The 144,179-nt window shown below is 41.6% G+C and overlaps 3 protein-coding genes across 33 annotated transcripts; 1 reads left to right on the top strand and 2 right to left on the bottom strand.

The window, feature by feature from the left end:
* Positions 1-58,900: 58,900 nt before the first annotated feature.
* SH3YL1 (SH3 and SYLF domain containing 1) lies at positions 58,901-107,903 on the bottom strand. 27 transcript variants are annotated; one of them, NM_001131564.1, is given in 12 exon segments: positions 59,777-60,626; positions 66,918-66,974; positions 72,060-72,138; positions 73,102-73,270; positions 75,190-75,318; positions 76,249-76,361; positions 88,735-88,799; positions 90,907-91,020; positions 94,162-94,272; positions 103,738-103,857; positions 104,319-104,478; positions 105,179-105,274. In NM_001131564.1, coding segments are annotated over 10 exon segments (1,029 nt in total). In that variant the 5' UTR covers positions 103,739-103,857; positions 104,319-104,478; positions 105,179-105,274; the 3' UTR covers positions 59,777-60,435.
* On the top strand, positions 105,862-119,321 carry ACP1 (acid phosphatase 1). Of its 3 annotated transcripts, none has more exons than XM_024241866.2 (6): positions 105,862-106,090; positions 112,907-112,980; positions 113,227-113,340; positions 116,179-116,240; positions 118,013-118,118; positions 118,260-119,321. In XM_024241866.2, exons 1-6 carry the CDS (start codon positions 106,048-106,050, stop codon positions 118,335-118,337), a joined length of 477 nt encoding a protein of 158 aa, XP_024097634.1. In that variant the 5' UTR covers positions 105,862-106,047; the 3' UTR covers positions 118,338-119,321.
* Positions 118,937-128,975, bottom strand: ALKAL2 (ALK and LTK ligand 2). 3 transcript variants are annotated; one of them, XM_054548463.2, is made up of 6 exons: positions 128,631-128,931; positions 127,330-127,383; positions 127,163-127,243; positions 124,138-124,202; positions 120,499-120,555; positions 118,937-119,838 (listed from the first exon to the last, which is right to left on the bottom strand). In XM_054548463.2, exons 1-5 carry the CDS (start codon positions 128,881-128,883, stop codon positions 120,529-120,531), a joined length of 480 nt encoding a protein of 159 aa, XP_054404438.1. In that variant the 5' UTR covers positions 128,884-128,931; the 3' UTR covers positions 118,937-119,838; positions 120,499-120,528. The 3 variants fall into 3 exon arrangements, with proteins under 3 accessions (XP_054404438.1, XP_054404439.1, XP_024097820.1); XM_054548464.2 differs by lacking the exons at positions 118,937-119,838; positions 120,499-120,555 and adding an exon at positions 120,605-121,184 and having other exon boundaries at positions 128,631-128,975; XM_024242052.3 differs by lacking the exons at positions 118,937-119,838; positions 120,499-120,555 and adding an exon at positions 120,605-121,181 and having other exon boundaries at positions 128,631-128,975.
* Between the last annotated feature and the right edge of the window lie 15,204 nt (positions 128,976-144,179).

Here is a 144,179-nt window from a genome sequence, read left to right as displayed (position 1 = left end):
CCCAAGAAAATTGAAAGTGGAAGCTTGTTCCAGGCAGACCAATGCTCAAACACAGAAGGGGTGGGGGTTGTTAGAAAGCCCTTCTCCAGACAGCCTCACACCTGAGTCTTAAGTCCGGTGGCCACACTAATCGTTTTTAACTGGCTGACAGGTGCCCAGTATTTTCCTCCAATCTAAGGAAGGATAGGACAGAATAGCAAGCAAAAGTGGTCCAATATTACTCGCCACTTTGGAGGTCCCTTCATGGTCACCAAAATGTTACCAGGGGGTCCTTGCTCCCAGAGCTGCCAAGATGGTGGCAGGCCACTTCCAAGACGGCAGCAAGCCTCTTGTTCTCTGAACTGGGGTTCTTGGCCTCACGGATTCCAAGGAATGGAAAATCTTGGGCCATGTGGTGAGTGTTATAGCTCTATTAGAAACTGTGTGTCATGGAAGAGAACCGTGGAACACAGCGACTAGTGTTCAGCTCGATTAGGATGAACCCGGGCACTTAGCCATGCAGGAACAATGGCAAGACTTTAGCCTGATCCGGAGCAGCCATAGGTGCCTCACTGGATCAGAAGCACAGCAGACACCCTGCCAGATCCAGAGGGGTGGAAGTCAGTGGCAGGTCTGTGACAGCAACAAACAGCCATGGTGGATGGTGAGCGAAAGCTCAGCTCGAGCCGTAACAAACACGGACCAGAAGAGTGCAGTTGCAAGATTTAATAGAGTGAAAACAGAGTTCCCATACAAAGGGAGGGGACCCAGAGAGGGTAGCCATTGCCGGCTCGAATGCCTGGGATTATATACCAATCATTGTCCCTCCCACTGTGCCCTCAGGTGATAGATGATTGGCTATTTCTTTACGACCTGTTTTTGCCTAATTAGCATTTTAGTGAGCTCTCTTTACTACCTGATTGGTCGGGTGTGAGCAAAGTTGAAAGCCCTGTGTTTAAAGGTGGATGTGGTCACCTTCCCAGCTAGGCTTAGGGATTCTTAGTCGGCCTAGGAAATCCAGCTAGTCCTGTCTCTCAACAGGACACTGGGCTCCTAGCCTTGCAGTTGTGGCTTCTATGGCATGGCAGGGTCATGACATGATTCACCAATTCACCACCCCATCTGAGTTTCAACACTTGGCCAGATCACAGCACTGAGCTTCTAGCCTTGCAGTTGTAGCTTCTATGGCATGGCAGGGTTCTGGTGTAATTCACCAATTCACCACCCCATCTGAGCTTAAGCACTTAGCCATAGCCATGAGGCTTTGCAGGAGACCAGCCTGTGGAAATCAGTCTTGGACAAGACAGCTCTTGCAGCTCAAACTTAAACACTTCCTAGGAAATGCTCAACAGTGTCCATCAACATGGAAGTTGATGTCCAGAAGAAAAAAGAAAACTTAAAAATTAAAGCAGATGATAAGTAAAGCAGATAAGTATTTTCCAATTAGGTACAGACTTTGTGATCACTGTAGAAAATGGGAAATGCAATGGAATGATCAGTGAGTCTGGGGAAAGGAGTGATGTTGTTACTCATGTTGTCATATGTAGAATAAGTGAGGACGCTTCTTTGAGGAAGTTCAATTGAGGTGAGAGATGAATGATACAATGGAAGCAGTCATATAAAGAGCTGGGGAAGTGTTCAGGCAGAGTGGGTGTTTTGGAGGGGATACACCATGGCTATGTGTGGGGAACCTGTGGGGAAACAGTTGCATGGGGGCCAGGATGGTGGTTCCACTGGGGCTGTTGCAGTGCTCACAGGGAGGAGGGGTCACCCTCGTGCAGTGCTTCAGGAGAGGAGCCAGCGGGCTTTCTGATGGGCTGGTAGGAAGTGTGCAGGAAAGAGGAGTTGGGCATAGGGTGTAGGGTTTTAGATCTGAGCAAGTAGGTATGCACAGCTCTATGTGGAAATAGGGAGGGTGAAATGGGGGACAGGCTGAGGCAGGGATGAATGTCGGGGAGTTAAGAATTCTGTTTCAGAATTTTTTGCAGTGGGATTTTCTTCTTTTATTTGTTTATTTTTATCGCTTGGTCCACATTGCTTCATAGTGCATTTCCCTACCTATCGGACCCTCAGGAAATGCTGACAGTATTGCAGTTGAGGTAGAAGGAAAAAATTGTCATAACAAAATACCAAGAAAACAAATTAAAAATATTTTAGTGAAACAACATTTCAAAAAAGCATTACTTTCTGATAATTCTATAAGAAAAACAAGTTACTCTATATTGAGCAATCTCATTTTTTAGTTAAGGCACACATATAATTAATTTAAACAGCAGGCCAGCATGGTGGCTTATGTCTGTAATTGCAGGCACTTTGGGAGGCTAAGGCAGGAGGATCATTTGAACTCAGGAGTTCAAGGCCAGCCCGGGCAAGTTAGTGAGACCTGGTCTCTACTAAAAATTAAAAAAAAAAAAATTAGATGAGTGTGGTAGTGCTTGCCTGTAGTCCCAGATACTTGAGAGGTTGAGGTGAGAGGATCATTTGAGTCCAGGAGGTCAAGGCTGTAGTGAGCTGTGATCACACCAGCACTTCAGCCAAGGTGACAGACTGAGACCTGCCTCTATTAAAAAAAATTAATTGGTTAAAATAAATCTGAATATATCAAATACTCACTAAATTAGGCAGAGGAGTATAAAAGTTGCAACATAATCTATCTTTAATTTACAAAAAACCCTTGTCTGGAATAAATGTAATTATGTTAACATAAAGCCATGCATTGACATTATGTTCTTCCTGTGGTTGCTTTTTAACAGAGTATTCTAGCTGCCTCCGCCTTTGAGACAGAGCAGGAAGAACCTGTGGATGGTGGGATTCCCTCTTCTTGGAGAAGGGGATGAGCATTTCCTGCTGCCCTCCTGACACGCCCGTGGCTGTCTGCCTTGCTCTGCACCTCCAGACTTCATGGAAAGCATGCTCAACCTTTGACTTCCAAGTGAGTGACTTGGGGGACACCCAAGCAGGAGACCAGCCTGCAGAGAGGGGGCCTGTGCCACTCTGGCCATTCTGCGGTTGGGCTGGCTGTGGCCCACAGACCCTCTGCTCCCTCTGCAAGTCCCCTTGGGCCCCTTTCCTCTTTCCTAGGGTGTGAGTGTGGCACCCTTCATGACAGTCTTCCTAATCACCCCGTAGGGTGTGCCGCTTCCTTCCTGCGGGAACTCTAACTGGCTCTGTGTAATGATCTTTTACACAGAGCTCGTAAAACTAACCCCTGGCCCTGATGAGTTTTTGGAACATGAGACTTACCGGTGATGAATAACTCCCAGCAATCACTGAAATATCACAAGCTTCTGTCTCTGCTTCCCGCTCCACGCCATCCTCTGCTGTGCTTAGTCTGGTTCATGTTTTGCATTCACATCATTGCTATTGTTGTTTTTTCTCCCATTCCTCTGGACTCCTTTTTGTTGCCCAGCACTAACAATCATAAAACCTATGTTCTAAAATCATAAAACTGCAATGGAGAGAAAAGACAAAAAACAAATTGTTTTAAGTTAGAGTTGTAACACTACATAATTTACTACCTCAGAAGGATGGGATGAGAATTCTGGTCAAATGAAATTTCTCTGGTCTATAAATCTGCTATTTCCACTGAGTACTTCGGCTTTCCAAAATGTTTAACAAACAGGACTTTGGGGGCTACATGTTTTTCACAAGCCTGTTTGGGATATATTAGTTATAGTTTTTGGCTACTCAAGAAAGTAAGTCAAAATTTAATTTGTGCAAGAATAATAGACTTGTTTTTTTTTTAAATGATAAATGAAAAGAAAATTTGGAAGAGATTGTGTTTCCTCACAGATTCCGCCATCTTGGGAATCCTAACCCTACCAAAAAATCTAGATGGGATGAGGAATTGTTTTCCATATTTTCATGCATAGTAGAACAATTATTTTTTATTTTTAGTTTTATCTCCTAAAATATGACCAATGATATTGCATATTAAAGTAAAAATTTGAAAAAAGCTATGCATCCACAGGTTAAATTTTTATTTCTGTGGTTTAAATCTGATTTCACCACATTTTCCCACAATGAAATGGATGCTTGGTAATGCAGTTAAATATCTGACTTTTCAGGAGTGTAAAACAGCAGCTCTTCTTCCTGGGGATGGGGCAGTGGCCACCCCAAGGTGTGGAGGGCTTTCCTGTGGAAGCATCACATGGACTCATCATCTGTGGCTCCAGTGGAGAAACCTGGAGTCTAATGGATGCACGCTGGAGGGGGACCAACTTCAACTTCATATGAGGAAACATTTCTAATAATTAGGTTAGCAGAGGTACAAACAGCTTTGAAAGGCTGTGCTTTTTCTGCCTCTGAAATTTATTCAGGAAAGCCTGAGCTGTATGCTGCAAATGAGAAGCTTAACTTGGTAACCTAAAGCAAGGACTGAATTAAGTTCCAGTGACATATCACTGATCTTCATATAGACCAATGGAACAGAACAGAGGCCTCAGAAATAATGCCACACATCTGCAACCATCTTATCTTTAACAAACCTCACAAAAACAAGCAATGGGGAAAGGATTCCCTATTTAATAAATGGTGTTGGGAAAACTGGCTAGCCGTATGCAGAAAACTGAAACTGGAGCCCTTCCTTATACCTTATGTAAAAATTAACTCAAGATGGGTTAAAGACTTAAACATAAGACATAAAACCATAAAAACCCTAGAAGAAAACCTAGACAACACCATTCAGGACATAGGCATGGCCAATGACTTCATGACTAAAATATGAAAAGCAATGGCAATGAAAGCCAAAATTGACCAATAGGACCTAATTAAACTAAAGAGCTTCTGCACAGCAAAAGAAACTATCATCCGAGTGAACAGGCAACCTACATGGGAGAAAATATTTGCAATCTATCTATTTGACAAAGGGCTAATATCTAGGATTTACAAGGAACTTAAACAAATTTATGAGAAAAAAACAACCCCATCAAAAAGTGGGCAAAGGATATGAACAGACACTTCTCAAAAGAAGACATTTATGCGGACAACAAACATATGTAAAAAAGCTCATCATCACTGGTCATTAGAGAAATGCAAATCAAAACCACAATGAGATACCATCTCATGCCAGTTAGAATGGCAATCATTAAAAAGTCAGGAAACAACAGATGCTGGAGAGGATGTGGAGAAACAGGAATGCTTTTACACTGTTGGTAGGAGTGTTGTTAAACCATGGTGGAAGTCAGTGTGGCGATTCCTCAAGGATCTAGAACCAGAAATACATTTGACCCAGCAATACCATTACCGGGTATATACCCGAAGGATTATAAATCATTCTACTATAAAGACACACGCACATGTTATGTTTATTGCAGCACTATTCACAATAGCAAAGACTTGGAACCAACCCAAATGCCCATCAATGATAGACTGGATAAAGAAAATGTGGCACATACACACCATGGAATACTATGCAGCCATAAAAAAGGATGAGTTTATGACCTTTGCAGGGACATGGAGGAAGCTAGAAACCATCATTCTCAGCAAACTAACACAGGAACAGAAAACCAAACATCACATGTTCTCACTCATAAGTGGGAGTTGAACAATGAGAACACGTGGAAACAGGGAGGGGAACATCACACACTGGGGCCTGTTGGGAGTTGGGGTTCTAGGGCAGGGATACCATTAGAAGAAATACCTAATGTAGATGACAGGTTGATGGGTGCAGCAAACCACCATGGCACGGCACGTGTATACCTGTGTAACAAACCTGCACTTTCTGCACGTGTATCCCAGAACTTGAAGTATAATAATAAAAAAAAATATATAAAAGTCACAGGATGCTTGTGATAGTATCTATTACACTGATGTTGACATCACACACGACTGACTGTGTGGAGACTCCAAGTGAAGGATATTTGTGATAGTATCTATTACACTGATATTGACATCACATGATTGACCATGTGGAGACTCCAGGTGAAATTTCTTGCAGTTCTCAGTGCCAGAAAAATCTGTATTTCTGGATAAAAACTCAAAAATTTCAGAAAAACGTTCAGGTTTTATAGTCTAGAGGTCTAACACTGCAATCTTTTCCAACTTTAAGGTTTAATGATTTTCTTAAATCTAAAAATAGTACATTGCAGACGTATTTAAACAGTGTGCCTAGGTAGTATGTTTATATATTAAGATTAAGATGGTCTTCTAATATTTACTAATTCTAATATAGATTTTATTGTTTCATGTAGATATACCTTTCTGATTCCCAGGATAATTTAAACAATTAATTCAAAGCAACTATTAACTTAGTTCTAGATTGTGATATCTATTTATGCATTTTAAGCTTTAGATATGTATTTCAAATTAGAAACATGTGCTGGTCATGGAAAGTTGTGACTTAGAGCCTCAGGTAATTTTTTTTTTCATGTGAACACACTGCTTCCAATTGATGTTATGCCCAGAGCAGACAATTAATAAATACCCTTTGAACTGAATGAGTGATTAACTGCAAATATCACAATACATCTTCTTAGTGGGCATGATAATTAGATATATCTAGTCTTTGCTGTGGCCTAAGAAAGGAATTTTTTCATTAAATGTTTAATGTCTCACCCTGTTCATACAGCTGGAGTTACTGTTTCAGTTTGATGTGAATTCAGTCTTATAAAAGACCCATCATTATAACCTGCACTTATGCTTCCTATAGTATTGGAACTTCCAATTTGTAGGCAAAATAGATATGCTTCATATTCTTAAAAAACAGAATAAATCTCCCTTTATTCATAATAAACACAGAATTAGGTATTCTATTAAACTGAACAATAGAACTCACTGGGTGTGACCGCATACACTATATCATGAATTGCCTGAGTGTCTGAAAAAGTCAGTAGACCATTTCACTCTCTGCTGTGCCACGGGCCAACCATGAGGGCTGTCAGTGACTCACTGCATGGGCCACCCAGGGCATGTGGTGCTGAGGCTGTCAAAGAGCAAGAGGGGCTGCATTTAAACTTAGGCCTCTGCTAAATGTCTGAACTTGGGCAAGATGCTAAACACTTTAGAACCAGTTTCCTTTTCTATAATTGGGGTTATAACACTCACCCTGTAAGGTTCTCATGTGCATTGACAAGGCTGGCACGTGACACACCAGGGGCAGAAATGGACGAGAACCTTCTTCCTCAGACATCAGGGTCCTCATGAGCATCAAGAAAATAAGGAGAGCAGGGCGTCTCCAGCTGTGTCAGGACTACAGCAGGGACTCAGGAACAGTGTCTTCTCTTGTTTCATCCAAATCATACATTTAAAAAATAGGTGGGGTTATCATGGATGTTTATATTGATTCCTAGGATCAGACAAATACACCTTTCTTTGTCATGCTGTTTTCTCTTCCCAGATGGTTTGAAGAGCTTCTTTTTGGACTTGATACTCCTGGCATGCACACGAGAAACAACAGCCAATGATTTGCACATTTCACAGCGGTGTAGCTGTTCATTCACAAAATCAGATATGCAAAAAAAGAAAAACCTTTTCTTTTTTTTTTCTAATCAGTTCAGTCTTGACCCTGAGCCATCACCCCTCAAGAATGGCAGGACATTGCACTCCACCATTGTTGGGGTGCCACAATTTCACTACTGATCAAAGGCTCCTCGGTTTCTGAAAAGTGGGAGACACACCTCTATTAATCGGTCTGGATTATCACTGCTCACTTCCCCATTTTCCAGTTCCACAGGGGCCCCCAAAGCCCAGAAGTTCTCATTTTGGGCGTCTTATAAACCATGGGAATCTGGTAACACTGGGAACCCTGAGGCCAGCACCCACCTCATTTTCACCCAGTCTCTGTTTCTATCACCCTCTAGGCATTGCTACAGAGCAGTGTTGGGACCCACCGGAGATCTGACTGCTCCCAGCCTGGAAAACTGTCTTCTTTCCCTCCACTGATCTCATGATATTTCTGCTTTCCACCCTACAGAAATCCTTGAATGAAGCACAAAAGGGATTGGTTGTTGCCTGGTGTGAAGCAGAGCTGAGCCAAAGGAGGAAGCAATATTGCAATGGACTCTGTCTTTGACATCACTACTTTGCAAATTTGTTACCACTATGGTCAAATTTTTATATTCACTCTAAGATTTTAACTCATTCTGCTCATTATATTCAATGCAACATCTGCGTTAAAAGATACTCAGGCATTAATTTATGCTTTTCTGTTTACAAATGAGAATTCATAAGCAAATTTAGGTAGCAATTAGATATTTTTTAAAATTGAAGACAAAACAGAAGACACATACACACACATCAGTGGAACACAACAGAGAGCCCGGAAACAGACTGAAATACAGCCAACTAATCTCTGACAAAGGAGCAAAAACAATTCAATGGAGAAAGGAGAGTCTTTTTAACAAACGGTGCTGGAACAAGTGGGCATCCATATGCAAAAAAAAAAAAAAAAAAAGAATCTATAAACAGACCTTATACTTCTTACAAAAGTTAATGCAAAGTAGATATTAGACCAATATATAAAATGTAAAATTTTCAAACTTCTAGAAGATAACATAAGGAAAAAATCTAGATAACCTTGGATTGGATGATTTATTAAAGATACAACACCAAAAGCATGATCCACAAAGAAAAAATTGGGAAGTTGAATTTCATTAACATGAAAAACTTTTGTTTTGCAAAAGATACTGTTAAGAGAATAAAAAGACAAACCCCAAACTGTGAGAAAATATTTGCAAAATATATCTAAGGATTCATATCTGAAATATGCAAAGAACTCTTAAAACTCAACAATAGGAAAACGAACAACCCAATTAAAAATGGGCAAAAGCTGAACAGATATGCAGATGGAAACTAAATATATTAAAAGATGCTCTGTATGTTATTAGGAATTGCCAATTAAGACAACAATAAGACACCACTACACACCTATTAGAATGGCCAAAATCCACAAGACTGAAAACACCAAATGCTGGTGAGGATGTGAAGCAACAAGAACTCTCATTCATTGCTGTGGGAATGCAAAATGGCACAGCCACTTTGGAAGACAGTTTGGCAGTTTTTTACAAAGCTCACATAGTCTTATCATAAGATTTAGCAATTGTGCTCTTCATTATTTACCCAACGGAGTTGAAGAGTTATGTCCACACACAAACTTGCACACAAATGTTTATAAAAGCTTTATTCAGGATTACCAGAAACTGGAGGTGATCAACATTTCCTTCAGTAGGTGGATGGAGAAATAAATTCTGATATCTACAGACAATGGAATATCATTCAGTGAGAAAAGATCTATCAAGTCATGAAAAGGCATACAGGGAACCACAATGCACATTACTAAGGAAAGAAGCCAAAAAGGCTGCATACTGTATGATTCCAATTATGTGACATTTTAGAAAAGGGAAAATTACATAGATAGTAAACTGATCAGTGGTTGGTAGGGGTTGAGGAGAGGGAAGGATAGATGGTCAGAGAGTTCTGGATGTTTAGGGCAGTGAGACCATTGTGTGCGATTTCACCACAACGGTGGACCCACGACAGTGTGCAGATGCCAACCCATTGAATGCAGACCACAAAAAGGTATTAATTACATAAACTATGAACTTTCATAATGAAATAAATCATGTTTTAAAAAGTAGACAGTTTTGTTCAGTTACTGTCTACTTTCTGAAATGGAGACGGTGGGGTGCTTACATGGTTATGAGGATAAAAATAGCTTAGATAATGTAATAACTAAAATAGGTGTGTAAACATTGTTAAACTCTTTTATCCTCATTAAAAAACATTGCTTAAATATATTTCTAATTTTTTACAACTGAGCGAGTAGTGCAAACACATTAACATAATTCTCCTCTAGCTCCACTCAGAAGTCAGGACTGCAGGGCTTCAGTGCAGGACTGCACAGCTCCATGTGCACCTGCCAAACTCAACAACCTCTTTCAATGTCATTAAAATATTTCAGTAGGAGGATTGATTTTAGACTCAACCTGTGTTTTCTCCCCTGGAAAACGAAGGTTTTATGAAACAAAGAAGGTCTTTACCATTCTCATCCAAAATGCTGAGACATCTGTGATGTCTGCTGTAAGTGCCATCAGGCTCTCCTCTGAAATCTCGCAATGGGAAAATAGAGACTGTCAATTCTGCTTTTAGAAAGGGGAGAATCAGATCTAATGTCGAAATGCCATGTCCTCATTCATAAACATCTTATTTTACAAATTCCACAGGTTTAGTTACTTTGGGATTAATATGGGCCTATTTTAAAGTGCATTTATTAATTTAGCATGAATTGTTCAAATGCATTCTGGATCCTGAGCCGACATCCAGCAATGCTGAATGTGTGCCTGTGTGAGTCACCAGCCCTGATGAGCCTCAGGTTATTGTATTCATAAAATGAAGGGGCTTAGGTTTGCTCCGATTTTTTTAAAACCATTTTTAACAGTAAAGACTTTTTTCTTGTTACATAAAAATGTACAAGAAAAACCCAAACATTACAAGTGATAAATTATAATTTTATTAATATAAATATTTGTGAGCTCAATTTATATGACTTAGTTATTACAAAAGAAATAAGCAACATGAGGTGGCCATTACCATACTTTCCTGTTTTATTTTGTTCACATGCTATTGATAAATCTTGATGTACACAGAAAAGTAGTTTCAAAGAATAATAATTAAAAAAATCTTGACTTGTAATTTCAAGGGACTTTAAAAAAATTCCTGCAATTCCTCTTTAAAGGTTCTAGAACAGTTTTCTATGTCTTAAAGCTAAATAACTACAAAGAACTAACTGTTCTCACATTCTGTGTTGTAAATATTTAAGTCAGAAAAGGAACAGACAAAATAATAAAAACACATGCATGAACAAATGGGCCTTGGTTTACATTGAATTGGATTGGCAATGAACATGGGTTATAGTAGTATTTTTGTGTGTAATTTTACACGAGTGGACTGTTGACAAAATAAAAATTGTCTGCAATCACTATTCGGTGGTAGATTTGCACAAATGGTAAACATATACATAGAGGTCGTGGGAGACATTTATTTCATGGCTTACCAGAAGACAGGTTAAGTTGGGACATTTAATTGTTTCATTACTGCTACATTTTATAATGCACTTGTATGGGCAAGGTATTTAAATGTATTATAACAACTTTTAAATGCTCAATGTTACAGATGGAATTATTAGAGAAATTACTAATTGATACCTTCTTTGTGTGTGCTTTGAAGGCACGAGGAAATAATAAAGCGGCCCTTTTCCCTTTTCCCATCTATTTCCTGAAGGCCAAGCTGTGCTTCTGCAGATTAGACCTCTCTGTAACACACACACACACACACACACGCACACTATAGCCTTTAGGGGTTTAAAGGAGGGAAAGAGAATTTGCCTGGGTAACTCTCACCTAGGTATTTTCTGGGGAGATCTAGAATCATCTACGGGGTTAAGCTGGACTAGCCAATGGGAAAACAAAATGAAGATACTGGGGAGATGTTCCCAGAAGAGGAGCATTCCTAATGGGCTAGGCCCTGGTCACATGCAATTCCCCAGATGTGGTTGGTGTGGCCAAGGTTCCAGCATTTGACGGCTGCCTTCTTGGCACTTCTTGTGCTGTGAGGAGCATCCGTCCCCCGTGCTGGGAGCAGTGGCCCTCTCACCCCTTCCAGTAAAGGGCCAGCAATTGGCAGTCACAGGAAAAGCAGTGAGACAGGAAGGTGAGGAGCATGAAGTCCCACCATACCAGCCTCCAGTGTGTGGCACAGAATCTGACGAGGAACCTCCGTGAATTGGAATCTTCCACATCTCGATACATGGGAGTTTCTGTTAGATATAATTTGACTTATAAAAAGAAAGAAAGCCGGCCGGGCGCGGTGGCTCACGCCTGTAATCCCAGCACTTTGGGAGGCCGAGGGGGGCGGATCACGAGGTCAGGAGATTGAGACCATCCTGGCTAACACGGGGAAACCCCGTCTCTACTAAAGATACAAAAAATTAGCCGGGCGTGGTGGCGGCGCCTGTAGTCCCAGCTACTCAGGAGGCTGAGGCAGGAGAATGGCGGGAACCCGGGAGGCGGAGCTTGCAGGGAGCCGAGATCGCGCCACTGCACTCCCGCCTGGGCGACAGAGCGAGACTCCGTCTCAAAAAAAAAAAAAAAAAAAAAAAAGAAAGAAAGAAATATGACCTTCTTGCATCTAAATATTGTAGAAGAATTAATGATTGCAACCTGGATGTTTTACATTCTGAGATGCTATTAAATCAATATTCATCATGAATGTATTGATAATTTTTTAGAAGAACAGAAGAGATCTCATCATATTAAATAAAGTGTATCAATTATAAGATGCATGCTAACTCCAGAAAAAGCAAAACATGAAAAAAAATGTGTCTTAGAATGGAAAAATACAGTAGTTAAACTATTTTTAACTGGAATTTAAATGCAACATTTTAGGATATGAAGCCCTCAACTCATTTTGAAAACTACTGGCTCAGATGACCTCATCGATAGGAAACCTCTAAAAGATCGTGAATCTAATCAGATAATTTTCTGTGCCTTTGCCTGAGAGTCTATCTGAAAATGGTGCGGTTTTTATAGAAGAGGAATAACGTGTCCCGAACTGGGAACCCTTCACCGGCCACCATTCTGGGCGGCGCTTCACTGTGGAGTTTTGGTCACCAGAGGGCTCCAGGGGACTGCTGGGGAAGGCCAGGACATGGAAGAGGGCATAGAGTCAGGGTTACCCAGGAGGGGGTGGACCTATTTTGCCAAGCACCTGAGGACCATGCCATACAGGATCCTCTCAAAACCACCCGCACACTAGGTGGGAATAAAGGATAAGAGAAATTAATGTGTGCATAGCATGTGAGAGCCGACATTCATAGTCAGTCTGAGCAAAGAAATTCATACAGAAGGATGAAGCACACATTGTGAGACAAAGAACACCCAGTTATACGATAGAAAACCTCGGTTCTGGGAAATTCCTGAACTGTTTGCCCGTCCATGGCAGAGTAGTAGTGATATTACCTTCTCCACTTTTTCTTGTAACAGAAGTGCCCGTTTCTTTCGTGCTCACTGCTAAGTGTTTAATAGAAATAATTGACAAATATAAGGTCATTTCTCTTACACAAAACGTTCAAGAAAACTGAGAAAGATTTAAAAATTCCCAAATGAATGATTTTTCAAAGCACAATATCTTAATTTACATAAAGAGAAATAATACATTTTGTCTTAAATAAAGATTTGCCCACATCCTAAGTGTGGCATTGAAGAGTAGTTAAGCTATTTCTTCAAAAAAAAATTATATAAAAAAATCTGTACTTTTTGAGTGGGAATTATAACACACAAACCTGGTGCAATATATTTAAAATAAATCAGAGATTAATTAATTAATTAATGATTCCCGCATCACCATTTTCAGAAAACCCAGTAACTTAGTGCCTTAAGATGTTCAAATCATCCCAAAAAGTTGAGTTACGACATATTTTCAAAACCCTTTCTCAAGCTTTGCTATTCTAGCTTTAGTTGGAAGAAGAAGCTTCCGAGTTAAAGATGGTAGATGAAATACTGAACCAGTTGTTTCCTTTCCCTCCCAAGAAACTATGATGGTTACCCATCATGGAGAGAGAACAGCAGAGACAAAAAGTGATTTGATGGCCTCGCATCCACGAGAAGGAGCATCATCTGGGGACCTTCCTGGGGGTGAGGGGCGGAGAAGTGAGGCAGGTGTCAGAAAACAGGAGGGTCGATTAAAATCTGTACATTGACAGTCAACCCTCATTCTCCTCCCTCACCGATGCCCGCGCCCCACCCTCGGGTAGCCAGTGAGTAGAACACCAACAACCAACAAGCAAGAACCTGCCTTCCAGAGAGGAGAGGAGAAGGTTTTCTCCAGAGAAAGGAAACCATCCAGACCAAACGCATCACTGACTAACATGTGGAAACCCTATTGACTCCCTGAAGCAAAACCTCTAGACGAGCCTTTCACTAATGATAACACAGACTCATTCTCCTTCATGTGTCACAATTAAATGTGAGCAGTGAAGAATCACCATCTAGACAAGCCTTTCACTAATGATAACACAGACTCATTCTCCTTCTTCATGTGTCACTATTAAATGTGAACAAGGAAGAATCACCAGACATTTCAGGGAAACCAATCCCAACAGGAAAAAAGACCAAGGTAAACTGGCAGGCAGAATGATTGTTGAGAACCTAACATTGTAGCAAAATAAGAAATAAGAGTTTGATATCATCATTCACTTTGTGGTAGTGTCTGGGGTTTCACCATACAAATATATCGCTTTGATATATATATATCAACATCTGTCTCCTGGGTTCAAGCAATTCTCCTGCCAACTTTTGTATTTTAAGTAAAGACAGGGTTTCACCATGTTGGCCAGGCATGTCTTGAAATCCTGACCTCAGGTGATCTGCCCGCCTTGATCTTCCAAAGTGCTGGGATTATAGGCATGAGCCACCGTGCCTGACCTGACATAGTTTTAACTATTAGAAGAAACCACAGGAAGCTACCATTTGAATAGATCAAACATCAGCAATATATTAAAACATCAGCAATTTCATATGCTCAATATTATTTTTTTAAAAATAAAAAGAGAACAGAATTGATTCAATTTCTAGGCCAGCAACCAAAGAAAAAGCAAGAAATGGAAGATTTTACAATTATATAGTAATAGCAAGATGTTACATTTCTATTGAGCTTTAAAGATTACAAAACACATCAATATACATTGCCTTGTTTGCTCTTTAAACAACTCTATAATTGTAATTAATATATCTAAAAATTGTAACTCTTGAGAAATCCAGGACGAAACAAATGAAGCCTAAACACAGCTTTAATTTGCCAAGTAACGGGTGGAGAAGGGATCGGAAGCTGGGCTGACTGACCCCACATCCTCTTCTTCCATTACTTAAAAGAAGTCAGCCAGGACAAAACCTTGGGAAGGATCTGAGATAAAGGCAGCGGGAAAAGAGCAGAGTCAAGGATGATCTATAAACAGAGGTAAAAGAAGGAACGCCTTAAATACAAAAACATATGTCCACAGAGCTGGGAGTTGTACGAAGCCGTGTAATTAGAGAACATCATGTTGACAGCAGGCTCTTGACCTGGGGGGAAAACGTTCATGACACTGACTCCAAGAAGGATAAACTTGAAGGATTCCTTATGTGAGGCAGTCAAACCCTCACTTGGAAGCACTGTACAAATGTTCATGTCAAGAACTGAAATGAATTTATACCCACATAAAACTACATGTGGGGAAAGGCTTACTTTGTAAGATGTTTCCGGACACTACACTAGCAGCTGTGCCACACACACTTACACAACACAAACACAGGCAAGCCTGTCACCTGCGCAGCTGGAGGGTTAGCCTGGACAGGGTGATTACAGTCTCCCCCGAACCCCTTCCTTCTCGTCCGTGACTGAATCCTATTCACATGCTACAAGCACCATGGGCTTGTGGAATCCAACTCAGCTTCCTTTAGAACCAAAGGATGCCTCTGTGACACATGCAGAAATGACTTCCTTTTCATTTTCATTCAGTCCATAGGAAGAGAACAGCTGCAAGACAGAGAAAGAAAATGTACACAGTGGCTAGGTGGAAATGGCATCTGAAGAGCGACTTTCATGTTTAGCCCCAACAGTTTATAAACATTCATGTGGTGATTAAAGATATTCCCCAAAACCAGAAAACACAATTGAGTCAGCTTCTGTTAGTGAGCATCACGCTGCAACCCAGGGGCCAGCTGTCCTCGGAAAAGATCAGAGACATAACACAATGGAGTCAGCTTCTGTTAGCGAGCATTGCACTGCAACCCAGAGTCCAGATGCCCTTGGAAAAGATCAGAGACATAAAACATCACCGCCTCTGTTTATGCAACTTACTGAAGTTTACATGGAATCCCCAAGCCCTCCCTGCATTTAACCTTCTATGCAAATGACAGAAACTCTCACTAGAGAAGGAGCAGTAGATTCTCGTCCAGTTCCACAAGTCAACACCAGCATTGTCTCACTCCCCATGTTGACAGCTGCAGAGGATTTTCCATTCTCTGTCCCTACTGCTTCCAAAAACATCGGTTTTACATTGCCATAGCTAATGTTAACACCTCCTAGAATAAAGGGGGAATCACCACCGAGTGTCAGTTCTGGTTCAGATGCTGGAGTGAGGGTGTTATTCTTCATGCATACAATGCAGTGACTCCACATTGCACCAGTGGCTTGGTCAAAAAAGACAAAATTTCTAGGGAATTAGTGTCAATTATTTTTAGCTGTTATAACGTTGGCTTTATTGACACCTTGTATTAAACAGATCTCACTTGCCAAATGCCACAGGACGCAGACCAACAGATGGGCTCCAGAGCTCTCGTGAGCCGGAACTGTCATATAAGAAGCAAAACCACGAGAGAGAGAACACCACCCATATCCAACACAGCATAGCCACCCTGAAAGCCTCAGCATGTAAACTTTCATGGCACCACCCTTTCTTTTAGAAATGTGTTTAGATTTTATAGACTTTTGCTAGACTTTGTTATGTAAGCTTTATGTACTGAAAGGTCTTAATTAAAGATTTTTAAATGTTGAGTAAAATGTTCACCAGTATAGTTTGTAATATATATATAACAAACCTGTCATATAATTTATTTTCTTTAAAAACAAGGCCCTTATACAAATTGCCCATGGAACTTTTATTTAGAGTTTAAGGTCATCTGGGGCTTAGTGTCATATAAACAAAATTCTCCCAATTGCTAGGGTCCTCTTGGGGTGCTGCATTCCTGCTAACCATGATCATGCCAGGCTTTGTCAGTGATTGGAAAAACAGATCCTTCTCTGTCTGGGAGCTCAAATGCCTAGGGTGATGCCAGATCAAGTTTTCATTACTGAGTCATACATTCCTAAACTCAGTGTATCACAGAAAAACAGACATACCTTTAACTCACAACAGTTTAACCTGACAAAGGTCTCAAATTCTTCTATTGCAATAAAAAATGTGAAAAGGCTATCTTGCTAGTGATCTCTGACTCAGAGAAGAAAGTGAAGGCTGGGCCCGGGTGGCTCATGCCTGTAATCCCAGCACTTTGGGAGGTCAAGGCAGGTGGATCACTTGATGTCAGGAGTTTGAGAGCAGCTTGGGAAACACAGTGAAACTGTCTCTACTAAAAATACAAAAATTAGCTGGGTGTAGTGGTGCTTGCCTGCAGTACCAGCTACTTGGGAGGCTCAGGCAGAATTGCTTGAACCTGGAAGGTGGAGGTTGCAGTGAGCCAAGATTGAGCCACCACATTCCAGCCTGGGTGACAGAGTGAGACTCTGTCTCAAAAAATAAAAAATAAAAAATAAATAAGCCAAATAAATAAGAGAGAGAAAAGAAAGTGAAGAATCTCAGTGACTGCAGCGTTTAGGAACAGAATTTCTTTCAGGGAGGAATAGGGCGCTGAGTATAAAAAGCAGCAGTGGAAAGAATTGCACAAACCCTTTTTCCATGCACTAGGTCTCTGGGTATAACTTTTATGAAGTTTAATTTCCTTCTAGTTGAATAAAGGTAACAATATCTACCTGATGTGTTGCCTTGTACGTTGTGTATGAAGAGCCTAGAATGACGATCAACACCAAAAAGGAGAAAGTACTTTGATCCATTCATTCTTGGGTGCTGAGCTCCTCAGGGCATAGGCAGGAGGCACAGCTGGAAAGCCACCTGTGGGTTCACAGGTGCCGCTGGAAAGCAGAGTGAAGGAGGAAATAGGATAGGTGCTAAGGAACATGCAGGGGCAGCTGGAGAGCAGAGTGCAGAAGGGAGTAGGTCAGGGGCTAAGGAGAATACAGGGACAGCTAGAGAGCAGAGCGCAGGAGGGAATAGGACAGGTGCTAATGAAAACACAGGGGAACCTGGGGTTCAGAGTAAAGGAGGGAATAGGACAGGTGCTAAGCATAATGCAGGTGCAGCTAGAAAGCAGAGTGCATGAGGAAACTAGAAGAGATGCTATAGGAGCACACTGAGATAGGTCCTGAGGGCTCCACTGAACCATACTTATCACTGCGTTTCAGAGTTCTTTATTCTCATGCATCTATTTGAAAGGTGATCATTTGTGCACACTTTCTATCTGGCAGTGCAGCCATTTTAAGTATTCCTAACTAAATTGAGAGCAATTTAAGAACAGATTTCTTGCACACACATGTTTATAGCAGCAAAATTCACAATTACAAAAATATGGAACCAGACTAAATGCCCATCAAACGAGTGAACAAATAAAATATTATATATATAATATATATATATACACACACACACACACACACACACACCGTGGAATACTACTCAGCCATAAAAAGTAAAAAAAAATGGCATTCACAGCAACCTGGATGGAGTTGCAGACCATTATTCTAAGTGAAGTAACTCAGAAATGGAAAAGTAAATACTGTATGTTCTCACTTATAGGTGGGACCTAAGCTATGAGGATTCGAAGGCATAAGAATGATAAAATGGACTTTGGAGACTTAGGGGGAAAGGTGAGAGGGGATGAGGGATAAGAGACTACACATTGGGTACAGTGTACACTGTTTGGGTGATGGGTGCACCAAAATCTCAGAAACCATCACTGAAGAACTTACACAAGTAACAAAAACCACCTGTTCCCCAGAACTATTGAAATAAAATAAAATAAAAATAACAGATATCTTATTCCTTTGGTAGTCCCCAGGGCCTAGCTCAAGAATTTACTAAATGCTTGTAAAATATAAGAATAAATGGAACAACTGGGTAAGCACAGCTCACGCAGAGACACCCAGCCATTTCAGAAGTGTGAAGGTACAGAGCAGTGGTCCCTGTGTAGGTCCTGGGGTATGGCATTTTTGGGGAGGCACTGCCGTCTCAAGCCTCCTTGTTTATGGTGCATGTTCTAACCCTCACACAACACAGGCTTGTCTTTAAAAACATCAAGGTGAAATAAACCACATATTAATCTAGGTGGGCAATTAGAGAACCCACACAATTTAGTTGTATAATAGTAAACTGCTGCATATTTAAAGGAAAATAGATAATAGACTTTTTTTTAAAAAGTGCAAATTATTCCACTATTTCTGAATACTCATTGCTTCCCATTAGAGAAGATGTAACCTAAATTACTACCCCATCTTGAGAAACAATTGTTTTCCTTTTATTTCCTTTTCATTTTCCCTTTTTTCTATTCTGGGCTTTTAATAATGCTTAACTCATATGATTTACTTACAGAACTCCAGGAACTGGCCTTAAAAAACTAAGCATAGAATGAAGGTTGCAGATAACCCCACCCTGGGAAGAATTCTGAGCAGTGAGTCTGTATTCCTGTTGCAGTCAAGCTGATGCCAGGCAGACCATCAGGTGGCCATTGCTCAAGACAGTCATTGAGACCACACACACTGACCCACACATAGTCAAGCCCTGCACATAATTTCTCCACATCCTCCCCCGACAAAAACCTTCCAGCCAGCCTGAGAAACTTGAGATGTTCTTTGCAACACTGGTCTGCCATCTTCTCAGATTGTCAGATTTTGGGTAAACCCACTTTTGTTCCCATCAACTCTTGTCTCTTGAGTTTGGTTTTCAAGCAGCAAGCAGCCAAACCTGGGTTCAATTACAATTTATGGCACCCAGCGTGGCGCTGTGCACCTCAGGTGATCTAGCCTGCCTAGTTTCCAGTGGGTGGAGAAGTCGTCCTCAGCAGCATGTCAGAACTTACCCATTCACGCTACTGGGCAGAGCAACAACTTGCTCAAGAGTGCCTTGGCTATCTGATCACGGCTATCTGACCCTGCGGCTGGGGCCAGGATTCCAGGAACATCCCAGCAGCTACCAACAACTCTTTTTCTTGGAGATTTTCCCTTCTCACCCTTACGTGGCATCAGCTGACTGCAACTCTCAGCTGGTGCAAGAAAAAGTGGTATCTGAGTTGATGGCTTCAAGACTGGGTAAGTCAAGCTAATGTGCACGATGGGATTCTCTCTCTCTGACATTTGGGCTTTAGTGCCATTTGGACCAGCACAGGTCGTTTGTGGTACCAGATTGTGTGAGATAATATTCTAAAAACAAAGACCTAATGTTAAATGATGAGTTACCGGGTGCAGCACACCAACATGGCACATGTATACCTATGTAACTAACCTGCACATTGTGCACATGTACCCTAAAACTTAAAGTATAATAATAGAAAAAAAAACTCTCCTGTCTCCCTTTTTGAGAATTAGTTTGGGAGTCCTCCATTTGTGTCAGTTTCTATTTGTTTGTTATTTAATGGTTTAAAAACACGGGCAAATTCAAAGGCATGCCAGGTTTTTTCTTTTTGCACATGTTTTAAAACGAATGGGGAAATTACAGTAAGAAAAATTTAGACCTGAAATGATTAACCTGCAACTATAGAGTTAAATAGAGTCCTCTGAAGCTCTCTATGTCTATTTCTTCATTTTCTTTTCTGCCTGCTTTGAATATGCTATATAGTTATTAAGCTACTGGTGTTGAGATAAAGCTCACTACAGTACTACTAATTCAAGGTTATTTGGATTTTTTAAATACAGTTATCCAGTTCAAGCTAAAATGTAAGCATTAAAAGCTCATTTAAAACAGAAGAGTTAAAAAGATTTTAAAAAATTGAACTGCCATGAAAACTGCTTTACCCAAAATTGTGGTCCACAGCTTTTAGTGGACTTACCCATTGGGGCAAACAAAATTTAGCCATTTGGACAGGTCCCAATTTTGTCAAAAATAATTTGGGTTCCTATATCTTTTTTATGTTCGTGAGTTTGTGATGCTATCTCATGGCTAGAGCTTCAAGGTAAAAGCTATTGGATCTTTGCTAGTGTGTGTATACATGTTTAATGTGTTGATGTATACGTATGTGTATTATGTTGTGTGTTGTGTCTAGCATGCTACCAAGTTAGATTATAAAGAAATGCTCATAAATCAAATGAATAAGTTCAAATGCTTTTCAAGTTCATATGACTTAAGAAAATCTTTTGAGAAGTGCCTGTTCATATCCTTTGCCCACTTTTTGATGGGGTTGTTTGTTTTTTTCTTGTAAATTTGTTGGAGTTCATTGTAGATTCTGGATATTAGCTCTTTGTCAGATGAGTAGGTTGCGAAAATTTTCTCCTATTTTGTAGGTTGCCTGTTCACTCTGATGGTAGTTTCTTTTGCTGTGCAGAAGCTCTTTAGTTTAATTAGACCCCATTTGTCGATTTTGGCTTTTGTTGCCATTGCTTTCGGTGTTTTAGACATGAAGTCCTTGCCCATGCCAATGTCCTGAATGGTAATGCCTAGGTTTTCTTCTAGGGTTTTTATGGTTTTAGGTCTAATGTTTAAGTCTTTAATCCATCTTGAATTAATTTTTGTATAAGGTGTAAGGAAGGGATCCAGTTTCAGCTTTCTACATATGGCTAGGGAGTTTTCCCAGCACCATTTATTAAATAGGGAATCCTTTCCCCATTTCTTGTTTTTCTCAGGTTTGTCAAAGATCAGATAGTTGTAGATATGCAGCATTATTTCTGAGGGCTCTGTTCTGTTCCATTGATCTATTATGCAGCCAAAAGACACATGAAAAAATGCTCATCATCACTGGCCATCAGAGAAATGCAAATCAAAACCACAATGAGATACCATCTCACACCAGTTAGAATGGCAATCATTAAAAAGTCAGGAAACAACAGGTGCTGGAGAGGATGTGGAGAAATAGGAACACTTTTACACTGTTAGTGGGATTGTAAACTAGTTCAACCATTGTGGAAGTCAGTGTGGTGATTCCTCAGGGATCTAGAACTAGAAATACCATTTGACCCAGCCATCCCATTACTGGGTATATACCCAAAGGATTATAAATCATGCTGCTATAAAGACACATGCACACATATGTTTATTGTGGCACTATTCACAATAGCAGAGACTTGGAACCAACCCAAATGTCCAACAATGATAGACTGGATTAAGAAAATGTGGCATATATACACCATGGAATACTATGCAGCCATAAAAAATGATGAGTTCATGTCCTTTGTAGGGACATGGATGAAATTGGAAATCATCATTCTCAGTAAACTATCACAAGGACAAAAAAACAAACACCGCATGTTCTCCCTCATAGATGGGAATTGAACAATGAGAACACATGGACACAGGAAGGGGAACATCACACTCTGGGGACTGTTGTGGGGTGGGGGGAGGGGGAGGGATAGCATTAGGAGATATACCTAATGCTAAATGGCGAGTTAATGGGTGCAGCACACCAGCATGGCATATGTATACATATGTAACTAACCTGCACATTGTGCACATGTACCCTAAAACTTAAAGTATAATAATAATAATAAAATAAAATCTTTAATAAATAAAATGCTTTTTAAATTATTGGTAAAGTAAAAATAGAACTGTATTTAGAATTGTCAGCATATGTTTTTGCTTGGGTTTAATGATTATTTTGTATTTGCCTCTGCTGGATACTTGAGGGTGTCAGTGTTTGGCATGTGAGTTATAGGACTGTAAATCCAGCCAAAAACAGAATAATCTTTGTTTCTGTGATTGTTTTTTGACAAATAAGATTGATTTAAAATTGTTGGCTCAATAAAAACAGCTGAATCTTCTGAGTTATCAGCAAAATACCTATGTCTTTAACTTCAGAATTCTTCCTTTGGTAAAAACTTGATGTTCACAGGTTTTAAAAATGGCTAACAGAAATAACTTTAAATAATGACTACATTTTTTTCTAATATCTTAATTTTCAGAAGTAATCTAGATAGGCTGTTAAAAATGAAAGAATTGAGTACACATAAATGAGATAAATGCTTGTGGGTAAACTTTTTGCATAACTTAAAATCTTAAAATTATTTTCAATTAAATAATGGATGCTCATTGGATGTCTGGGTCATGGTCAGTTAAGAAAGTGTTACAATATAGAGAAACACACTTCTAAAAATTGTAGAGTGGTTTCATCTATAAAATCCTAACATCTTATAGACAGTTCAGGATTTCTTGCTTCCTGGTTTGCACTAAAATTTAAAGTTACTAAAATAAGAATTATAGTTAATATATAATTATGTAAGTTGTGTTCTTATTACAAATAATAATTTTATGCAATTTGGAGGTTAAGAATTATTTATAAAAAAGATAAAAAGAAACCAGTAGGTAGAAGAGAGAGTTGTGAAAAAATTATAGATATGAAGATATATTTTTGGTAAGGAAGGTTATTAAAAAGAGAAAAATTTTGTGTGAAAAAGAATCTTATATGGCAAATTTTTGTTCTGAAGTAAAATAACTGATTTTTTTAAAAGAGGGACATAGAACACATCAAGAAGTCCAAGCATGTTGTCAACGGTCTCCATAAGTCATAACGAGGTTTGTGAAAGAAAATTTACCAACAAATTTTATATGTAATTAAGTTGGCTACAACAAAAAGAAAATTATTTATAATAGTCTTTCTAAGACTGGTCCCCTAATTTTAAAACATAGTTTTCTTAAGTTATTAACTTACTCTGAATAAAATTACAAGAGGTTTTGATTTTAATTATATAACCTGTTTCCTTTTGAAAACTTCTCAGATTCATATCTCAGAAGTTCAACTGTTATCATGTCTTGCTGCTTTCAGCTTTTTCTCCCTTTGAGAAGCCCTAACATGATAACTCTTTCCTAAAACTTTTTCATCAGCACCAGTAACTTTTCCTCCAGTTCTAACTGTTGTTGTGGCCTAATGCTGAAATACTTTATCTTAAATGTCTAAGAAAGCAATGTTTTACTGCAGTATAACTTGCTTTTATACTTTTGGCATTTCTTGATATGTCTGAATTGTTCCATGTAACCAGAAAACTCCTCCTACAGTTACTAAGAATCATGTACTTCTCTGCTATACTCATAACTGTGAACACTCTCTTCCTGTGTCTTATTAAATTTAAGTACTCTTTTCATCTCATTTGACTTCCAGGTTATCTAAATGGGCTTCCCATAAAGGGAAGCAATCACACTGCAGGTTTTTCTTTGCCTTTTTAGTAACTGGCCTAAATGATAAAGATTTTACATTTTATCAAAATAATTTCTATATTATATTTGAAGGTTTTTTTATTTCTAAAGAAAATTGAGATTTAAAAGGATTAAAGTTTTTACATCCATGAAACTTTCTGTCTTGTTTTTAAAATATTTTGATTATCACTCTTGGCTAAAAGAATAACTATTATTCTGTTTTGACAAAATGTTTTGAGCCTTTTAACATCTCTGATAAATGTCCTCAAAATAAAAATTCTAAACTAATTATTTGACCTAGACTTATTACTTAGGACTTACCAAAGCTACAAAAATTAATCACCACAACACTGTAGAATCTTTTTACACCTTCCAGTCAGGTCATGGACTCCAGTATCATTACCTCTAGCCCCTTGAAATGGTCCCTACCAGGTGCTATTGACTAAACCTTGTCCTGTTAAGTAACAGGGTTTTGATTCTTGGGCATAGCTATCTCATCTAAAAACGTACCAACTATTGCTAAATCTTAAATGTTGACACCAGTGTCTGACACCAGACTCATTAACCAAAGCTTTTTCTCCGGACCTGGGAAAAGTAAACTGCTTTTATGAGATGCAGAGAGTGGCCTGTATTCAAAGATATTAAGACTCATTTAATAATTTTGCCTCTATCTGAATGCTTGATACTAGATAATTTAAATATTTAGCTACCTATGAGCTTTCTTCTGTCTTTATCAAAACTAGGGCTTATGAACTTTTTTATTTGAAATGTTGCCATTCTTTATGTTTGGTTTTTCCAGAGGCAAGAAAACTTATTGTTTTCTTTTTGAGCGATTTGAGAGTTTTTTTTTTTATTCTTATCTGGGCTGGAATGTTTCATTGGCTATAAGTCTTTTGACTCTAAGACCCTTGGCCAAAGGGGTCCCACTGAGGGACTTGATGGACCTGGGGCAGGTCGCATATCACCCTCATATCAATATGGGACAAAATAAAAGTTTGGCTATCTATACTACCTCTGGCATATCTTAACAGAAAAGGGGAAATGTAAACGAAAAAACAAAATGCTAAGCCCTCCCTCACTGAGTGAATAAACCCCCTCTTGGCCAAGAGAACTCCAGAGAAAGAATCTTAAAAACTTAGTTCCCAGCCGTGATGGGACAAAAGGTCAGACATGTCTCATTATATCCTCTTCCTTTTATGGTTTAGACACAACTGAACAACATTAATGTTAAAATATAGATCATAAGACTGACAGAATCAATTCTTTGTGGCAATAAGATACCAAATTGTAAATGGGACTTATGGCCATTCCAGGCAAGGATTAAGTCACTGATTCAGTTTGGCTATGTCTGCACTCAAATCTTATCTTCTATTATAGTTCCCATAATCCCCACATGTCGTGGGAGGGACCTGGTGGAGGTAATCACATGATGGGGGCGGTTTCTTCCATGCTGTTCTTGTGATAGTGAGTTCTCATGAGATCTGATGGTTTTATAAGGGACGTTCCCTGCTTTGCTCAGCACTTCTCCTTCCTGCCACCATATGAAGAAGGATGTGCTTGCTTCTCTTTCTGCCATGATTGTAAGTTTCCTGAGGCATCCCCAGCCATGCTACACTGTGAGTCAATTAAAACTTTTTCTTTTATAAATTACTCAGTCTCAGGTATGTCTTTATTAGCAGCACGAGAATGGACTAATACAGTCACCCTAAACTGCCACTATATATTTCTTTTTCTTCAGCAGCTAAACAAGTACCTGTCTTGAGATAAGCAGTATTAAAACAATTTTCAGCTCCACCAGATGCTGATTTACTGATTTCCAGACCCTGTTCCACCAGCTGTAACTAAAACTTTGATTGGACAAGAGCTGATTTTAGTAACTTTCTCCTGATAAGAGACCACTGACCATGGACTGGTTCTGGTCAGTTTACAGATTGTGTACTTGCATGCCTCTTTGTCCTGAAAACCCCTTTTAGCACATACAGCCTAATTATAGTACAATGAAATGTGAAGTCTCCATGCCAAAAGTGAACATGAGTCATATGTTACCTGCACGCTTGTTCAATACATGAGTCAGGACCACCTTCATGAATATTCATAGCTCCTCCTATAACTCATTAAAAACATATGTTTAGCCAACCTGTCATCATATATCACAGGGGCCCCATTACAACTGACAGTGGGTAATTAACTTATTGCCTTTTTTATTGATATAGGGGCCATATAGTTTATAGTTAATACTCATCTAGCCCCTGATTTTAAAAAGACTCTGAAGGTTGCAGGAATGTTCAGGGAAGCTTTGACTTGCCTCTTCCTGCAGCCTTTAAATTGGCATCTTGGAGACTACAATTGACAGAAAGAAACTAAAAGATAAACCATACTCAAATAAAAAGCATTACCAAAATCTGTCAAGAAGCTAATTTGACTTGAGATAAGGTGTTGCTTGTTGCCCTGTTATAGATTAAAATAGGTTCTCAAAATAGGAAGAAATTGGGTCCCTTTAAAATATTATATGGTAGGCCATTCCACGTTTCTGCACTGTTGGGAAAACCAACTGATACTTTAAGAAATTCACCAATTGCCAAATATGTTAAGACTCTAGGCACTATACTAATTTCTGTTCATGAGTTTGCTTCTAAAAAGACCACTTATCCCACAGATGTGTCCCTACATCCTTTGCAATTGGGAGTTCAGGTCCTCCTAAAGACTAAAAAAAAAGTCAGCTCACAGCCAGGTCAAATGGTTTCATTCCCAAGTTCCCAATCAACAGCCGCATCCAGCAGGAAGTACCCAGATTGTAATTGACAACCAATTTTCCATAGAAATTGAATTGAAAATCAACAGTAGGGAATTTGTAGCAGAAACTGCCAGTCTATCTTGAAAAATTATTCTCTTTTGTTTTTCTTTTTTTCACCCTTCTTTCCATGGTGGGCTTTTGATAATGCTCAACTCATGTGCTTTGCCTAAAGAACTCCAGGAACTGTCCTTGAAAAACTAAGCATAGAATCAAGGTTGCAGAACATCCTGCCCTGGGAAGAATTCTGAGCAGTTAATCTGTATTCCTGTTGGAATCAGGCTGATGCCCACCAGACCACCAGATGGCCATCACTCAAGACAGTCACTGAGACCAAACATATTGACACACATAGTCAACCCCTGTGTTTAGCTTCTCCATATCCGCCTCCCATAAAAACCCTCCAGCCAGCCTGAAAAACTCAAGATGGTCTCTGCAACACTTGTTGACAATGTTCTCAGGTTGCCAGCTTTTGAATAAACCTGCTTTTTCTCCCATTAACTCTCATCTCTTGAGTTTGGTTTTTCAGCGGCAAGCAGCCAAACCTGGGTTCAGTTACAAAGAGAAACTGTGATGAGTATGATTTGTATTCCCCTTCCTCCATGAACCCGAATGTGGGCTATTCTGAGATTAATGTTACAGTTAAATAATTCATTGATAGAGATGTGTCTCTATCATAAATATTTAAAATTATTATTAGTTTTTGTTCTGGTTGCTTTTTGTAACATAAAGCTCACATAATAAAAACAGTTTGGGAGGATATGCACTAGCCAAAACTAGTTGTTTAACTATTATTGGAAGCTTTGCAGAGATCGGGAGCAGAGTTGATTCAATCTTTCTTATGGTAGGTAACCATGCCCTCATGGAAACTTCTCCCCTGAGGGTAGGTTGAGCTAGTGACTTACTTCTAATAAATACAATGTGACAAAGTGATTATGTTTCTTCCAAGGTGAGGTTACAAATGTCTCTGGGTTCCATCTTGTGCTCTGTGGTTCTCTTCCTTGCCCATTGAAATGGAGGCAGCTATGTGTTGTGAGCTGCCCTGCCGGGGGCTCCTGCATGGCCAGGAGCTGAGAAGGGTCTCTGTGAACAGCCGAGAGGACAGGCCTCAGGGTGATGGTCTATGTGTGGCTGAATCCTGCCAACAGCCATGTGAGTGAACCCGAAAGCAGTTCCTTCCTCAGTCTTTTGATGAGGCCACAGTCCTAGCAGACAATTTGATTGTAGATTTGCACAAAATCTTGAGGCAGAAGGACCCAGCTACATGTCATGGCCAGATTCCTAAAGCACAGAGATGTTTGTTGTTTTAATTCACTAAGTTTAGGATAATTTGTTATACAGTATTTGACAAAAACAAAAACATTTCTCCATCCTGAACTTTTAAGAAACATCCAGTTAAGTACCTAAGGGTAAAGTGACCTGATGGCTCCAACTGACTCTCAAATAGTCAGAAAAAATAATATGCACATGTACAAAAAGACACGAAGAGAGATGGACTGAGGAGGCAAACAGGTCAAAATGTAAACAACTGCTGCGCAAAGGTGAAGGGCAGTGGGAGACATTCACACTATTCTTACAACACTTCAACCTACCTCAAAATGAAAAATTACCCATAAGGCTGAGGAAAAAGATCAGTTTAAGAAGGAATGAGTTAAAAATGGCAAAAATGGAGATCAGAAAATATGTATGAACAAACAAAACTACAAAAACAAGTAGCTTTTGCCAGGTCTGACCCGCAGACCCTGGCAGAGTGACAGATGAAAAACTGTCCACAGACACAGGTTTTTTAGTCTGGTCACATGGCTGGGGGACCGGGCCACTCACAGACACCAAGGGGGTGCCATAAGGAGTCACAGCAGCTGCAAAGCCGACAAGCTGGCCCTGTGGGCATTTATTTAGTACAGATTTAATGACAAAGGCTTTGAGTCAACACAACTTGTGGGTAATTAATGTGATCGCCACCCCCCACCCTCAATGCCCCCAGAGAGAGCAGTCCTGGGCGCAGATGATTAAAGGCCAGGTTCTGAGGCTTAAGTAAACTAACTTATCTAGATTAATTCTCTTACACTTACTTATTATCTACGTTTTGTTCTCAGCCTCTGGATAAGAGAATTTGGCTGCCTTCAGCCAAATTTTCTTTCAAAGCTTTTGCAAAACCTCCCGGCCTTCCAAGAAGGTTTGCATCTTTTCCTATAATTTCTTCTTATAAATTTATCCTACCACCCTGACCCAACTCCTACAAGCTTTTATTTCCTCTTTAGACATGTGCATGGAATCATGTTGGTCAACTTATCAAAGTTACAGGATGTTGAAAACACTGCCATCATCTCATCCAGGGACAATATCTACTAAAAAGAAGCCTGGCCAGGCGTGGTGGCTCACGTCTGTAATCCCAGCATTTTGAGAGAGGCAGAGGCAGGCAGATTGCTTGAGCCCATGAGTTTGAGACTAGCCTGGGCAACATGTGAAACAAAAAGAAAGAGAAAGAAACCCAATTGACATAAATAAAGAAAAATCGTACAAGACATAAGCATTAGGCAGTATTATGTTATAAACTGAATTATTAGTTTTAGTTTGGAAAATCTAAAATAGTCCTGGTTCAATGGCTTCTTTGTTGAACAGACCATTGTTATGAGCCACGATGTGTTCATCTTTTTACCCGTATCTATAGAATTCCAAAAACAGCATTCCTTTTTGTGATGTTTTGGAAACATGTCACATTGGGAATATTTATTTCTACTGGTGAACAAATTCGTATAACTTGTTAGAGAAACAATTTGGTAATATATACAAAAAGCTTTAAAATATAGCTTTTGATTTATTATTTTACAAATCTCTCTGGATACCTTAGGTGCTACAAGAAAACTGAAGCACAAACATGTTTATAAGGGTGAAAATTTCGAATCATCCATATATACAAAACCAAGAAATGGTTTAGCAAACAGAGGAAAACGAAAATCATGCAATAATTAAAATTATGTTTATGGATAATTTTTTAAACAGGAAAAAGATAAAATTTTAAAAGTAATATATAAAATGTATTGCACAATATAATCTTCATCACTTTAATTTGTAAAAAGACTTGTAGGAAACATCATGTTTTTCTTTATACTATTATATATTTCCAAATCAGCCTGTGAAAGAATGATAGACATATATATATACTAAGAATATATAATAATACATAACACTCCACTGTCTAGTAGGAAAAATGACAATGACTTATCTGATATTTTCTTTAATAATTAAGGCAATTAAGAAGAAGTTGTGTTAAAAAGTATTTGGTAAACTATAGACTTAATTTGCTAAAGTAAGCACCAGAGAAAAATTGAAAAGAAAGTTTTTGTTGTCATTTTTAAAGAATATGTGTTCATGCCAAAATTCTAAAGCAATTACCTAGTGTTTGTTTTTTAAAGGGTATTTATAAATGGTCTAGAGAGAGATATTTTATTTTTATATTCTTAGAGTACAGCACACATGTGAAATAGAATCAAAATAATATCAAGCTAGTTGTTTTGTGAAAAAAATTGTATGTGCATGTGGGTGGGCTTCAAATAACATCTTGATAAGATATGTTACAGCAGAAATGACATTTAAAGTTATCTAAAATATCAACATCTTCCCCTAAAGGCATTTGTATCCCAGAAGTTTAACCAACAGCAAATCTTCAGAAGGAGATTTAGCACACAAGATCACCTTCACTCCGTTGTGCAGTACTGTTTGGGTGGGAAAGGAGAAGCCTGACAGTGCTGGATAATGTCTAGAATAACAAGTCCGAGACTTTGGTGACACAACTACTCCTGGTCCTTGCACAAAACCACAAAGTCAGTGGTTTTCCACCATGGGCAATTCTGCCTCCCATCTTAGAACATGCAGCAATGACCAGAGCTGGGGCATCTGGTGGATGGACTACCATTTGTAATCTCACAGACACCTCACAGCACACAGAAAAGCCCCCACCACAAAGAACTGTTCTCTTCCAAATGTTGGTTGTACTGACATTGAGAAATCCCGTTTTTTTTTTTTTTGAGACAGAGTCTCGGTCTGTCGCCCAGGCTGGAGTGCAGTGGCGCGATCTCGGCTCACTGCAAGCTCCGCCTCCCAGGTTCACGCCATTCTCCTGCCTCAGCCTCCCGAGTAGCTGGGACTACAGGCACCCACCACCACACCCGGCTAATTTTTTGTATTTTTTAGTAGAGACGGGGTTTCACCGTGTTAGCCAGGATGGTCTCGATCTCCTGACCTTGTGATCCCACTGCCTCGGCCTCCCAAAGTGCTGGGATTACAGGCGTGAGCCACCGCATCTGGCCGAAATCCCGTTTTAAATAAAACTTCAAAATATCTATTTTATTCTTTTCTACTTGTACATACTCCCTAACTTCAGTCCCCAGATTTTAGGCATATGTATCAATCACTTAACAGGAAAAAAGATCACCAGACTTCTCCATTAACTTATGTTATTTGTGTCATTTCAAAGCACACATGCGTCAACAAACACAAAATAGCAACCTGATTACAAAATTGGAAAATTGTCTATTCAAGCCGTTTGCCCAAAAAGATCTAAAAATGGCCAACAAACCACATTAAAAGATGCTCAATATCACTATATTAGAGAAATGCAAATCAAAACCACAATGAGATACTACTCCACACTCATTACTACTGTGTCTGGAAATGGTGGGTTCTTGGTCTCACTGACTTCAAGAATGAAGCTGCGGACCCTCGCCGTGAGTGTTACAGTTCTTAAAGACAGTGTATCCAGGGTTTGTTCCTTGTGTTGTTGGGACCTGTTCGGAGGTTCTTCCTTCTGGTGGGTTTGTGGTCTCGCTAGCTTCAGGAGTGAGGCTGCAGACCTTCCCAGTGAGTGTTACAGCTCTTAAGGTGGTGCGTCTAGAGTTGTTTGCTCCACCCGTCTGAAGTTGTTCACTCCTCCCAGTGGAGGTGGGTTCGTGGTTTGAAGCTGCAGACCTTCATGGTGACTGTTACAGCTCATAAAGGTAAAGCAGACCCAAAAAGTGAACACCAACAAGATTTATTTCAAAGAACAAAACTTCCACAGGTGGACCGCAGCAGGTTGCCTCTGCTAGGGGGAGCAGCCTGCTTTTATTCCCTTATCTGGCCCCACCCACATCCTGCTGATTGGTCCATTTTACAGAGAGCTAATTGGTCCATTTTGACAGGGTGCTGATCGGTGCATTTACAAACCTTGAGCTAGACTCAGAGTGCTGATTGGTGCATTTACAATTCTCTACCTAGACATAAAAGTTCTCCAAGTCCTCACCAGATTAGCTAGATACAGAGTGCTAATTGATGCATTTATGATCCTCTAGCTAGACATAAAAGTTCTCCAAGTCCTCACCAGATTAGCTAGATACAGAGTGCTAATTGGTGCATCCACAAACCCGGAGCTAAACACAGAGTGCTGATTGGTGCATTTACAATCCTCTAACTAGACAGAAAAGTTCTCCAAGTCCCCACCCGACTCCGGAGCCAGCTGGTTTCCCCTGGTGGATCCCGTGCCTGGGCCGCGGGCAGAGCTGCCTGCCAGTTCCCAGCCATGCGCCCAGCACTCCTCAGCTTTTGGGCAGTTGATGGGAGCAGGTGCCAGAGAGCAGGGGGCAGCACCCGTCGGGGAGGCTCGGGCAGCGCGGGAGCCCACAGTGGGGCAGGGGTGTCCGACATGGCAGGCCACAGGCCTAGAGCCCTGCCCTACAGGGAGGTGGCTGAGACCGGCAAGAATTTGAGCGCGGCTCCAGCAGGCCAGCAGTGCTGGGGGACCCAGTGCACCCTCTGCAGCTGCAGGCACAGATGCTAAGCCCCTCACTGCCCGGGCTGGCGGTGCTGGCCGGTCGCTCCCAGTGAGGGGCCTGCCGAGCCCGTGCCCACCTCTTGCCAGCGCCGTGCACAGCCCTGGTTCCCACCTGTGCCTCTCCCTCTACACCTCAGGGCAAGTGGAGGGAGCCGCCTCTGGCCTCTCCCAGCCCAGAGAGGGGCTCCCACAGTGCAGCGGCGGGCTGAAGGGCTCCTCAATGGCGACCAGAGTGGAGGCCCAGGCCGAGGTGAGGAGGCGCCGAGAGCCAGCAAGGGCTGCTAGCATGTTGTCACCTCTCAGTATGGCCATTATCAAAATAACAGAAGGTGCTGTATGATTCCACTAATATGAGGTATCTCAAGTAGTCAAAGTTTTAGAAACAGAAAATAGAGAGGTGATTGCCAAGGGCTTGGGGGTTGGGAGAAGAAAAGGAATTAGTGCTTAGTGGGCATAAAGTTTCAGTTCTGCAAAAATGAAAAAGTCTAGATACCTGTTGCACAACAGTGTAAATATACTCGACAGTGCCAGACTGTTCACTTGAAAAGTTTAAAATGGTAAAGTTCATGTTATATGATTGTGACTACCATTAAAAATAAAATAAAAACTTTAAAAGCACATGTGTGCTTGCCAACTTTGGGACATAATTACCCAGAATAGTAGAAGCTTTATGACATCAGGTTAAAAAAATAATAGCGAAACTGAGGGTTGTCTGGTTTCCGTCCTAGGACTGCCCTCATCAGTTTCAAGTTGCTACCTGCGTTGCCCGGTGACAGCCACTCGTCTTTCTGTTCCACTGCACTTGTTTCTTTTTCTTTCTTTCTTTCTTTTTTTTTAAGACAGAGTCTCCTGGGTTCAAGCAATTCTCCTGCCTCAGCCTCCCAAGTAGCTGGGACTACAGGCACACACGACCAAGCCTGGCTAATTTTTGTATTTTTAGTAGAGACAGTGTTTCACCATGTTGGTCAGGCTGGTCTCAAACTCCTGACCTCGTGATCCACCCCCCTTGGCCTCCCAAAGTGCTGGGATTATAGGTATGAGTCACCGTGCCTGGCCTACTGCACCAATTTCTATTGGCCTCCTCCCCAATCCCCATCCCATACCCCGATCAGCCACTGCTATGCTGCCATAACTGATAGAGCCAAAGTCACTCGATGAGGGCAGACAGCTGTGTACTCTGCCAGCTGTGTACTCTCCCACCCAGGAGAAAGTTGGGTGGGCTTGAGGATGGAGCATAGCGGCCAGATCTGCGATTGGTGAAGATATTAGAGAACTAAACTGGAGAGAATTTGTGTGGTTGTAACTATGATGGAAGAAAAATAAAGAAAATTCAGCATGTTTTCTTGACCAGAGACTAACACAGAAAGAAGAACACATATGTAACACCTGCCTTTAAATTTTTTAATACGCCTTCCTGCCCTGTGAAGAAACCCGGTGATCTATTATAGAAAGAGATTTGCTGGAGGCCACCTGGCTGCTGTCAATGGGGCAGTCAAGTCTTCCCAAATCTGAAAACTGCGCTTTTTACATATTACCACACCAAGGGTCTTTAGCCCTTTGAACGCCTTAGCAAGTTCTCCATTTTAACCCAATCGTGCAAGACCAGGGAGGATGCTGTGATGTTAACACTTTTATCACAGAATATGTTGCAGCCGACGTCTGTTCATTCCGTGGTGAAGCTTGGGGTTTTCCAGTTCTCGGTCCTGGAAAATTAGCTGTAAAGGTTTTCTTGCTTGTGGAGGCAGCCGCAGGCCACGTCCGACTTGTCAGCCAGACGCAGAAACCAACTTGCACCTCATCCGGCAGTGCTGTGTGGGGCACCCTCCAGTCTGTTTTCTGCCCTGAAACCCGTTAGTCGTCCCTGCATTTTTGGCCAGCCGTCTGTGGGCCAGCAGAGGCCTGTGAAGAATTTAAATCCTTAACCGTGCATACTAATGCCTGGAGGCTTCCAGAAGCCCCGTCTAGCTGCATCTCACCCAGAGCCCAAGGCAACTATAAATAGGCCACAGAGGCAAAGTTCTGCTGCTCAAAATTACAGCTCCTCCCTGGGACACTATTTCCCTTCTGAAAACATCTGGCTCCCAACGTTTTCTAGCTTTGAGGGAGGCAAAGAAAGAGAGGGTTATTTTAGAAAATTTTTGTAACTTTCCAATTTTACATGGTCTTGGCCCTTCTGTGGCCTGTATAGACATTTTCCCATAACTAAGAACATATCATAAGCCTGAGGAGAAGGTCGCTTTTTATAAAAAAAAAAAAAAAGTCACTAAGCCTCCAAAAGTATCTTGTTTCTTGCTAGCTCACAACCTGTGTTTAACGGATAACAAAATACATAGAAATTAATTCTTAACCACTGCCCCTGTGGGTGTTTTGTTTGGCTCTGGATACACAGGGAAGGGAGAGCTGGGTAAAGACGGAGCCGGCGGTTCCTGGACCACCAAACCAAGCACACTGGAGACCACGTCTGCCAAACGTGTCCCCATCACACTACAACAGGAGCAACGTCTTCCCAGGTTAGGGAGCCTGAAAAGGAAGAACCTTCTGTTGTCGACACGGGCAAATGTGTGACTGTAAATGTCCCAGAAGCGTGTATTGTTATTGTTTGTTATTGCCTGTGTCTGTGATATTGCACTGCATGCCACACGCTCCTTTAATCAATCTAGAGGCTACATGTTTAGAACTTTACAAATCATCTAGTGCAGAAACAATAAGGTAAAACTGAACCCAAACCTCAGAATTCTTTTCAAAAAAAATCGATGTTAACATTCTTTCTACACTAAGACCATTTATCTGTATTTTCCCACACACACGTTCAGTTTGTGATCATATGTGTGACATGCTTTCCTTCATTCTGATCATAGTTTAGGAAAATATTCTGGTATGTAATTTATTTCACTTTCTATTATAAGCATGTTAATGTGTTGCTACATAATCAACATTTTATTATGATTATTGAAAAATACCCTAAAGCTTGACTGCAAGACTCTTACATTTACTACTGTTTTTGGTTATTTTTATCACTGCAATAAACACCTTTTATTATAGTTTTCTCCTTTTCTTTAGATTATTTTTTTGAGATACATTTTCATATGTCCATATATTTAAGCAAGTAATATTAGAGACAGGTGTTGTGTTTTTACTAACTACTGTTTACTTGGAAGGCTTGAAATAGTGTGACTTGAACCATCCTCATTCCTGAGTTAGAGGAATAACTGTTCCTCAAGGTATCTATGTCTTCACACATTCTTTCCCCTTCGCAACTCTTAGTGGCACCATGTGTCTCTGGTGCAAGGGCAAAGGCCCTCTGTCTCTCCTCTCAAAGCACCCCCACCCATGCTGGTCCTTCCCCACAGCCGTCTACTTCCAAGCTCCTTGCTGCATTCCTTGTGAGGGGAAATGGCCCCTGCAGGGTAAAGCCATGATGCCTTGCAAATAATAAACCAAAAAATCACCTCTGACTTGGGTCAAGCAATTTGACAATGCTAAGAATAAACGATGCATTTTTCAGAGCCTCCTGTTAATCATCGGGAACCTTTCTGGGCTCAGGGTCGGCCCTCACTGCAGTTGCTACAGGAGTTACTGGCCAGGCCCAACCAGGCACCAGCTCTCCTGTAACTTCTTGACTTAGCTCTCAGAGGCTGCTCAGAAAGGCACGACCTTCCCCCAGAACCACCTTCCCAGGCTCCACGACTGGAGCAAATCAGATCCCACTTTCCTAGGAGAGTCTCCTGAAGGCCTGGAACATGGCCCAGGCCTGTCTTTAAAGTGTTTTTCCCCAGAGAGGAGTGTGTTTGCTTCTGCCTGGTGCTGATCTTTCCATTCTAGAATTAGGGCTGCGGGCCCACAGAGGCAGCATGAATTGAACCCCAAATCAAAGCACTGAGTTGAGAAAGACTCTGGGGTGATATTTTTGGTCTCATTTCCCCCTCCACCAGAATTCAGAGTGATTATCCTGAGGGCCTGTCCCCTTTTCTCATGCTGTAATTGTCCCCTTGGCAGGACTCAAACTTACAAAGGCCATTTCCACCGCCCTCAGGTGAAACCTATGAACCCCCATGCCTCGGCCACATTTTCCTTCTAGGAAAATCACAGCCTCAGCCAATCAAGGCTGCCTGTTCTTACAGATTCATACCTCCAAGACTCACCTTATTTTTCTACTGACATAGTCATAAATTTTAAAATGTTCTGTTTGTTTTTATTTTCCTGGCATTTTCTATGCTGGGAGGGCTTCCCTGGTTCACAGTTTTGCCATGTTGCCAGAACGTGGGGCCCTCTCTCGTTCATTTTTCATTGTTATTAAGGACTTATGGTAGTTCTCAGCCAGTGTAGTGTCCTCTCTGTCTTCTCTGTGTTTCAGTGAAACACAAATCCAGACTCAGGTAAGCAGAGAGTTAACCTGAAGTTCTCATTTCGAGAGAGGGAGGGGACTTCATGACACAGGGTGAATGCTCTGACCCCAAGACCTTCAAGCATCTCAGGCAGAAAAGCACTTTTGTTTTAGGAGGAGGGAGTAACCAAGCCTAGAACACCTGGGTGAGGCATGGAGGGGCCCGTGGTACAGTGGACAGTGGACAGGAATGGGTCAGCCCACTGGGAAGAGATGGAGGGGAGGGTGGGGTCCTCATCGCAGTGTTCATGGGTGGGCTTGGCCGAGAGGAGAAGCTGAGTCGAAGTTCGGCTAACAAGTATTTTTTTAAGATAGATCAGTGGAGTCAAAGCAGTTCAGCTACACATCTGTGGGACAAAAATGGGAATGCAGAGGGTCTGATTCTGGCCCTGTCACTGGTGAGTCTTGTCTGTGTCATGTGGGGAGGTGGTTCTTTTCGGGGGCTGCTGGAGCACAAAGTTGGGGGAGGGTGGCTCTTAACTTGCCCTCTTCTCCCCATCACAGGGCAGGGGAAAGTCCGATGTCGGCAGTAGTTACTGAAACAGATTTTTGTCCCTGGTGGATTTCATTTGGTGTCCAGAGTTTAATTGTTGTGGAGTTCTCTATGCTACAATTTTGTTGAGTTCATATTTCTGGGGCCCTGCTGCTGCCTACAGCGGCCTTCAGCCAGGACGTGTCTTGGCCCTGGCCGTGAGAGCCATCTGGGCTGGGTTAGGCTGTGCCCACCTCAGAGGTGGGGCCAAGGACCTCTGTCTTCTCTGGTGGAAAGAGCCCTTCTCAGGGTCTAAACAGAAACATGGGAGCTTTTGTGAAACCATTATGATCTCATGGGAACAGAAGCTTAAGGGTTTTAGTCTCTTGATTTTTAGTATTAAGGAGTTTGGGATTGTATGCATACATCAAAACTCAGTCTTTCTTGGCTATATATTTTATAGCATTTAAAACTCCTATATTAAATAACCCTTCCAATACTGTTGCAAATTAAAAACCTGGACCAAGTGGACCCCAACTAACTACTGCAGCCACCCCTGCTGGGGGCAAGCCAGAGCCCACTAAAACAGGACATTTGGCTACATTTACAGGGTGGTTTAAATGATTTGAATCATTTAATGTGTATATTGTATGTGTATATTGTATATTGTATGTGTATATTGTATGTGTATATTGTATATTGTATGTGTATATTGACTTGGAAGGTTTTGCAGGAAACTGTGTTTCAGTACTTAAATAGCATACTGTAAGCACTGACCTTGATCCAAGGGGTCACAAATGTCACCTCGTTGGGAGGTGTCTTTTCCGGGATCTACATTATAATTATGATCTCCTTGGAAGCACCAGGTGAGAAATTCCAGATGGTTTTGCAAGGATAAAGTGAGAGCAAATGAACATCCAGGTTATGTGTTCCTACTCTATTAATTTCTACTTGAACTCATTTTTAATGTGTTATTACTAATATTAAAATAAGACATGATATAAAGTGTTAGAAAGGAAAACCCTGACTGCACACCCCAGCCCCGCAACATGCGGAGCGTTTTCCCTTCTGTCTTCCTTTCCAGCCCCTTGACATAGTAACACGCGGAGCGTTTTCCCTTCTCTCTTCCTTTCCAGCCCCTTGACATAGTAACACGCGGAGCGTTTTCCCTTCTGTCTTCCTTTCCAGCCTCTTGACGTAGCCCACTTTTACTCAGCTCCTGTCATAGTTCTTGTAAGGTTGTGTATCCTGAATTTTCTCTAAATGATATATCATAAGCACTTTTCTATGTTGTCATTTAGTTGTAGTAATCAACATTTTAATGACTAAGTGATATTTCAGAGCATTTCAACATTCCTGAATAAAATGATAATATGGCCATAAAAACAATGAGATTGTACCACAATGGAAGAAATATAACTCTAGTCTTTAGGAAAGAAACGTTACTACCTGTGTGGCCAACAGTTGCTGGCTTTTCTCTATGTTTCTCATACTTTGGAATGAATTAGCTCTAGAATAAAGTCAGCATATTGTGTGTCTGAGTCCTGAATTTCTGGCTGGTGGACACAGATCTCTGTTGTATGCAGCCAAGTAGATCAGCACAGAGATACCAAGCTCACTCTGGCTTTCTCTGTTCTCCAGCCTGGCCCCCTGCATTCCCACAGCTTAAAGTTTATTTTAAGCTTTATTCTTTCCCACGTCCTTTGTTTCTTTTAGATAACGTTCATGTAATTATGAAAATAAATTCAGAGCAAGGCTGTCTTTCTGAGGGCAGGGGTGCGTTGCTGGCAGCCGAGGCCTGCTGGGGGTAGTGTTCCTCGTCTGCCAGTGCTTGTTCTGTGGGAATAAAGCAACACGATCATTTTAGAATAATTAGGGGAAAAATACAAAACACTGAGGGTGAATTAGCCCTGCCAATCTGGTGGTCGTTCCTGAGTTCAGCAAATATGCACCCATATGTATCTGTGTCTTGTTACTGCATTGATTTGGTTTTCAACTTCTTTGCAAGAATACAAGCTACAGGGAGGCTGGCTCCTCAGTAGAGCCTGTGTTCACTGATGTGGCCCTGTGGTAACAGCGAGGACGGCAAGGTGATGGGTGCAGCTCCTGCCCGTCAGGCACTCACAGTCCTGAAGAAGACAGAGGAAGAAAAGCCCATTGTCCAGCAAGCTTGTGAGGTGGCTGAAGCCTGTCTCTGTGTCCAGGGCAGAAAAATACCAGCGAGACTTCAGCGGGGCTGAGGCCTAACTGAAACCTGGATGAGCTTTGGTTTTATTTCTTAGTATGATGTCACCTAGTGAGTTTCACCAAATGTTGCATTTGCATAATGCATTTTTGTGCTACTTTTCTAGACCCCAGAAGTGACAAGAGGGCAGGAAACTTCTGGCTTATGCCAGCATGGTAGCCACTGCTTCTGTCCATCTCCTCAACAGTCCGCACACCACTGCACAAGGCAGCGGTTTATCTTTTTAATTCTCTGCTTCATTGGCATAGCCTTGACTGGCACACAGTGGGTATTCAATAAATATGGTACTTATATTGATTGAATAGATTATTGTATTGTCATTTAACATAGCAGATTTTTGTATTAAACTTTTAATATACAGTGGTCTTAATATATACATAGGTGTAACAATTAAAATGGGAATTAGAAGGCTTACCTAACTTCAATTTGTCAATGGCATTAATTCAATAAAAGTGTATTTTAGTGCTTACGGCACACCAGTTAGCAGGCTCAGCTCTGAAGACACTGTGACACAGTTTCTGTCTTTTCGGGGAGTTGATTGCTGTCTGGTGGGAGATACAGAGTGGAGGCAGGCATAGGAAATACAGTGCGTTAAAGGTAGGTTCAGATGGAGTGGAGCAGCTTTAAAGGACTAAGTGTGTGGCCAGTCTTCAATAAACATGAAACTAAAGTTAGAACCAAAAAGTATCCAAGAAATCACCTGGTACAGCAACTCCTGAACTAACAGCCTGTAGGACACTCAGTGGGCTCCTGGTTTCATATTCCATAACGCAAACATCTACTGAGGACCATGCTAGACAGCGGCAAAGGCCAAAAAGAGCACCAGGACTTGACTTCGGCTAGAATCCAAGCAATCAGATGTGCTTTTACATGTCAATTGCATGCGAACCACCAGTGCAAGTTTGAAGTGTTATATGACAAGAGTAGTAAGAATCACCTTCAATAATGCTTAGGTGAATAATAATTCACCATGGGCCCAGCACCCCACAAGACCACCTCTATGCATTATCTTGTTTTATGCCATTAGACAGTTGAGAAACCTGAGATTCAAAGACGGCAGCCACTCAGACAAGGTCAGGGAGCTGGTAGCAGCAGATCCAGGGTCCAGCCCCAATAGCCGAGCTCCAGCTCTGACATTTGACCACCCTGAGAATCTTATTAAACGACTTGACCTAAAATTCACGTGCAAATATAGAAATTACTTAATGCTCAGGACTTGGAGGATTATTATCAAAGGCCCCTGCGGATAGGGGACTGAGAGTCATGCCTGGGAAGAGCTGAGCTCCTCATGTTCTCGTGGCTGATCTGAGACCCCTCGGTTTGGAAGCAGAACACCCACCTGTTTAGAGCTGTGATTCTGTCACTTCCTAGGGGTGTGATGTTGGGAATTAACCAAGTTTCTTCACCAGTAATATTTGCACAATAACACCATCCTCATTTTGCTGTGAGGATTAAGTGAGAGAATGGTGTGGAAAGTACCAGGCAAACCAGGAGGCCTGAAGCACACATGTAATATTTTTATTTGACTTAAATGAAAGCATGGATATTTTTAAAGGTTAAAGAGAAAGGTTCACCATTTTAAACTCATGTAAAATCATTATATAAAATTATTATTGCTTTTAACTGAGTTCTTGAATCATTTTCTTCTTAATTCAAACAAGTCATTATTCTGTGACCAGTAGGAATTTTTGAGATCAGTCTATTGGCTACTAAATTTGTCTGCACTTGGGACTTCACTCAAGAGGAATGCCAGCTTTCCTGTGTAGAACCAGAGGGAGTCGGGGCCTGAGCCAGCAACACTACCTGATTGAGGGACAGGTGCACTGAGAAAACAGAGAATCCACTCAAGACTGTTAACTTTTTGTTTGAAAGCTGCATCAAAGTCTGGGTAGCCTTCCCAGAAATACTATTCAGTACATGAGCACAGCAGCCTGGGACCTGCAGGGCTCCGCAGGTGACCCTGGCTAACTCCACTGGAAGGGCCCCGCCTCCGGCAACATCTTCCTCAGTTTCCACCTTCTGTCCTTTGCTGATTTAGTCCCACAAGAACTTGAGTCTGAAGACAGCGTTGTTTTCACTGCTATGGTAACAAAAACACAATTATGAAATAATGTAAACGCACATGCAAAAACACACAGAAAAGCCAAACACAACAGTGGCCCAGCCAAGCTCTGCAAGCTTAGTCCTACGTGCTGTAAATGCCCTGGGCCCCTCCGGATGCCAAGTGCCATGAACTCAGGCCTTAAAGGAATTTTCTTTTTTATTATTATTATTATTATTATACTTTAAGTTTTAGGGTACATGTGCACAATGTGCAGGTTAGTTACATATGTATACATGTGCCATGCTGGTGTGCTGCACCCATTAACTCGCCATTTAGCATTAGGTATATCTCCCAATGCTATCCCTCCCCCTCCCCCCACCCCACAACAGTCCCCAGAGTGTGATGTTCCCCTTCCTGTGTCCATGTGTTCTCATTGTTCAATTCCCATCTATGAGTGAGAACATGCAGTGTTTGGTTTTTTGTCCTTGGGATAGTTTACTGAGAATGATGATTTCCAATTTCATCCATGTCCCTACAAAGGACATGAACTCATCATTTTTTATGGCTGCATAGTATTCCATGGTGTACATGTGCCACATTTTCTTAATCCAGTCTATTGTTGTTGGACATTTGGGTTGGTTCCAAGTCTTTGCTATTGTGAATAGTGCCGCAATAAACATATGTGTGCATGTGTCTTTATAGCAGCATGATTTATAGTCCTTTGGGTATATACCCAGTAATGGGATGGCTGGGTCAAATGGTATTTCTAGTTCTAGATCCCTGAGGAATTGCCACACTGACTTCCACAATGGTTGAACTAGTTTACAGTCCCCTGTTTGCAGATGACATGATTGTATATCTAGAAAACCCCATTGTCTCAGCCCAAAGCCTCCTTAAGCTGATAAGCCACTTTGGCAAAGTCTCAGGATACAAAATCAATGTACAAAAATCACAAGAATTCTTATACACCAATAACAGACAAACAGAGAGCCAAATCATGAGTGAACTCCCATTCACAATTGCTTCAAAGAGAATAAAATACTTAGGAATCCAACTTACAAGGGACATGAAGGACCTCTTCAAGGAGAACTATAAACCACTGCTGAATGAAATAAAAGAGGATAAAGGAATTTTCAAGCAACACTTTAAGTATATGCATTTCAAAAAGCGACTTATACACAAAATTCAAATGCGATGGTGTACTTTTTGTTATTTTTACTATCTAGAATATAGGGCTCATGTACATTTTACAAATTTGTTTTGCTTTAGACTTTTGTTATCCCATCAAATCGCTGTCAGAGTCACCAGGCCAGTCCTTTTCCTCCGGCCTGCTGTGTGTCTGTGATAGGCATTCTGTAAAACAAGTGTCTGGCATGGTTTTTGCTCTCATTGTGTTGCTTTTATGTTCTTTGATATGGTTAAACCTATGTTTTATTTACAAGATGGCTGACACGGTTTGATTCTGTGTTCCTGCTCAAATCTCATGTCAAATTGTAATCCCTAGTGTTGGAGGAGGGTCCTGGTGGGAAGTGACTGAACCATGGGGTGAATTTCCCCGTCGCTGTTCTCGTGATAGAGCTCTCACGAAATGCGGTTGTTTGAAAGTACGCAGCACCTTCCCCGTTGCTCTCTCTCTCTCTCCCTCTTCACCATGTGAAGAAGGTGCAACTTCCCCTTCCTTCTGCAATGATTATAAGTTCCCTGAGGCCTCCCCTACCATGCTTCCTGTACAACCTGTTTCTTCATAGACTACCCAGTATCAGGTAGTTCTTCATGGCAGGGTGAGAATGGACTGATACAGTGGCTCTCCAAAGACTGCAGGTGAGTGTAGAGGCAAATCATTCTTTGCAGCTGAATGTCACACTCACAGCACCTTAGATGTGCATGGGGTCCTGGTGTGATGTGGAGGCACTTCCCAAACACTGCAGCCAAGACCAGACTGTAGCAGACAGCCCTGTGTCACTCGAGACACACAGCCAGACACCATCATAGCCCCCCAGCTGTTTCCAGAAATGCCTAACACACCCACTACGTTTGGTCATTACTGCTATATAAAGAAATTCACTTGTATTGGTCTTTTTTTTCTTACTATTCCCTGGATGTTTCATTAGTAATTTCACAATTGAGGATCTCTGTGAACAGTGTGCAGTAGCTTCACATTCGTAGGGAGACATGAAGGATAAAATTCTGGGTCCAGGGTCAGGCGTGCCAGGTGAGCCAGCTTCTCGTGTTTTGTGAATTTGAGTTTCCTCCTGCTCAGCTCCGTGCACACGAGAGCCTCCCAGAGCGCCAGGGACATGTGGAAGGTTATCAAGGTTCTGTTTCACTCCCCAGAGTTCACTTCCAAATTTTCATCTTGTCTATTGTCAGGCTACCCAGCATCTCAGGCTCAGCAGCTGTGACCCTGCCATGCACCAGGCATGGGCTTTTCTGTGCAGCCTCCTGTCAGCTTGCCTCATGCCTTCGGTTAATTGTCGGAGTTCTGAAATGGTTGTTTTTGGCAGTTCTGTCAAGCTTTTCCATTGCTTTCTGAAGCAGGGATTGGCCAAACTTCTTACTCTGCCATTTTGGGAATCCCCAGACAGCACAGTGACTTTTCCCCGACCTAAGATGGACATTTCACTGAAGATTCGCCATGAGTTAGGGCATGGAAATCCTCAAATCCCTACATTTTGCTATTTTAAACAATTCCTTTCTCACTTGCATGTATTCAATTTGGGCAGTGGGTTGTGGGGAGGGGAAATGCTGACTTGTCTATTCTGATTGAATTATATTAGATCCGTGCCTTGTTTTAATTTATAGAGACATTTAGAACTGCCATTTTACATAACTATAATCCCTGACAAATTTGCCTAATCTAACAATATGATAATCAGGACTTTAATGTTGAAACCCAACATGCTAATGAAAATCTAGAGCAAGAGTAATCCCTGAAGGACCAAATATTATTCTAACCTTTTATAGCATTTGATATGTTGGAATCTGTGTCCCCACCCAAATCTCATGTCCAGTTGTTATCCCCAGTGCTAGAGGAGGGACCTGGTGGGAGGTGACTGGCTCATGGGCACGGATTTCTCCCTTGCTGTCTCATGATAGTGAGTGAGTTATCACGAGATCTGGTTGCTTAAAAGCATGTAGCACTTTCCCCTTCTATCTCCTCCTCCTGTTCTGGCCATGTGAAGACGTGCCTGCTTCCCCTTTGCCTTCCACCATGATTGTAAGTTTCCTGAGGCCTCCCCAGCTATGCTTCCTGTACAGCCTGTGGAACTGTGAGCCAATTAACTCTGTTTTCTTTATAAATTACCAGTTTCAGATGTTTCTTTATAGCAGTGCAAGAACAAACTAATATACATTAGAATAGAATCAGTAGCAATGCATTTCTCAGATCATGCTTATTTTATAAGCCCCCCAAATTTAATATAAGTGAAATTCAATCAATAACATGTCTAATTGATCTCAGACATAGCATCATTTATTTTATAGCTTATAAAAGCTCAAACCACAGAACTTGACTTTCAAATTGTTCTATGTCAATTTTTACAGAATTGTCTAAAACAATTCTACTGCCTGTATTAGCATTTCTCTTCCATAATGCCGGCTTTAAGAATCTCATGAATCACAGATATTTGGCATATTTTCTTAAAAGCAGGTGCCAAGCTCTCTTATAGTACTGCTTTTCAAACATCAGTCATTCATGTATAATTTCACATTTTTTCCATATGACAGAATCACATTCTCTTCATCTTTTTCAAAAGGAAATCTTATATTGGTAATTTAAATTAAATATTGGTATAATTTGAAGTAAATATAAACTAAAATATTTACATGTAACTGGGGGCTTACATGTGTCATTTTAAAAAAATAAATAGAAGTGTAAACCAAAAATAAAATTATAAGGCCCCCCAACCATCTGAAGGAACCCTTTCTCTTGGTAAAAAGCATTTCAAAGTTAACCTGGAAAACTAGTTCAGGCCATCATGGGAAGGTGGGGGTCAGACATGCTTCATTATGCTCTCCTCCCTTTTGGAATTCAGGAAAAGCTGACCAGCATTAACATCAGCACAGATCTTAAGTCTGATTAAAAACCTTTACAATCTATTCTCTGTGAAGCCTGCTACTGGTTTTATCATCTGCATATAAAACCTTGGTCTCCACAACCCGTTATCTTAACCCAGACATTCCTTTCTATTGATTCTAAGTCTTTAGATAGTAACTTAATTATTTCAATGAATTGCCAATCAGAAAATCTTTTAATCTACCTGTAACCTGGAAGCCCCTGCTTCCAGTTATCCCACCCTTCTGGACGGAACCAATGTACATCTCACATGTATCGACTGACATCTCATGTCTCCCTAAAATGTATAAAACCAAGTTGTAGCCTGACCACCATGGGTGCAAGTTCTCAGGATCTCCTGTGGGCTGTGTTATAGGCCATGGTCACTTACTTGGCTCAGAATAAATCTCTTAAAATATTTTAGAGTTTGACTCTTTTCACTGACAGCAGAATTGAACATACCTTAATATACATGTTGGATTTTACAAAATGAAACTTTAACGATAGTTTCGGAATGATAAAAAAATGGAGATTTATAATGAGTTAGCAACAAATGGGTATTTGAGTAGATGTCATTTAGGCTAGGATGAGGATAAATTTGTTTCCATTTCAGAAGACAAGTTAGTGTTTTGGTTTTTTATGCTAAGCCCTTCTCCAAATATCCCTCCTATATTTGAAAAATCACAATTATTTCACTATTTTCTCATGCTAATTTCTTAACAAAATTAAGAAAGTAACTATTTTTTTCAAGATACTTTTGTTTCCAAAAGGCTTCATAAGCAATATACTGTTCTCTTGTTGGGTGCTGTTATTTCACCATGTACAGAAAGAGCACGACTAGGTTTGTTTTTCGCCACTCCACCACCTGTTCTGAAAAAAAATTTACAGAGTCCTAATTTTAAATGTCTCATGTGACTTTCTATAAAACTGAGAATGCAGTACTCTGTCCTTAAACATAATTGACAATTTTCACTGTCATATGAAAAATTCAGCATAATTTCAATGGCAAAGGTATCTCTACGTAGCAACAGTAAGGAGATTTTTATTGTGAAACAACTTGAATATTTATAATAAAAACCGTCCACATCCAGATTTGATGTTCCACATATTATGGTATAGATCTCAATTGTGGGCATGGAACTGAATCTTGGAAAATATACATTTTTAATTTATTTTATTCATGTTACCCCAAATTGAAAACATATGTAGCAGCCAATTCAATTGCTGAAGTTTTGAAATATTTACATGTATTCTTAAATGTACTTGCTTATAGTTTGTATAATGTACGTAAAGTACAATTAAAATTACTATGTTTTATCTTACTCCAACTAACTCTATTCAGGAAACAATGGGTTTGATGTGACAGTTGAATATGTTTTCTAAGTCACACAAAAATGTCACCACATTAAGATTTGAACGGGTCAATGCAGACTTGCAGAATGAACGTTGCTGAAGAAGTTGGCATTCTCTTCGCTATTCCCAGAAATCACTGAAAAGCCACCATGATAATACATTTAAGTGTAAAACTTAAAAACTCCATTATCAGCAAAACAAGGAGCAGGTGTTAATATAACCCTCAGACTCCACATGAATTCTAAGGACTGTCAGACCCAGCTGAGGTCAGGCATGAGCTGTGTGGGAAGAATCAGAAACCAGAGAAACCCCAGTGACCAGAGGCCCACGGCTGTGAGGGTGCCGCATGCTGAGGGCAAAACCACATCCCTTGTGTGGGAAAGAGAGGGAAACTGGGGTGGGGGGGAAATACTAGTTGATACAAAGGATCAAAGATAAGCCATATTTGCATAAAGCAGTGTCTGCGACAGAAGGAGAGAGAATCTTTGTGTTGTGAAAACTATATAAGGAACAATCTGGACTTCTCCAAGTTCATAGGAAACTGGAAAATATTGACATGAGAAACCTAAACTCATCCAATGATTAAGACCATAAAAGGAAATAGAAAATTCATAAGAAAGACAAAAAAAAGAAGAAAGGAAGGAAGGAAGGAAGGGAGGAAGGAAGAAAGGGAGGAAGAAAGGAAAGAAGGAAGGAAGAAAGAAAGGGAGGAAGGAAGGAAACTAGGAAAGAAGGAAGGATGAAAGGGAGGTAGGAAGGAAGGAAGGAAGAAAGGGAGGAAGGAAGGAAGGAAGAAAGGAAGGAAGAAAGAAAGGGAGGAAGCAAGGAAGGAAGGAAGAAAGGGAGGAAGCAAGGAAGGAAGGAAGGAAGGGAGGAAGGAAGGAAGGAAGAAAGGGAGGAAGGAAGGAAGGAAGAAAGGGAGGAAGGAAGGAAGAAAGGGAGGAAGCAACAGAGGAAGGAAGAAAGGAAGAAAGGGAGGAAGGAAGGAAGGAAGAAAGGGAGGGAAGAAGCAAGGAAGGAAGAAAGGGAGGAAGGAAGGAAGGGAGGAAGGAAGGAAGGAAGGAAGGGAGGAAGGAAGGAAGAAAGGGAGAAAGAAAGGGAGGAAGGAAGGAAGAAAGGGAGGAAGGAAGGAAGAAAGGGAGGAAGGAAGGAAGAAAGGGAGGAAGGAAGGAAGGGAGGGAGGAAGGAAGGAAGGAAGAAACGAAGGAAAGTTGTAAAACTAAGTAACATCCAAAATTGTTTCCACAAAATAAATTAATAGTGCAATTAAATATTTCATCAACCACAAAAATTAATGCAGCCATTACTACTATAAAGGAAGATCACAAATCCAGAACTCAACATTTCAAGGGAGAGATGATGAGACACCAGAAGACAATGAAGCATGAACTGATAGAAGTCAGAAAATAAATAGAAAAGCTGACTTATCTCCAAAAGGGTAGCAAACACAGATGCAGCCCCATGAAGAGCCATTGCAGGAAACCCCTTAGAAAACAGAAAATGAAAACGAAGCAAACTAACAAAACAAAACTTAAATAAAGGGTCTGTTGTGAGCTGAATGTTTGTCTTCCCCCAAACTCCTAAGTTGAAATCTACTCCCCAGTTTGACGGTGTTAGGAGGGGTGTTGGGGAGGTGACGAGGTCTGGAGGGGATCCCCATGGATGAGATTAGAGCCCTTATAAAAGAAGCCCCAGAGATACCTCACTCCTTACACCACGTGAGGGAACAGCAGGAAGGCACCACCTGTGACCCAGAAAAGGTGCTCATCAGAACACGACCATGTTGGCACCTTGATCTTGGACCTCCAGCCTCCACAACTGTGAGAAATGAGTATCTATTGTTTACAAGCCACCTAGTCTATGGCACTTTGCTGTAGCAGCTTGAACTAAGGGTTAAAAAGACTCTGTTTCCAACAGTAAGCCAGATTTTATACTTTTAGTAACCATGTCCATTAAAGTACAGGAGGAAATAGATATTTTTAAAAGCAATGCTGAGCTGGCACAAAAAATAGGAATGCAGAGAGCAAAAACAAAGTGAAGGCAGGAATCCTGTAAGATAATGCCTAACCCAGATTGGGTGCAGATTGCAGACTGGACTCTGAAGGCTGCACTGGATACGAAATCCAGGAGAAAAAGTCAAGGGCTGTGTAAGGTGGGAAGATGAATCAGAGATCCCCAAATAATCTGAGACTCCAAAGGCCATGCACTCTGTGTAAGAATAAAAAGAAATAAACTCTACACACAAAAGAAAAAATTGGAAATGGCCCTACATCAGTGCTGGTATAGGTCACACACACAGGCTCATGGTCTAAAACCCAATTAGATGCCCCAACGTGAAGCAGTTCTGGGTTACTTGAGCCCCAAAGCAACTGGCAGAAACAAGTTTCATCTGGAAATCTGCAACATTAAGCCCAGACATAATGATAGTACTGAGGAAATTGATCAGTTTCCTATAAAAATGACAACAAATAAAGAAGCAAGGCACCAGGAGAGAGAAACAGCAAAAAATCATTCAGGCTCTCAAGGGCACAGGATGGGGTTACAAGACATGAAATACAAAATGATTGTGTTTGATATGGCTACAGAAATAACAGAAAATAACTGAAAATATAAGCAAGAACAAGAGACGATAAAGGGATAATATTTGAAAAAGACACTAGAACTTTCACGAATAAAAGCTGTAATAACTGACATTTAAAACCCAATGAATATTAAAAAGCAAATTAGAGACACTTGAAGGTGAATCAGAAAACTGGAAGATATGTCTAAATAAAGTATCCAGAATATAGTCCCATGAGACAAAAAGATAGAAGATATAAAAGAGTGTAAAGAATATGATGGTCAAAGTGAGAGGGCATCATAAATGTTTAATCAGAGTTTAAAAGGAATAAAAGAGAGAAAGTAGGAAGATGCATAGAATCCAGTCAATTCTCTCCATCTCTGTCCTTTCTTCTTGCAGCTGATTTTCATCACTGCAGCCAGGAAGAGCCTCCTGAAAGATAAATCAGACGGCAACACTTCTCAGCTCAAAACCTCAACAGTTGTAGCTCATTTGGAGTAACACTCAGAGCCCTCCAGCTGCCTCACATACCCTCCCTTCCTCTCCTCTCTTACCTCTCTGCCCCTCCCTGCCCCAGGCACAGGGCAAGGAAGGCTCAGCTGATCCCTGCACTGCAGAGTGGCCCGACGGTGAGCTCCTGCTGCTTGAGATGTCTCCTGAGGACCCCATTTTAAACAGCAAGCCTCCCTCCACACATCTTCCTCCCCCCTCCAATTTATGTTTCTCCAGAGCACTTCTCAGATCTTGATATGCTGTGATCAGACTTTTGTTTGTTGTGTATTAAGCTCTGCGACAAAATGTTGTTGTCTCCTTTGTTCACTTCTGTATTCCCAGCACCCAAAACAGGGCTTGACGCATAGTTGATACTAATGGGATATCTGCTGAGAGATGGGTGGATGAATAAGGACAAATTCCAAAAGGTAGGGCAGAGAGTTGGAATGTGCCTGGGTTTCTGCTCCATCAGTGCCAGCCTCCCAGCTTTGGGTTTTGTATCTCCCTACTTCTTGTTATACAAGAAAAAGAGATTTCTGATATGTTTAGTTCAATATTTTCATGTCTTCTATTACTTACTACTATTTGCAATGGCAGACTTATTAAAGTACACTTCCCTCTCATTTCACGAGGGTTATCTGTGCCCATGTGCCTGGGAGGAGTGCAGCAGGTCAGAACAGCCCAGGAGTAGGGAGTGACCAGGCCAGGGCCCTCCCCACACTCAGTGCATGACTGTGCCCTCATTTCTCACATCCACTCACCTCCCAGCGTGCAAATCTGGCATTAGCCTTTAGGGTGTGAGGACAGAGCATAATCTCATAGTGTCTTCTATTTGTCCCTAACTTGTTCTCATTTCACTAACATGCATTTGTTTCCTCAATTTCCCTCTGAGATACACAGCTGACATTTTGTACTGGCTCTTCTAATGGGCAAATCTGGAAGCATTCCAAGTTTCTAGATCTTCTGTCCTGAGAGCAGGGTCATTTCCTCAAAAGCCAATTGAGCACCCCACTCCCAGAGCTCTGCCCCTAAAGATGAGGCTTTATCTCCCCCCATCCAGCCCTCCCAGTCTACATGGGACAGTAGTGACAGCCCACAGAGCAGGGACCACCAGCAGGTGTTTACGTTCTGAGCTGGAGGCAGCTCTGTTTAGACAGGCCTCCGTGGTGGAGCTGGATCCCTGCACACGTGCACACTGGGCAAGAGGAATGCAGGCAGCAGGACTTGTAATTGATGATGTCCCAGGTGACAGGTGAGAGTGCTCTGGAGGCAGCTCTGCACTCCAAGTCAGCCAGGTCTCCGCTCCCTCCTGCTCCACCTTCCCCTTCATCTGCTAACTAACTCATCAGATGCCTTGTGAGTGAGGCAGCCTCTGACTCAGAGGACAAGGTGTCTCCCTTCCTGTGGAACTTCAAGACTGTTTTGAGCATTAGACCTGGAAGCCTGAAGAGATGCTAAAGGAATCCATCTGAGCTGCCAGTGGGGCAGAGCATTTGACAGATTTGGGTCAGGGCTGCTGCTGTGCCCTCCCCAGCTGTGTGGTCCATCTCCCAGGGCCACCTGTGCAGAAGTAAGACAGCAGGGATATGCCAGCCTCGCTGCCATCAGCCCCTCGGGCACTTCTGTGACCAGCAAATCTGTTTTCTTCCCTCCTTCATAGGATGCTGGATAGGAGACCTGGTCCCCTGTTTGTTCGTGGGTGACTTGTCAAACAGATTTCTATTTTTAATAACTATTTTTATTAATAAATATTCAGTTATAGTTGATTAATACCATACAGATTAACTAGCTCTAACCCTTTTAGCAGTTTGAGTTCATGCTTTCCATTCTTTCTGTTATATGTACATTTTAAAAATAAATCATTTTGACATATTTGGAATTCTGATTTTTAAAATTCTGTAACATATAATACCATCTTTCCAAAGTATTATTTTTCTTCATCTTAATATGTAAACTTTCCTGTGTCAAGCATTGCACATATTCGATCATATTTAATCATCACCACAGTACCCGGAGGCACCTCTTAGGGCCCCTGTTTTTAAATTGAGGAAGGTGAGCTCAGACATGTTATGTTGGCTGAAGTCACCCAACTGATCCTTGGCACAAGCAGAGTTTACGTCTAGACTACCTGGTCTACAGCAAACAGTTTTCCATAGTAACTTGGGTTATTTTTATAATTTATTGTTATATACAAGGGGCACTAAAATAGGTAATCAATATGATTTCTAACCAGTCTTATACCTTTCAAAGTCCTACATGTTTTCAATTGCTGAACATAAAATGAAACAAGCTTTCTTGAGATGATAGTGAAAGCTTTAAAAATTGTGTGGTTTCACCTGCTGACTTCCCACTAAGATTTCTTTTAAGGAACTAATCTGAATGTAAACATAGAGGTGGTACAGAGACTCTGACCTGCTCCACACACTTCTACAGAGGGTTTTCTCCTAGCCGCCTCCATCTCAGGCTCAGCCAAGGACCCCACTTCTAAATTCATGGAATTCCCACATCTTCCTCCAGATTCACCTCCATCAGTGCCGCCTGTTTTCCATCCTCTTGGGACTTTGGTGCCTACACTTGGTGCTATTTCTGATGTCTTTTTTGACATGGGAAACTGCTTCCTCTCTCTTGGGTCACTCCTCTTGGCACCAAGAGGCTCCTTCCAGCTCTTCCCCTGACTTTCAGGCAGACTCTTCTCAAGGTCAGGAGGTGCTGCTCCACCCTCACATCAGAGCTTCCCCTCCCCTCTCTTCATGTTTGACCACAAACAACCTGCACAGCAACTATTCCCAAAACTGCTCCCAAACTTCTGTTCATGTTGATATTGTGACCTCTTCCCATGAGTCATGAATGTTCTGAATGGCATCTAGAACAGTGAATCCTTTCCAGAAGGTTTTCAATTGACTTGCCCAGATCCATCAGAGGAATCACTATCTATGGCAGATGTAGCCTAATAAAATACATTTCATAAATAATAAGACTAAAAAGTCATAATTACTCCTTGATCCATGGGCTGCAGAGTGGATGTTGTGTTAGCAGACATGAGAACAACATTTATCTTCTTGTACATCACCATCAGTGTTGTTAATGAGCAATATTTTGGATGGATTTTTTTCCCCAAGCAGTAGATCTCAACATTAGGCTTAAAATATTCAATAAACCATGCCATAAACAGATGTGCTGTTATCCAGGCTTTGTTGTTCCATTTACAGAGCACAGGCAGAGTGCATTTAGCACAATTCTTAAGGACTCTGGGATTTGGGTAATAGTAAATGGGTATTGACTTTAACAAAATGTCACCAGCTGCACTAGCCCCTAATAAGAGAGTCAGCCTGTCCTTTGAAGCTTTGAAGCCAAGCATTGACTTCTCTTCTCCAGCTATGAAAGTCCTAGATGGCATCTTCTTTCCAGCAGAAGCCTGTTTCATCTACATGGATATTCTTTGTTTACTGTAGCCACCTTCATCAATGATCTTAGCTGGATCTTCTGCAGAACTTGCTGCAGCTTCTCCATCAGCACTTGCTGCTTCTTCTTTCACTTTTATCCTATGGAGCTGGTTTCTTTCCTTAAACCTCATGAATCAACTTCTGCCAGCTTCAAACTTCTTCTTCAGCTTCCCCATGCCCACTTCATAGAATGGAAGAAAATTAGGATCTTGCTCTGGATTAGGTTTTGGCTTAAGGGAATGTTATGGCTGGTTTGAGCTTCTATCCAGCCACTAAAACTTTCTACCCCAGAGAATAGCTAACTATAGGTAGCTCTGCAAGTCATCGTTAGAGCATTCTCAGCCTGTTACTTGTAATTTTCTTGAGAAGTTTACATTACATGACATAAATATGAGGGTTTGAATCTTGAAAACAGAGGCCACTGCTGTCATATGGAAGTGGAAACTATATGTTTTCTTTAATGATAAACATTTTATTTATAAGTGGATTAAATTATAAGATCAAATGGTGGTTTCAGCTAATATTTTTTAATTAATAGACTTCATTTTTTGAATAGTTGCAGGTTTACAGAAAGAACTGAGCTGCAAGTACAAGGAATCCCGATATCCTCCGTCATCATCTCAAATTTCCCTTATTTTTAACATTTCACATTAGTGGTGACATATTTGTTAACAATTTTATTTTATGGCTGTGAATAGACTGGATTTTCTCCGTAGTGCTGTAAAATTCGTTTATTTTTATTTTCTAACCAGGAAATGAGTTGTTATATCCACAGTAAAAGGCACCACAGTTATTTCATTTGGGATCACTCTGAGTGTAGGGAGGTTCTGCAGTGTGAGGGCTGCTTTTATTAAGGGACAACCTTCCGTTGGTAAATGTTAGCCTTTTCCTTATGTAACGTGAGAATTATTTAGCCAGTTTCTAATTTAGCTAAAAAAAAATGTCCAGGTTACCTTTTCATGGAAATTGGTATGCACCAGTGAGCATCAAGCTCGCGTGGAAACGTTCGTGTTACCCAGGGAAGAATTAGGAGCACGAACAAAGCAGGGACGCTTGGCCTCCTTCCTCCCGAGGCCCCTGGGAATCCCAGCATGTGGGTGCTTTACAGACGAGGCTGGGGGTTGAGGCAGCGTGAATCTCCCCGTCTGTGCAGCGGGAGCCGAACGGACCTCGGACTGACCACTCCAGATCCCGTGGTCCGCCCACAACGCCACGCCGAAAGTAAGCGGGAAGCGGACTCAAGGCCGGGATTCACATCTCAGACTTTTCAGAAGCGTGGACCGCCCAACACACTCTCTGTGGCAGTGGATTTAAAACTGCCCCATTTCCAGGCAGCGTATCTGACGTTTACTGTGCAAAGTCAGTGGCTCTTCGGAGAGCGCGTAGTGCAGCTGCTCGGTCTGCGCTGGGCTGTTCCTGCTAAGGGACCCCGGGCTGCTCCTGCTAAGGGACACCGGGCTGCTCCTGCTAAGGGACACCGGGCTGCTCCTGCTAAGGGACACCGGGCTGCTCCTGCTAAGAGACACCGGGCTGCTCCTGCTAAGAGGCACCGGGCTGCTCCTGCTAAGGGACACCGGGCTGCTCCTGCTAAGAGGCACCGGGCTGCTCCTGCTAAGGGACACCGGGCTGCTCCTGCTAAGGGACACCGGGCTGCTCCTGCTAAGGGACACCGGGCTGCTCCTGCTAAGGGACACCGGGCTGCTCCTGCTAAGGGACACCGGGCTGCTCCTGCTAAGGGACACCGGGCTGCTCCTGCTAAGGGACACCGGGCTGCTCCTAAGGGACACCGGGCTGCTCCTGCTAAGAGACACCGGGCTGCCCCGGCTAACGGACACCGGGCTGCTCCTGCTAAGGGACACCGGGCTGCTCCTGCTAAGGGACACCGGGCTGCTTCTGCTAACAGACACCGGGCTGCCCCTGCTAAGGGACACCGGGCTGCTCCTAACGGACACCGGGCTGCTCCTGCTAAGGGACACCGGGCTGCTCCTGCTAAGAGACACCGGGCTGTCCCGGCTAACAGACACCGGGCTGCCCCTGCTAAGAGACACCGGGCTGCTCCTGCTAAGAGACACCGGGCTGCTCCTGCTAAGGGACACCTGGCTGCTCCTGCTAAGAGACACCGGGCTGCTTCTACTAAGAGACACCGGGCTGCCCCTGCTAACAGACACCGGGCTGCTCCTGCTAAGGGACACCGGGCTGCTCCTGCTAAGGGACACCGGGCTGCTCCTGCTAAGGGACACCGGGCTGCTCCTGCTAAGGGACACCGGGCTGCTCCTAAGGGACACCGGGCTGCTCCTGCTAAGAGACACCGGGCTGCCCCGGCTAACGGACACCGGGCTGCTCCTGCTAAGGGACACCGGGCTGCTCCTGCTAAGGGACACCGGGCTGCTTCTGCTAACAGACACCGGGCTGCCCCTGCTAAGGGACACCGGGCTGCTCCTAACGGACACCGGGCTGCTCCTGCTAAGGGACACCGGGCTGCTCCTGCTAAGGGACACCGGGCTGCTCCTGCTAAGGGACACCGGGCTGCTCCTACTAAGGGACACCGGGCTGCTCCTAAGGGACACCGGGCTGCTCCTGCTAAGAGACACCGGGCTGCCCCGGCTAACGGACACCGGGCTGCTCCTGCTAAGGGACACCGGGCTGCTCCTGCTAAGGGACACCGGGCTGCTTCTGCTAACAGACACCGGGCTGCCCCTGCTAAGGGACACCGGGCTGCTCCTAAGGGACACCGGGCTGCTCCTGCTAACAACAGGTTTCCTTTGTTGGAGATGTCACAAAAATCCCTGTGGCCTCATTTTAACTTTCTTGGAAGCAGTTAGGAAATACCACATTTAAACAAAATTAAGACATCTGTGGAAGGAAGTGGTTTGGTGATATCAGAAACATTTGGGGAGTCGTTGTTAAAATTTAATCGGCATCTTTGTGAACGTCTGTGGCTTTGCCCCACTGCACTCCAGCCTGGGCCACAGACCGAGACTCCATCTCGAAAAAAAAAATAAAAAAAATGGAGTTCGAATTTTGTCAGATGCCTCTTCAGGATATATGGGGATGATCTTATTTTTATTGTCAGACCATTTAAGAGGATGAATGATAATAGATGTCCTAATATTGAACAAGCCTAGGGTTTACACCTGGTCTTTATCACGTCATTGTGTTGCTAGGATTTGTGTAACAATGTTTATGAATGAGATTGGACTTTTGTTTTTTAAAAGATTTAATCTGAGATGTGTTTTGTTATTAGTAGTAGGCTCAGATCATTGAAGTATTTGAAAATTATTTTGCTATCCTCTGAAACAATTTTAATATTATGAAGCTGACTTTTTATATTTTTGAATTTAATTGAAAAGGATTAAGCAACATAGTCATTTCTATTTTATTTGATTAGGATTTTTTTGTGTGTTGTGGGTGTATACACACAAACTCACTCTACACACACACACACACACACACACACACACGTATACCCTGTTATTAAGAGTTTGAAATTTTCAAGCTAGCATTGATTTTCTTATTTGAAGTACAGAGCCAGGAAATGTTATCTATACTATTTCTTATAGCGGCATAAAATAAGTTTTCTTTGTGGCATTATGGTCAACTTTTGGGAATGTCCTGTGGATACTTGATATAAATAGGCAGTCTAATTTCAGGGTACAGTCTCAAATCATTGGATACCTTTTATTTTTATATAGTATTTTTTTTTATATGCTTGATCTGCAGTATGCTGAGGGGTGGGTTAATCTGTTTTTTAAATATTTCTATGTTTGTCTAATATACTTTAGCTTTTGCTAAATATTAACAGGCCCACTGACAGCCACATGCGTTATGTATTTGTTTTAGATTTATTACATTTAACATCATAAGATGTGCCCTTGTCAACCTTGGCAGTCAAGCTCTTCCTTCAACCTCTGGCGCCTGGCAAATATTTATCTGCTTTTCATTATTATAATTTTGCCTTTTGAGCAATTTTATGTAAGTGGATTTATGTCGTCTTCAGTGTCTGACTTCCGACACGAAGCAAAATGCTTTGAAGATGCACCACGTTGTTGATGTATCAAGATCCATTCCTTACTGCTGAGTAGTGTTCCACGGTGTAGATAGAGCATGATGCTTTTCATCCACTAAACAGATGATGGACATTTGGAGTGTTTCAAGTCTGGGGTTATTATGAATCAAGCTCTTATGAACATCATATAATCCTTTATGTGGACATGTATTGTTATTTCTCCTGGACAAATACCCAGGAATGAAATCTCTGGGCTAGAAGTTAAACTGCCACATTGTTTTCCAAAGTAACCATGCAATTTTGCATTTCCAGCCACAGTGCGTGGGAGTTTCCAGGGCTCCATATCCTCATTCACACTTGATAGCATCAGTTGTTTTCATTTTAGCCATTTAGAGGTTGGTGGCAACATCTCACTCTCAGTTCCCGTTTGCTTTCCTTAATTGTTAAAGATAATTGGGCATCTTTTCCTGTCCTTACTTGGTATCCATATATTTTCATTGGTGAAATCAATGAAATCTTTCATCCATTTTTTGATTGTTATCATTTTAGTGATTTATAACAGTTCTCATCTACATTTAAAAATTGATATTTAATAGATGTATATGTTTTTGATATACATGTGATAATCTGATGCATTTGTATAATCAAATCAGGGTCACTGGGATATTCAACACCTTGAATATTTATCTTTTCTTTATACTAAGAACATTCAAATTATTCTCTTTTAGCTGTTTTGAAATGTATAATCCATTAATGTTAACTGTAGTCACCCTAATGATCTCTAAGACATCTGGTCTTATTTTTTCTAAGTGTGCATTTTTACCCATTAATCAACCTCTCATCTACTTCTTAGATTTATCTTTGCGGTTTTTGGCAGTTTTATAATGATGTGCACACATGTGACTCTCCTTGTGTTTATTGTTTGTTCACAGTATTCTGCTTGTTCATGTGTTTATTCTGTTTGTTCATAGTAATTCTGAAGTCTGTAGCTCAACGTCTTTTTAAAGTTTTGGAATATGCTCTGGCATCTCCACTTTTTGACTAGAACCTTCGCTACTCATTTTCTATACCTTCTTGCCTTATCCCATGGTTTCTTTTGGTTTTTCTAGTATTTTCAGTCCTTTCAACTCTCAGTCTGGATGTATGTTTCTGATCTGATTTCAGGTCAATGATTCTTTTTTTCTGCTGTGTCTAAATGACTGTTACATCCATTTATTGTCCTCTTAAGTTTATTTTACTTTTCAGTCTCATGTTTTTCATTTAGTTCCCTCTTATAGTGTCAAATTTCTGCTGAAGTTCTCCACCTTTTCTTTTCATTCCTTGAACATATAAAGCATAGTTTCTTTACAATAAGTCCATTGTAAATGAGTGAATTTATTGTATCTTCTATAAGTTTAAAACTTTAAATTTTGTAAGTTTAAATACATGGAAGGAAATACCATATAGTGCTTAAGGACACAAACATATGTAGTAAAAATGTAAAGAAGATTACGGAATTAAAAACAGCAGACTCAGGGTGATGATTCCCTTTGAGACAGCAGTGATTGGAAAGGGCTTAGAAAGTAGGAAGTAACTCATTTTACTTCTCGCTGGGTGAAGATAACATGGGCCTTCATTCTCCTTTTCCATGTCTTAAGAAGGTATAATCAATAAAAAGGCAAATGCACAGGTGTGTGTGTGACGTAAAGCAGTGAGGAGCAAATAGCAGGACAAACAGTGCAATGTGCACCTGCTCCTCTCAGGAGGGTTCGCTGGGTGAAGCCAGGGCTGAAGCAAGGCGTCTACGCGGGAGCTGGGGCTGAGCAGGCAGCTGGCTTCAGGGTGGGCATGGGGAGTGCAAACATTGGGTCAGCGAGTGTCTGAAAGGCAACAGAATCTCTGGTGGATTTGATAGAGGGCATGAGATAGAAGAACGAAAGTTGGCTCTGAAGTCACCCTGAGGACCAAGGAAATCCAAGGATGGAATTTCCATTTACTGAAGAGGAACACTGTGGGAGAGGCAGGCTAAGTGAGGAGAAAGAAGAGCTTGGATTTGAGCCCATGAGGGCTGAGGTGTTGTTCCTTGTCCAAACGGAGCTGTCAAGTGCATAGCTGGAGAGGGGAGTCTAGAGTTCAGGAAGGAGCTCAGGCAGCCCAAAACGGAGGTGGATTTCACCCTGCATATGAGACATAGGACTTTGCCTACCTTACAAAAAAAAATAAGAAAAACAAAATGGAAATATTAACTTAGTAAATATTTAAAAATTTTATTTAGAGAAAAGTCTACCATGTCACCGTAAGTTTATGCTACTGCTGGAAATGAACAAATGTAGCCCCATAAGGAAGAAAAGTTGAGAGATGCCATATGTTTAAAGACATGGTAGTCAGACTTCTTTGTAATCATATTTCTATGATAAATGCATAGTACAATTTTTGAAGGTACAAAGATGATTTCTAAGGATTTATATTCTAGTTAATACCTACAACTCTAAACATTACTTAATACCTCATTTAAGCTGATTTCTTTTTCTCTAGTCACTTTGCAAATGGAAATGTAAGAACTGAAATTCATGGCTCTACCCTCAAGATTCTCAAATTAAAATATAGCTACCATATACATGGCCAGATCAAATGCTTAGCGATGTTCGAAAGTGTTCACAAAAGAACTATGAGCACATAAATTGTATGATATTCTATGACACAGCAAGTGTGATAAAGTTAGTACAAAGTATTTAAAGATATGTCAGTCAGCTCTTTCTATATAGAAAAACAAAATCTTTTACATACTGAATGGAAATTTTGTAGAACAGAAGTTTTTAAAAATTTATATTAAACATTGCTTAACTAGTAAATCCTGTCAGTGTAGAAATAATTTTTTTGTAATTCTCAAAGAAGAAAATAGTATATGCTTTAATTCATGGTTACGTAGTTGGCTGGAAAAATGCCAGTTTGACCTCGAAGTTTTCCTTCCCACCAATCAAAATGTGAATCTGTTTTTGATATAACTGTGATTCTGTCTCCAGCTTGAAAATTCAAATCCCCAGGCTGCTGTCCTTCAAAGGAATACAGCGCTGTCACTTCTATGGGTTGATTCAAATTGCCTGAAACAAGAAAAAAGTATTCGCATATTTATGTTCTTTAAGGGAGAAATTGGGGGTATCTGCTGGTAAGATAAAAATTAACCACTTAGGGCTTGGCATGCTGATGTCTTGGAGGCTGGCAGAAACCACAACAGTCTGTGTAATTTTCATCACATTATTAAACTTATTTTTCTCTGCACATTATATACCTAAGGATTTAGCACATGCTTCTGGTTATAATTGTCTAAATTTTGAATAATCTATGAGATAATACAACTTACATTTTTTCTATTTTAGTATAGTCATTGCTGTGGTCTGAATGTCTGTGTCTCCCTGAGATTCAAGTGTTGAAATCCTCAACCCCAAGGTGATGGTGTTAGAAGTGGGGTCTCTGGGGGCTGATTAGGTCATTACGTTCCCCCCTCATGAATGGGATCAGTGTCTTACAGACAGAGCCTGAGGGGAGCTTTTTGCACCTTCCTCCTTGTGAGGACACAGCAAGATGGCACCATCTCTGAAGCAGAAACCGAGACCTTGCCAGACACTGAGTCTCCTGGAACCTGGATCTTGGAATCCAGCCTCCAGAAGCATGAGAAATAAAATTCCATTGTCTATGAGCTGCCCAGGCTATGGTGTTTTGTTACAGCAGCTAGAAGGGGCCAAGATAGTTGTGACAGTTTCATGGATGGCAGATGCTGGAGAAAGGCAGATCTGTGAGCTTATATCAAACCCTAGGAGATTCAACTTTAAAACCTGGCTCTTTACTCACTGGGCTTGAAGATTGCAGCCCAGTTATATTTTGCTGTTTCCTCAGCAGACATTTCTTCTCCCTGAGCTTTGTGGCTGTTTACATTTCTGTGCTTAATTGATCCATCCTCTCAATATCAGAGATAAGTTGGAATTAGCACAGGTAGGAGCATTTCTACATGTTTCACAAGTACTTCAATGCAATGTGTATATCCATGTATTGCAGGAGGAAGAAAATATTTTGAGAACTGAGCAGTTAACATGAATAAAGGACATTAAATATTATAAACCATATAACATCATAAAAATATAATGAAACAGTTTTTGAGCACTCAGCTACATGGAGTCTGATGCTTCTATGCTTCATATAATTCTGTGCATAAATTAGGCAGCTAGATGTACAGACATACAGAAAACATCAATAACCAGACTCTAGAGCCAGGTCCTATTTGAACCCATAATACAATAATAATAATAATAATAATAATAATGATGAAGTGAATTTGGTCCATCGATAAGAAATAAAAATAGTCAACACTTTAAACTACTCTGACTAAAACACTGAATTTGTAGCTCACACAAGATGGTGCTACAGCTCTTTCTTTAAAGTATGTGCCATTTAGTTGAGTTCTAAAGAAATAATACTAATAATAATTACACTAGAGATAATACTGGTATAACTACTTTTTTCTATAATAAAAGGAATTTCTGTATATTTTATTTTGTCCTATATTTACTTTTAGTTTACCAATTTTAAGGAATAAGGTTAAAAGAATGTCACCAAAATAAAATTTTGACATAGTCTAGAAACAACAGAAGTTAAATGTTCTAAGTACACGATTAAATTCTGCACGTTAATGAGCAGTCGCTGCCATGCACTGTGAAAGGAGCTGTGCTCTGCCCTGGATGGAGTACCTGGCAGGAGCTCACGCCGTGCTTCCCTGTCATCAGATCAGGATGCAAGCTAATGCTAAAGAAAAATCCACCCTGGAAATCTCTTATTCATGATTATATTTAGGATATCCACATATAAAGCTGAATCTTAATTAACCAGAACAAATCAGTGAAGACCCTCCAGGAACTCTGTTCTCCTCCCTCTTGTCTCCCAGACACGTTAGATAATAGAAAGAAGTGAATTAAAAGAGTGCTTGTGAACATCAGGGAATGTTCTGGGAGCCACAGCCATCTTAGCTACCATGCATTTATACACTCACAGTCTCACTTATAAAATCAAAAATGCATAATAAGGACGATGACAATGATAACAACAGCAATCGATGTGCATCTGGGAAGAGCAGCCACCGCCAACTGCTCAGGCATGTGGCAGGCACTCACACGTGCTCCTCTTACAGCGCCCACTGCAATGAGCCAGCTACTCCTATCCCATGTCACAGAATTTGAAACTGAGCTTCAGAGATGCCAAGTAATTTGTCCAAGGTCAAGATCCAATGAAGCTTCTCTCCAGGTCATCCAAGACCCTCAACAACCTCATAATATGAAATTGTGCTCAACAGACCAAACTGACATTTATTGGAGCATTTTACTTTTATGAGGCAAATGTTCAAGGAGGATTAATGTGGTGACCTGCCTCACTGGGTTTCCAGATTGTACAAATAACAGCATCCGATGCTACGGTTCTGGGTAATCCCTGATAACTTAATTGGTTCTAAGCAGTTTCAGGAATATATTTTATGATGAATAATTAGAAAAATAAATATATTATGAACTAAGAAAGAGAAACAAGGAAAGATCACAGACCTGGTTTGGTCCCTGCCCTCACAATCAGGTGTTGTCTAATTTTCTCTGAATTGCAGATTCCAAATGAAATGAGGATAAAGCAGAGTGAGAGAGGAGGGTAGAGGAGCAACGTGGGTGGTTTTCAGGTGCAGCTGAAGGGAAGGCCACCACTGAAGGTCTGAGGGGGCCAGGATCTCACATTTCTCCTTTACTGAGGCTAAATGTGTGTTGACTGTTCCTTGTGCCAAATTCCTCACCCAATTCACCATAAATGCCTCTGCCTCCTGGGGAGGAGTACAGGAGAGTCAGGAGTTGAGCTGTTGTTGGAGAAACTCCATCCACATGAAAATCACATGAGTGAGGCCAGCAGATTCAAGAGCCTATCTGCTTTCTCAGATAACAATTCACAAGTCAGTTAGTGCTGTGCCCTGTTAGTTTTCTTCTTTGAAAAACTCCAAATGACTTAAAGTTCCTCTTTAATGTAAATATCAGAGACAATTTTCACAAGGAGAAGTTTAATGCCCATAAGAGTTCACTAAAAAAAGGTGAGCCAAGTAATGATTCCTTCCATGAAGAAAAACCTTCCTGGTTACCGGGAAGCAAACCCCACTGAGTTACTAAAAAGCTAGGCATTCACAGATGCCTTTCCTTCTGCACAACATATGCCTTTAAGCTTTATACTCATGTACTTAAAAAATCAGAAGGATCTTTGAGGGAATTGGCCATTTCCTTTATAATATTCAAGTTTAGTTCAAGTAGGGGTTATTTTTCCCAAACAGGAAGCAGAATTAGATCACAGTCAGCATTGGTGACTGGCAGCTGCCCTGAGGCCTGTGATTAGGAAGGCTGGTCTGTGGATGTCCCTGTTTCACTTCCAGTCCACTTTCTCATGGAGCCTGCATGAGGTAGCCCCCATGCAGCCAGCACCCCTGGCCTGACCTGTTTCAGGAGAAAAATCACAGCCTTGGGAAGGTCACAACTAGGAGAACACAGCCTTTGCTAAGCACCCTATGAGGCACAAGATAGCCCCTACAACAAAGTGTTATCCAGCCTAAATTGTGCGTAGTGCCCACGTTGAGAAACCCCATCCCAGACAACTATGGGATGGGTAAGAGGATGGGGAAGAATGCTGATGCTGGAGGGTCCAAGCTTTTGATTAGGAAACCATTCCTTCCAGCGTCCCTAGAGGGAAGATCAGAAAATTGGACTGTGCATTTGCAAGCCTTGTCTCTCTGAGAGGCCCAAGAACTATGCAGCTGGACCTTCCAAAGGGCAAAGCCAAAAGATGGTGGGAGGAAAGTAAAGGTGATGTAGCTGATCATCACACCCGACAGCCTCTCTGTGGGGTTGAGATAGATTTAGGAGCTCGCACGTGGAGGACTGAGTGTCCTGCTTCATCAGCTTTTCGATTTAAGGCTCGGGCCCTGGGGCCATGTAACTGTGACTTTTCTCTGCAGCGATGGTAAGCAAACATGAGGAAATCCTTGGTAAGAGGTTAATGCCTTCACAGCTGCTTTTAAAAAAATACAGTAACGTAAAGTGAGTTTTATTTAAAAAGTGGACTGTAAATCTTCCCTTTTAGTTTTTTCTTCAAGAACCTCTTTGGAGAATGGGCTAAAGGAATATTAACTCAGTTGTAACTGAGTTACAATTTACCTTGTCCTGTCCTCAAATACAAACACAGAAGCAACGGAGAAACCAACCATGGCAAGTGATGCTCCCTTTGGGTCCCACAGCTGGTAAGTGAAAGTACGGGGGTTCAAATCGGAATCTCTGTCTCCACAGTCCACTTAGAGTTTAGTTTCTTATCATGAAACGTTTTTCCTTGGTGCTAGTTATAGGAAGTTTCTAATAGAGAAAAGAACTCTAGTTCCCAATGTCACATTACCAAGGCATTCTTTGGGGGATCTGTGGCCTTAGCTCTTTTTCAGCCAGCTTCCCTCAGCTCTGTCTCTCTGTAGGGACCCCCTCCCTTCCCAAGCAAGTGCAGCCAGTCAGCTGACCTTGTCAAGTTTAGAAGCGCTTTAACAACCAGATACCTAAGTCTAAGTCTAATCTTGAGTCTTTAAAAGCAAGAGGCTGTGTAAGATAAAAATCTAGGTGTTTACACTGTCTTTGTGTCAACATTTATACCTTACCCACTTTTGCTTCTAAAGGACGTGTATCCAAAGGCCAAACTTTTCATGTCTCTTTAAATCAGCCTGTAATGTGGGTGTGAACTTGATGTCTCTTTAACATGGCCTGTAACATGGGTGTGAACCACAAAGGGTGAAACACATTTTTAAAACCTCTCAGAGCTTTCTCTGCATACCTAAGACCATGGCACAGCATCTTCTGTAGGTGAGCCCCCGATCATCGCACCTGCTCTCTATACAGGACTCTAGGAGCAGACGCTCATCCCCCTCAGAGGAGAAACATCTGGGAAAAACATCGGAATGTGCTCCCAGGAGGGGAGGCCAGGGTGAAAAGAAAGGTCACCAATCCTAAATCCATCAAGAACATGCTGACCTCTCTTCAGGGGATGCTGCTTAAGAGATCTTTTCGACATATTTTTATCTGCATGATATAAATTTTTAAAATATGCTTGAGTACCTAATTTTTTGGTATTTTATTTACATGAAATGTTTAATTCTCTGACAGTTATATATCCAGCAGCATATAGCTTTGTGACTCCAATGACGAAAGTATTCAATGAGAAAAAATAAACAGGCTATTTTATGATTGTTTAACTTTGCCCTCAATTTGTGTCCCACTCACATTTGCAAATAATCGCTCAATTCTTTCCAGGGAAACCTCTGAAGAATATTTAAGTAAGACTGGTTGAAGGACCATTTTTACTATGGTAAATCTTAACAAGTTTTATAAAGTAGTTTCCAATAATAACAAAACATTTGAACGTGAAAAATAAAATTCTTAGAAATATAAAATTTATGGTGCTAAAACACAGAAAAAATGGAATAAGGATGAAACTGTAATTCAGAATTAGCAAACTTTCACATTTTATCTCCATTGTAAATTCAAAAGCTTCTGACAGCAAATGTTGAGGAGATCATGTGCTCCTCAGACGATGCCATGGCTCCCGGGGCTCAGCAGCCCTGTCCCCAGCACACACTCCCTACACAGATAACACTGACCATCAGCTCCTATCCGGGGCTCAGCAGCCCTGTCCCCAGCACACACTCCCTACACAGATAACACTGACCATCAGCTCCTATCCGGGGCTCAGCAGCCCTGTCCCCAGCACACACTCCCTACACAGATAACACTGACCATCAGCTCCTATCCGGGGCTCAGCAGCGCTGTCCCCAGCACACACTCCCTACACAGATAACACTGACCATCAGCTCCTATCCGGGGCTCAGCAGCGCTGTCCCCAGCACACACTCCCTACACAGATAACACTGACCATCAGCTCCTATCCGGGGCTCAGCAGCGCTGTCCCCAGCACACACTCCCTACACAGATAACACTGACCATCAGCTCCTATCCGGGGCTCAGCAGCCCTGTCCCCAGCACACACTCCCTACACAGATAACACTGACCATCAGCTCCTATCCGGGGCTCAGCAGCGCTGTCCCCAGCACACACTCCCTACACAGACAACACTGTCAGCTTCCTATCACCCTCATTATCTTAAAGGCAAGTAAGATAACAAAAGCACAGCATTTTCTAAATGAAGTACTTCTCAAAAGAATGTGAATATTCTATAAATTAAAGAAAAGGACTGAACACTTCCCAGAGATTTTCATAACCTGTCAGATTAATTAGGAAGTTTGTGATCACAAAATGAATATGAATCATTTATAACATATAGATTTATTGATTTACCAACTCTTTCATGATAGCTGGAAAGTCCAGGATACAGCTTATATTCATTTCTGTTACCTGCCAAAAAAGAGGAGAGTGGTGATTTTGAAAACTTATTAGTATATATTATACAAAATACACAAAATTGCCAGATCCTGCCCTTGCTGAGCAAATATTTTAAATCACTAAATTAATAGGATCATCATCATTTGATTGTGCTTTAAATCAGAAGGTATACCTGAATAAAGCCAGAAGATACATGAAGTATAAGGTAGATGATAAATACCTGATATCTGTATGACACAGAAGTACACACACTATTCTCATTATAAATTCAGATGACAATTCTATTAGGTTCTTCTTCAATTGCGTTGAAGGTGAAGAAACAGAACTCACTGATTTATGGAAGGATTTGCTCTGCATAAGAGCCATTCACTAACTGCATCCACATTTCACACTGGATTCCTGTTCTGACGCTCTGGGGGCAATGTAGTGTAGAAAGAGGCAGGACGGTCTGGGGGTTTGCTTTTCTTCTTCAACTGCAGAAAAACTGATTCTAACAGTATAGAAGACGAAGAGCACACCTTGCACATCACGTTCAGCTTTAAAAAGAACTTATCTAGGAGCTGGAGATCTGGAGATGGTGTCTCTTAAGTAGCTGGATTGCTTTAAAAAGAACTTATCTAGGAGCTGGAGATCTGGAGATGGTGTCTCTTAAGTGACCTGTGCCCACACCCCGTTTTGCAGTCTCTGCGTACTCCTAAAGACAGGCATACACCAGTTTGAAGGCCACTGGCCTAAGAAATTTATGAAAGTAAGAATTTAGAAATAAACATTGGTGGGATGGGGAAAAGGATACTAATATCCCATGAGAATCTATTTTTAAAAACTGATTAGAAATATTTTTGAGCAAGTGACCAGATATAAGACAAACAAAATATATGCAAATTGAGATTTCCTTAAATGTCAAAATTGGTACTTAAGTAGAAATATAAAAGTGCATTCCATTCGCCTTAGCAGATCAAAATCTCAAAGTACTTGGGAACAAATTTAACACAGAAGGCATAGAAATTATGAAATCTTATTGAAAGACATAAAATCTCAACAAACGGAAAGCATGAAATAGTAAAATTATTATATCTCAAAGTAATAAATGTAGACATGTAATGTTACTCTAATTAGCATTGAAAAATTATAGAATGGATACAAGTACATAATACTACTTCAACTAGAATTGTATATTGGGGAGGAGGGGAAAATTAGGAAAATGATCTCAAATTATGTGAAGACTAAGTATCCAGTAAATGCAAAGATAAAAAATCACAAGAAAATCTAGGAGACTATGAATACACTCTTGTGTAGGAGGTGGGAAGACCTTAACCATGACCAAAGTATCCAAATCTATAAAAACTAAATGATAGACATATTTTTAGATAAAATTTAAAACTTTCATGGAGTAAAATTATGAAAAACAAGATCAAAAGAAAAATAATAAATGTAGAAATATGCTGCAACCCAAATGACCAACAAAACCTGTAGTATAGATAACATTTCCATAAATTGAGAAAGCAACAAATATCCCAATAGGAAAAATAGACCAATGAAATGAAGAGACTTTTCAGATAAGATTAAATCCAAAGCACCAGCAATTTATATGAAGAGATGTTTACATTCACTAATAGGAATAAATACAATCCAATTAACAAGGAGATGTGACAAGCCTTGACTGGCAAAATCTTCTAGATGCTTCCGCACTAATATTGGTGAGGAAGGTATATGCTGAAGAATGTCATAATGGATGTAATAGTTGAAAATGCACTCGGTGGGGAATGTAGATGGTGGAGAATGTATATAGTGAGGAATGCATACGGTGGGGAAGATACATGGTTGAGAATGAAAATGGACAGTGGGGAATGTGTATAATGGGAATGTCTGGTGGGAAGCCTATATAATGAAGACTTGGGGATGTTTATGGTGGGGAGTGTATATATGGCGGGGAGTGTATATATGGCGGGGAGTGTATATATGGCGGGGAGTGTATAAATGGCGGGGAGTGTATATATGGCGGGGAGTGTATATATGGTGGGGAGTGTATATATGGTGGGGAGTGTATATATGGTGGGGAGTGTATATATGGTGGGGAGTGTATATATGGCGGGGAGAATACATATACTGGGGAGTATATATATGGTGGAGAGTGTATATATGGTGGGGAGTGTATAAATGGTGGGGAGTGTATATATACTGGGGAGTATATATATGGCAGAGAGTGTATATATGGCGGGGAGTGTATATATGGCGGGGAGTGTATATATGGCGGGGAGTGTATATATGGTGGGGAGAATACATATACTGGGGAGTATATATGGTTAGGATTGCACATGGTCAGTAGTATACATGGTACAGAATATGGTGGGCAGCATAAATGGTGGATAATTCATATAGTGGAGAATGCATATGGTGGATAGTAACCATGGTGAAAAATGCACGTGGTGGGTGGTACACATGATGGAGAATGCATATGGTGTCTAGTGGGAAATGTGCATGGTAGGAAATGCCTACGGTGGGAAGCAACTATAGTGGGGACTATTATGGTGGGAAGGTTATGGGGGAGTGTATATATGGTGGGGAGTATATATGGTTAGGATTGTACATGGTGGATGGTATACATGGTGGGGAATGCATATGCTGGTGAATGTTATGGTCGGGAAACGGTTGATGAGACTCTAAGTAGTAAAAACTTTTGAAAAGTAATCTGCTAAATCTGTTAAAACTTTAAAAATATATTATTTGACCTATTATGTCCACTCCTGGTAACTATCTCAAAAAAATAAAAGTGCCAGTATATATAAATATTAATTTAGAAGTATATCAATTGTGACACTGTTTGGCATGGAAAAAAATCTGAAATAAAGTTAATATACATCAATAGGAGAGTGAATGAGTAAACTATATACATTTGTGCCATGGAATACTGAATAATTATTAAAAAGAAGCAAACAGAACTATACCAGTTGACTTAGGGATTTCTATGTGGAGTTGTTGAGCAAAACAAACCAACAAATAACAAATAAATAAATAAATAAATATAAAGAAGATATAGTAAAGCACATATAAGATGATAGCATTTTTATGAGACAAAAATATTCTGGCCATGTTTATGTATATGTTTGTACATGCCATGTGTAGGACTACACAAGAATGGAGAAAAAAATGTGAAAGTTCATAATTTATGTTGTGAACGTGGGTTTCCTGAAATCAGGATAGAGGAGGGTATCTTGTAAGTTAAAACATAGGTGAAATGGGAAAAAGGAAGCAACACAACAAAGGAAAAGAAAAAAAATACTGCCTTCACAGACCATCCATATGAGCATATGTGCATTTATATAAAATTATGTGTGTGTGTGTGTGTGTGTATGTAAGGATATGTAAATAAATTGAAAATACTTCGTTTTTAAATAAAGAACTTAAGAAAAGGTCAGATTTAACATAAAAGGTTAAAAGTAGTCACTAGTTTTAAATTTTTAGTTTACTGAATTAAAAACTGATATTCAAAACTTGAGAGATACAGCACATGAGAAATGATGGTATCGCGTGGAAAAACTGTAGTGGCCTAGCCGCAAAGGATGAAGCTGAAAAGGTGGAGGGAGGAGGAGTGTTCACGAGTGTGTCAAGTGAGGCTGAGGCTGCAGAAATGTGGCCAGGCTAACCTGTACACCGGCAGGGACACAGCTGTGACTGTGCAAAATGGGGAGGGCACCGCCCATCTCCCCAAGAAAGGGTTCGGGGGACACACATGGTCACCGTGGGAAACAGATCCGGAAGCTGGCACAGGCAAAGGGCCTGTTTTTAGAAAGCTCACACAAGGGGGTTATACGGCAGAAACAACCTTCAGAGCTTTTCAATTGATAACTGAAAGGAATTTTTTGAGGTAAGGTCCACAGTCATTTTTAAATCCGCACTGATAAGGACTTGATACTAAGAGGACTAGAATTTTTATAAATGAGAGGATTTTATACATGCATATGCAAGTATCCATTCTCAGTGAGGACATTTTATATATTTTAAAACATACATATGGGTCAAATTTTATATAATCACTCAGATCTAAAATAAAAATAAATTCAGTGCTCATATCTCATTAGTCACTGCAAATATGAGTTTCAGTAAATCAATCATCTGAACATGAATCAGCAGCGGACCACGCCTCATCCCAAAAGACCAGGAGACAGACGCAGGGGCAGGAGGCAGGTGGGTAAGGAGGAATAGGCCTGATTCCTGAGCATCTTCCTGGGAGGGTTACATTTAGACCAGACAAAGGCACAGCCAAGAATCCTATGAGGGACTTGGGCTCAAAACTGGGGAAAACGATTATAGAAAATGAAGGAGAAGGCCGAGGATGCGCTTCCCGCCTTCTGCAGAGCTTTACTATTTACTCCCCGCAAAACTTAGCACATGCCTCCTCCCACTAATAGCAGTTATGCTTCTACACGTAATCTCTCTCCTCTTGTTCTGAAAGTTCTCTAAAGGCAAGATCTATGTTAAAGTCACCTTTGTGTACCCAAAGCCACAGCACAATGACTCTTGTGTAACAGTCAATCATCACATGAAAGTCCCTACTTCAACATATTCCTATTTACTGGTAACCTCCATATACGAAAAACAGAAACACAAGTGATTCACAAAAATGAATGATAGAAAGAAAGATAAAGACCAAAACCTGGTGCTTTATAAATGTCATCTAGTTTAAAAACCACCTTATGAAATCCTGAGCTCCAAAGAACATATGTCAACACTGATATTCAGAATTATAAATATGTGAGTATGATAAGAAAAAAAACAGGCTTATTTTGTTCTCATTTCAAATCAGGAGGATAACGGTTTTTGGAAGAAATGGCACAGAAAATAAATGAGAAAACCTTTAAAGATATATATCTTTGTAGATTTAAGAAAGTGTCTTATGAATAGAAACAGAAGTTTTCATAAATTATAGCAAGACAATTTGTCTCATGTATTTAGAAGAGGCTGAGCACTTATTTTACTCTCTTAAATATGTTAGTTCTTCTATTTAACTCTAAAGTTTAACAATGTATCTTGATTTCTTAGTAACATTTAATAATTACTTAATTACAATTGTATTTGAATTGCAACAAAAATATTTACTTTGAGAGCCAGAGTTCAGCTGGACTGGTGCAGATGACTGCAGTGGTCTTGACAATGGCTTTGCAGGTAATTCTTTAGCCTGGGAGAAACAAAAAGATAAATACACATAATTTTAAAATCTTGTTTTCACTTAGGCACATATAACTCTTTTCCAATGAGCGTATGTAGCAAACTTTTATCATGTGTGCTTATTAATGAGGCACTCTCAAAGCTCACATGCACCCCTCTGGACTCTATGTAATTGAACTGGATGACAAGACTCAGATGTGGACAGGGTGTGCTCTTCTGATGCCTGGAAGCTAACCTCCCCCAGGCACCTCTGACCACCTGTGCAAGGTCTTAGGGAGCTGCAGGGATGGTGGTGTAGTAATTGGTTTAGCAAGCGACTGGCAGAGGCAGTGGCAGACAAACTCTAGGCTTCAGTTTTTATTCCATGAAACAGGCATCATACCAACTCTGAAAGGTGCTGTGGACCCTCATGAACAATGCACACCAATCCCTCGGTGCCCCAAGGCCTCAGTATCCGCAACTATTATTCGTATATTATTATTGAGACAAGGTCTTGCTCTGTTGCCTAGGCTGAGTGCAATGGCATGATCCTGGCTCAGTGCAACCTCATGGGCTCAAGCGATCCTCCTGTTTCAGCCTCCTGAGTGGCTGAGATGATGGGCACACGCCACCACGCCCAGCTAGTGTTTCTGTTTTTATGGTAGAGAGGGGGTTTTGCCATGTTGGCCAGGCTGGTCTGAAACTCCTGATCTCAAGTGATCCACCTGCCTCGGCCTCCCACATATTATTTGTATTATTGATACAACAAAGTTCCATCCTTGGAGAAATGCAATCACAGAAGACAAATTCTGTTTTTCCCTGAAATTTGTACAGAGAAAATGTCAAGGTAGCATGACCTTTTCACAAGAACGTGAAGTCAGTGAAACTACGAAGGAGGCTTAGTAGGTTCTTAGGAACCTGATATCAGGGACAGAATGTTCTACAGAAAGAGATTTTCTGAGAATTCTGAGTGAAACATAAAACCAAACAGTACAGAAGACTTCCTCTGCTCCCTTGCTGCTTTTCTTGCATTGATTCGTTGTCCTTCATTTTCATACTTTTCAGTAAAGGAATCAAGAATTTCATAAAGATCTTCGGCTTGAGCAGGCCGCGGTGTATCTCCAAATAAAATGTCATAAGCTCGGATATCTTGACAATAAAATCTAATGGGAAATATAAAATTAAAAACATTTTAATATACACAAATCTTTTCTAGAGTTAAACATAGCATGTGCGCACACATGGTGTGTATATATAATCATTCATACATAGCACTTCATATACACGACTTTTTAAACACTAACTTTAAGCAATATCCCATGTTCAAGTCCTAAATGTACCCCAAAGTTCACCTCTACAGGCAACTACCACAAATATCCTTATATGTATCCTTTCTTTATTAATATAAAAAGCACATCCACAATATCATAGAAATACTTATACTTACCCATATATACATACACATATTCACATATAAACACATATAAATATACACACAAGCACATACATTTTTATAGGTTTTTACTTTTTAAGTTTCTTAAAAAAATGGTACCTATAACTGTGGCTTTGTAATTTCCTTAAAATATTTATTTTTATCAAGTTTAAATAAACATTTGCCTTACATGCTTGGAGGCCCTGCCATTCATTAAGCAACATATTTGTTTTAGTTTATCCAGGGTTTAGTTGAACTTTAGTGGGAAGGCCTGCCAACAGCCTCAAACCAGAAGTTTCTAAAAGCATTCTTTTGTTAACTGTTCTCAAATTAATAAAACTAGGAGTTAACACATCACTTTTGATTTTATAAGATGAATAGTTCTGCAAACCTTATTTCTCCCCATCCCTCCTATTTTCTACCTCTTGTGGTTTATATATAGCTTTATCAAATAGTGCTGTTCAATTCCTGAGTGACTCGGTGGGGTAAATACTGGATGCTTTGTCTTGGATAGTGGCAGGTCTGTCTGCCACGCATGGCGAATTTGAACGGCCAATGCCAGTGGTGCCAGCCCGATCAGGCTGGCAATGATGGAACTTCTGCAGGTTCTGGAAGAAGTCCTGCTGTCAGTCTTAGCTCTTTATCTCTTTCTGGGACTTTATACATATTTTAGTGGCAATTTGTAAGAGCCACTTAATTTGCATCTTTGGGAAAAATTAGCCAGATGCCAATTTAAAGTAGAAGTTTCCCTTTACCTCTTAGGATACTTCCAGATTCTTTTTTTTTTTTAATCAGACTGTATTTCTGTATTTTAAATTGCTCTCTATTTGACATGAGAAAAGACAAAGGTGGAGCGTAGAACAGGAAACCTCACAACAAGGAATACTGACTGACCCATGAGTTGTAACTGGTGTGCCTTCCACAAACATCTGAAAATCACTGAAATCGGTGCATCCAACTAAGAGTATTACTAACTTATGCTTATGTTTCTTTTTTTTTTTTTTAATATACTTTAAGTTCTGGGGTACATGTGCACAATGTGCAGGTTTGTTGCATAGGTGTACATATGCCATGTTGGTGTGCTGCACCCATCGACTCATCATCTACATTAGGTATTTCTCCTAATATTATCCCTCCCCCAGCCCCCAAACCCCTGACAGGCCCCAGTGTGTGATGTTCCCCTCCCTGTGTCCAAGTGTTCTGATTGTTCAATTCCCACCTATGAATGAGAATATGTGGTGTTTGGTTTTCTGTCCTTGTGATAGTTTGCTGAGAATGATGGTTTCCAGCTATCTTAAAATGAGAAGTGGAAAAAACAGCATTTACAGTTGAATATATATGGTGATTATCATCATATATGGCAAAACAAAAAAAATTATGCTTAGGAAAATGTTGGAAGGCAGTAAAACAAAATGTGAATTGTGTTAGTCTTTTAAAGGGATCGAATGTTTTTTTATTTCTTTTTCGTGTGTCTTCTGCATTTTCTATGAGCATATATTATTTGTATATTTAATTTTTAAATGTAAGATATACACTTAAAACCACATGTTGTAAAAAGAATATACAAATGTACTCTGCAAATTATATCAACTTTTGAAGTACTATTTTCTCATCACACTTTCAATTAAAATCACTTTAACTTGAACTGACTTTCTATTAGTTTCTTTCCTTTCAATCAAACAGCTCCCTTCTAAAGACACGCCTGCAAAGAGTCCCCTCGACTTGCAGTAGGTGAAGACGGCAGCGGAGTTTCTCAGGGCCACATTTCCTTCCAAGTTCCTGCAAAGCACAAGATTTTGCATCACAAAGCTGTGAGCAGCTCTAAGCCCAAGGATAACTATTTAAATAGCACTCCTTCTAGCTCAAATAAATTATTTTGTTCTATACCTTCTTCAGCTGTTTCTATGTTTTACTTACTGTAGGCCTAAATTAGATGTTTTAATGTGGCCTAGAGGAAAAACAGGCCAGGGGGAAGAACATACATGAAATTATTACAGAAGGCTCTGGTAACATAGAACTGTGTCGAAAAAGAATACAGTGCAGCACGTGTAAATATATTTTAAAAATTTGTAAATCTGATATTTTCCAACTGGATCTTCCTCTCTTAAAACTTGGAAATACATCTCAAGAGTGCTAAAGAATTTGGATTATTTTTGCATTGGGTATTTTCATGGAACCAAGAAACATTTTTAGATGATTTTACTGTGTAACTTCTATAAATAGTGTGGGTATAAAATATCTCTACATTGCACAATTAATCCAAGACTAGCATTTCATTAATAGAGAAGAAAAATACACTTTAAGTACTGTAAACACGGCTCAAAAAAAACACATCCATATCCCATTTTTATGATTTACTTTGAAAAAAGCTTTCTTTCCCAATCAAAGCTGAACTTTATCATAAAATCTGACTTGTGTTTGGCTCTCTCAAAGCTTAAGGTGGATTTTATGTTCAAGTCTGACAGATACAATGGCCTAGGCTTCCAAAACATTTCATTATTTCTTGTGTGTTCTGGTTTCAGATTTGCTAGCTTATCTCACTGGCTGTATTTTGCGAATTTCCTATTTGTGATGACCTCGAATCTTTTGGGCACGTATACATCTGGGGATGTACAAATCTGTTCATTTTAATTCAAGTTTCCTATTAATGCAAAATAAAATATGCAGTTGTCAAACCTTTACTGTCTAACATCTATTTAAAGAACTCACCTTCCCAAGGGCCCAACCGCCACAGTCAAGTTCCCTCCAAGGGTTAGATTTCCACCTTTTGCAAAAGCTTCTACAGCACGGTCATAATTCAGAATTATCACCAAGTCTGATACCTAAAGTGTAGAAACCCATTGATTTAAAAATCGTTAAGACTAAATATCATTTAAAATTCATCTTGACTAACACTCAACTACACCACATGCATTGTAGCAAAACATCAATAGAGACAGGAAAGAATGTGAGACAAGAGCCATATTTTTATTTTGAGCTGATAAATTATGAAGCCAATATTGCCACAGGTAATTACAACAAACCTCAGCGAGCATTTACTGTGCACCATGTGTATACTATGAGGTTTACCTGCATCATGTCCTTTAATCTTCCACACAACCTGGTTATGTAGGTGGTGATCCTAAGGTTTAGTGGGGTTAGGTAAACTGTCAGTGCTAACAAGTCAAACAAAGGTTGTTGGAAGGGATCCAACATGCTCTCTAATCTCATCAGACTAAACACTTCGTAAAAGCCAAGCCCGAAGAGCACAGCACCAAGGACGATGAGGCTGAAGGTCCTGAGAGACTTTCTACACTCTCCTCCTGGCCAGGGGTGTGCTCCTTACTAGGAAGCTGAACCTGGGCCACTTCACTGTAGGTCACAGAAGCTCAACATATCAGAAAGCAAAGTAGTTTCCATTAGGAATGCCTATTTCCCTGACTTAATTTTTCTTTTTTTTTCTCTTGAGAAAGAGGTTCACTCTTGTTGTCTAGGCTAGAGTGCAGTGGCATGATCTAAGCTCACTGCAACCTCTGCCTCCTGGGTTCAAGTGATTCTCCCATCTCAGCCTCCTGAGTAGCTGGGATTACAGGTGCGCGTCACCATGTCCGGCTAATTTTTTGTATTTTCAGTAGAGATGGGGTTTCACCATGTTGGCCAGGCTAGTTTTGAAGTCCTGACCTCAGGTGATCCACCCGCCTCAGCCTCCCAAAGTGCTGGATTACAGGCGTGAGCCACTGAGCCCAGCTGACTTAATTTTTCTCTAAATAAAAGAAGAAACTTCAATGAGATTCAACTGAATGCTCAAGGCAAGTCAACATAGTGAAAGCATTTGTTTCTCAAATTCATCACTGCAGTGTGGAAGCCCAAAGTTAGAACTGAAAAATAACATGACCCATCAAATGAGAGGCAGCATGGGTTAGGGGAGGCAGCACGGGCCAGAGGAGGCAGCATGGCCAGAGGAGGCAGCACGGGCCAGAGGAGGCAGCATGGGCCAGAGGAGGCAGCATGGCCAGAGAAGGCAGCACGGGCCAGAGGAGGCAGCATTGCCAGAGAAGGCAGCACGGGCCAGAGGAGGCAGCATGGCCAGAGGAGGCAGCACGGGCCAGAGGAGGCAGCACGGGCCAGAGGAGGCAGCATGGGCCAGGGCACCCCTGGGTGTGAAGAACCAATGTCCATCCCAGCTCCGCTTCTCGAGAGCTGTGGACTTTGGGGTCTTTTAACCAGTCTTTGTGTCTCTGACTGTTCTGTGTTTAAAATTTGCTTACTAGGACCTACACCTCATGGAACTACTGTGAGAATCAGATATAGGCATCAAGTGTACCTGGGAAGTTGAAACAGTGCTGGCATGGGGCTAAGAATTTGGGCTCAAAATTAAAAATAGGTGGGAACTCCACTACTCCCTTTTGCATGCTGTGCAACCTTGGGCAAATCACTGAGCTGCTGAAAGCTGCAATTTCCTTCTCTGGAAAATGGGTGTAATAATAGTGGCACACATTCAAGGCTGTTTAGGGATGAATTGAAATCAGTTCAATAAAACATGCAAAGGTCAAGCAGACTCGTATTTAAAATATGCTTTCATTATACAGTTATTCACGTTTTTAAATCAAATCAATGCTCTCAAGTCAACATTTTCATATGAGTGACAGAAAAATCCTGTTATAACCAAATGAGATTATACTTGAAAGGCCCTAAGAGAGTTCCTGATACAAGTATGTTCTTAATAATGTTCAGTTTGAATCATTTTATGAAATAAAATGCACTTCAGATCTGTAGGGCAAACTAAATCTACCAGATAGCTGACCCACACAAGATGCTTCAGCTTGATGCTTGCCAACTGTTCATTTTATTTTACATATAGACAATTTCTGAGGATTATGGTGTTGAATGGCAGATAACTATTTAGCTTTTCTTATGCAAAGTTAAGCATTTTCACCAGTGATTGTATAACCTGTATCTTATATGTATTTTTAGATAACAAATTTGCCTTGCATAATGCTTGCCATATACACACTTGGAAAACACAAAGTTCTACCCATGATCTTGTAGCTACACTGGTTCTTATGTTCCGCTTCTGCTTGGTACATCGTGGTACAGTCAAGTAAGGCCAAGCTATGAGAGGCAGCTGAAGGAAAAAAAAAATCTTTTGATTTTTTTTTTGGTCTGATCTCTCTTTAGTTCTTTTGAAATAAGAATAAGAGAATATTGTGTTTTTTGGTGACACTACCAATTAGCCCGAGAACCAGGTCAAAAGCTCTGCAGACAGCTTGGCGAGCCTGGGAGCAGCAATGGCCCTCAGTTTCTATTTCCACAGCTTAGAAGAAGGAGCAAGACAGATTTCCTGCAGGAATCTGGAGGAGCTGAACAACACATTGGGATGGCACTCTCAGAAAACCCTGTAAGCATTTGATAAGACTTCTTTAGAAGTCTGCATTAAAACTCAACTATATAACAGTCTGATCGAAGAAATAAGACTTGTGTTTTATTTATAAGATCAGTAGGGTGACTATGTTTCACAAAAATCTATTGACTATTTCAAAATAGCTAGAAGAGAACTTGAATGCTTCCAGCCTAAAGAAATGACAAATATTTAAGGTGACAGATATCCCAATCAGACTGATTTGATCTTTACAAATTGTATGCATGTATTAAATTATTACAAGTACCAGGAAAATATGTAGTCCACTATAAATCAAAAAATAAAATTAAAAAATAAAACTTAATAACTCAGGTGCAAGTGTTTCAATTAAATAAATTCTTAAACATAAGAATGTGAAAAACCACAGCTGCCATGCAGGGGAAGCTGCGGGAGAGAAATGTCCCTCTTCTCTGCGACTGAATTTCCTGAAAGCAGCTCCTGAGAGGGTGCCACCCCATCTCCCTCCCTCTCGTGTGGTCAGCCTGCTTCACACCCACACAGCTGAGTCCCGGGCTGTCGTCCTGTCAGAGCTTCACCCGCTTGTGGATGATTGACTGCTGTCAGCCTTCAAGCCACATCTGGACAACCCGCTAAGAAAGCTGGGCTGCCTCCTCCGCCCTGCCATTCTCTCACGCCACTCTTGGGCTGGCCTTGGAGCCTGCCCCAGTCTCCCTAAAAGCCTCACTACATGGGGAATAAACCTTTTTCCTCCCTCCTTGTGTGTGTGTGTGTGTGTGCGTGTGTGTGGCATGGCCAGTCTCAATATGTAAACCAAGCTTAAGTGGAGGGTCCTTCCAGCAACAACACCCTCCATTCCTCAGACCAACAGATCTTTTCCTTACATCCCATTCTTAGGGGGCTTAGAAACTGGACTCTGATCTCTAACAATAATTTATCCTCAACTTAAACCCAAATACCTTCCTCTTCAGTAAAGTGAAAGGGCCCATCTAAATTCTCCCTGGAAAAAGTAGTCATTTTTGTTTTTTCAAATTCCAATATCGAGTAAAAGCCAGACTGCTCTGGCTTGATGACCCAGTGTGAGCTCTGGCTCTGGAAACACAGCAAAGGACTGTACATGTCCAAAGCCAAGCCAGCAGCAGGACCTTCTGAGCTTTGGGCTTTGCTACAACTTTCATCCAAAAAGAAACCATTAGTGGTATTTAAAGCAAATGTAGCATTATCTTTCCTCAGACCACTGACTTTCACATCTTCACTTCTCACAATCTCAACTCTCTTTACTAATGTCTCTCTCTTTACCACAAAAACTTCCCCCTCCCCCAAATTAATCCCTAATCCAGATACAGGTATTCAGTCACTAATTTAGATAATTATTCAGTACCTCTGATGTTCCAAGAACCAGGGAACTCTCCACCCTGTAGAATCTGGGAATCTAAAGGTTGAGATTGTCAAACATAAATTAACCCCATGCCGGCCTTCTGGCTAAGCTTAGGGTCACTTACACTTATGCCCCTGGAAGCATGAGTCTGACATTCACTCTCCAGTGAAACCACGGCACGATGCAATGAGCTATCCAGGAGCAGCCTCAGACAGCAGTGGCTGTTAAGCAGCATCCTTTGCACAACTAGACCTTGTTAGTTAAGAGAACTGACCTTAAGAACAGGCCATTAATGAACACACAATTAAGACTGCAATCTTTTTCCACCAGGATTCTCTAAGAGAATTAAGCACGAATGTCCTAAGGCATCCATTGCAACTAATAGGTTAGCATCTCCCCAGATATTCTAGAATAATAGTACAAATAATTAAGAAGGTGGTACTCCAATCCCTTTCTGTGTTTGGAAGGTCAGATGAAGAACCTGGAGCAAATGTAACATTTTTGCAGCATTGGATACACCATGTGGAAGGTATAGGAGATGTCCAGAGAAAAACTGAGACTGACCCAGGCACAAAACAATGCGCCATAACTTTAGCCCAGAACAGGCAAGCTTTGTTGCCAGTCACAAATATCAGAAGGGAAAGGGGGTACTTAAAGACCATTTTATTCAACTTAAAAATTTTTTATTTTACAGATTTGATTCAGGAAGATTAAGTACTTTGTTCAATGTTCTATAACTAACAAAAGAAGAGCTAAAACTTAACAATTACAGTTGAATCTCCATCCCACTGTAGAATGTATCTACAAATCAGAATGCCACTGCAATGGTGGCATAAAGAGGCCACAGACCCTCTCCACAGCGAAATAAATGTAACTGGTAAAAATTATTTTAAAAATTAACACTTCTGGAAATTGTCCTAAGGGCATATGGCAAGTAAAGAAAATGAAGACACTTTGATTCACTGAACACTATTAAATATTGGTAAGGCAGAGAGAGTTGGTGACATTTGAGCTATAATCTGTGCCCCGCTGCAGGTCAGCCTGATGGAAGCTCCTCTTGGGGAAGGGGATTTGCAAGAATACAGACTTCCTTCCCCCAGCCCCTGGTCAGGGCTGCAGTATCTCCACAGGAGAGGCTTCTGTCAGCATTTCTCTTCCCACAGCTCCTCGTACAGAAGCTCCATTCCAGGCAAGAGCAGCTGAGAGGTCTGGAGCTTCCTTCCTCCACCCAGAACCCATGTGTAAGTGGAGGCTCCAGCCTAGCACAACAGTCCAGGAGCACCAGCACCCCACTCACTCTTGTCCCAGTTCACCTGTGGGGCAAAAGCTCCACCCTGACAGAGGCAAGTCAAGCTACTACCCTGCCCAAGACTGCAGGGATGTCACTCCAAGAGAAGGGAGCCACTGCCCCAGCCTCCAGCTCTGGAGCAACGGCACAGAGATCTTGGGCAGAGAGAGAGACAGGCTGCAAGAGCAGAGAGCTCCAAAGCTCTCCCCAAGGGAAGTGAAAGCTTTTGGAACACTGAGTGGGGAAGTTCAAAGGTGCTGTCAAAAATGATGCTTTTGGTGATAAACAGGTAAGATGAGGTATTTAGCTCCATGACAGCAACAAGCTAAACCATGGGTGGTCTAGAAAATTATCAGGGAGAACCAGGGACAGAGATAGCTAAGAAGAGCCCTCCTGAAATAGAAATGAGCCTCAAAGACTACCTGTGCACAGGAGCACAATTTTAACTGGATCAAACCGTGGAGCAATTTATGTCCCCAGGGCATTGTTGGAAACAATGGAGCAATCAGCAGGCAATTAGTGGAGGCTAACAACAGTGTGTAATACCAATGGAGACAAACAGCTTAACAGACACGTCAGGGACAGGGACAGTCAGAACACCTGTCGTCTCAGGAAAACTACGTGCGTACCCATAGACAACACTGGAGGCTTCACAGTAGTGGGCCCAGAATTCATTCAAACAGTCCAGCCTACCGTATCTCTAAACAAACAGCAAGCAAACAATAAGAGGCTCCTAAGGGGAGAGGTTGAGCATCCAGAGTTGATACAATATAACATCTAAAATTTCTGATTCTCAACCAAAAATAATAAGACAAACAAAGAAGTGAGAGAGTGTGACCCATACATAGAAAAAAAAATTAAAAAAAGAAGCAGACGAGAATGACTGCTGTTCAGATGGTCCAGCTATCAGATTCAGCAAAGACTTTAAAACAGCTGTCATAAATATGTTCAAAGAATTAAAGAAAACTATGGTTAAGAAGTAGAAAAATGTACAATGAGAATATCTTATCGAATAGAGAATATTGATAAAAACATAAAATTATATAAAAGAATCAAATGGAAATTCTGGAGGTAAAATGTACATTAAGCAACATGAACAATTTACTAGAGAAGTTTAATGGTAGATCTGAGCACGCAAAATAAAGAACTGGTAAATTTGAATAATAGAAAGTCTTAAAAATTATGATAAAGAGAATGAAGAAAAATTGACAGAAACACAAGAAACCTGGGACACCATTAGGTGCACCAACATACGTGTGATATAAGTACTAGAAGGCAAGGAAAAAGAGAAAGAAGCAGAAAATTTTCTCAAAGAAATAATGGCTGAAAATTCTCAATCTGATGAAAAACATGGATCTACACTCAAGAAGCTCAACAAATTCTGAGTAGAATAAATGTAAAAAGATACACTCCAGATAGATAATTGTAAAAAATCTTAAAATGCAAGAGAAAATCTTGAAAGGAGCAAGAGAAAAATGACTCATCACATAAAAGGAACCCCAATTAGAATAATAGATAGATTTCTCTTCAAAAACAGTAGACTTCAGAAAACAGTAGGATGACAAAATGCTGAAAGAAAGAACTGGTCAACTTAGAATCTTATAATCAGCAAAAGTATATTTCAAAAATGAAGGGGATATGAAGACATTCCCAGATTAAATTTTTTTTTTAAGTTGAGAGAATTTGTCGCTAGTAGAAGCACTTTCCAAGAAATATTATAAATTCTAAACAAAGCCCTTCAGGCTGAAAGCAAGTGACTCTAGACAGTAATTTAAATCCACACTTTAAAAAATCACCAGTAAAGATAATTATCTAACTATAAATAATAGTATAAATGCATAGTTCTTCTCTTTTAACTGGTTTAAAAATAAATTTTTTCTATATGTTAAGTCTGTAACACATAGAAATATTATATACTAGACAATAACTGTACAAAAGAGTCACATGGAAGCAAAGTTGTCTTGGAGTAAGGAAATGACGCCAGATGGTAACTTGAATGAACAGAAACAATGGAATAGAACCAAAAATGGTAAATAAAAAAGGTTAATATAGCAAGTTCAATGAGTAAATACTTGCTCTCAATTATTCTCTGAGTTTCTCTAAAAGACATAAAATTATATAAATTATTAACTATAATCATGAATTGCTGAGTGTGTATCAAATATAGATTTAATATGTATAACAGTAATAGCACAAAAAAGGAGAAAAAAGACTAGAACCATATGAGAGTAATGTTTTTGTATCTTATTAAATCAAGTTCCCATAAATTAGAAATAGTTAAGACATATTGTAAGCTCTGGAACAACCATTAAGAAAATGACTCAAAAATACAGTTAAAAAATCATAAAAGGAATCAAAATGCCATAGTACAAAATGTTCACTTAATTGAAAACAGTAAAGTGGAAACAGAGGGACAAAAAAGGCATGAGATATAGAAAAAAGTAAAATGGCTGATATAAATCCCATGATATCAATAATCTATTAAATGTGAATGAATTAAACAACCAAATAAAAAGGCAGAGATTATTAGCATGGATAAAACAACAATAACAACAACAACAACAACAACATCCAATTATATGCTCCATAGGAGACATGCTTTAGATTCAAAGTTACCATTAGATTGACAGTAAAAGGATGGAAAAAGATGTGTCATGCAGATGGCAACCTAAGAAAGCTGGAGTGGCAACCTTTATATCAGATGAAATGGACCTTAAAACAACAAAAAATGTAATTAGGATTAAACAGGGACATATTGTAATTATAAAACGGTCAATCAACCAAAAAGATATAACAATTATAAACATAGTAATACACATATATTTATATAAGCACATAATATTGGAGACCCAAATACATGAATCAAAAACTGACAATCTAGAAGGAAGACATAGACAATTTAACAAAAAGAGCTCGATGTGTCAATAACCCACTTTTAATAATGAAGAGAACAATTAGTCATAAGATTATCAGGATATGGAACAACTAAACAACCATGTAAACCAACTAGACCCAATGGACTCCTGGAGAACACTTTACCCAATAACGCAGAACACACATTCTTCTCCAGCACACATGGAACATGGTACAGGACAAGAGTCTATATTTGAGGCCATAAAAGAAGCCTTAACCCATTTAAAAGGACTGAAATTATACAAAATATTTTCTTTGACCCCATTGGAATGAAATTTGAAATCAAGGACAAGATAAATTTGGGAAATTTATAAATATATGGGCATTAAGCAATACACTCCTAAATAACAAATGGGTCAAAGAAGAAATCACATGAGAAATTAGATAATATTTTGAGATTAAGGAAAATGAAGACATAACATACCCACACTTATGGAAGGCAGCCAGGGCAATGCCTAGAGGGAATACGTAGCTGTAAATGTGTCTATTAAAAAAAAACAGACCTCGAGTCGGTAACCTGAACTACCTATCAACATGCATGAAGAAGAGTTTAACTAAACTTTAAGCAACAGCCTTGCTTGGACCTTTCCCCTTCTTTACCCTGCTTCCCTTAGTACCTTAAGTTTCTTCCCCCGAAGAACATTTGCTCAGTATATCACATGCACTTGAACTGGTATCAGGCTCCGCTTCTAGTGAACCCAATCTGACAACCACACACTAGCTGTGTGATCTTAGCTAAGACACTAATGTCTCTGTATATTGAAAATAATGTGTGCTTTGCCTACCTTGTATAGTGCCCTAAAAACAATGGCTTGTTATGCAGATGAATGTTACAGTGAGGTGGGCTTTACTTTACCACCCAAGTACCTGTGAAACCAAGAACAAGTAACTTTCCTGAATCTTCCTTTTTTCCCTATTGAGGGATGTGCAGACAAGACAGACTACAGGGAACTCTGTCTTTCGAATAACATGCTGCCTGGATGTGGGAGCAGACGCTTCCCAATCTGCCCCTCTCTGGCTGCCTCCTACTGGAGAATTCTCCTGGCTTGGTTATTTTACGGATAAAATGAGAGCGATGACAACCACCTTCCACGGCTATGAAAATGATTCCATAATAGCATGTGTACAAGTTTTGTAAAAAAAAAAATGGCCTGGCGCGGTGGCTCAAGCCTGTAATCCCAGCACTTTGGGAGCACTTTGGGAGGCGGAGCACAAGGTCAGGAGATCGAGACTATCCTGGCTAACACAGTAAAACCCCATCTCTACTAAAAATACAAAAAATTAGCTGAGCATGGTGGCAGGCGCCTGTAGTCCCAGCTACTTAGGAGGCTGAGGCAGGAGAATCACTTGAACCCAGGAGGCGGAGGTTGCAGTGAGCTGAGATTGCTCCACTGCACTCCAGCCTGGGTGACAGAGCAAGACTCTGCCTCAAAATGAAAGAAAGAAAAGAAAGAAAAGAAAAGAAAAGAAAGAAAGAAAGAAAGAAAGGCAGATAGTTAAATTATTCAACAAATATTGGATAGTACTAACCGATTACGTGTGTGCCATCTATGTGCTTGAAAGGAAAACCCTGTGTGGTTACAGGCCCTGTCATTGTCCCAATTTACAGAAAAGGAAGCATTCATGGGTGTCTCATCAGTCTCTGTGGACGTAGGTGTGAAGTTTGAGAAAGTCTCTGCCTTTCCGGTACTCGAAGTCCACTTGAGGGCTGGTCCTTACTATTTGTGGCTGCTAGGACATGGTAGGACCAAGTTCCAAGAGAAGCCAGGCCCAAAGGGGATGCTCAGCTCAGCCGGTGACCTGAGTCAGAAGTGCCCTCAGAGGTTGGTCCCTTCAGGAAGGACGTGTCCACCCTCCAGCCCCACCGTGGTCTCAGTGGGCACCAGATCTGCTGTGATGAGAACAGCCTGAGGGAACCATTCTGGATACCCCATGCTCCCGTTCTGACTCCCTCCCTCATTCTGACAGCAGGCGGGAGTGCTCTGTTAGGATGGAGGCTCAGACAGAATCTGAGAGGGCTTCATGGAGAGCAAACAGTGCTTTCTGTTAACATCGAAAAATAGCCGACTGCTGTGACATCACTGCACACTCACAATTACACGCAGAGACTTATCTGTGGGGCTCTGAGAAGCAAAGTCAGATCATAGTTAAGAAGTTTAAAACTCATGTCTCCAATTCCTAGGAGATGCTTCTTATTTCCGTTTGAAATTGACATTTAAAAGTTAATAGTTATGTTATTTAAATGAAATTCCATAGTTAATTTCCATACTGTCATGAAGACAGGCTTTGCAATAAAAAGTTTCTGTAAATGGCAAGCCTAAATAAGCTGCAAAGATGAAGAAGATATTAACAATAAAATTATATTTTGTGTCATTTCAAGTGCTTTTACTGTATAAATCCATATTTAATCATCAATATAAGCCCAGAGACTCATATAAGGCTATCTTTAACTGTGTTTTGCAGGTGTAGAAGCTAAGGTGTGGAGAAGAAAAGCTACTTCCTAACATCACAGAGTGGAAACACCCAGGTCAGAATTGGAGCCAGAATGGTCTGACTCAGTCTTCTCTCTTATAGCTCACCACTATCTCGTATTGTCTTTTAAAAATAATACTGTGTATCAGTCTAAGGCCCAGCACGGTGGCTCATGCCTGTAATCCCAGCACTTTAGGAAGCGGAGGCAGGCGGATCACCTGAGGTCAGGAGTTTGAGACCAGCCTGACCAACATGGTAAAACCCCATCTCTACTAAAAATACAAAATTAGCTGGGTGTGGTGGTGCATGCCTGTAGTCCCAGCTACTCGGGAGGCTGAGGCAGGAGAATCGCTTGAAACTGGGAGGTGGAGATTGCAGTGAGCTGAGTCCATGCCATTGCACTCCAGCCTGGACAACAAGAGCGAAACTCCATCTCAAAAAAAAAAAAAAAAGAAAAAGAAAAAAGAAAAAAAATACTATGTATCAGTCTATAAAATGCTTATTTGAAGTCTTTCTATTTCATTTACTGGATGAAGGGACTACATTTTACTTGCACTTGTTTTTCAGGGCTACTAATGTGCCCTATGGCTAAAAGTCCAAAATTTTCAAAGAATTACCACAGAAACTCTCAATTTTTGGTCTCTAATATATTGAAATTTAATACAGACACCATTTCTGGGTCTCTCATCATTTTTGAAATAAATGCTCAAAGCATGCCCCAAGCCTCACAAGGAGCCAGAGGGTTGTGGGAAGAACAGGTTGTGACTTAGCACAGTTTAGCAGCATGATCTATTGAGAGAAAAAGGCCCTTCTACAAGGAGGGCCAGGGAACTGGGTGGAGGTGGGGAAAGGGGGAGAGGGGAGGGAGGGAAGGGAGGAGGAAGGGGAGGGAAGCCACAATCCCTGATGAAAATGTACTTTCCATCAGAGGGTGATATTTTTGAAACCTTTGATTTGGTTGCATATGGTACAAAAATGCAGTCATGATAAGCGAAACTAAAATATGTTCCTTTTATACTACAGATTTATACAGCAGTGAGTAAGAAAGATTGAATAAAAGATGAAAAAAGAGTTAGAAATACTTCCTCCTAATAAGGCTGAAGGAATTTAAAACTATGTCAACAGGGCAAATCTACAAAGGATAGCTTAGGAAGAAATGGACTGAAATTTGAGAAGAAAATGAGTTGAGTATACCAGGAGATTCAATTTCCAGTCCCTTGCAAAACGACAGACTGAAGATGAGCATCAGCCCTAAGAGGATCCCTGTGTAGGAGACCTCTGTGAGTGTGCATGTCTGCCCAACAGACGCCAGAATCCCAGGAGCAACATTATAAACTGAAATAACGTGAAGTTCTTCTTTACTTAAAGAATTTGGAGGGATTTGAATATCATATGTTACAAAACTGGATTTTGCCACAAATGATGATGCACTGCCCACGTAATTTCAATGCCCACTGAAGGAGAACAGTGGCTTTGCCATGAGCAGTCCATAAACTGCCAATGACAGCTGGCCAGGTGTTGGGATGTGCCTGTTATACAAATGTGCATGAGACAGAAGCAGATAAAATGGCGAATGAAAGAAATCCTACTCCTAATGAAAGAAAAGGAAAGAAAATCAGAACCATCAGATAGCTTTAGACAATCATCGAGAAAATAAAGGAAACAATTTTTCCTATAGGTGCCAATGGTAACAACAAGAGCACTAGGAAACCTCTCAGTTTTCACGGGTTGCATCTTAGGTGTCTTCAGAGGATATGGCAGTTGTATGGCCATGTACAAGCTACTTACCTCAATTCCTATTTCAAATCCCCCACCAAGGCCAGCTATCCCAATGGCTGAGGGTGCAGACCACTCTAATAAAAAAAAAACAAACGAACGTTATCCTAACATTAAAACACCCTCGACATGTAAATATAGGAAGGAAAAATGCTAAAATCTAAAGAGTGCTTCTATTGAAAATAATGAGACTTCGTATTTCCCCCTATTTTAAAGTGATCTTCAAAAAGAATATGTATTTTTTAAAAAGTTAAAAATATTTGAAAAGTATTAGATATTCATTATGAGTCTCATAGCCTCACAAGCCCATGTCCTCTAAACTTTCTCTACCAACATGCATAAGACCACCAACTATTGGTTCCCATCAGCCATACAGAGCACTTGGTAACTGCAACTGTCAATATTTTTATAAAACATAGCTCTAGTCTTCAGCTAGAATTTTGTCATAGATTTAAGAGATCAGAAGGATTCAAGAGAGTTCATTATCTAACGGTAACATAATAATTGTTTCCATTGTAAATTTCTGAGGGCAAAAACTGTTTTAACACCTCTCGTGCTTAAGCAGAAGAAATAGGCTACAAATTCAAGGTTACTAAAATTCTAACAAGATAAATCACATTTAGAAACTAAGTACAGTAATTCCATTTGCCATGATATGGCACATTTTAGGGTTACTATATGCTTATTTTTCTTGATATAGAAACAGTCATGTTAAACAAGTCTAGAAAAATGTATTTTCAATTTGGTGGGGGGATGGTCTGGCCAAAGCACTTTTTGAAAATGGTTGCTACCACGCATGGTAGATACTAGAACATTGCTGGAATATATCCAGAACTACCCTACCCAGGCTTAGAGAAGTTTGGCTTACAGAAATTAGTGTCTGATAATTTTTCGTTCCCTATGTTAGGAACTGTCCCTGTGTTAAGACGGCTGGTCTTGGCCGGGATCCTGGGGAACATGTTGTGTCTTATTTGGACAGTTTTTAAATTACTCTCAGCAGAGTCAGCAGCTGCAGCTCAGGAAGAAGGGAGAGAAATGTAGGTTTTGAAACCAGTAGGAAGGTTCACTGGGGCTCTGAGAGGAGCCCAGGGCTTGGTATTGACTGTCCCTACCCTTGGTCAGCAAGTCACCCCATCAATGGAGCAGTTGGGGACCTGAGACACGCAGGGACTTTCTCACAGACTCTGAGTCCCATCTGACAATGGGCTCCCTTGGAATGTGCCTCTACTTTGTTTGGTTTTACTGCTGAGAAGTCTGCTCATGGAAATTTGCATAATGCTTGAGAAAAAGAGAATTGTTTTTTTCTCATTTTCAAAGCCACACACTGAGCTATGAAAACTGATCCACATAATAAGGAAGAGGTTTTTGTTGACTGTGGGGATACCTTGGTAAGAAATGGTGAATCTGCTGACTGCTATTTCAAGGCCATATATTTCACAAATGCATATATTGTATATTTATTGTCTGTAAGTGTCCCATGCTCTCTCAAAATAAAATAAAATTATGCTAAAAAACTGCTACTAATGGAAAAACATGTTCACTGAACAGGAAATGTTTAATTGGTATAAAAAACATTTTAGTTTTGACATACCTGTGTCCATTTTAAAGATTACTATAAATGTTAGTACTTGGGATTCATGGCAAATATTTTGATTTCATTTCTAAAGAATCAAGTAGTAGATTTCATCCCAGAAAGTAAAACTCGATGATACTGCTCTTGATATGATTCTGCCTTGAGGAAAACTCTTCAAATGTCATAGTTTTTATGATCTACCAAAGAAATTCACACATGGCCCCTTATTTTCATATCAATTTCCATAAAACAAAAGAAAGTAGCTACACCATGAAGTTGAGGAATAAGAATTCATATTAAACAAAAGAAATGCACATACTGCCATGTTTCAATATTTGCTCCACGGAAGAATTACAAAACGCATGCAAAACAAAGTTATATCTACCTGTCATGTCTTGTCTAATATTTTGAGGACAGAGAGAGACAGAAAGGCTGGTTCCTGTGGCTTGTTCACTGACACCAAACTGCACGTTCAGTCGAGTAGCCCTTATTACATAAGTTTTAGTTGACATGCAGGAAACCTGTCCTACTCGCTATGCAATGTGTTCACATGAAAACAGACAGAACAAAGAATGAAGATTCTCTACTCCAGTGAACAGACGCCAACTTACTTCCATCTGGAAGGCGCGCCACTACAATCCCGCTGCCTCCTCTGGCAGTCACCAGGAACCCGGCTTTGATCACAGACAGAATTGCAAGGCCTTTAGCCTTTGCAATTACGTGAGCTGTTAACATGGAAAACAATGGGAAGGTAAGCATTTTGATCTATGTGCCTGGATAGAGGAGCAAGTGTTAAACAGTCAGTGTACACAGATGTCTCTAGGAATTCGGGGCACACAGGAGCAATGAACAAAAGTCAGTCACTCAACAGATGGGCACGAGGCCTCTCTATTCCCACGAATGTTTTTTGTGTTTGCTATTTTTGCAGTGCTAAACACAACATCATAAATATCCTCACATCCTGTAACTGACAAAATAAATTAGATATTTGAAAGAGATTTTATTGCTATCTATTAGCAGGGCAAATATTTTGGCAATTTCAATTAATTTAGGATGTAGTACACAACATAAAAGTTACATTTTCAAAGAAATTAAGATCCATATAGTATTAAGGAGAAAGTTTAAGAATTACAAAAAGGCAGCATGAATTAGAACTTTGATCTTAAAGCCACGTGGCTAAATTAACCTTGTATTAATATAAAAATTTGGATTCAAAAACAGAAAAATTAAGTAATTTTTCAATGTTAAAACATTTTTAACTTTATAAAATGATCTGCTATAGCATTTGAGTACCACATAACTATTAGTACACTGATAATATAATTCCATTTAAAAATATTGGTTTATTCACATGTCAGAGATGTTCATTACATAAAATGAGGGTTATTAGTATATGTATCCACTGAATATAGTGCCACACGATTCTGTGAATTTACGACACAATAACACCTCATTCGAACTAACGAGGGAAGCCTAACATATAACTTTAAGATAGTTTAACTTATTATTATTTTTATCAAATATTCTGCCAAGGAAGTGAAGTCAGACATGGGGCTCTAGTACACATAGCAAAAGCTTTGCAGATGAGCCAAGAGAACACTAAAATTCTCATGTAATTATGCCACCACTTCAAAGTTTAAATTAAGAACCAACTGTTGGAAATAATTCATCCAACACCATGAAGTTTGCATGCAGAACATTTGTGGAGCTGTTCTTAATAAGAAAGCTACAGAAAATAAGGTTGCATCCTGGATGGCTATCTACTAAGTGTACTTTATTTTTGTATTTTAAAAGGTTATAATTATATTGTAACAAGATTGAAAGCTGTATTATATGTTGTGCAGGTTTATTTTTACAGCCACCTGTTGGCAGAATGTCTTCCTCACATTCTGTTCTTGATGCTTCTAGAGTTGCTATTGCCCCTATTGGGAATATTAGATATTAACAAAAGCACATTTTAAAATGGACATATTCCACATGTCAATTATATTTTTACAGATTTCCACTCAAATTCAGGGACACTAAAATATTAATAATCCCTGAATAATCTGCCAATTAGCTTTTGATTTATAACATAGAATGTACCGATTATAAATTTAATTGCTAAATTAAGTTTCACTTACTTCTTAGAATTCTAACATTAGAAGAGGCCAAACACACCACTGGGAAGGTTTTAAGATCTAGATGTCTTGTTTAAATGTTTTGTAGATGCAACTGTTTATCCTATGAAATAGCATCTTTGTTTTAATGTAAACATAATGCCCCCCACCAGACTCCCAGGAGAAGTGGGCCTGGATCTCTGTTGGCTGTGGAACTTCCATCGTTGTCACACCCATGCCTTGGGGCAATCTCTTACTTAGACTAACATGCAAACAGAATTTCTTTTTCTGAACTTCACCCACTGAGAGGGGCTCCTTCAGAATACTGATACTGAAAATCTAGTTTTTCTTGTTGAGTTTTCTTTAAGCTCTAAAGCAGCGCTTCTGAAACTAGTGTGTGCGTGCACCTCACTAGGACCTTGGGAGGAATGCAGACTGATTTGTGACATCTGAGCAGATTTCTCACAAGCTCCCAGGGGATGCCAAGCTGCAGATTCAGACTATACCTGGAGCAGTAAGGCTCTATCAAGTACTGTTTCCTCAAGACAGGAGAAGTCACCGGGCCAATGCAACAACAATTAATATCATGATTAAGATTATTAAAACAACAACAAATTTTTAAAACATTATTTAAAGTTCTATTAAATAACTTTAGATATCTGGCTTAGAAAAATTAAATTTATCTCTTTAATGCAGGACCCAGAGTCATGCACTCTGATTAACTAAAAGGGAGGCTGGTCTGTAACACTGTCCAGGCTAATTGGCATGAGACAAGTATGCTATGAACACCCTTTGGAAATAACTAGAAGTGGTGATGAACAGATAGTGGTTTTCAAAGGCTCCCCTCTGGACTGATCTTATGTGTCACTGACTACTTAAGAATTACATGAGAAACATGTTTAAAACATGCATTCCTGGACACACTGCACTAAAAGTCTGATTCAGCAGGTTTGGAGTGAGGTTTAAGAACTGTGCTTTTATGGTCTAGGGGATACTGATGCACATCTGTGTTGGGAATTACTGATTAATGTCTTAAACCACTAGAGAATGTAAATGTCTTATGTGGAAGGAGGAAACACAAAATTAAAATTTATGTATGAGATTAGCTGGTGAGTTTGCGAGGTTAGCTTGCAGAGTTCTTAGCACGCGATGCAAAGGACAGGCGAGGCTGCGGAGAGCTCAAGTGGAGCAGGAACATGTGGTGTTTAGGGCGCTGGCACCTGGGATGGGAGGCAGGAGAAAAAGCCTATGCAAAAGGGAGAGACAGGGAGGGAAGAGGCCCTGCTGGTTTGCCTGGTCTGCAGCCGGCCCTGTCCAGACCCCTTCCACCTGAAGTAGCAAGGCCTCAGGAGGACTGTTTTCTCACGATGGGAGAAGTGGCAGGAATGCAACAATAATTAATATCATTATTTTATCATTATTAAGATTACTCTATCAATAACAAATTTTTAAAACAGAGCTCAGAGTCATGTGCTGTGATTAATTAAGAGGGAGGTTGGTCTGTAACATTGCCAAAGTTAATTGGCATTTGGATCTCCTTTGCATGAAACAAGTTATGCTGTGAACACCCTTTGGAAATAACCAGAAGTTGTAATGAACAGGTAGTGGTTTCCAAAGCAACCCTGGATCAGCCATGAGAAAAAAGGTGGCGGAACTACTTGTTGGCATTGATGGAGGCTTCTGCCTGAAATGGAGTGTCGAACAATGCAAAAAACAACTTAGGAAAAAAACATTTAGAGACGCACAGCAATCATCCTATTTACCTACCAGGAATGATCTTATCAGGTCCATTTCTGGAAGTTATTTCTGTGAATTCTCTTAATATTTTGGCAGCCTTTTTTGCTTCTGATTTCAAATTGGAAGGTATAGGGTTATTCACTGAAACATAAAAAAAGATATTTTAATGAAAAATTCTGCTAAATAGAAGTGAGAAATTTATTATTATTTCATTCTTCTCATATGCAATTGTCAGAGGTGTTCGAACCAGAGGGACTCCATCTTGAATAGGAGCTGGGTGAAATAAGGCTGAGACCTACTGGGTTGCATTCCCAGGAGGTTAGGCATTCCGAGTCACAGGATGAGACAGGAGGTCCGCACAAGATACAGGTCATGAAGACCTTGCTGATAAAACAGCATTCAGTAAAGGAGCTGGCCAAATCCACCAAAACCAAGACAGCAATGAACGTGACCTCTGGTCATCTTCACTGCTCATTATACAGTAATTCTAATGCGTTAGCTGCCAAAAGACACTCCCACCAGCGCCATGACAGTTTACAAATGCCATGGCAACATCAGGAAGTCACCCTATATGGTCTAAAAAGGAGAGGAACTCTCAGTTCCAGAAATTGCCCACCCCTTTTCCAGAAAACTCATGAATAATCCACTCCTTGTTTAGCACATAATTGAAAAATAATTGTAAGTATCCTTAGTCAAGCAGCCCATGCCACTACTCCGCCTATTGAGTAGCCCTTCTTTATTCCTTTACTTTCTTAATAAACTTGCTTTCACTTTATGGACTTGCCCTGAGTTCTTTCTAGCACCAGGTCCAAGAACCCTTTCTTGGGGTCTGGATCGGGACCCTTTTTGGTAACACAGTGAAGCATTAACACAGCATAGCCTATCAAAGGAAATGACTGTAAATCCTCATTGACAGTATCACCTCTATTTCTCCTAATAAATCAAATCTATGCTGAGAGTGGGAAACTCTAAACTCTCAAAATCTCAGAAATTATAAAATCCTTGGGCCCCAAAGGATGTTAAACAAAACCTGGCCAAACCTCCCTGTTATGTATCGTCTTCCTGCAATTAACAGACTTCAATACTAATTTAAAATAAGAATTTAAAATTTAAAAATATATTTTGTAACTACCTATAATATATAGTATAAAATTTAATATATTTTGTTGTTCTTGTCAAAAATGTTGGAACTGGCTGCCTGTAGACTTTCCGATGAGTAAAACTCTAGGAGACCTGGGAATTGAGTCTACGAGTAACGCCAGCCTGCATTTCTATGGCACTTTACATTTACAGTGTCGCGTGGACATTTGTACACTCATCAGAGGGCTTGTCATAACAAAGCTCACAGAATTCTTCCAGCTCTTTTCACTGGACGAAGGATCAGCAGAGTGAAGAAGCTGAATAGCTTCAGTGTAGGACCACGAGTGCCCTGAGGCTGAGAAGTTCTTGTCTCACTGTCTACAATTAAGAGGCACATGCGTAACTGACTGCAGGACGCCAGGATCTGGAAGGTTGAAGGCATTCATTTCCACTTTTCGCCTCGGTAATTTACAGAACGTAGATGAAGTACACTAATGGAAGCTTGCTTTTGTAAAAGGAAAATAAATCTCAGGACCCCAAAATCACTGAGCCAAGGGAAAAGTCAAGCTGGGAACTCTGTCAGGCAAACCTGCCTCCCATTTTATTCCTAAAAAGATAGCTACAAAGGTAAGAAGCTACACACCTTCCTCACAATTTGTCCACAAGGAAATTCCCTGTGGACAACAGATGGAACTCAGACTCATCCCTCTGCTCACGTGAGACAAATGCATATCTGATTGTTTCCTTTGCCCTGTTGTTTCACTAAGCCAGACTACAGCCTAAGTGACTATTCCTGTAAATCACAAAGGCTAATCAGAAACTCAAAAGAATGCAACTGTTTGTCTTTTATCTATTTATGATCAGGAAGCCCCCTACCCACTTCAAGTTGTCCCGCCTTTCTGGATCGAATCAATCTTACATATATTGATTGATGTCTCATGTCTCCCTAAAATTTATAAAACCAAACTATACTCAAATCGCCTTGAGCACATGTCATCAGGACCTCCTGAGGCTGTGTCATGGGCTGTCCTTAACCTTGACAAAATAAACTTTTAAAATTGATTAAGACCTGTGTCAGAGCTCATGTATAAACTCACGGTTTATTCTTTCGACAGATCAAATGCTGAAAGAGCACAAGAGAAAAAATCCCTTTCTTTTATTTAGCAAAATATAAATATCTCCAATAAAATGTGATATATTTTGGTGCCTGGAATGTTTGAAAGATGTAATTTATCTTAAAAGTGAAAACTGGCTGGGTACTCCCAGCACTTTGGGAGGCCAAGGGAGGAGGATCACTTGAGGCCAGGAGTTCGAGACCAGCCTGGGCAACATAGTGAGACACCCATCTCTACCAATAAAATGATTTAAAAAATTAGCCAGTCATGGTCTTTGCTGAAGTTCTTGCTACCCAGGAGGCTGAGGCGGGAAGATTACTTGAACTCAGGAGATCAAGGCTGCAGTGAGCTATGACTAGGCTACTGCACTCCAGCCTGGGCAACAGGGCAAAGCCCTGCCTCAAAATAAAATAAAATTTTAAAAAGTGAAAACTGATTTAGGGTTATTTTGGAGTTCTATTTTAATTTCTTTAAAAGATGTCAGTATCAGTTCTTTGTGGCTCAACACACGAGTATTAACAAGACCCAAACCAGGAAAAAAAATCCATCCCAAAAATCATCACTGGTATTAAGTCAGATAGAGGAAGGTATTTCCACAGATACTTTATGCAAAATTAAGTTTGCATGATGCATGTGTGTAGCTCTTTACTCCTTTTAAAAACAAGTGGCATCACAGCATTAGTGTATTTTGGCATGTTTTATTTTTTAGTCAATGTTATCTCAGAATAGTTAAAATACTGCCTGTCAGTGTAGGCTTTTCAAATCAACTTCATGAGATACAATTTACAAAATGAAATCTACCTGCTACAGGTATAGCTCAGTGTGCATGGACAGAGGTAGAGACCACTCCTGACCACACCATCCATGCCCTCTGTAGTGGTCACTCCTATACCCAGCCCCTGCCTCAGGTTAGCGCCAATCTGATTTCTGTCACTAAGTATAAATTTTGTCTGTGCCAGAACTTCATATAGTCATCAGTGTGTGTTTTCTGTCTAGCTTATTTTACTCACCATGAAATTACTGAGACTTACTCACATTGCTGCATAGATCAGAAGCTCTTCCTTTTTGACTGCCAACTGGTATTCTAATGTGTGGACATAGAACAATTTGTCCTTCCAGTCACTGTTGATAGACAATTGGGTTGTTTCCAGCTTTTGGCTATTACAAATAAAACTGCTATAAATATTCCCTTGTAAGCCTTTTGTAAAAAAATGTTTTATGGCCGGGCACGGTGGCTCACACCTGTAATCCTAGTACTTTGGGAGGCCGAGGCGGGGGGATCACCTGAGGTCAGGAGTTCAAGACCAGCCTGGCTAACATGGTGAAACCCCATTTCTACTAAAAATACAAAAAATTAGCCGGACGTGATGATGTGTACCTGTAATCCCAGCTACTCAGGAGCCTGAGGCAGGAGAATCACTTGAACCCGGAAGGTGGAGGTTGCAGTGAGCCAAGATGGCGCCACTGCATTCCAGCTTGGGCAGCAAGAACGAAACTCCATCTCAAAGAAAAGAAAAAGAAAAAATGTTTTATTTCTCTTGGGTAATTACCTAGGATAGGAATTGCCAGTTCATGTGGTAAATGTGTATTTAACAATGTAAGGAGCCACCTAAGAGTTCTCTAAAGTGATTACACATTTTAGGCTTCCACCAGAAACTGTTATAAGAGTTCTGGTTATTCCATATCCTCACCAACACTTGCAATGTCCAGTTTTCAAAATTTTAGTTATTTTAGTGGGTACATAGTGGCCTTTCATTGTGGATTTAATTTTCGTTTCTCAGATGACTAAAGAAGTTGAACACTTTTTCCTATTTCTGTATCTTGTAAAGTGTCTGTTTAAATCTTTTGTCCACGTCCTTTAACCACTTTTTAAAGGAGTTGTTTTTTTGCTTGTTAAATTTCTTATAAATTCTGAATATTAGGCCTTTGTTGGATGTATAGCTTACAAATATTTTCTTCTATTCTGCAGTTGTTTTCTCTGTTGATAGTTTCTTTTGCTGTTCAGAAGCTCTTTAGTTTAGGTAGGTCCCATTTGTCAATTTTTGTTTTTGTTGTAATTGCTTTTGGCATCTTTATCATAAAATCTTTGCCAGGGATTATGTCCACAATGGAATTTCCTAGGTTATCTTCCAGAGTTTTTACAGCTTTAGGTTTTACATTGTTAAAACAGGCTAAATGTGACCTGAGAAGAACTCCATACTTCCATATTTGAGTCCTTGTAGATGAACTGCCACCTAACTTAAGATGTAGACAAGATTGAGAACTTAACTTAGGAGTATGCATCTGTAACAATAGCTCAGTCTTGGCCAATCCCAGCAGCCATACTTCAACCACTCATACACTGCTGAGTGTTCAAATAAGGAAAATGATGAGCTGTAACCAATCCAGTTGTTTCTGTACTTCATTTCTGATTTCTGTACGTCACTTCCCTTTTTCTAAGTCTATAAATCTGTTCTGACCATGAGGCATCCCTGGAGTCTCTCTGAATCTGCTGTGATTCTGGGGGCTGCCCGACTTGCAAATCATTCATTGCTCAATTAAACTCCTTAAAATTTAATTTGTCTTAAGTTTTTAACAACATTCAAGTCTTTAATCCATCTTGAATTGATTTTTTGCATATGGTATAAGGAAGGGGTCCTGTTTCAGTCTTCTGTGTATGGCTGGCCAGGTATTCCAGCACCATTTATTGAATACGGAGTCCTTTCCCCATTGCTTATTTTTGTTGACTTTGTCAAATATCAGATGATTGTAGGTGTGTAGCATGAATTCTGGGCTCTCGATTCTGTTCATTGTTCTATGTGTCTGTTTTTGTACCATTACCATGCTGTTTTCATTACTGTAGCTTTGTACTATAGTTTGAAGTCAGCTAGCATGATGCCTCCAGCTGTTCTTTTTGCTTAGGGTTGCCTTGGCTATCTGGGCTCTTTCCTGGTTCCATATGAATTTTAAAATAGTTTTGTTTTCTAATTCTGTGAAGAATGGTATTGGTAGTATAATAGGAATAGTATTGAATCTATAAATTGCTCTAGGCAGTATGGCAATTTTAATAATATTGATTCTTCCTATCCTTGAGCAAGGAATGTTTTTCCATGTTTGTGCCATCTCTGATTTCTTTCAGCAGTGCTTTGTAATTCTTGTTGCAGAGATCTTTCACCTCCTTGGTTAGCTGTATTCTTAGGTATTTTATTCTTTTTGTGTAAAATAGGTGTTTTAAATTGTATAATCTGCCATTTCTAGATCTGTTTTTGACTGATTCTTCTTCTAGCTATGGGTTATGTTTTCCTGTTTTTACTCCTTTCTAGCAAAACAGCATTGTAGATATTACCATGTTGAGTGCCTAGATTTCATTGCTTCCCTTAAAAGTGCTGACACTTGTGTTAGCAGGCAGTGAGTTACTTGTAGATCAGCTTGATCATTTGTTGCCTTGTTGTTGTGTTCTGTTTGTGTGCCTAGAGTAGCCTTTAGAACTATTTTACCCATCAAGGTGTGTCCCTTCTGGGCTCTCTCCTGGGTGTCCTGGTTGTTTAATAAGCTGTCTCCATTGTGGCTGTTTGGAATGGCTGTCCCCAGCCTGATGCACTGTGAATAGTTCACCTCAAAGCTTCATGGCAGTTGTTCTTGCCCTGCTTTGCAAATTTCACCCTACACAGCTAGCACTTAATATTCAGCAGAAAGCTCAGGGGGATCCCTTTGCAGATTTCTGGAGCTCTTTCTCTCAGCTGTCCCTCATTGCTAGTAACACGCCCTGCAAATTCCAGTTACCTCAGCCTCTTCAGACTCAATTTCTGCCTCTTCTTTCCAGCAGGAGCCTGGGCTCTGGGTGCCTCCTCCTTGTCCTGCAGTTTAGGAAGTGCTCCAGGCAGAAAACGGTCACTAATGGAGCTCACCTCCCGTTCCCCTTATCCTGTGGATCTCAGACATGTCCAACATGTGCAAACAGTGCTCTACACACAGCTGTCCAGTTTCCTAGCTGTTTACCATGAGTGTGAGTAACAGGAGCCATTTCGCTGCCATGGCCAGTAGCTCTCAGTGCATTTTCCATTTGTTCTTTTATGATGAGCAATGCTGACTACATTTCTATCAAAGGTTTCTCATGCACCTTGTTATTTACAGGGGGTTTCTGTTTCTTATTAATTTATACATTAAAAAATTAATATTTTTTGGAATATGAGTTAAAAACATTGACTCTCTGTTACTTGTCTTTTGAATTTGCTTTTTTTCTGTTTTTTCTTAATGAAATGAAATCTGCCTTCTATCATACAGGGGTCTTTTAACAAAACACAGTAATTTTGAAGTTCAAATGGGAAAATACATAAGCAAGAAGAGCTAGGAAAAAATACGTAACAGGAGAACAATGAGAGCCCAGCCTTGACAGAACCTGTGACACATTACAAAGCTTCAACAATTAATACATAATAGCAGATGCAAACATAGGAGAAAAATCAATTTACAAAGAAGAAAATTCAGAAATTAACCCAAATATATTTACAAATTTAGTATATAATAAAAATGACACCTCAATTCTATGTTGAAATGATGTATTGCATACTAGATAATGTTCATTTGGGGAGAAAAACAAAAATTCATTCACAGCTTTGTGTTACAGAAAGATAAACTCCAAATTCATTGAAGATTTAGAATGTCAAATATCAAATTATAAAAGAACCAGGAATTATAGAATTTTTTTTCAGTTTCATAGTGGAAAAGACCCAAGTACGGCAACAAAATTTCTATATTTCTATATTTTTACATGATCAGCAATTATTTGTACAACGTACAAGTACATTGTAAAATACAGGAAAAAGTACAGATATGAAAATATGAAGGATAAAAAGCATCTATAACATTAATACTCATCAATACTACTGTCTGCATTTTGATGTATGCTTCAGTTGATTCCTATTGCTAAACATGTAGACTGATTCCACTTTTAGCTTTTATAGCCATTACTGTCAGGTGGTAATTATCTTGGGAGAGATGCTCTAGATGCTCAATACATTTTAATTACATTTATACATATATCTAGATGCTGGATACATTTGAATTAGTTCACTGGAGTGGAAACTTGTTCTTTCTGCTGCTGAATATTTCATCTACTTTATTTCAGAGGCAGCACAACTTGTCTGCTTACATTGATGCTGCAGCCATAGTATCTGGAGTGGATTGGGTGACCCAAGGCTGCTGTATCAGGACAACATTCCTTTTTGTGCCACAGCAGGGCTTGATAACCAAAGCTGGTCCAATACCAGCATCTGATGGGTGACCTGTATAGGAGCTGCCAGAAGAACTTTTTCCAAGGCACTTCTGTTTCCACTTGCTGTGGGATTTTTGTCTCCACAAGGGGAGAGTCTGAGAGCAAAGCCTTCGTAGGGGAACCTGGCAGGAGGTGGAGAGAGCACCTGGGCTCTGCAGAGCCAGACTGAAGTCACAAGCAGCTCTGGACTTCTTTGTCAAATGGACCAGCAACATCTTTTTCTGTTAAAGCAATTTAGACTAGATTTTCTGATACATGCAACTGAAGCACTGTAAATAATACATGAATCTTATCCCCTCAGAAGACTTTCTACTTTGAACTCTCTCAACCAAGCAGTATTAGAGCAGTCAAATAAGCAAATTCCTCAGTTGAGAGTTAATCTTGCAAACATCCTGCTGTAGGGAAAGGTCATGGCCTGATCTGTAAACACGGGAAGAGAGACATTGGACTTGGGAATCAGATGCAGCCTCGCATGGCTGCAGACTGCAAAACTCATCCTAGACACAGCCTATGTCACTGTGATCCAGCTGTTGACAAGGCTGGTCACAGTGAGGACATCTTCAGTGTGTCAGCTGAACTACAGAAAATGTTACAGATTCTAATCCACTTCTGATAAAATCATGCCTGGTCATAGTTACATGCAGTGAATTTCTCTGTCAGAACAAAAAGAATATGCAAATAAAAATTTAGACATAAGCCTCAAATCCCATCCTCAGCATCAAATGATGGCTCACCCATTTTTCCTCTGCTGTACCATAAGGCATACAGAGCATGACCTGATCAGAGTGCTGATGTCCCATTCTATCATACTGATGAAGACACAGGTCATTACTAATGAAGCCTCTTAAACCTCACATCATGGTTAGCATCTGCACTCTCATAAACGTCTTAAGTCCCTTGAATCAGGAAAAATCTCTATAAATATTTAAGTTTTTTCCAAAAAAAAGAGTGGCTGCCAAACCTCAAGCTAAGAAACTTTCAGATAAAGTTTTCTTTAAAACAAAAGTTAAAATGTTTGAAATTTTCATAGTAACACATTTTTTTTTAAAATTAGAAGGGCTTATAAAACACGGGAAAGACAATTTTTACTTTGGAAACCTCAAAAGCGTAAATCAGCTTAAGATCTGGAAATAATTTTAGGTATTGATCATAGGTCTATAAACTCAATGCTAGAGTCACTGGGGGCAAACAGGGACATGAGAATCCTACTCGGAGTAAATTGCCACCTGAGGTGAGAAAGCTGACTATGGTTTCCAATCTAGTCGTACACGGAGGGTCAGGAATGAAAGCAAGAAGACCCAAGGGCCCCTCTCCAACACTTTCCTTACCAGAGTTCAGATTCCCAAACTTTTGCTTCCTTTATATTATTTTCTTCAATGGACTCTAATTATGAAAGGAATACTTACAGGAAAGCAAGCTTAGTAAATTTGGTTTTCCAAGTTCTTACTGATTACATATTAATCAAATTATTAAACCTTATACTTTATGTGAAATGGAGGTTAACTCACTAAACTGATAAAATTCCATCGAAGATCAAAGGAACTGGAATGCTGCTAAAGATATATTTAGAATAAACTAAAGAAATCTTAGCCAAAAGAAAGTGTATGTATCTAATCTTTAGAGAGGCTTTCAAATGTTGCTTTAAGCTACTTTTATTAACAAAACTGTATTTTGAACCCCACTGCTTGACAACTACGGCCTTTGTTTCTTAAGTCAGTTCTTGCCTTTCTGTGGCCTTGGTTTAACTACTTCCTTTGTTTTAAGGAGACAAAGCTTGTCAGTTCTCAAAATAAAAACCTGTCTCTCTGGTCAGATCATTAACTTCCCTAGTCAAACTTTCAGACTACCATTTGAACATCAAGTGCTAGCCTGAGCTTGTTTCCAGTCCCCCAACCCCAGGCTGTGGCTGGGGAAGGAAGAGGACAGAGAAAGGTTTCTCTGCTCCCTCGGGAGACAGGAAAGCCCTTTATTTATTCCTGTCCTCCCTCTTCTTCAGCTGAAGAGTGTGATCTTGGTACAGAGCAGGTCCACACATGCCACACTGGTCTGATCTTTTAGAGTAAAAAACGGGATCTTCCCAGAGAAAATTTTTTTAAAAATTTCATGTGCTTAGGTCTCAAAGAGCAGAGAATTTTGTCTTATCATGACGCCACTCACTGGCAAATAAGCTGGCGTGCACAGGGACTTGTGAGGCTCTCAGCAGAGTCAGGGCAGCAGTTATTTCCCTTTGACTGCATCAACTTCCTATGTTTGTGTTGACATGCCAGATCCTTATTTCTGCGGAATGAGAAATCTCTTGAGAATAAAGTTTTCCTAAACAGAACAAAAGTATCAAATCACTTTTGATGAGCAAACATTATTTTAAACTTTTTTTTAACTTACAAAAGATGAGGGGTAACATTTACTAGTTTTACAGAAATTTTCTTTAAATAGAACATTAGTGAACCAAATAACCAATTCTCCTCAAACATGATAGACAGGATGGAGGCTATCACTTTGATCATTTTAACCTCCAACATAGTAATTTATAAACATCAGTCGCTACACAAGTATTTTAATAACAGGCCAGCCCACGGGAATAAACAGCACCTTAGCCTCGAGACCTGTTCTCTCAACTGTGTGTACAGATTTTCTACGTCGTTATGAATTCAGATATTCCCTACATCTCAATAAAAACACCTAGGAGAACAAGAAATCAGGACATGCATCTCCCGTAAGCAGAAGAGAAACCGAGCAACCTGCTCTCTTGTGGGGGCAGCTTCGTGTCACTTTCCAACTCAGCCTCCACGGGGGCACGGGCATATTGGTTCAAATGAAGTGAAAAGGACACATCTCTGTCCACAGTGTAAATCCCATTTCCTTACGGTGGTCAACCGATTGAGACCAGTTTCACATTTCCTTAAAGAAGGAAAAACTCAGCAGCCAGCGCCGAGGCCCAGCGATCAGAGAGGACCCGTACTCGTGCTCGCCGCGACCCTGCGCTCGCCCTGCAACCCCGCGACCTCGGCGCCAGGTGTTGGGGGGACTGGCCCTTCCCTTCCGGGTGTGAGGGGCTGGCCCTTCTCTTCCAGGTTGGGGGGCTGGCAAACTCGAACCTCGCCGGCGCCCTAGCCAAGGCCTCCTCCCCGCGCCTGCCGCGGGTTCCCCGCGCATCCGACCCAAACTTCAGAGACGCTTCTGTGGAACGGAAGGATGGTCGCTGACACCTGGCCGTTCAAATATCAGGAAGTTAAAAATAACACGACCATCGTCAACATTCCAAACTTCGGAATAGCTTTTCTAAAAATGGAAAAGACGGTGGCTAAACTTCAATCAAAATCGCTGTAGTCAAGAAAGTCCTGGGAGCTGCTCTATCTTAACTTTGGGCGGTTTGCGGTTAACAGACGCGCGACCTAGAAACCCCAGAGGCATCGCAGGTTTTCCCGTCCTCCTCCTCCCACCACCGCCCAGCTCTTGAGAGGGGAGAGTGCGGCCGGAGAGGTGGGCCCCCGGGTACTCACTGCTGCCCGCCCGGCCGCGGCGCCCCGTCCCGAGGCTGCCCAGGAAGAGGAAGGCGCGCTGCCCCGCCCCGCGGACAGGGGCCCCAGCGAGGGCGTACCTGCGGCAGGTGACGGAGGAGGAGGCGCAGGACACCTGCCGTGTACGTTTCGCCTGACAAAAACCACGCGCCCGCCGGGCCGCGCTCGGGCCTTCGCCCCCAGGGACTTCGGAACCGCCCCGTCCTTAAGATCGAAAAGCCCAGGGCCCCGCGGCGGCTCCAAGCACGGTGTTGGGGGTGGGGTCTCACGGGGCGCCCAGGCCCAAGGCCGCCCTGGTCCGGCGTGGACCCTGCGGGGCTCAAAGCAGGTTCCCCCGCCTGACCCGCCCAGCCCCTCTATGCGAACTCGGACGACACGCACCACAGCCCGCCACGTGCGCGAGACTCGCGCTGTGCCCCAACCCAGGTAGGCCGCCCGCGGAGCCGCGAGGCCTGAGCCCGCCCTGCAGGTGACCCGCGGCCCCGCCCCCTCCAGGTGACCCTCCCCGCCTCCCACCACACACACACACACACACACACACACACACACACACACACACACACACACACACACACACACACACACACACACACACACACACACCCCCCCCCCCCCCCCCCCCCGCCTTCCGCGGCCCTACTCCCTCCAGGTGACCCCACCCCCGCGGATCCTCCTCCTCCGGACAACCTGCAGCCCCGCCCCTGCAGGTGAACGGCGGCCCAGTCCCTGCAGGTGACCCGCGGACCCTCCCCGCCCGCCCTAAGACCGTCACAGGACCGCCTCCACAGACGCACTGGAACCGATTGCGCAGGCGTGGCTCTCGCACGCGCTACCCTGCTGGCGTTGGTGAGGGATTGCGCAGGCGCGCGGGGCAAGAGGCTGGCAGTGCGCCTGCGCCGCGTCGGCGTGCGGAACGTCGCCGTCTCTCGGCGCCTCTGCGCGCGGGAAGATGGCGGAACAGTCTACCAAGTCCGTGCTGTTCGTGTGTCTGGGTAAGAGGGCGCCGACTTACTCATGTTCTGACGTCCCCTGGAGAGTTGGATCGGGCTTGTGCTCTGTAGGTTGTGCCGCCGGGCTAGGAACAATGAGGGGGAGGAGGACAGGGACTGGGAGGCCTAGGGTGTCTAGGAGTGTCCCGTAGCGCCCCTGTTCCCCATCCACCCTGTGCACCCGCCCAGCCTGCCCTCTAAACCTGGGTCCCCTCGCGCCTGCCATATATCCGGGGCTCTTGGCATCTGCAGCCACAGCCCCTACAAGCCAAGGTACTTTCTTTGCGACTACTAGAATCCCTCTCGTTCCCCTCCAATGGGCCCATGTAGGCCTGGAGGTTGTCGGACTGATGTGGTCTCTTAGGGGCCTCCTGAGTCCTATGACAACATTGTTTTGTTTGCTAGTTTCCTTAGCCCATGCTTAGATATGGATCTGAGTTAAAGGGAGATGAAGGTTTACGATTTCGGGTTTCTTGATTGTAAAAGCCAAGCAAAGGAGACCTGGAGGTTCCTATATAACTTTGGCCCATGAAAAATGAAAGTGTATTTTATTAATGGCTTTTCAGGAACTTTCCAGCTTAAATTATTTTCACTCCTAGAATTTCAACACTTAGCTTACCTTACTTCAAACATAATTTACTTTCCGTTTGGTCTTCAGGGATCTTCCTTTGGTGTAGCACTACAAGATTCTATTTCTCGGTGCCTCCACCCTGAGAGGAAGGCCTAAATTGTCAGTAGTCCGGTTACTTAAAACCTTCTGTGAGTTTGCATTTCCTGCGGAGTAAAGTTTCTGTTTATTTTTACAGACTCCTCACTTTATCTCCTGTACCTTTTCCTGCTCACACCCTCGGGACACTGCCTTCCAGAACCTTTCGTTGTTCGGTAGCACTTCACATGCTTACTGAGCCTTCGTTGCTGGGTGCCCATTATGCATTTTGCCGGAAAGCCTTTTTATTTTATAAAGTCAAACCTAAATATTTCCTCCTTTGCTTTCCCAGATCATGAGTTGCTTCTTGTGATTCCTTATCGACGTCTTTTATTACACAAATTTTACTATAATTATTTGATAGTCTGTTGAAATCCCAGCTGAGTTTAATTTTGTTGAGGGCAATAACTGTGGCTTATTTTTCATTTTGTTTCCAGCTTTAGGACAATATATGATAAACGCTGACTAGGTTTTGTAGAAGTTAACCTCTGTGAAATAAGAATTAGAAGGCTTACCTTGTTTCACATTGGTAGTGGGCATCATTTGATTTTTAAGACTCATTGAAGGCTGAATGATGAAATCAACAAGTTTATTAAACAGTAGTTTGGTTAAGGATGGTTACTAAATAATATTCCATTCCCTTGTATAGTTTTGGTTGGTATTGTCGATTATGCTGGTATAATGTATCATGGTTGCTGTTAATGGGGAAGTGTATCCTTGCATATACAGTAGTCCCACTTTAGCTGTAGGGGATACATTCCAAGACTCTCCAGTGGATCCCGAAACCGTGGGTAGTACCAAACCCAATTGCTGTCAGTTGGAACATGTGTCTGCTCATTTCTTACACACATAAATGTAATAACGTTGCCACCTTAACTAAGCACTTAAAACTGTGGTCGCAACTTTTGCAGTTTGAGGCAAGACAGCAGACAATCAGGAATTTCTTTTTCCTTGTTTACATTTTCATGGATAGAAGATTTGTTGGTACTGTAGATCTTAGTAACCTCGGTATAAGTTTTTTTTTTCTTTCCATAAGAAGTCAAAAACTTTCACCTTTTTACTTAAGGGTAGTGCTTATGGCTTCTCTTTGCCATATCTGAATTGCTAGCTTCACTACTCTTATGATTTGGGGCCATTATTAGTAAACTAAGGGTGACTCGAACTCAGGCACTGTGATAGCATCACAATGGATCTGATAAGCAGAGGGCAATAGGTGGATAGACAGCATGGATATGCTGGACAAAGGCATGATTCACTTCTGGGGCAGGATGGAATGGGATGGCATGAGAATTTATCCTGCTACTCAGAACAGTGCACAATTTAAAACTTAGGAATTATTTGTGGAATTCTTCATTTAATATTTTCCAACTGAAGCTGACCACGGGGTAACCATGGAAAGCAAAACCTTGGAAAAGGGGGGACTACTGTATTTCAATACAATTCAGTGATTTGTTGTTGTTGTTGTTGAGCATCTACTATATGGCATGCACTCCTCTAAGTGGTAGGGATATATGGAGTGGTGAACACAACAGACAAAAATCCCAGCCTCTCTGGAGCTCACGTTCTCTCAGTCACCAGCAAGTATTAATTGACGTGCTCAATCGGTTGGTGTGAAGATTAAGAAAAATAGAGCAGAAAAGGGGAATGGGAGTGGAGTGCAGTTTTGAGTGGGATGGTCAGGGAAGGCCCCACCTGATAGATGACCCTTGAGTAAAGACTTGAAGGAGGTGAGGAAGCAAGCCTAGGATATTTTGGAGAAGCATCCTGAACCCAGAGGAAAGCAGGTAAAGGCTTTGAAGGGAGAATACTGGCCATGGTCATGAACTGCAGGGAAGCTGCAGTGGCTGGGCCTAGTGGCCAGATAGCTTTTCTCAGTCAGGATTCCTCATCTATACCTGAAAATTTAGCAGATAATTTGAGCGCCTGTTTTCTCAGTGCTTCCATTGTAGATGTGTAGGGAGAAGTTAATTGCTTATATACACTGGTCCTTTAGGGCAGGAGTCTGCAAACTCTTTGTTTAAAGAACCAGATTATAATTATTTTAGATTTGCTTCACATGACATACAGAAAGGGTGTAGCACAAAGTAGCCATCCATATGATGAACCTGGCTGTATTCTAGTGGATCTTCATTTGTGGACGTCAGAATTGGATGGAAATCTGTATAATTTTCACATGTCACAAGATATTCTACTTTTGGATTTTTTCCAACTACTCAACAATGTAAAAATTATTCTTACCGCTGTGGGCTGTACATAAAGGCAGTGGACCATGAGCCAATTTTCAGACCCCTGTTTTAGGTCCAGATCTTGGGAGGCCATGTGAAGACTTGGGCTTACTCTGAATAAACATTGGAGGGTTTTGAGCAGAGGTGGGAAATGATCAAATTTAAGTTTAAAAAGAGGAGTTTCAGCTGTTGTTTTGAGATTAAACTGGAGGTGGAGCATGCCCTTACTGGTTGCATTCTGAGGGAATTTGAGTGGTAAATGGCATTTTACTTGGTAGCCGTATAGAGGACAGTAAGAGTTATATGCTTTTGAAATGTAAAAAATTTTGTTCATTCAAAGCATTTATTTGGACCCTATTGAGATTGAAGTGTAGAAAAGCATCAGAGGTTTTTCACTGGTGAAGCTAATGATGGAAAATAATTGAGCTCCTTACTACAGCACAATTAGGAAGGGTGCTTTATGTTTTTGTAAGATAGAGACTTACTAGTGAAGATGATGCAGGAGTCATGACCCAGCCAGCATGGTTGGTGGAGATAGCACATGCTGGTGGAGTCACTTTACTTCTGGGCTACACCCATACTGGGTGCTGGGTCTCTTACCAGGTATAGCAGACACAGCCCCACCCTCCCAGAGCCTATCTGTTGCCTTTTATGAGTCTCCATCCTTGAATTGAAGATGCTGAAGAAGGGTATAAAATAGTCTGCCTAATTTGGAAAAGACAAACTTGAGACTTTACAGATTGAAACATTTTTTAAAGGCATTTGAAGATGGAATGTTCTGTTTTTAGAACTTGTGTGATAGGTGAAACATGAAGTACATACAGTGTTTCACTGATGACCGGGGTGCTCCATTTTTTCATAACACAATTTGGTGGCATCAACTTTCGAAATCAACAGGGCAAGCTACTGCTAGCCTTTAGGACAGTTAATAATGCAAGTTTTCATATTGTTGTGGGGAAAGTAAGCTGTTATTTTACAGTTAAAGATCATTATTTGTAAACGTGTGGGGCTAGTCTTTATTATATTTTTAGATGCTGAGATATTAGGCATCTGTTGTTCTACAGTTCCAAAATAATAATTGTCTTAATTTGGAATACAATGTTTGCTGTTAAAAATATTCCCAGGGTATATGGTGACAAGTAAAAGAGTTACACACCCATGGGAAGCCTTTCAATAATTAAAATAGTGCTGATGACAATACCTGTTTAAAAAACTAAACAAAATTTAGAATGTCGAAAGGAAAAACTTCACAACACAAATTAGCATATAGAGGGCATTCAAGGCTAATTTGTTGTCTTTCCCTTTATGGTTTGTAGGTAAGATTTTTTGCTGCTGTGGAAACTACAGTGTCTGTGGGGAAAAAGTACATAATATGCTTAGGTCTTACAATGTAGAAACTGAAGGCTGTAGTAAGGCAGTGAGTTGGTTTTCTGAATTAGGGAATTAGCTGTGTTTTATAACACTAGAAGATCCTCATTGTACTTGTTTATCATAAACAGAAGACCCTAATAGTGATAAAGAGTAAACTCTTATTTAGTGCTGCCTATTCTCACAGTTCCTCTTTTTCGTATCTGTTTCCTAAATTCAGCTCCTAATGTCTGGACTCAGTGTGGTGCTTTGGCATTAAGGAGACTGGAAGGCCTCAGAGCAGCCCCAGAAGCAAGATCGTAGAAACCATCATTTATCTTCCCCAACGCAGATCATGGAAACTAGAACTCCTCTCCCACAAAGCAAGCCATAAAACCTAGAAAGATCACTCTCTCCCTTTTGCCTTCTCTTGAAGACAGCGTTCCAGAGGGGCCCTGCCTCATTCCTGGGGGAGGAAATGCTGTGGCCCTGCTGGGTTTCCTTCAGTCTGCTACCATTGGATCATTTCCTTTTGTCCAGTGCCATTTTTACACAGCTGTGCATTGGTCATCTAAGCATCAAAACCGTTTCCCTGGGTCTTTGGGTCTTCGTTTCTGAAGGCTCTTGTTAAGCTGTCTTTTGTTACAGGAGTATCTTCCATGACCTTTATGATGGGTGAGGAAAGCTGCCACACCTTTCCACTCTGACACTGCAAATACAAGAGTATTTGCTCCTTCATACGAGCCTCTTACAAGTTCTCTCCAATTCAGTCATGTGCTCTTCTAGCGTTTCCTTAGCTGTGCTGGTAATTTTGGTAACTTGTAGGAAGGGTCTGTGTTTTAAACAACTTTCTGTCTTCAGGTTAGGGCACAGTGCTTGGCACATAGAGTGGGCATACAAAATATGTTTGTCAAATAAGTCATATTACCCTTTTCCATAGGACTTTCTATTTCTCCTCATAGTGGCTACGCAAAGTCCAAATGTTGGCCCAGTGTTTTTGGGCTCCTGTATACCAGCCCGTCAGTTTCCAGACACTGGCTCTCTGTACCTGAAGCATCGCAGCCTCACCTGCTTAGTGCCACAATCCCTCTGAGTTAAATGCCTTTCCCTTCCTCTGTCCATTAAGATCCTGATCATCCTTTTAATATCATCTCTAATCTTTCTTTTTTCTGGTAAGAAATTTTCTTATATCTTGTTTTTGCTTTGTAGCATCGTTCTTTTTCTGTGCTGCTGTAGTGTATTGCTTATCAGCATTCATTTTCCCACTTTTATAATAAATATAATAAATAAAGTGGAGATAGAGTTCAGCTGAATGGCCAGTGATTCAACCCATTGTGTCTCCCTCCGAAAACCCCAATAAAACCTCAGAGCACTATGGCTCTGAGGAACTTCCTGGGTTGGCAGTGCTCTTTGAATATTGTCTCAGGTTGATGACAGGAGGGTAAGGTGTCCCAGAGGACAGTGGAGCTGTTAGGGAACCTCCCAGAATGTGCCCTATAGGTCACTTGCTTTGGCTGGTTTTTTTGTTTGTTTGTATGTTTTTGTTTTTGTTGCTGTTATTATAATGAAATTGTAATGGTAAGTGTTCTGCTTTCCTGAGTTTGGGGAGTAATTCTAGGGAATTATCAAACCTGAGGGAGCCCTGGGGAACCTGGATTTCTCACTTGCTGGTCTGAAGTAAGGGTGGCCCTGGTGTCGACATCGTGGTCTGGAGAGTGGTGTCCCTGACCTTGGGCTGCTGATGCCTGGATCTGTATCCCTGGGCTCAGGGCTTTGCATGTGATCGCTCAGTAAATGTCGGTGTTGAATCGCTGTTTATGCTTAAATGCATGTTTGTGTGTTTGTGTATTATTTTGTGAAACAGTAGTCATCCTTAATGTGTGACACACTTGAAAATACATACAGTTGACCCTTCAGCCACAGGGGTTTGAACTTCGAAGGATTTATTTGAGGAATTTTTTTAATCAAGCACAGATGGAAAATACCGTGTTCTCTGAATGAGAAACCCATCTATATGGAGGGCCGACTTTCCCTATACTTGGGCTCCACATTCGCAGGGGCCAACTATGGGACCTGAGTATGCACGTTTTGTTATACTGGGTAGGGGTGGGAGGGTGTCCTTAACCAGCTCCTGAGTCTACTGAGAGACAGACCACTGTATTTTATTTTTATTCTGTTGTATTTCATTTTAAAATAAGCTGGTTGCAACCCACTTCATTTTCATGATTCACTTCTGGATCATTAGTAACAACTCTTTAAACAGTAATTTTTGTTGAAATTGTTTTTCTGATATCTTTGTCATCTATACTTGCAGTACTTGGCTGGTTGGTGTCGAATCACTGAACTTGAGCCTGATGGGCTGTTCTCCAGCAGGGTTTACCCTCACTGGTTGGACAAAGGCGTCAAAGGATAGTGTTGGCCTTTGTTTTTCCTGAGGGATAGGACAGCCCCTGCATGTCAGGTGTGTGAAGAGGGGGAGCTGGCATGTGCCCTTCCATCCAACCTAACCCTCTGTTTCCCCACCCGCCCCTTTTTTTAAAGGTAACATTTGTCGATCACCCATTGCAGAAGCAGTTTTCAGGAAACTTGTAACCGATCAAAACATCTCAGAGAATGTAAGTACCATTCATTGTCTTAAAGAGGCCAACCTGAACTCCTCTGGGCAGGAAATTGCCAAAAAAAAATTCCATGTTTCTTCCCCTGCAGTGGAGGGTAGACAGCGCGGCAACTTCCGGGTATGAGATAGGGAACCCCCCTGACTACCGAGGGCAGAGCTGCATGAAGAGGCACGGCATTCCCATGAGCCACGTTGCCCGGCAGGTACCGTCCTTGGACTTGAAGATGTGTGTTTTGTGTTTCAGTGGGTCATTGACAGCGGTGCTGTTTCTGACTGGAACGTGGGCCGGTCCCCAGACCCAAGAGCTGTGAGCTGCCTAAGAAATCATGGCATTCACACAGCCCATAAAGCAAGACAGGTAGACAAGCTCTTGTTCAATTTCTAATATGTAGAGTCCAGTAACTTGAGAAGTAGTGAAAGGATTAACCAGACTTGTATATTAATGAATGTGTTTATTTAGGGTGAGCTTAACCAGCTACAGTGTGTCCATTTTGTTTCACTTCTGGTTGCACGGTGTTGAAAGACTTGTGTGACTTTGGAATTTACTTATTAAAATGCACATAAAAGCTAGGTAATTTATCATGAGAGAGCCTGACTGCGAGCTGGGGCTGAGCGGTGCTCTGTCTTCTGTTCCTTCCTGCATAATTTTTATTAAACATTTAGGCCATAGTAATTATCCTGCCAATATTGCAAGTTTGTTGCTAGAATGAAGTTATATAATATATACAAAAACATTTTTTCAACTGTAAAGTGCCTTCTTAATATAGGGTAATACCAACAACATTATGGATACATAATTATAGTCTATTGTGCCACACTTAGGTTTGGAGTCTAATAAAGTCACAATCAAATACTGCAATTTCAATTGAAGATAACCTTGTCTTTATATTATAAATTAGAAGCTAAAGTTGATTTTTCTAAGAGTTCTTTATTTAAATGAAATACTCTGGGACTGACCTTTTCGGAAATGGAATCTTCGTTGGTCAGGTGATTAAACATTTTTATACAATTTATCCATCCTAATCTCGTCAGGATTTGCATTCTTTGCCAGTTTCTACTGGCCATTGTTGAAAATATATTTATTTGGAGAAGTCCAAAGTCAAGGGGCTCATGGGGCTGTGAGGTCTTTCTTGCTGCATCATCCTGTGGTAGAAGGTGGAGGAGTCAAGAGAGTGCCCCAGAGTGAGTGAGAGCGAGAACTAGAAAAACAGGAAGAGGGAAACAGAGGAGAGAGAGAGAGGACCCATCAGTGTCAGGAGCCCACTCCCAAGATAGTGGCATTAATAAAGATCCTACGTCTCACTATTGTTGCATTGGGGATGAAGTTTCCAACAAAGGAACTTTGGGGGACACATCCAAACCATAACATAGGATTTAAATAATTTTACAGAGTTAAAGAGTTCTGCTACTGAACCGTTTGAGATCCCTGTTCTGAGGTCTCATCACTTACCAGTTTTAGCAGGAAGAGAAGTGGCAAGTGGCAGGAGTCTGCAGATTGGGGCCTGCACCTTTTTTTGAGGCACCTTTTTTATGAACAGTGTTTATTGGAACACAGCCAGACTTAGTCATTCACCTGTAGTGTGTGGCTGCTTTTGTGCTAGAGCAGCAGAGCTAGCGCGGCCTCATGGCCCACAAAGCCTGACTGTCACTGGAGCACTGGTTTTTTATATGGGGTTTCTAGTTGTTTTTAATAGTAGGGGTGATTTGCCACAAGCTGTTTCATTTATAGCTGCAAGTGGAAATCCTTTACTGTGCATTTGTTACATAAGTTATAGCTGTTTCTTTCTCAATTATTGTAACATCTAAAAATTATGTAACAGTTACTAAGTTGTTTTTTATGAAAAATTTACAATTAGTCCAGAATTTAAAACAAGTTTAGTATTAAATCCTAGGGAATTTCTCACATAACTAATTTGGAGAAATAATATAATACTGTTCAGGCATGGTGGCTTACACTTATAATCCTAATAACACTTTGGGAGGCTCAACATTGCTTGAGCCTAGGAGGTCATGACCAACCTGGGCAACATAGTGAGACCCATCTCTACAAAAAAATTTAAAAAATTAGCTGGGTGGTATCACATATGCCTGTAGTCCCAGCTGTTTGGGAGGCTGAGGTAGGAGGATGGCTTGAACTCAAGAAGTTGAGGCTGCAGTGAGCTATGGTCACACCACTGTACCCCAGTGTTGGTGACAGAGTGAGACCTTTTCTCTAAAAACAAAAAGGAGAAAAAAAAAATTCAGTATTGTACTTATTCTCGATTTTGAAATAAGTCAATGTCATGGGAGTGTTGACGAAATAGTCTTTTCTAGTTACTGGAAGTGCATACTAAAAGCCAAAGTTTCTCATTTTTTAGAAGAACAAGTATGCACTTTCCACCTTTGTTCCGCAGTACTTATGTTTATGTTGGTTATTCTGCCATTATTTATAGTAGTCGAAATTCACAAAATAATCTTTTCATTTATATTTTAAGTAGGTGTATTTATAGATTATATCAGAAAACAATGATAAGCTTTCAGGTTACAATCAGTAGAAATACTGAGTGGCATTCTCTTCTGTGTGAGGTTTAAATTATGGATAGTCGATCAAAATAAAGGAGGACTGTCGGTTATCACTCCTGTGTTTCTTTCTTAGTGACCACCTCTGACCACCCAACTTAATACTTCTCCTCTCCTCCCTGCCCCAAAGCTGTATGTATCTCCTCTATGCTTTATTTCCTCCAGGGCATCTGTGCCTCCTGTGTGTTGCCTGCCCCCGTGTGGAAGGGCAGCTCCATGGGACACGGCTCTGTCCGCTTAGCTTGGTGTTTGTCACTGGGGCCCAGGATGTTCAGTGCTTGTGGAATGAAAAATAGAGTAGAATAATGAAGGGGATTAAATATGTGACATTTTAGTATGTTGACTGTATTATACACTGTTACTAAGGAATCAAAGCCGATGTATAAACATTGTGTCTACACATTATACTATTTTATGATTATTGTATGGAACTTTATAATACAAAATTTCTTTGCAGTACAATTTTGAGAAATAGGTTAACTCTATTTTAACTTAAAAGTACCCTAAAAATTATTTAATTGTTTATTAGTGAGTAACAGGCTCAAATATAGCGGTTTTTTTTTCTTTTAGTATTGCTTTGCATCCTCTAGGCTTGAATGGTATAAACACTGTATTTTGACTTCTTATTCAATTTTAGATTACCAGAGAAGATTTTGCCACATTTGATTATATACTATGTATGGATGAAAGCAATCTGAGGTAATCCTGTTTTTGAAGAATATTTCTGTTCAACTCTCAGTTCAGCAATGGGCCAAGTAATTTGTTGTCCAGATTTACTTTTTCTATTTTAAAGGTTTTAATAGTCAGTGATGGTCACCATATGTAGAATTATTTTATTTAGAACAGCAAAAAACTTAGTAATCTAGAATTGTCTCTTAGGTATTTACAAGGAAATACACCTTAGAAAAGGGAAAGTGTGGTTATTAATAGCATGATTTAATTGGAAAACTAGCTTGGCTGTGATAGTTTTGTATCAGGCACATTGTTCTGCATGAGAACGATTTTGATATTTTTGCTGTAATGATTCCTGGGCAGGGCAGTGTTTTATTGATTCTCAGGCCAAAGCTCTGCAACCATAGGTTCCTATTATTATCCCATCTTGTGAAAGAAGGAAGTGAGAAACGGTAATGTTAGGTTATGTCCCCGAGTTCACACAGCTAGCGTGTGGTGGATGTCGTGGGATTTAAGCCTAGGCTCAGTGAGGAAGGGCCCTGCTGTATGCACCCCTGCCTCAGTCACCACCCTCCTGACCTGCCCCAGTCCCCTGTTCAGGGCGTCATCAGGAACAAATCATAATTTAATGTCACTCCAGGATTCTGACTTGCATCACTACTTATTCATAAATATCTCATGTTTTTGATGAAGATAAACTATTTGTGCTTTTAATTACTTTTGTACAAATGAACAGATAGGGATGCACCAGTTTCAATTATTTTTTAATTAGGACCTTCATTAAAATGCATGCATTTTTTAATTTTTATTTTTCAGTCCTTATTCTGTTCTCATTGTTTTTGCTGACACCATAGCCCATAGGCATCGTAAAAACACCTTTTTAGGAGACCCCATTTGCTTTGACTGGCACTGAGCACCGTGTTTCTGTGTGTGAGGCAAGTGGAGTTCCTGCAGCCTCACGTTCGCACGGGCTGTTCCTCTGCCTGGAAGCTCCTCCTTGCTTCTTGGGTCATTCAGCTCCTATTTGCCCCTCGTGGGTCAGCTTAAATTCATTTCTTGATAGAGGTATTCTGCTGCCCTGTCACTAGGCCAGATTGTGCATTAGACGTAGGCCTGCCTGCAGTTCTCGTTCCTGCACCTAATCCTGAGCTGTAAAACTTCGTTCATGGGAGCTCTTGGCTGTTCCGTTCCCACATAAAGCACATACATGACTCATCAACTCATCTGTCACAGGTGCTCAGTCGAAATGTGTTAAATAAATGGAGGCGCTTAGTTAAGTTTGCCTTTTTCTTTTGTAGCAATGTGAAAGCTAAGGGTGGAAGTCTAGAGTGAAGCTGAGTTTTCAGCTTGGGCAGAGGCTTAAGGAATAAGATGGAAGAGTAATTAAGGAGTGGGTCATGCTGTGGGAAGTGCTGTGTCAAGACACCTGAGGATGGAATTGGTAGCCCTCTGTTTTGGGACTGGTTCAGATGGTGTTTTGGGTTCCTTTCTATCACCTTTGTTTTCTCTCTGAAACTTGTCTCAAAATGTATTTTGTGGGAGAAAATATAATTATTGTATATTTTGTGTAACAGAATCAGTGAGAATAAGCTGCTGTCGCAAACTCTCTTGCCTAGAGAGAGGGCAGTGGCATACAGCTGCAGAAGGGGCCACACGGGCCTGCTGAGTGTTCCGTTTCATTTCAAATTAGGTCATTCTGTCTTGATTTTGATATGGATGTTTCATAAGACCCTAGTAGATGTCCCTGTTTAACTTGAAACCATAGATCAGAAAACTAAGTTTGTATTTCAATTTTACAGAGATTTGAATAGAAAAAGTAATCAAGTTAAAACCTGCAAAGCTAAAATTGAACTACTTGGGAGCTATGATCCACAAAAACAACTTATTATTGAAGATCCCTATTATGTAAGTACAGTTCACGTTTTAGGGCTAATATGAAGACCCAACACATCTGTATCCTGCCATATTAAATAACAGATGAGATTGTGTTAAGGATGTTTTTGTTATGCAGGTTTTGCCATTTTCTTCTTTTTCCTGTCCATTTAGGGGAATGACTCTGACTTTGAGACGGTGTACCAGCAGTGTGTCAGGTGCTGCAGAGCGTTCTTGGAGAAGGCCCACTGAGGCAGGTTCGTGCCCTGCTGCGGCCAGCCTGACTAGACCCCACCCTGAGGTCCTGCATTTCTCAGTCAGTGTGTAATCAAGTTCCAGGGCCCAAAGCCCCAGCTCTTTGTTCAGTTGACTTACTGTTTCTTACCTTAAAAAGTACTTGTAGATGGAAATCAGTTGTGTTTGACAGAAGAATCAATAAAAATCTTTGATTCAGACAGTTTATGGGGTATTTTAAGCATTCTTAGACTAGTTGAACATCTCACTTTGCCCCAGTTACAAAAATAGCAGAACAAGCAACATAAAACAATGAAGGAAAACCTCACTTGAAGTCCCAGGTCAACATCTAAGCCTGTTGGGACTTAGATAATCGAGTCTACCTCTTCAGTAGATTTGTGTGGATGGCCTGACGGAGGGCAGGTGCCCTCTGCTCCCCAGTGCTACCTCTCTCTTCCCTAGGGCCTTTTATGGATTGACAGTAGCCCTCTCCGTAGGAGCTCACAGTCTAGATTAGAAGTGTTTTAATTTATATACACCCGTAGTGCACACTTGTATATTGAAAAGATAGGGAAGAGAGAAACATTTATGGAATCAGTCATTGGCACCTTCAATACTTCATGATTTTTGTCGAGTTTACTTCACGAGGAGGTCAGCTCATTGGCTCCCATCTGAACCACTTTGCCTCTGAAACTTAATTACATCCAGAAAGAAGGACACTTGTATGCTAGTCTATGGTCAGTTGAGGAATATGACTGCTTTTATATGCACATGTAACCCAAATGTCCAAATATAAATTGGCTTATTTTTAAAAATAATTTTAAAAGTTGGGAAAAGTGTTATTATTTGGCATGCTTAAATATTGAATAAGTATTCTTCATCAGCATTTAATAAATGTATAGGCAGATATAAGGTAATTTCTGTGTATTTTGAGATAATGTCAAAATCATGAATATTTCAAAATAAACTGGGGAGTTATAAAAATACAACTAGAGATATAAATCTGGTGTCTGCCTGTTTTCTTATTGACAAGTAAGGAAGCATTTGAAAACATTGTATTGTCCTTTTTACATGATCTGTGATGTTAGGTGTGCATATTTTATCTTCAGGATAAGGAAGTAAAATGATGAAAATAAGCACATTGCTGCCCCATATCATCATGTCTAGTTTCTGAAGGAAGTTTGAGGTTCTACAGCTGGAAATGTCCTTGCCTAATACCATCCTCTGGACATGTTGCCTCTACGCTGCGCCCTCCTGTGCAGTGACGCACAGCTGCCTGGCCAGGACATCCGCACTCCTGACCTCAGTATCATGAGGGTCCCAGGCAGTGCCAGGGGGAGGAGACACATTTGATCCTTGACTCACTAGTGCCTGGAGGATGAGCTGTTGCCAGATGAAAGTGAGTAGTTTCCCCACTGTACCGTGTGGAAGTGCCAGGCTGTCTTCATAGGAAGAAAGTTCCAGTGAGTCTTGCTCAGTGAGTCTTGCTCTTGTTGGAATTACTTAGACATACAGAAAACTGAGGGGATTAAATATTAATAGATTGGATATTTGAAGATGATATCCTTAAAACATAAAAAATTAAGAAAAGGTCAAGTAATGAGCTGTAATTAGAAAACAGGATTAAATAAGAGCACTTCAAAAGTTACACCCTGTTCTCTTCATTCAGTAATTGCTTTTAATCTCAAAGTCAAAATTTCTTACTCTTCTATTCCTTTATGTTTGGAAATAAAATCCTATAGTTTTTCTTTAATATTTATAAATACAGATCCTCAAACAAATCCTAGGACTCTTGACTATTCTGTCCTTAGGCTACACCCAGACGACACCATCTGCCGACAAGGGCTCAGATGAATGGAGAAGCTCATTGCTTTGCCGAATTCAGCTTTTTAAATTGGATCCAATTAGATTTGTTTAAAATACATCTACATGTAAAATTCTGAGACTGCTTAAAAGTCTTAAGGTTCCTCCTAGTTTAGCATTTTCATGATTACAAAATCGCTTGGTAAATAATGGATACAACCTTATTTGGAAGATTTCCCAGCAAATCGGGGACTATCTTAGGAAATTATGTCACCAATATATAGTAGCCTTTACTTTAAAAAAAATGCTAATTATCCCTTAGAGAAATTCTTAGGCTTCAAGTTTTCATTTGTTTATGGCTTTCATATTCTCTGACCTTTTGCCAGTGTCATGATCTCTCAGTAAATCAAGTCACGAATTCCCAACAGTGAACCTGTTAAAGAGGTAGAGTCACTTTGAAGACTATTCATTATAACAAACACTTCATTTATTACTTGTGTTTATTTACAGTATTTACATATTGCACAATAGCTGGAATACTATTTTACATTTATTATACAAAGGACCAACAGAATTAGCCACAGATTTACACTCCACTATCTCTAAAACATGACCGAAATTTTAATTTTTCATGCCATTCCAAATAATACTCTGAGAATTTAACAGTGAAAGTAATACAGAATATCAAATTATGTTTTATGAAAATATACTTTAAGATTCTGCTTACGTTTCTAAAGAAATATTTTTTGCGATTTCACCTAATGAAGACAATGAAATATTCTGTGTTTTATAGCACTACACGTCAAATGTGGAGCATTCCTTTTGTGTTTTTTTTAAAATAAGAGTGACAGATATGACTGTCAAGTACACTGATTTATCGAATATATATCTGCAAACTGTCAACAACATACAAAACTCAAAGGACTTATGGAAGAGTCTGTCTGCAAAAATAAATCTCTTGTCCATGAGGGGATGTGTATAAAGATAGTTCTGTTTCCCTGTTGGTTTCCAAGGCACTTCTCATGGCTCCTGGTGTGCTGCTCCTGTACAGTCTGCTCACTGCTGAAAACAAATACATTGCGTGTGATATGACTATCCACACTTCTTACTGTGAATTCTAGAAGACCTGTCACTTCAGTTAGGGGACACAACATGTTTATAAACATAGGCAGTCTCAGAGTGCATCTGTATTTCTCTGTGATCCAAAAAGTGTAGTCTATTGTGTTTTTAAAAATACCTTCTTTCTGCAGTTACTACATGGCTGCGATGCTAAGGCAAAATGAAAATCATCACAGATACATGTGGATGCTTTATTAAAGCTTGAAGAAGAGTGCTTAGTCTTACATGTGCCATCAGAATCCTCAGTAGTCCAGGCCACAGGGATTTACCTGGCAGTTCTGCAACCTCAGTGTTCACAGGGTTGGTAAAGCTAATAATCAAGATTAGACATTTGTTTCTAGCATTCTTTGTTGGAATATCTAAACCATTGGTATTGTATTTATTTTTAAAAGAATGATAAACTTCAAGATTACTAAGATTAGGCTGCATTTGGGAGAGTACACTAGGTACTCACTACTCAAAACTCCATTTCTTTGACAATATTCCAGAGCTCAGGCTTCTGATTAACTGACCTGTAAGTCCGGACAATGAAGTATATCTGTGACTGTTAGGGAGGCTCGGTGGGGACATTCTTCTGTTTGGCCTGAGGAGGTCTATTAATGAGCTTCAGAACGCGGCAAATGGATTTGCTCTGAGGTGAGGAGGGCAGAGCCCTTCCTGCTAAAGGCCTGCTTTTCTCAGGCTCTGGGCCTTTCTTTACAAAGACAAGGTCATGGTTTACAGTCTTGCCCTGCCGTCCTTGTGTGTCAGGACAGAAGTGCATGTGGCAGGTTAACCAGCAGAACCGGGACTGAAGGGCCTTCCTGATGCCACACCGTGACAGGAGTGTGGGCACCCTGGGACGCCTGCCCTACCCTCTGGTGTCACTGAGGTCTGCAAAGCACAGAGAAACCCCGGACTGTGTCTACACTGTGGTGACCAGCCATGGTAACAATTTGCTGTTGCTGTTTAACAATTTGTTAATACCAGTAACAATTTGCTGTTGCTGTTTAAAACTTTTGGAATTTGAAGAAATTATCTTTAAAAAATAGAAGTTATGAAATTATAGTTAACAGGGTATCAATATTTTAAACTTTACCTATCTCTTGGCCAAAATGAACCCAGTTACAGTTGTGACACCTGTGGCTGTCAAGCAGGTGGCCTTTTGGGAACAGAAACTTGCGAGCCTGGGCCTTGTTACCTTTACCTGCATCTCATCGTCAGTCAGGCTCTGATGTGGTTGTCCAGTGATGGGGAGAGTGATGTGAAGGGTGCTGGGGACTATCAAGGGGATTCTGCCACAGCTTTTCTGCGGGGCATCACTGTGGCGTTTGCAAAGCATGACGTGCCCACGCAGAGACCCATAAAGGAGCCTGAGTCCCACTGACATGACCACGTCCTTCGGTGTAACTGCACCTGCCTCCAGCAGCAGCCAGCGGAGGGGAGGCAGGTCGGCTAATGGGCATGTGGACGGAGTAGCTCTTCCAGTGGCTGAGACAGTGAGGAATTTGCTCTCCTCACTTGTGAGTGGAAAATTTCCAAGGATGTCCCTGGCCCATCTCTGGGAACACTGTGTTTAATTATAAAGAAATACCTAAAAAAATAAAAATTCTCATCTCCCCTGGCATATCACCTTGGGTGACAGGAATGTACATCTGTTCACTGATTTAAACAGAAGAAAGTCCGTGCGACACATAGGCAGTGGATGAGCTGCTCGAGAGAATTGGAAAGAGCAGGGATGCGGGGAGACATTACTACACAGCACTTCCCAGCTTTGACTGGCATTGACACCTTCACTATCTCCAAAGAAAAAGTGCAGCGAAACTGTGCAAAATGCAGTCTCAACTGGCCTTTACCCACTGGCCTCCCTCCCCCAGTGCCATTCCTCTCATTAGCAGCAGTTTCTTCTACTGGGAAAGATGGAGTGGAGGATGCACGGGCAGGACCCGCCATGCCTCCTGCCGTTGTTGGGGTCATGCACCGAACCCTTCTGCTGCTACCTTAATATTCATAAGCACTGCCTCTCCATAGAGAGCACATCTATATAGGAAAGAGCACTACCCTACCCTCATCCATTTTACATGAGAGAAACTAGAGTAACCACTAGAAAAATACTCCCTTTTCATGAATGTGCTCCGGACAGCTATCAATGGACAGGAAGCCTGTCTTTCTTGTGCTGGTGTAGCCAGCATCTGGCAGTGCCCACATATACAAGACACGTAGTAAGTATAAAATTGGTGAAATTACAGTTGCATCCTGCTGTCTAAAGTGACTGGATTCTGTGGCATTTGTGTCAGGAAAATAAAACCTTACCCTTCAAAACATCCGCTGATGGTTGGTGTTATATGTTGCATATCAGCCCTCAAGGGGCCAAGATGCAAAGTTTAGTTCATAAACGTGGTATGCATTTACATTTTTACTATTAGAGGCTGTGAAAAAAAAAAAACATTGATAGAAACATTTAAAGAGGATAGCTGTTCTTTATGAGCTTATGACTACAACTCAAACATTTACCAGATGTGATCATTTGAATTTGCATGGACAATGTTGGTCATCTACTCACTTGTGTTAGTGAATGAATGAATGCCTCGAAGTAAACAGGGACAATTTTAGTCTGTTCCTGACTTATGCACTCAGTCACATGCTGAAACTGGCTGACTTGCTGTGTTTCAGAGCAGGACCCACTTAGTGCCCGTGTGCCATGCAGTGAGCAGTTAACATCAGCTGCCTGGGCACTGTAGACAAGCCAGTAGGGTGGCTTTCAGCACTGTGAGATAAGAGTGTTGTGCCATCTCTACTTAGAATATGGCTACCTCAGCCAAAGAATGAGTGTTCCTAAACTCCTATGAATTTTTCATGTCCCAAGCGGGATTCCCATCTTTGGTATGTGCTCCAGTGTGCGTCTGTCCAAGCTTACCTTATCCTCCATGCACACTGGACTGACAGCCAGCCGGGTAAGAAGCCTGGCGCATCTTTTATAGTCTACGGTGAAAATATATCAGACCCTTGTCAGTTACTTAAAAAACAAATAAGTCGCATTTTTTTTGCAAGTATATCAGCTACTAAAACCATTTATTTCTTTAAATATCTGAATTCCCTGGAAGCAATACGGAGTCTAATCTGCAGGCATGCATTCTAAGTTGTTGACTTAATAATTTATGGTGCTTCAAGGGCTTAAGCTTCAATGGCAGAAGTCGGATGATGTAAGTGGGGCAGCGAAGGGGGAAGAGGGACAGACACGAAGACTGCATGGCTGAGCTGGCTGCCCATTGCTTCTCTCAGAAATAACTTCATTTCGCTTCCTACGTGACAGTCCTTCCATACCCTTGTGCTACTTTCAGGTGCAGGCTGAATCCCAACTTGAGTTGACCATGGGACAAAGCCTTCTGCCTGTAAATTCTAAAGAAAGTGGGTCAAAAGTCAGGCAGCAGAGCAGAGGCCTGGAGTGGATGGCGAGCGGAAGCAATGTGCCCGTTTCTAAGCGCTGGCTGATACTCCTTGGTATCGTACACAGTCTCCCATTCCTCTATTCTGACCGTGCTGCCTATAGAAATTAAGAAGGTGTAACGGGCATGGCCGTAAGGGAAAATACGTCCTCAGGGTGAAGATCTATGGAAAGCTGCAATAGTTTGTAAATTATTAGTTTATTTCTCAATAACAAAATCCTACCTAAAAGTGGAAGAATTTATACCCAACTGAAAATCTGAATTGAATGGGTAGATTGACAATGATAAATGTGTACGATATGTTAGTTAAGGAGCCAGCTCTACTTCCAAAAATATGCCTCCTAAATATTTATGGCATATATTGTTAGGGATTTTTCAAACAGAAAATGTTTTTCAAAGGTGCCAAACAGTGGCACTGGGTCATCTGACCGCCTGGCTTTCTCTTTCATAAGCAGCACCATGCTTTTTAGAATGTAGTTTTCCTAAACAGATTCCACAATATGGAAGCAGTGGAATGTGTGATTTCAATGGCTGATCTAATCAATGAATTGTAAAGACTTCCACTTGGGCCATGTCCAGGGTCCCAGCTGACCACATCCTGCTCAACCCAGGTGTTTTCAGCAATGTCTTGCAAACCTTCATGTGCAGACCAATCATCTGGGGATCTTATTAAAATGCAGATTTTGTTCAATAAGTCTAGATGGGACTTAGTTCTGCATTCCCAACAAGCTCCCCATGGGACCACACTTTGAGAAGGCACTAAAGTTCCTTCAGGTCTGATATTCCAGGATCCCAAGGACTTTCTTTTATACAGCCTAACGCAGTAAAAAAGTGGTCCAACTTCAGCTCTGCAGTTCTTTGTGGGCTAAGAAGAGGCAGAAAGCAACAAAGTGGCCACCTATCTCAAGGCACAGATCTCTCAGCCTTCTTCCTCTCCATGGCCCAGGGTGAGCTGTGATCAGGAGCTTAGTATCACAAAGCCGAGCTGCTGTGAGCAAAAGGAGGTATTGAATGCAGGCACAGCATGATGCCTTGGAAAAAGGCCTGCAGAGTCAACCATGAGATCTGTGCTTTAGTTTTGCTGATATCTGACAGCACAAAAGCAATTCCTCATCCATAAATGAAAAGATGAGACTGAGTGACTCAGAGGTCACTTCCAAATTTGGAATCTATGATCCTATTACTGTAAGGAAATAGGTAATATAAAATATATGTACATCAAAACAATACAAATGACAAGATTTTCTGGACCCAAGAGCCACATTAATGATTCCCAAACAGGTGATTACATTCCAAAAGAAGAAAACAAGAGAGTACTAGTGTGCCAGGTCCACATGGAAGGGTGGGGCCCAGCACCGAGAATATAAAAACTCTTCAGGAAGTGTGTGCTGCTGGCCTTGGTGTGAGGATGGTGTTGCTAAAGGTATGGTCAGAAGCGCCGAGGCTGCGTTCCATGCATCTTTGTGCTGGTGGTGTGAATGCTAAAAGTGCATGTGCCTTAGCCTTGTCCAAAACGTGCTGGTGATGCTACTTCAGTGGGCTAAGGTTCATTGGCATGCACCCGGCACACAGAAGAAGCTCTATAAATGATGGTTATTATTATTTGAAGTAATTTTGCTGCCTAAACAAAGAAAAGCACTTATACTTTGTGTACATTGGCTTTTTGTTTGTTTGTTTTTGGAGAGGGAAGGCAGGACAGCAAGTCCGGTCTGCTGCCTGGTCCAGGTGGAGAGCCCTGACGACAGCAGTTAGCAGGATGCCTAGTGTTTCTGCATGACTTTTCTCCTGTGAGCCTTAAATGAAATGAAAGTTGGAGTCCGAATTAAAAAAAAAAATGGGTTAGGGCCCTATCACTGTAGCTAATAAGGCTTCAGTGAAGAGAACAAGGAGCTACTTTTGGAGAAATAAAATGTTTTGTTATGAATAAATAGCCAGAAGCAGGTTAGGAAGACTGAAAAGAAACAGGAGAGAAAGCTACTGCTGAGAGCTCTGTTGATAAGGGCAGCTCTGCAGTTCTGAAGGAGTGATGGAGCCAGCCAGAGAAACAGTTTCGAAATCACAATGAAATTCTTGGGTGATGAGGTTATAATTACTGATGGGAAGAAAAAGTCTCTGGTAAGAGCAGTGGAGATGATCCAGGTCAATCTTATTCTTGGAGTCAGTTTAGCAACTCATTCTTAACATCTGTTTGACTGCCATAGTAGAGTACACACAAACATAGGCATTGGAGAATTAACAGGAGGAGAATCAGAGTTCAGCCCATCCCAAGAGCCTATTATTCCAGTGACTGTAAATAATTTCCAGTTTGGCGTTAGCTGATGCAGAAGTTCGTTATCTTCTGCAATGGTCTGGCGATCTTGGCCCCTAACTCCATAGTGAGGAAGGAATAGGCAAATTTGAGCTAAGAAGGCAGGGGCCTATATGAGGAAATGGAAAGAGGGGAACCGCTGCCTGCACTGCTCTTGCATTTTATAAAAATCCAATGCTGTTACTTACATGCAGGAATGGTGCAGTCTCTGGTGTTGTGATAAAGTCTATGGAAGTGTTTGCTGCACTTTGGACTAAAATAAAGAGGGCCTGGAACACGGAAGAAGAAACAGATCATGAAGACTCACAGGTGAAAAGGAGCTCTGGGAGAGGTGAGGAACGAGGAGAAAACTTACCTGTAAGGTGTTTTAGAAACTTGTCCTTCATCCTCAGATCTCGAGGAACAATTTCTGTTTCAGGGAAAAGAAAGTATTATATTACCTGAAGGAAGCATTTTTTAAAAATGTGATCTTAAGTGAATGTTGAAGAAAATTGGAGCTCCATATTAGCCAAGCTGCTTTGCACAAAATAAAAAAGACTGGGGCCCTGGATTGCAACACACGACAGTGAAGAAGACTCAGTATCAGGGACACTTACTTTCCTTGAAATAACAGTAACTACGCCTGAAACTCCAGGATTATGTCTGCTGTCTACCCCGTGGGATGCAGACAGAGACCACGAAGTTACAGAGGTAAGAAAACTGATTTTTTTTTCTTTTAAACATTTAACTTCCAGTGAATAAGTCACTTTTAGGCACTTTGGTTTTAAGGACCTTGGGAATCAAATCCCACAACATTTCAAAGTTTTTAGAGAAAACCTGACCCTTCAAACAAAAAAAATGGGTTATAGAACATTACTTTCTCTAGATAAATATTTAGAATAAGGATTAAAAAACCACGTTTCAGTGAGGTGTAAATTAGTGGGAATATGCATGAACCTGGTTTGTAGGGTAAGAATCCCAGGGAAAGACTCTGCCAAGCAAACTTCTACCACCAGGGTTCTCCGCACACAGTGGGTGGGGAGAACCCTGCAAGGGCGTTCTTCTTGAGTTCAGCTTTGTCTTTGCATATTTACAGCCCTCTCCATCTTCACTCCCCCGTTCAGGGCTCCTGGCTGAGCCCCGACTGTGTGTGAAGTCAGGCCCTCTGAAGAGGAGCATTCGCATCCACATCTGACTCCCTAGTGAGAGTCTTCATTCACTCCTAACTTGACGCAGCCGGGATAAAACTGACCTTATCATGTTTGACCTGATTGTGTCACAAAAGCATTAGAAGCTTTCATGCTTTCCTGGGAAATTCCCCGTGGGCCACCACTCTGGGCAGGGCCATGAAGGAGCCTGGATGCTTCCTTCTCAGTTGGGAAAGCTCTGCTGGAAATGCTTCCATTTCCAAAGTGACGGTTGACAGTTTCGTGTGGAAACCACCGACCCGCGCCGCAGCTCACGCGCGCCAGAAGGAGACCGGGCGCTTCTCCGCCAGGCCTCATGCGCGGACCTATTGCTGCTATTTTCTTTTTCTTAAAAAAAAAAAAAAAAAAAAAAAAAAAGGAATCCTGCTGTTCAGTGGCCAGAATTGATGTCTCTTTTTGAAACGTGTTTCTCAAAGACAATTCTATTTCCCAGCAGCCCCGGCCCTCGGGCGCGCTCGGCCCCACTCACCCACTCGCTGCTCCGGCGAAGGCCCCAGCCCCGCCGCCTCCGCGCGGCCCAGGGCGCAGTCCCGCCCGAGGAGCTGCAGGCCCTTGTGCTCCGCCGAGTGGTGCTTCCGCAGCTCCTGGACGAGCTCCACCACCAGCCGCAGCAGCGCCTGTCCGTCCGCCGGCTCCCGGGGCTCCGCGACCCCCCGGCCGCGCCCCGCCGCCCCCAGCACCAGCAGCAGCCCCAGGAGGAGGGGGCGCCCGGGTCCGCGCATCGTGCGCTCGGGGCCGCGGGGCTGGGAGACTCCGACACGCGCCGGGAGCTGGGCTCGCTGCGAGAGAAGGGGCGCGGGGGGCCGGAGAGAAAGTCAGCGGGGGAGGGGGACGGAGCGCGGGGCGGGGGAGGGGAGGGGAGGCGGGAGGAGCCGCTGGCGCTGGACCCGGCCCCTCACCTCGTCGGACCCCGAGGAACAAGCCGGCAGGTGAGGGGGCCGCGGTCTCCTCGACGATCACGCCCGAGGTCCCGCCCACGGGGAGCGACCGCCGCTGGTGCGGAAAGGAGCCCCCGGAACCCGCCCGCCCGCCAGCCCGGCCCCTCCTAACTTTCGCCCGAAAGGCCGCGTCCCCCAAGCGCGCTGCGCCTGGCGCGGGCGCAACTTTCTTTCCCCTTCGGAAGCCGCGGGTGCCAGGCAGCTCCCCGGCCGCGGGCGGACCTCGGAGGGGCCGCGCTCCCGCGCCCACCGCTCTCCAAGAACGCGGCGCCGCGCGCAGGGCCCGGCGGCCGCGCTCAAGTTTCCAGCGTCGCCTTTGTGCGGTGGTCGCCGGCGAGCGCCGAGTCCCCGAAGCCCACGGAGGAGGCCGGGTGCGGACCCTCGCGCTGGCCCCGGCCGCGCCACGTGCTGGAAGCCCCTCCGCCTCCCGGCCGTGGCGCCCGCCCGCACCTGCCCGGCGCCACCCGGGAGCCACCTGCGCGTCGTGGTCGGGCCGGTTACCTGGAGCCGCCGGAGTCGCCGCCGTCTGTGCGCACGTCTGTCCCCGCGCCCCGAGCTGCGCCACTACTCCATGCCCGGCGGGCGGAGCGCACGGGACGCGGGGACGCGGGGACTCGGCCGCTCCGAGCGCTGGACCCGCGGCCGACCTGGGGTGCGCCGGCTCCGACTCCCGCCTCAGACCTCGGGGCGCTTCTTATCCCCGCGCCCGCCGACGTCAGGCGGGTCCCCGAGGGCTCCGAGCGGGGCTTTAATTAGAAGCCGCTGAAGTGTTCGTACCCCCATGCGGATCTTCGTCAGTCCCCCCGCCTCACCTCGCTCTCGCCTCCCCCCGTCTCCCGTCCCCCTCCCACTCCGCCCCCGCCCCCGCCCGGTCCCCCCACCCGCATCTCCACCGCGTCTCCCCCTCGCCCGCGCCCCGTCTTCCGCGCCCCTTCCCTCCCCACCGTCCCCATCTCCCGTCTCCTCCTCTCCTGCCCCACCTTCCCCCACTCCCCGTCTCCTCCTCTTCCCCTCGTTCTCCTCCCCCCGCCCCTCCCCCAGTCTGTTTCCCTCCGTTCCTGTCACTTGTGACAGGATGAGAAGAAACGCCTTTACCAGGAACTCGGTTCTGTTTTTGTCTAAATGTAGATCTTGGGCTATTAAAAAGGGAGCTGCCTGATTGCTTCGACATTTAATAAGTCAATTAGAGTCCATCCGTTTTGGAGGGATCCGCTCTCGGGACCTCGAGGGGTCTGCCCCGCCCGAGCCCAGTCCCCAGGTTCGGGTCCCCAAGCCCGGGTCCCCGAGGCGGGGCGGCCAGGAGGCAGGAGCTGGGCGAGCTGGGCGCGTGAGGACTCTCCAGGGCCCCCGAGGTGCGCACAGCTGACCACCCGAGGAGGGGCAGGACCTGCACCCCGTCCCCAGACCCCCTGCGAGAGGACGAGCGAAGGTCCCTCCCCGGCAAGGACCGCGCCACCTGCGCGCTCCTCTGCGCTGGACCCTCGGCCCGCGGGTCCCTCGCGCCCCGGCAGGGAACGCCCGCAGGAGGGCACTTGCCTCCCGGGCTCGTCTTTAAGAAAGTTTGGCTCTTTGGCCGAAGCCCGGCACATCTGTGAAAGTTCAGCAATTTGCCTCTTTTATTTTATTCTTGTAAAATGTATTATCAATCAGTTGCGCACTTTCCCATTCGATTGGTGCTTTCTGGGCAAGAGCTGGACGTCTTCCAAGTCCGCGATCTGTTTGGGAAAGGTGTTCTGAGTGCAATCAGTGAGGCGGAGTGGGCGAGAATTAAAGGCCTGCACCATGATCGGGGCAGTCGCAGGACCGCAGCGGGAAGGTGCTGGCCCAGGCGCACGTGAGCGCGGGCGGTGCGGGCGGAAGGCTCCGCGCCCCGATCCCCCAGCTCTCGGAGAGGCCCCGTCTGCGCCCGTCCGCGCCCGTCCCCGCGTCCTTTCTCTCTCCCTGCACGGGGACTGTTTCCTCACGAGGAGAAAGTGTCCGGCAGAGCTGGGCGGGGAGGCAGCGTGGAGAGAGAAGATATGAAATGTGCCCGTTCCGGACCCCGCCCCACGCCCTTGGGATGTGCGTTCTCTCCGCTCCCTTGAGAAACAGATGGTTTGATTTCACAGCGAGGCTTTTCTTCTTTTTCTTTTTGCAAGCTACATGACTGAAATGTGAACATTTCTGCTAAAATACACTCAGGAAAAAGTAAAATTTTCTGTCAAGCAGACCTTAGGCACATAAAAGGAGGCATTTTTCCTTTCTCTCCTTCCCCTTCCCATGTCCAAGAAGACACTTGAGTTCCTCTGGCAAGAGCGACGCCTGGCGATGGAACCGGCCCTCCCCGGCCCTGCTCTCGGTCCTGCTTGCCGGGCCCACCTCGCAGCTGGTGGACACCGCAGTTCCCAGAAAAATAGAACCATGAGAAGATTTTACTGTTGTAAGATAGCTTGGTGTAAGACAGTTTTTCAAAAAAATCTTTGGTAAAAAGAAGAAAACACATTTCACGTATTATTTTAAATTTACATAGACTCTATTAGAATAGTATTTTATAAAATCAAAAGCTAAATTTCTTCTATAAAATACCAGTAGGATCTATTTCCCCCCAACACACACACAAATTCTACCTACTGAGGAAGCCTTGCTAGTAATTAATATTATCTCTTTTCTTTTGCAGTTAATGGGACAAATGGATTCCTTGAATGAGTCCTTTCTACCATCCAAGTGTAGGCCAAGACTTCCGCCCAGCTTAGTAGAGGTTTGGTGGATAATCAACAGCAACAGAGCTGATGCTTGGTTGGCCTTTGGATTAATGAGATCTTACAATTAAGAGTCAGACAATTTATGTGTTCATTTATTTTTACAAAGTTCTGTGCTAAAATTATCTAGGTGCTGCTCATTTTATATTATAGAAACAATTTTTACAGACTAACAAACTTAGAGTGTACCACAGATTTGTTAATCTTTATTGAATTTTTAAGTTAATGGTATTGTCAAGACGAACCCCTTGGAGTTCTCCAGTCATCAGAAATAGGTGTGCAGTCATACCTGGGTATAGCGTGGGACTGGTTCCAGCAGATACCAAAATCCAGGCGCATTCACGTCTCACAGTGGGGCCTGTGGAACACGCACATACGGAAAGTTGCCCTCCCTCTGCGTGCGTTTCGCATCCTCCAGCTGCTGTGTTTTCGACCCATGTTTGAAAAAAAATCTGTAAGTGGACCCCTTCAAACCCGTGCTTTTCAAGCAGGAAGCCAAAAAGAAAAGAGATAAAATTAGCAACAAACTATATTATAGAATTACTGGAAAAAATTTTTTTTAGATTTGCTTTAGTTTGGTTATCTTTTTGAGAAAACTGTGTTGGATCATAGGAAGAAAACCGAGCAGAGGAAAAAAACCTGTATTTACTCTACCCTAACAGTACTATATATAGGTCCTGAGATGGGTGAGTTGTTTTTTTCAATTCATAAACAGGTTAAAGTTCTGATGTTTTGACTGCAATCATTTTTTTCTTCATCCAGAGGATACATATTTAATTTTAGATGAATATTAGCTGCCTTCAAAGACTTCTAAAATACCTGTGTATTAACCACATGCTTTAAAATGAATTGTTATATTTTTCAATCATTATGTCAATCATTTAACAATCTAATGAAGTTTGTATTGTAGAAAAAATCACCTTTCATAAAGGATAACATCATGTACTATAAACAAAAATTGCTTACTGTTTAATATTTACCAATTCTGTTTTTTTAAGCTATGAAAATGCTATTAGTATGCTAGGCATGTACTAGACAGTGTTTAAAGCATTTAGGAAGACAAGCTTTCTAACAGGATTAATTTTCCTAGTATAAATGTAATAAATATAGACTTTTATAAGTGATAATGTATGCATGATATCTGCAGCTTATTCTAGATCAATGAAATACAGCATTCTATGTAACACTTCTCCCCTTCTAGGGAGGAAGAATATGATTCCAAAAACATGGTCATCCACCTGCTTCCCATTCTTCAACACCGCTTTTGCATCTGCAGATGCACACGGCTATGCATGTTCAGGAGAGAAATTAGGTGAAAGTTTTATTTAAAGGGTTGGGATAAGATAGCATGGCTGATTTACTTTTTTAAAAAATTTATTGTTCCAAGGCCAAGATAAAGAGGACTTTTCATGGGGAAAGGCTTAAAGGAAGTATGGACTTTACGTTGTTCCTTCAAACTGGATTTTAGTTATAAATTCTAAAACCACTGTGTTGCTTACTTGCCATTTGGAGGAACCAGTCTGACATCTTTTGATGGAAGTAGTAGGAATAAATTTGAAAGAACACACCAATCATCAACATATCAAAAAAAATATTATCCATGACAATATTTCAACAAAATATAGTCATAGATGCTGAGTAACAACACCAATATATCTGCATTCCATCTGTTTTCTGCAGGAAATCAAATATCCTGATCAGAAGTGACACACACAATGATCTGGGTTCATCACAGAGACATCCAAAGCGTCATAAAGGCACCACCTACCAAAGTGGGTTTTTGTTTGTTTCTAGGATAAGCTAACCATGATGATGGGGATGCCTCCTGGATAGAGGGAACTGCGTATGCAAACTCCCGAGGAGGAGGCCCCAGAACCTCTTGGATCTGCTGGGAAGACTGGGCTGTAGGAAGACGGTGGGAGGAACAGATGGAGAGTCACCTCACCTGAACTCCACTTTCTTTCAAGAATGCAGCATAGCAGAGTGCAAAGGATGTGGGCTTCAAAGCCACAGAAATGGGCTCAGGTTCTGATTCCTGCTCACATCTGTGTGAACCTGGGCAAGACAACTTCTTTTAGCCCAGTTTCTTCATGTCTGAAATGACAGGAGTAAGTACAACCTCAGAGGTTTTATAAACATTAAATAAGATAAAGTATGTTAACTTTTTAATATAGTTTAAATTTCTTTTAACTGACCAATTATTGCTATTACTGCCTTTCAGAGTGTCTGCTGTCATAATGGCCTCTTTTTTCCTGTATTTTATCCCTTACAATATGGCATGAAAGAGAGCATTATCCAATCCTAGAGAATGTCTTGGGCACCAGAATTTGGTGACTTGTTCACAGCTGCATGGAAAATCTATAGTTAGAAGTGGACTGAAATATCCTGAATTAGTAAGTTTCCATGTGACCAGCACTCAGAACAGTGGGCGAGGGCTCAGTCCAGTGGAGTAGGATTCAGACCTGTGGGTGAGGGCCCCTGCTGCTGCCTGAGGCACAGTGCCTGTGCTGTTAGGATGGTATATAAGTGTCGTTGGCTAGGATATGCTACGGCTATGAATTCATAAGAACAGTCTATATTTTGCTCACCTGACCCTTCCTTAAAACCATGGGGACATTTCAAGACTGCAGTCTCTGATATTTTTGCCACTATTATAATGTAGTTCATTAGGCAAAGAGTGCTTGAGACACTGTCTTAGTCCATGTGTGCTCCTAGAACAATATATCATACACAGATAGCTTATAAACAACAGGAACATATTCCTCACAGTTCTGGAGGCTGGCAGTCCAATATCAAGGCAGACTGGGTGTTTGGTGAAGCCCTCCTTCCTCATAGATGGCGCTTTCTCTCTTGAGTCCTCACACGGGCCGCCTTCCTCACAGATGGCGCTTTCTCACTGAGTCCTCACCTGGGGCCCGCCTTCCTCATAGATGGTGCTTTCTCACTGAGTCCTCACATGGGGCTCGCCTCCCTCACAGATGATGCTTTCTCACTGAGTCCTCACGTGGGGCCCCTCTTCCTCATAGATGGTGCTTTCTCACTGAGTCCTCACATGAGGCACCCCTTCCTCATAGATGGCGCTTTCTCACTGAGTCCTCAAGTGGGGCCCGCCTTCCTCACAGATGGCCTTTCTCACTGAGTCCTCACGTGGGACCCTCCTTCCTCACAGATAGCCTTTCTCACTGAGTCCTCACCTCACATGGGGCCCCCCTTCGTCCTGGATGGCGCTTTCTCAGTGAGTCCTCACGTGGGGCCTGCCTTCCTCATAGATGGCGCTTTCTCACTGAGTCCTCACGTGGGGTCCCCCTTCCTCACAGATAGCACTTTCTTACTGAGTCCTCACACGAGGCCCGCCTTCCTCATAGATGGCACTTTCTCACTGAGTCCTCACATGGTGGAAGGTGCAAGCGGACTCTCTGGGGTCCCTTTTCTGAGGACACTAATCACATTCATGAGGCTCCATCCTCAGGACCCCATTACCTCCCAAAGGCCCCACCTCCTGACACCATCACTCTTGGGATTAGGTTTCAGCACAAGCACTTTGGGGAGACACAGACGCTGATACCACAGCAGATAGGCAGCACCAGTGTAAGGCAGGCCAGTTGCTGGTCCCGGGAGAAACCGGAGGCAGGGGTGCCCAACCTTTTGGCTTCCCTGGGCCACACTGGAAGAAGAAGAATTGTCTTGGGCCACATGTAAAATACACTAACACTAACAATAGCTGATAAGCTTAAAAAAAAAATCACCAAAGAAATATCATGTTTTAAGAAAGTTTACAAATTCTTGTTGGGCGCATTCAAAGCTGTCCTGGGCTGCATGTGGCCCATGGGCCATGGGTTGGACATGCTTGGAAATGGACATCAAACAGAAACAGTCTGCACCTCCAGGAAGGAGGGGAGAATTTGTGCTGAGCAGCTTTGATTTGCTCACACATCCCATGGCCATTGCTTGAGTCCTCAGGTGCTCAGGGACAGAGGGGAGAAATTCTGTCCACAGGAAACCTGCATTGTTTGGTGTAGTGTGTTCCATGTGTCGTGTGCTCCTGGAGACCAGATGGAGTGTAGGGTGTGGGGCCACTCCCTTGAGGCTGGTTTATGGATGAAGGGGGCTGGGAAGGCACATGTAAAGAAGCCAAGGTGCCGGGTCACAGGGTGCTTGGAATGTGTGAGGGGCCCTTCTGGAACAGAGTGTAGGAGAGACAAAGGGACAAGAGGCTGTTCTCAGTGCCACTCTCAGTACTCTGAAGTTCATCCTGCAGGCCGTGGTAAATGATTGACAAGCCTTGAGCAGGGACCAACGTGATCAGATCTGTGTTTTATGGAGGTAGCTATGGATGATGAACCAAAAGGGTTTGGGGCTGTGGGCAGACAGACCAGTCCTGCCTCCCTCCACCCACCCTCCCCCATGGGCAGACAGGCGAGCTGGGGGCTTTCTGACCCTCCCTCCTTCCGTGAGATGCTGTCACTAAGTAGAGAGATTCGAAGTGTCCCCCGTGTCCAGCACTGCACCAGGTGCTGCAGGTGTGACAGTCCCTCCTGCATGGTTCTCTTGCTGCAGAAGGTAAACACCGGCAAACAGATAACTATATGAAATAGTAGGAAGTTATAAAAAGAGCATGGAAGAAAGAGGGAAGAAGGAAGAGAGACAAATGCTGAGACAGAGATGAGATGGTGAGGGTGAAGGGGACCTAGATCTGATAAGGTGGTTGTAGAATCATTTCTGAGGACAAGGTATCAAGGTATTTGAACTGAAACCTCAGCATGGACGCAGCCACATTTGTAGTGATGCAGGCAAAAAAAGGAGGAGGCTCAGAACTGGGGCATGGAGATGAGGATGGAGAGTAGAGAAAGTCTTGGCTTCCTAAGAAAATCATCTTTTTTAGAAATCACCTGTTTCATCCTGACACTGGCATTCCCAGTATGAACATTTCTGTAAGAGCATTTAAAAGTTCCATTGAAAACATAGCCTTGAGCTTGGGAACATGTGTAGGCTCCAAAATTTAATTCTTTCCTCCATTCAGCAAAAACTGACCACGTGCCGGCCACATCCTGAGCATAGTTCTAGGAGCAGGCACACATACTGCGGTGAGCAAAGTAAGTTCCTATTACTTGGCTTATTGAAGATGTAACTTTAGCCTACATGGACAAAGAAATAGACAATTTCTAAAAACAGATACAATACAAAACAAAGCTTTAAATATGAGCACAACACCCTATTCTGCTTTGACTGGGAGCTGAGAATGACAGTTGTTAAGCCAGACTTTTTTTTGTTGCTACACATGTGAACGGGAGGGCATCTCAGAGGTGATGCAGTGCTGACAACCAGGTGTGATACCCTCACAATGTACAAGCACTGGGCATTTCAGAGGTGACCTTGTGCTGACAACCAGGTGTGCTGCCCTCACCATGTAAAAGGCATCTCGGGGTGACCTTGTGTTTACAACCAGATGTACTCTCCTCACTGTGCACAGTTAGGCACTGGGCATCTTAGGGGTGACTCTGTCCTGATAACCAGGTGTGCTCTCCTCACTGTGCCCAGGTTGGGGCTGGACACAGCAGGGACCCAGGTGTGTGCAAGGTGCAGCGTTTGTGCCATGGGGAGGACCTGCAGGTCCATCCAGCTCCCTATTCCTGTCCTCAGAAACGCACTAGGGCACAGTGGCAGTGGGGCAAAAAGCTCTTTGTGTGCTGTGATGTGAACCTCAGGGTGACTCCAAACCTTATCGTGCTCCACGTTCTCTTAGGCTGCTGTCAATAAATGAACAATTTCTCGTAGATGTCTTTGAATATTTTTATGTCTGTACCTCCTCTTTTGGCAATGAGTTCCATAAGTTTACTCTTCATTATATAAATTACTTTCTTTAATTTGTCCTCAGTATAAATCAGATGTGTTTAAACATGACCCTGAGGTTTTCTCTTTGTCCTTATGTGCCGGTAGCTGACACCTTCAAAGTGAAAGAGGAGACTTTTGTTTTGTCTCAAAATGAATGCAGGTACTCTTTTGTTTTTAATTGTGATAAAACATATGTAACATAAAACTCACCATTTTAACCATTTTAAGAGTACAGCCCTGTGGCATTAGGTAAATTCACAATTTTGTACAACCATCATCACCACTGTTCAATTCCAGAACTTTTCATCCTGACCAGAATCTCTGGACCCGTTAAACACTAGCTCATCATTTCTCTCTTCCCCAAAACTCTGGCAAAAGCCATTCTACTTTTTGTTTCCATGAATTTTTTAAATTGACATGTAATAATTGTATTTATGGGGTACAGTGTGATATATTGGTGCACGAGTACCATGTATAATAATCAAATCAGTCTAATAAGCATATCCATCATCTCAGTTATCGTTTCTTTGTGTTGACAGCATTCAAAATCCTCTCTTCTGCTGCTTGAAAATATACAGTGAATTACTCACTCTATGAGAAGACCAGAACTTCTTCCTTTGTAATGGTAGGTTTGTTCGTGTTAACCAAGCTCCCTCTGCCAGCACTCCACTCCCGTAACCACTGTTGTATTCGGCACGTCTGTGAGCTCTTCTTTAGCTTCCACATGTAAGTGAGACCATGTGGTGTTTTTCTTTTTGTGTCTGGCTTATTTCACTTAGCACGATGTCCTTCAGGTTCATCCATGTTGTTGCACATGACAGGATTTTCTTCTTTTTAAGGCTGAGTAGTATTCCAGTGTGTATTTAGCCACATTTCCTCTGTATTCGCCAGCTGTTGCTGTCAACTTGGATTGAATCTGCATCGTGGCTATTGTGAATAGTGCTGCAATAATCGCGGGGTGCAGACATCCCTTCCATATCGCGATTTTCCTCCCCTTTGATAAATATTCAGTAGGAGGATTGTTGGATCATATGGAGGCTCTGTTCTCAGTTTTAGCTTTATAGTGGCTGTACCAGTTTGCACTCCCACCAGTCGTGTGTAAGAGTTAAGGAAAGGCTTTGCGTCAGAGGAGACCAGCCAAGGCAGCTGATTTTGATTCCTACTCCGACACTCACTGTGACCACAGCCAGTCCCTGAGGCTCTGGGGTTTTATCTCGTCATGAGCAAAGTGGGGCTGCTCTCCCTTTCTTTATATTGTGTAGGTCTTTTTAAAGTATTGAATAAATTAGTAAATATAAACGTTCTGTATAAACTAAGCAGCTGGCTATGTTGTTTTTTTCATACTGTTCATAATTCAGTTGACTTTGACCAAATACACTCCTAGTTTTCCTTTAAGAATCCTATGTTTCGGGGACTGTGTTTATGTGGTAACATTTTTTGTTTTTGTTGTCTTAGAACCTGTCATGGTGAAGTAGCGATTACAACTTCATTCAGAGTGTCACAATGCATATGCCACCCTCGTTCTGACTCAGGAATTTCAGTCCCATTTAGTTGTCATCTCTGCTTTCACAGAATCTGGGGCCCCCATCAGTAGTGACTCCCAGGCTGTGCTGCTGAATGGACAAAAATCAATACAATACATCAGATGTATTTCATATATTTCTCTCTATATATGTTCAAATGGAAATTCACCTTTCTTTACAGTTTTGAGGGAGCATTGGCAGTATTTCTGCTGTGCCGACACCATCAACAGGCCTGGCTTTCAGCGGTGCAGTCCCTCCCCCAGCTCGCAGGTTTAAAATCTCCATCATTGACATGATTGTATATTTAGAAAACCCCATAGTCTCAGCCCAAAATCTCCTTAAGCTGATAGCAACTTCAGCAGTCTCAGGATACAAAATCAATGTGCAAAAATCACAAGCATTCCTATACACCAATAACAGACAAACAGAGAGCCGAATCATGAGTGAACTCCCATTCACAACTGGCACAAAGAGATTAAAATACCTAGGAATCCAACTTACAAGGGATGTGAAGGACCTCTTCAAGGAGAACTACAAACCATTGCTCAACAACCAAAAAAAAAAAGGACACAAACAAATGGAAGAACATTCCATGCTCATGTTATGTTAGAAAGAATCAATATCATGAAAATAGCCATACTGCCCAAAGTAATTTATAGATTCAGTGCTATCCCCGTCAAGCTACCATTGACTTTCTTCAAAGAATTGGAAAAAACTAATTTAAATTTCATGTGGAACCAAAAAGGAGCCCGCATAGGCAAGACAATCCTAAGCAAAATGAACAAAGCTGGAGGCATCATGTTACCTGACTTCAAACTATACTACAAGGCTACAGTAACCAAAACAGTATGGTACTGGTACCAACAGTTTGGTACTGGTACCAAAACAGATATATAGACCAATGGAACAGAACAGAGGCCTCAGAAATAACACCACACATCTACAACCATCTGATCTTTGACAAACCTGACAAAAACTAGCAATGGGAAAAGGATTCATTAAATAGGGAAAAGGATTCCCTATTTAGTAAATGGTGCTGGGGAAACTAGCTAGCCATATGTAGAAAGCTGAAACTGGACCCCTTCCTTACACCTTATACAAAAGTTAACTCAAGATGGATTAAAGACTTAAATGTAAGACCTAAAACCATAAAAACCTTAGAATAAAACCTAGGCAATACCATTCTGTTCGTAGGCATGGGCAAAGACTTCATGACTAAAACACCAAAAGCAATGGCAACAAAAGCCAAAATAGACAAATGGGATCTAATTAAACTAAAGAGCTTTTGCACAGCAAAAGAAACTATCAGCAGAGTAAACAGGCAACCTACAGAATGGGAGAAAATTTTTGCAATCTATTCATCTGACAAAGGGCTAATATCCAGAATCTACAAAGAACTTAAACAAATTTACAAGAAAAAAACAACCCCATCAAAAAGTGGGCAAACGATATGAACAGACACTTCTCAAAAGAAGACATTTATGCAGCCAACAGGCATACGAAAAAATGCTCATCATCACTGGTCATTAGAAAAATACAAATCAAAACCACAATGAAATACCATCTCATGCCAGTTAGAATGGTGATCATTAAAAAGTCAGGAGGCAACAGATGCTGGAGAGGATGTGAAAAAATAGGAATGCTTTTACACTGTTGGTGGGAGTGTAAATTATTCAACCATTATGGAAGACAGTGTGGCAATTCCTCAAGGATCTGGAACTAGAAATACCATTTGACCCAGCAATCCCATTACTGGGTATATACCCAAAGGATTATAAATCATGCTACTATAAAGACACATGCACATGTATGTTTATTGTGACACTATTCACAATAGCAAAGACTTGAAACCAACCCAAATGTCCATCAATAATAGACTGCATAAAGAAAATGTGGCACATATACACCATGGGATACTATGCGCCGTAAAAAAGGATGAGTTCATGTCCTTTGTAGGAACATGGATGAAGCTGGAAACCATCATTCTCAGCAAACTATCACAAGGACAGAAAACCACACACCTCATGTTCTCACTCACTGCATGTTCTCACTCATAAGTGGGAGTTGAACAATGAGAACACACGGACACAGGGAGGGGAACATCACACACTGGGGCCTGTCAGGGGTGGTGGGAGGCTGGGGGAGGGATAACATTAGGAGAAATACCTAATGTAAATGATGAGTTGATGGGTGCAGGAAACCAACATGGCACATGTACACCTATGTAACAAACCTGCACGTTGTGCACATGTACCCCAGAACTTAAAGTGTAATAAAAAAAGTCAACATCATAAAAGACATAAATAAATAAATAAATAAAACTTCCATCACCGTGTGCGTTGTCACCACCCATATCCTCTTAGATGCTCAGAAAATATTCATTTTATATCTACATTTTTTCCCCATCTGTGAACGAATTACCACAATAATATGGCACCTATTATGCCCTTGGATCCTTTTCAAAGCCTTTCAGAAGATGTGCAGTGGCCTGAGGATCGCCTGGTTCCTGCTGTCTGCACATTGATGCTGGGCTCCTGAGTGGGACATGACATGCCCTCGTTAGGCGTTAACCTTCCTTGAAGTGCTGACATACGACAGGTGCTCGCCGTTTCCTGCATGTTGCCTTATTGTGTTTCACAGACAGTGTCCTTTTAACAAATCAAGGACTTGTGGCCACCCTGCATCCAGTGAGTCCATCAGCACCATTTATCCACAGCATGTGCTCACTTCACGTCTCTGTGTCACATTTTGGGAATTCTTGCAATATTTGAAACGTTTTCATTTTTATTATGTGTTTTATAGTGATCTATGATCAGTGATCTTTGATGTTACTATTGTAACTGTTTTGGGGCACCATGAACTATGTCCATATAAGATTGCGAATTTAACTGATAAATGTTGTGTGTGTTCTGATTGCTCCAATGAATAACCATTTCCTTGTCTCTCTCCCCTCTCTTCAGGCCTCCTGATTCCCACAGACACAGCAATATTAAGATTAGGTCATTTTTCTTTTCTTTTTCTTTTTTTTTTTTTTTGACTGAGTCTTGCTCTGTCATCCAGGATGGAGTGCAGTGGCACAATCTTGGTTCACTGCAACCTCCAACTCCCAGGTTCAAGTGATTCTCCTACGTCAGCCTCCCGAGTAGCTGGGATTACAGGCATGTACCACCCCACCCAACTAATTTTTGTATTTTTAGTAGAGACAGGGTTTCACTATGTTGGCCAGGCTGGTTTTGAACTCCTGACGTCAAGCAATCCACCCGCCTATGCCTCCCAAAGTGCTGGGGTTACAGGCATGAGCTACCACACCCAGCCTAAGATTAGGCCAATTGATAACCCTGCAATGACCTCTAAATATTTCGGTGGAAGGAAGAGTCTCATGTCTGTCACTTTAAATCATAAGCTAGAAATGATTAAGCTTAGTGAGGAAGGCAGGTCAAAAGCCAAGATAGGTTCAGAGCTGGGCTTCTTGCACCAGTTAGCTAAGTTGTGAGTGCAAGGAAAAGTTCCTGAAAGAGATTGAGAGTGCTATTCCAGTGAACACATGAACAGCAAGAAAGCAAAACAGCCGGATTACTGCTATGGGGAAAGTTGAGTGGCCTGGACAGAAGATCAAACCAGCCACAACACTCCCTTCAGCCAAAGCCTCATCCAGAGCAAGGCCTCTAATTCTTTTCATTTCTATGAAGGCTGAGAGAGGTGAGGAAGCTGCATAAGGAAAGTGTGGAACTAGCAGAGGTTTATTCATGAGGTTCAAGGAAAGAAGCCATCTCTATAACATAGAAGTGCAAGGTGAAGGAGCAAGTGCTGATGGAGAAGCTGCAGCAAGTTCTCCAGAGGATCCAGCTGAGATCACTGATGAAGGTAGTGATGCTAAACAACAGATTTTTCATGTGGACAAAACAATCTTCTATTGGAAGAAGATGCCATCTAGGACTTTCATAGCTAGGGAGGAGAAGTCAATGCCTGGCTTCAAAGCTTAAAGGAAAGATTGCCTCTCTCGTTAGGGGTTAATAGAGTTGGTGACTTTAAGTTGAAGCCTGTGATGATTTACCATATCCAAAATCTCAGGGCCTGTAAGAATGATGCTAAGTCTGCTCTGCCTGTGCTCTATAAATAAAACGACAAACCTGATGACAGCTCTTCTGCTTACAGCATGGTTTAGTGAGTATTTTCAGCCTACTGTTGAGATCTACTGCTGAGACAGAAAGATTCCTTTCAAAATATTAATGCTCATTGACAATGCATCTGGTCCCTCATGAGCTCTGATGGGGATGTACAAGAAGACGGATGTTGTTTTCATGCCTACTAAGACAACATCCACTCTGCAGTCCATGGATCAAGGAGCAATTTTGACTTACAAGTCTTATTATTTAAGAAATACATTTTACTAGGCCATGTCTACCATGGCCTAGTGATGGTAGATAGTGATTCCCCTGATGGAGCTGGGCAAAGTAAATTGAAAACCTTCTGGAAATAATTCACCATTCTAGATGCCATTCAGAACATTTATGATTCATGTGAGGAGGTCACAATATCAACATGAACAGAGCTTTGGAAGAAGTTGGTTCTAACTTTCATGGGTGATTTTGAGGGGCTCAAGACTTCAATGGAAGAAGTAACCAGATGTTATGAAAATAGCAAGAGAACTAGAATTACAAGTGGAGCCTGAAGATGGAACTGAATTGTTTCAATCTCATGATAGAACTTTAACAGGTGATCAGTTGCTTCTTATGGATGTGCAAAGAAACTGGTTTCTTGGGGTAGAATCTGCTTCTGGTGAAGATGCTGTGAACATTGTTGAAATGATCACCAAGGATTTAGAGTATTTTATAACCTTATTTGATAAAGCAGTGGCAGGGTTTTGAGAGGATGGACTCCAATTTTGAAATAAGTTCTACTCTGGGTAAAATTATATCAACCAGCATCACATGCTACCGAGAAATCGTCTATAAAAAAAAAAAGAGTCGATCTATGCAACAGACTT

The sequence above is a fragment of the Pongo abelii genome, chromosome 12, assembly GCF_028885655.2.
Source record: "Pongo abelii isolate AG06213 chromosome 12, NHGRI_mPonAbe1-v2.0_pri, whole genome shotgun sequence".
Taxonomy (NCBI): Eukaryota; Metazoa; Chordata; class Mammalia; order Primates; family Hominidae; genus Pongo; species Pongo abelii.
Note: the sequence above shows the minus strand (reverse complement) of the source record. Positions and strands in the feature narration are given on the sequence as shown.

Excerpts from the sequence above, each read along its gene's own strand:
- SH3YL1 (XM_054545448.1), bottom strand. Across the intron at positions 75,319-76,248 it reads GCGGTTGGGCCCTTGGGAAG|GAACTTGGAAGGAAATGTGG; the intron begins GTGAGTTCTTTA and ends TGTGCTTTGCAG. Across the intron at positions 66,975-72,059 it reads GCTGAACTCTGGCTCTCAAA|GTAACAGAAATGAATATAAG; the intron begins GTAAATATTTTT and ends CTTTTTTGGCAG.
- ACP1 (XM_024241866.2), top strand. The coding sequence starts at position 106,048 with ATGGCGGAACAGTCTACCAAGTCCGTGCTGTTCGTGTGTCTGG. Across the intron at positions 106,091-112,906 it reads CGTGCTGTTCGTGTGTCTGG|GTAACATTTGTCGATCACCC; the intron begins GTAAGAGGGCGC and ends CTTTTTTTAAAG. Across the intron at positions 116,241-118,012 it reads ATGGATGAAAGCAATCTGAG|AGATTTGAATAGAAAAAGTA; the intron begins GTAATCCTGTTT and ends TCAATTTTACAG.
- ALKAL2 (XM_054548463.2), bottom strand. The coding sequence starts at position 128,883 with ATGCGCGGACCCGGGCGCCCCCTCCTCCTGGGGCTGCTGCTGGTGCTG. Across the intron at positions 127,244-127,329 it reads GTTTCTAAAACACCTTACAG|GCCCTCTTTATTTTAGTCCA; the intron begins GTAAGTTTTCTC and ends TCCGTGTTCCAG. Across the intron at positions 124,203-127,162 it reads AGACTGCACCATTCCTGCAT|ACTATAAAAGATGCGCCAGG; the intron begins GTAAGTAACAGC and ends TTTTCACCGTAG.